The sequence below is a fragment of the Mobula birostris genome, chromosome 10 (assembly GCF_030028105.1).
Source record: "Mobula birostris isolate sMobBir1 chromosome 10, sMobBir1.hap1, whole genome shotgun sequence".
Classification (NCBI taxonomy): Eukaryota; Metazoa; Chordata; class Chondrichthyes; order Myliobatiformes; family Myliobatidae; genus Mobula; species Mobula birostris.
This window is the reverse complement of record NC_092379.1, coordinates 90,947,583-91,054,384: the sequence shown is the minus strand read 5'-3', so window position 1 is coordinate 91,054,384 and position 106,802 is coordinate 90,947,583. Positions and strand designations below refer to the sequence as shown.

General features: G+C 40.9%; 2 protein-coding genes across 7 annotated transcripts; both read left to right on the top strand.

The window, feature by feature from the left end:
- Positions 1–2,117: 2,117 nt before the first annotated feature.
- Positions 2,118–86,608, top strand: hdac8 (histone deacetylase 8). Of its 6 annotated transcripts, none has more exons than XM_072270553.1 (12): positions 2,219–2,256; positions 10,351–10,403; positions 11,493–11,756; positions 14,014–14,144; positions 30,250–30,391; positions 38,891–39,003; positions 44,462–44,539; positions 44,632–44,740; positions 68,707–68,879; positions 72,422–72,516; positions 80,296–80,401; positions 83,704–86,608. In XM_072270553.1, the coding sequence occupies exons 4-12, from the start codon at positions 14,039–14,041 to the stop codon at positions 83,724–83,726; spliced, it is 945 nt and encodes a 314-aa protein (XP_072126654.1). In that variant the 5' UTR covers positions 2,219–2,256; positions 10,351–10,403; positions 11,493–11,756; positions 14,014–14,038; the 3' UTR covers positions 83,727–86,608. The 6 variants fall into 6 exon arrangements, 4 of the variants coding, with proteins under 4 accessions (XP_072126652.1, XP_072126653.1, XP_072126654.1 ...); XM_072270554.1 differs by having other exon boundaries at positions 2,222–2,256; positions 11,642–11,756; XR_011887538.1 differs by lacking the exons at positions 11,493–11,756; positions 83,704–86,608 and adding an exon at positions 73,663–74,240 and having other exon boundaries at positions 2,118–2,256; positions 80,296–80,381.
- Positions 86,609–93,966: 7,358 nt separating this feature from the next.
- On the top strand, positions 93,967–99,930 carry cited1 (Cbp/p300-interacting transactivator, with Glu/Asp-rich carboxy-terminal domain, 1). Its single transcript, XM_072271255.1, has 2 exons — positions 93,967–94,090; positions 95,992–99,930. Exon 2 carries the CDS (start codon positions 96,017–96,019, stop codon positions 96,488–96,490), a length of 474 nt encoding a protein of 157 aa, XP_072127356.1. The 5' UTR covers positions 93,967–94,090; positions 95,992–96,016; the 3' UTR covers positions 96,491–99,930.
- The last annotated feature ends 6,872 nt before the right edge of the window (positions 99,931–106,802 follow it).

The following is a 106,802-nucleotide window of genomic DNA, read 5'->3' as shown; positions in this document are numbered from 1 at the left end:
TATCAGCTCATCCCTCTGCAATTGGACATTGGACTTTCTGGCTAACAGACCCTAATCAGTTAAGTTAGACAACCTCTCCTCCTCCACTCTCACCCTGAACACCGGCGTGCCTCAAGTCTGTGTGCTGAGCCCTCTTCTGTACTCCCTTTTCACCTATGATTACGTTTCTGTACATGGTTCTAACTCCATAATCAAGTTTGCAGACGACACCACGGTGGTTGGTCTGATCAGAGGGGACGACGAGATGGCCTACAGGGATGAGGTCCAGCACCTGGCCACATGGTGTGCCGACAACAACCTGGCCCTTAACACCCAGAAGACCAAGGAGATCATTGTGGACCTCAGGCATGCTAGGAGCCACACTCACATCCCCATCTACATCAACGGAGCTGTAGTGGAGCGTGTATCAAGCTTCAAATTCCTTGGTGTCCACATTTCCGAGGATCTCACCTGGTCCCTGAACTCCTCCATCCTGATCAAAAAGGCGCAACAGTGCCTTTATTTCCTGCAGAGCATCAAGAAAGCTCACCTCTGTCCCAGGATACTGACAGTCTTTTACCGCTGTACCATTGAGAGCATACTCACCAACTGCATCTCAGTGTGGTATGGCAATTGTCCCGTATCGGAGTACAAAGCACTCCAGTGTGTGGTGAAAACTGCCCAGCGGATTATCAGCACCCAATTGCCCATCATTGAGAACATCTACCATAAATGCTGCCTGGGCAGGGCCAAAAGCATTATGAAGGATGCATCTCACCCTAACCATGGACTCTTTAACTCTCCTCCCATCTGGTAGGCGCTACAGGAGCCTCCGCTCCCGCACCAGCAGGCACAGGAAGAGCTTCTTCCCTGAGGCTGTGACCCTGCTGAACCTCACATCACAGCGCTAAGCAGTATTGCACCCATATTGTACTGCCTCAGTACTTTTATATTTGTGTGCTGTAGCACTTACTTTTTATTCACAGTTATTTTGTAAATAACACTATCGTTTGCATTTCTGTTTGATGCTAACTGCATTTCATTGGCTTTGTATCTGTAGTCAGCACAATGACTATAAAGTTGAATCTAAATCTAAATCTAAATCTTAATTGCACCAACAATGAAGAAATCCCGTTATTTTGCTGATGATTGAGGACAAACTGATTGGGTAGTGAATTTGCTGTTCTTGTAAGTATGGTCACCATATATCTGGACCAGTTAAAGTTCTGGTCTTTGGTATCACTATAGTGTTTTTGAATGTCAAAATAGTAGATAGATTGTCTTTTTGGCATGACCATTTCCTGATACTTGTAAACCCAAACCTAATGATTTTCCAGGTTTTATTGCTAGTGGGCAAAGACCATTTCAATACGAATCAGTCAAAAAAAGTGCCTATATTTAAAATCTAAAATAAAAAAATTAAAATGCTGGGAACAGTCCGAGGGTCAGGCAGTATGCAGAATGTAGAAAGACAAACAGATTACAAAACAAAATAATCAGATAACAAGAAACAACGTTTCGGGTTACAATTGTCTAGTTTAATTTCAATTAACTTTTTTTCGCTTTCCTGGTTTTTGACCTGAAACAATAACTGTTTCTTTCCACAGACGTGGAAATTGAGGAACCGGCAATGAAGATCCACGCTGTCGATTTCACGGGAAAGAAGCAGATGAAGTTCTTGTTGACGAGCAATCTGAGAAACTTTCTCAGCAAATCTTGAAGCTGAAGTGACAGGTTTCCAATAACCACATCGATCTCTTTATCGTCAGGTACCATTTGAGCTGATGAGATTTCCCATGGTTCATATTTAATATTTTTATTGATGTTTAAGTTATATAATAAGCATTTGCATTTTATCCAGGTGGTAGCGTCTTTTGTCTCTTGATCAGAAGCATTCTACAGTTACACAGCAGTCGAATGTAATGTATGAAATTGAGGTTTCAAGATGCACCCGTTCTGTTTGTCTTTGGGAACGTCTTCCCAGTTCAGTACATGGATGTATTGGATGTACTGTACATGGATATTCAGTCCTGACTCTTCCCAGAGCCGACGCTGCCGGTGGAAGCGGAACGGTCCTGCAGCCAGGAAAGATACTCGGACGCTTTTTCAGGTTGCACGGCGGACGAGTTGTGGGGAGCGCTACCCGGTGCCGGCGTTGTATCGGAGATGGAGGCGGAGGTAGAGAGTTTGGGGTTAACCACCGCTACCAACACAACCTACATTTACGCTCCCGATTATATCGAGAAATGCGACTCCCTTTCCAAGATCTCCCGGCGGGTAAGCGAGCGGCAAGGGGCTTGAGCTCAGGGCTCAGACCCTGAGGCTACGGGGTGGAGAATCACAGTAACCGCCTGAGAAGTGGGCTGGGAGGTGCAGCAGGCCCGTCAGTGGCCAAAGGGAGAGACTTTAAATGTGCCAGAAATAAAAATAAATCACATCAGATAGCGGAGCGTAGGTGAGCACGCAGCGGAAGGGATGAGACAAGCCTGCAGAAATGCAACTTTCCATTGACTTCTGGGAGGCTCCGAGTTTGACTGCTCAAAGTGGAGAAGGTGCACCCTAGATATTAATGAGAATCAAAGAACGTGCCTTGAGCACACTATTTAATAAACTATCCATTCATCCTCCTAACAGCCCCCACTAACCTGATTAGTAGAGAAAAGATAGATTTTACATTGGTCTCTTTAGCCACCTCAGAACCCACAAAACGAGTTGTCTTTGATTTTAGGTATTGCCTAAGAATAAGGTTATGTTTGAAATGGTGAAGATAGATATTAAATTAAATGCTGAAGTGCTAATCAAGTCACCATCTCTGCACGGATGTTAACAAACTTCTTGATTCTTGTAGCCATGCGGATGAGCTACAGACACAGACTGTTGGAGGAACTCAGCAGGCCAGGCAGCATCTATGAAAATGAATAAACCACTGATGTTGGATGAAGCCCTTCTCCAGGACTGGAAAGGAAGAGGGAATATGCCAGATTAAAAAGGTGGGGGGTGGGGGTAATGAGTTTCCGGCATCCCATTATCCTCCCAATAAGCTTAGTAGGTGGTGGAACAATCTTGAGTCGTTAGAAGGTTAATCACATTGTGGAGCATATACAGCTTCTGTACTGCTTTGGTAGCAAATGGCTTGTTCCAATTAATCACCTAGTAAGCTACAGAATGTTAACATGCTGCTGAAGCAGTTTATAGTCATCTGCACAAATATGAGGGACAGACAATGAAAAAGGCACTTGCAGCTGTATCATTGGTGCAGAAGCACACAGAACATAAATTATGCATACAGTTTACAAGACAGTGAAGAGACAAAAGGAACAAGGTATTAGTATAAAAGAACACTATCTGAAACAGATCTATGGTAGCCTGTAGCATTCCATTGCTGATCGTTAGGCTTAGGCAAGTTGACTTGAGAACCTGACAGCTATAGGAAAGCAGCTGTTCCTGAATTTGGTGGTATGGGACTTTAGGCTTTGGTACTTCCTGCCTGATGGTCGCAGTGAAAAGGGGGCATGATCCGGATGTAGCTTTTCTTTTTAGTTGCTTGAGTTAATCCTCAGATTAACTGTGTGGTCAATTCAAGTTTGTATGTATCCAAGTCTTGATGCTGGCTACTTTGGTCAGAAGAATTGGGAAAGGAGATGGCCATTGCTACCATCACTCCGGAGTTCAAGGCAACTGCAGTAGATGATGGTAGAGCCACTGGCGTTTCCCTGAAGACTTCTTATTAATACTCTGGGGCTGTATTAACAGCATTGAACAAACACGAGTGTTCCTGCTGGCTGAATGCAGTTTAATCACATTCTTTATCTACACCCCTTCATTCCTTGTGAGCTAAAACTCAGCAGTGGATATTGGTGGTTACTGTCTGGTCAGGGGTACTGGCAAGGTGAATGTATCAGGCCCTCAGGCCCTCTCATGGATGTACAGGAGGGCGTTGAAGTGGTCCCTATTTGAATGTCTGCAAGGACCTCTTCCCCTTCCAGACTGTCCAGTGGATCACTGGCTCAACCACTGAAAGGGCCCAGCTCATTTGTATTCATTCCCCATTCAGGCTGAGTGACTGCCTTCAGATGGTTTGTGTGTTTTCTTTCTCGGTGTGCCACGCCATTGAAGTTGTGGAACCTGATGTCTTTGCTGAAATTCGGATCCTTTCCCATCTATATTCCCCAATATTTTTTCTATTCTGAGCTATACAACTAACCATCTACCTTCAGCAACCAGCCTTAATTACCGAGTATCATTAGCATTCTACCTGGACGTGTTTTTCACAGTGTGCTGTCACACTATCTTTGTGTCTTGCATCTGTGTTTGTTGTGGATCTGCTTCCGTCAGATGTGGTCAGATCTGATGCAGCCAGCTGGTGTTCATCACTTGGGTTCTCTGCAAAGACACTTACGGGGTGCACAATCTCTCGCTCTGTCTTTGAGGGCGACGAGAAGTTGGGTCGTACGGTTTACGCTGAGTCCGGTGTTTGCACTGGCTGCCTCACTGGGACTGTACACCAACACAGGCACCATTCGTCTGGAACATCACCTGGGAGCAAAGCCTGTCTTTTCAGCCAGCTCCTTTACCCTGACTTGTCACTTGGCTGTGGGAGGGCTGTTTTCTCTCCCTCTGGCTCTCTCTGATCTGCAATATGTCGCTGTTGCTTTGCTTGATCCTTCAGTGTCTTCCCTGCCTACAGTGGTCCTTCACCTGTCCATGTAATGTTCTTCTGCTGCTTTGCTTGCACTGATATCTGCCCACTCGTTCTCTTTCTGCTCCTTAACCATTCCCTTCCTGGTGAGCATTTACTTCAATCACTGCTACCTCCTCAGGCAGCTGCACGATTTCTAACAGCCGTGGCTGAACTTGGCGCTTTCCTTTCGGACCTCCTGATACTGATATGATTCCCACACATCAGCTTGTCTCTCCTCCCTGCTTGGAGCCGATGTCTCTCTCAGAACCATGTTAGCTGCTCTGCAGGTCATGTGTATTTGCTGTCCCTGTCTTGTCCATGTTATTTTTCCTTTCTCTGAGTCTGTGTTAGCACCTTCCTTATTCAGTGTGTCTATCTTCAGGATAGTACTTTCATTGTTCGGGCACACCAGAAAATCTATACGAAGCTGCTCTCCCTCAACCTCAAGTACTGGGGGATGACTTCTCTCCACCTTCATTGTGTCACCTCCTGCACTGGTAACGTAAATTGGTTCTCCAGTCTTGGGCAAGGGTAGATCATTTATCAATACTGATGACCCTGTGTCCAGTGTTACGTACCCCGTAACTGGGTTGCCAAACCAACAGAAATGGATCACTCAGTTGGAGTCTGGATTACTAGAACTAAGAAAGTTTTATTAAAGAAACAAGCAACACAGTACTCTAATCAAAAGGATAATGAATGCAACAGTTCAGCAATGATAAACATACATGTACACAGAATTCAGATAACAGGATCAATCAAGCTCTATCGTTGTCTAGGGGTAAATGACCAGTTTCAAAGTGACGCAAAGTTCAGTTCAATTTAGTTCAGTTCAGTTCGCAGTAATCGCTGCCGTGGGAGATGGACAGTGTGGGGGAAGGAGAGAGAGAGCAAAACGAATGAATATTCAAAACGACTTCCACACAGACCTTCGCAGTCAGCTTTCGGGCGAGTCCTTTGTGATGTCATCTGAGGTTACCGACCGTGACCCCTCCGTTTCCAGATACGATCATTTCTCTGCGGTGAACCCAGCACTCAGGCAAGGGTGGACGCACACCATGTTCCCGCCGATCGTGCCTTTCCACCCTGTGCGTCTATGGCCCGGTACTTCCCACCGACTTGTGAGAGACGCACCGCTTCCAGGGTCTCGTTACCTCGGGTGTCGTGTGTGTCCTGCCTTAGCGAACCTGTCCCTTTTTATCCCCCTGCTGGGGTATCGCCTGTCCATCACTTCAAACAGTTTACGGTTCAAAGGGGGAGCCGATCTTGACAGCTCTCCTTCCCCTTCATTAACATCTCTCTCTCTCCTGAAGACAGGTGGCAGACCAACTGCTAATCCCACTGGTGCCAGCACAGGACAGCTAACATCTTAATCTATGTGTATTCTTGTCACACTTTCTCCCTTTAAGGATTGTTACCGGCAGTAAAAAATACAAACATGAATACATTATTTGATACACACAAATATACATCTTTATCAGCTATTTGGCTAATACAGCGAGTTTGAAGTTGTCAACACCTGACAGTCAGCCATCACATTTTCTGTTCCTTTTATATGTGTTATTAATAATCCCTTAGACCAGGCTCCAACTTAGCAAACTTCATAGTGGCCAAAAACACTGATGAATTGCGATCCATGTAACCTCTCATTGGGTTTCGTCCCGGACCACAATAACAAGGGTCGTCCCATTCCGACTTAGTTTTCTCTCGCAAGGGCTTAGTAGGAGGGGGAGGGGTAGTAACCACGGAGTTATTGCAAAACTTCCTACAGTACCCCACCATCTCCAAGAGCCTTCTGAGGGCCCTCTTGTCTGTCGGGGTTGGGATGTCAGAGATAGCCCGCACTTTAGCTTGCATCGCTGCCAGCTGCCCCTGTGTCACCACAATTCCCAGGTAAGTGACCTTAGTGTGGCCGAACTCATTTTTTCCAAGGTTCACTATCGTTTAATTACTTCTCCTAAAGAGTCGCTTTGTTCGGGGATTAAGGGAGAGACCTTATCAGCAGAGCTGGCCAAAACAATAGCCTTCTCCCATCTGGTCGATACCATACTCATCTTTTCAAAATGGTTCTTTTTTCTTATCAGGGGGCCCCTAGCTTCATTAATTTCCGCGCTAACACCGACTAGGTTTGTTAGCATATCAAAAGCCTGTGACCGTCTCAGTTTGCGTCGGCCATAATCAATAACATTCTTCCCCCTGGGCAGCCGGTAAACCTCTTTCATGATTCCACCAACTGTTCCCTCCAGTACCGCAAAATGCCCACCGGGGGGTACCTTGTGGGCCAGGTTAAAAACCTCATCCCCATAACTCTTTTGCATCACCCCCCATTCCTCATCTTCGGGTACGATACTTGGTTTCCCTTTCTTCCTTAGCACTTCCTCCTCCACCAAAACCATCAGCCCCTTGTCTCGCTCCTGCGCCTACACAAACTCCTTCCTGGCTAATACTAAGTCTGTCTCAGCTCCCTCACTACCTCTTGTTTCACTACACTCCTTCCTGTCACTTTCTACCCCCTTCTCGTACAAGGCTGGCAGAAACGTCTCAGCTAAATTTACTACTGCAGTCCCGTGATGAACCTGCGGGGCCTCAATGCTGGCAGGCTGACCTGTCAATCTCACGACTGGGAACACGATTCCCCCGGCGAGGTCATTACCGAGCAAGACTTCCACGCCTTTCATCGGTAATTCGGACCTCACCCCGATCGTGACTAGTCCAGAGACAAGGTTGCTTTGTAAGTGTACCTGGTGCAAAGGGACTGTCTCTGTCCCTTCTCCAATACCTTTGACCTTGACCTCCCCAGTCTGGGTCTCTGAGCTAAACTCTAATACACTCTTCAGTTTTAGTGACTGACACGCTCCCGTGTCTCTCCAGATCCGCACTAGAACTGGTTTTAACCCCTCCTTCACTGACACCAATCCGGCCGAGATAAACATCTCGCGCCCTTCCTGAACTTTGGCAGACCTGTCCTTCCCTAACGGTTCGTTTACCAGCTCGATACAGCCAGTCAAAATCGCCGTTTTTCCTTTTCCCGTCTCCTTCTTTGGGGCAAAGCACCTGGACGCAAAGTGTCTGACTTTCCCGCAATTATAACAGACGACCCCAGGAGACTTCCTACCAGACTGCTCACGGTCTACCTTATCCTTCTCACTAGTCCCTGGCTTACTTTCTGACTTTTCTGGCGGACTCTCCCCGCCGTCCTGACTACCCTTCTGGTAGCCTTTACTTGGGGCAAACTTCATTTTATGCGTCAACGCATACTCATCCGCTAACTTAGCAGTTGCGGCTAACGTGGCTGCCTCTTTCTCATCTAGGTAGGGTCTCATACCCTCAGGGACACAACCTTTAAACTGCTCAATCAGGATCAGCTGTAGCAGTCTGTCATAATCCCCCTCTACCCCCTTCGAGGCGCACCAACGCTCACAGTATGTCTGCATCTCACGGGCAAACTCTAAATACGTGCGGTCCCCCTGCTTCCTCGCATTCCGGAACCTCTGCCGGTATGCCTCCGGGACCAACTCATAGATCCTGAGGATGGCCTCTTTCACCATCTCATACCTCTGGGCGTCTTCTGCGGACAAAGCTGAGTAAGCTTGTTGGGCTTTCCCTTTCAGTACACTCTGAAGCAAAACAACCCACTTCTGGCTTCTGACCTCTTTCTTTTCCCTCAAATATCTCCACACTAATTCCCACATGATACATAATATAAATGATGGACTAAAATTAAACAGTTCATGCTTAAAACAGTGTACGTACTCTGCAATTCGTTGCTTATTTGTGTCTAAACTTATAATACCTGTTGTATTCCTTTACACTTAAAACTGTTATACCAAAGTTACAGAGTTATTCTTAAAACACACAAACACACTCGCAATTGTGTCTGCTACTGTGTAGTTCCCTGAACGAGTATACACGCACTCCATTGGTCAGTAACCACCCTTGCTACTGGTGGCCGTCTTGCCAAATTAACACAAGGCTGTCTAGTCTCTTACAGAAACACACGTGCATGCAAGCACACCACATTACTTTTATATCCACTAGTTCAGCTCTGCCATGTTTGTGAAACTTCGTGATCCCGTGGTCACCGACCTGAACAGAACCAACTGTGGCGCTAATTTTGAAAATACTCACCCCATTCAGACTGCTGAAATCGCTGGCCACATGATGGGTTACGAATGTATCCTGGACGAACCATCAAATGATGTGACGCGAACAAAGGCACTGAAGCTAGTGGATGTAGAAGTGTTTTATTCAACAAAAACGAGCAGTAGGCATCATATTGAGATACTCTTGGACAAAGAGGCCAGCTTGATCCAATATTGCATGACATTTTTTTTATGCTAAAGATCAAAGGTAACAGCAGGACAACTAGTTACAATGTATCTACAAAGCTTCCTTAGAATTACATATAGTTTTCAAGTAACAACTTCTTCACATCCACACCCAAAATGAACGTTAATTGCCACTGACTCTAGGCCACATTCATGCAGTTACAGGCATCTGAGGTCTAATTGATCAGAGCTGCATTTTAAATTCAATCTGCAATCCACATTCAAATCTGAAGATTGGTTGCTAAAGAAATTAATATTTGCTATATACCCTAACTCCAGAATACACCCTAGAATCTTTTTATTCATTTTACCCTGACCAAGGTTGTTTTTTTTTCCCTTTTCTACCATGTACAGGTTATTCTTGCCTCTTTTGAGGCAACAAAGATAATCAGCTTGAATGTTCGAAACTGTTTAAAGTGTAGAGTTATAAGCTTCATTAACCAGCACATTCAGGTGCTAGATTTAGGAGCTTTTGGAAATGAGCTTCAAGATTCTGCGTGGTTTAGGTTTCATGATCAGTGGAGAGCTAAAATACTTTTAATTTATGGAATTTATTGGCTTGCCTTTGTGGTTTCATTTCAACTCTGTTGGTGCAGATTTCTAGGTGTGAGATTGAATGATTTTAAACCAGACACAAATTTCTGTTCAATTTCATTACATGGTATAATTCTTGGTGTACCGGTGGCACTCACCACTGAATTAGAAAATTATTGGTTTATCAACCTTCAGAGAGATTATAACTAGGGAAGATCTGGTATCCTAACCTATTTTTCAAGCAACATCATTAAAAACAAAATAATTGACCATCTTATTCTGGCTTCTGACCTCTTTCTTTTCAGTCCTGATGGAGGGTCAACTGAAGCGTCAACTGCTCATTCCTCTCCATAGATGCTGCCTGACTTGTTGAGTTTCTCTAAAATCTTGTGTGAGCTGTTCGAGATTTCCAGCATATGCAGAATCTCTTGTGAAAATAATTGATTGTTTTTTGGTGCTATTGGGATATATTGATTGCTATTTCCCTTCAACACAAACTTGATTCTACTTGAGTATTTCATTGGTTTTGAATATTATATATATATAATCAACCATGTCACTTGTGTACCTAAATTGGCTGAATGAAGCTATTTACATGTAAAAAAAAATTGCCATTTTAAAAATCCAAGTTTTCCATGGGAAAAGTCCAGGCATCTGTTTGTTGTTTCCCAATAGAATGAGATAGAACTTGAACTGATCTATAAAGAATTAGCACAAATCAATGGTGTTGGTGCTCTGTTTTGTTGCTATTGATAGCTGGACATTTTTTAAGTACATTCATACTTTCACTTTGTGCTATTAATTAATAAACTTTCTTTTCTCTTCCAGGCTAGTATGGTCCACTCACTGATTGCCTCCTATGGATTGCTGAAATACATGAGGTACGGCCATACTATTTAGTCAAAATATCTTCCCAGGCATCAAACTATCCTTTAATACCATCAACCCATCCTGGCTGCATATTGCTTAATGCCCTTGGCTAAACAGAGTTACTGTTGGTAATATAGAAAATATAGAACTGTATGTTTTTCCTATTATTTCCCAGTGTTGATTTTAAGCTTTTCCTCACATGAGAAGAAAAACTTTCTTCAACAGGTGGAAACCCTTCTTATTTAGCTCTCAAGATACCTCGTTTGTAGTTCGTTAGTGTTTGCTTTACTGAGGTAGCTGCACAAAGAGATCTCTGTATGCAAACACCAATAAATAAAAGTTGCAGTGTTCTTTATTACAGCTTTTTTAGTTTATTATTTTAAAAAGCAAACTAGGATCTTTTGAGGAATTTAATTGATAACTATAGAAGTTGTGAATTAACTTTCTTCAAACCCTAGTCAAACCACAGTTGAAATTCTGAGTATTTTAGGTTATAAGATCCTGCCCAAGTTTTGGCAACATTGGCAAGCTGAACATGCTTTCAAGATCCTTTCCTTCATTGCAGTTTCATCAGGTGAAGAGGAACAATTATTTTGTTCGTATTCAGGCTTGTGTACTGGAAATGATGTTAAGCAGTCTTGAATCTTGATTGTAACCACATACAGGAAGAATTTTACATGCAAATCCATTACGATAGGAAGGGGGAGTCATGGGGTTGCACTGTTGGTTGCTAACTAAATCCTACCCTCAAAACTGCTGAACAATCTTTGCAACCTGGCTAACCACTGTTAAGAGTAAAATTTTTGAGAAAATTTTCAAAATGTTTTAGGAAATTTTAGCATTTAAATAGTTTTGAATAGGTTTTGTTAAAATACTAATCCCTTGCAGTGGAGAGGAACTCCCTACTCAAGATTTTAACATGCAGATTAGTGGATAGGTTGTGGAGTCCACTGTCACAATCACAAAGTCATAATGATGCAGTGGAAGCCATTCAGCCCATCAAGTCCATTCAACTACCTTCTGTATAGTAATCAAGTCTTTCTCATTCTACCATCTGCTCCAGAAGTGATTGATCATCTCTGTTTCCTCAACCCTCGTAGGCAGCGGTTCAGGCCATTACTGCCTAAAATAAAGAGACACAGGAGACTGCAGAAGTTGGAATCTGGAGCATCAAGTGATCAGAAAGGATGCAAGATGTTGATACAAAGCATTGACAATTTCTCATCCACACCCCACCCCCACCTTATAGGTGCTGCTCGAGCTGCTGAATTCCTTTGGTAGATTGTTTGTTGCTACGGAAAGGTCTTCCTCACAACTTCCCATAACTGTTTCTCAAAATCTTATCTGTATCCTTGTATCATCAGGTAATTGTAATGTTTTTTTTGTCTATATTTAAACTTGTAATAAGCTCGTACTCTTACTAAATCGCGTATCACCCTCCTTTGTTCATGGAAAACATTCTCAGTTCTTTATAAAATCCCTTATGCCTAGAAACATTTTGGCAAACCTATGCACTCTGTCAAGTGTGGTGATCAGAAATGAACTTTTAGCGTAACTGATGTTTTATGAAGATCTGACTTAGCTGCTCAACATTTGTTCTCATTTTCTTTTCTTTTGATGCCATATGCTTTGATAACTACCATTTCAATGTAAAAATAAAACCGGGCAGCACGGTATGGTGGTGGTTAACACAACACTTTGCAGTACAGGCAACCCGGGTTCAATTCCTACCACTACCTGTAAAGAGTTTGTATGTTCTCCCGGTGACTGCGTGGATGTCCTCCCGGTGCTCCGCTTTCCTTCCACTGTCCAAAGATGTACTATTTGGGAGGTTAATTGGTCATTGTAAATTGCCCTGTGATCAGGCTGGGATTAAATTGGGGGATTGCTGGGCACCGTGGGTGATTCTGCACTTTATCTAAAGAATTCAAATCAATATGGTGGCAAATGCCTCTGGTTCACCTGTGCTGGCCTTGAAACTCCAGCCTCACCAGTGTGGTTGGCACTCTGTTTGGTTCAGTTAAAGACAGGCATTTGTACAGATGTATAACTATTTTTGTTGTATTTGTAAATGAACAGCCGACCATTTATTTTTCACAATACACTCCACTGATATGGAACGCTGATTAACTTAATTTTCCAGATGTATTCTGTTGGATTATCCTACTAAATTAGCTAACTGACACTTTCAAAACTGCTACCATTTACTCTTTTTATATCTGGTATGAGATGTCAATATCTAATTGCTTTGATACAATTATACCTGTGATCTCTTACCTGTGTATCTTTTTGTGTCTTTATCTTATTTGTGTATTTGTATCTTATCTGTGTCTTTTGATTGTAAGCATTGCCAACCTAATGGATAGTGAGAAACCTTACTGATTGTTATATGCTCCATGCTTGACATCTTATGCCAGTGGCCACCTTGTTAAGGACAGGCCAAGCGGAGACCTTTCTCATTTTGACATCTTATGCCAATGGCCACCCTGCTAAGAACAGGCCAAGCTGAGACCTTTCTCAGCTTGAGAAAGGAAAGATGGCAGCACGCTCGGTTTCAGCAGCCTCTTCGAATCCAACCGCTGGTGTAATTGTCCTTTACGTCTTTTTCACAATTACAACACAACATCAAGTACTACAGGTCTACCTCATTAGCAAGTTGCTGGATAGTGGTGGGGCTATACTTGTGTCACCTGCTACAGCCTCCCAGGGAAAAGGGCGCGGTACAATAAACAGTGCAGGTGATTGTCTTGGACATTTTGTTTGTGATCACAGGACCCTGTTGGACATTGGTAACGTAGCATACCGCAAGTCTGGTTCATTGGTGAGACTGACAGCCGAGGAGCTGCGTGGCCTCGGTGGTTGCACACATGCTGTGGTGTTGCCTGTTGCAGCCACTCAGGGAGGAGCTGCTGGAGGCATTTTGGAAGAGAGCAGAGGCACAGTGGGCACACTGGAATCTGGTTTGGGTTGGGGATTGACCTCTCCCATCCAGTGTTTGCTCAGTGCAAGACAAGTTGGATTGCACTCGTCTGCAGCTGCACTAGTGCATGATGAGGAACTGTTGCATGTTTGTTCTTGCAGAAATGTAGCTCCATGATTGGATCCCATGCACCATCAGTCTACAGGCTATGCTAATCTGGGACATGGGTTATATTCGTGTTTTTTGTGACTGTTTCTCTGCTATTGTAATTATATGTGCTGTGTGTGATTGTTGGTACTATGTTTTGCACGTTGGTCCCAGAGGAACATTTGGCTGTATACATGTGTAAGTTGAACAACAATTAAACTTGAACATCTTGTTCTTACCAACCAGTGTTTGTTTGTCTCTTAAATTTTACAGTTAGTTCCCTAAATTAACTTGGTGTTTCCACATTGACTACAAAAAAAAAGGATTTCAGTGGCACATCCATGTATTTTTCAGTGTTGATGCCTTTCATCATCAGCTAGCCAGTTGGTAATTCCTATTCTGTCATTGCACTTTGAGGATATTGAACACTTACAGACCGAAAAGCATTGGGGCTGAAGCATAAACTCCAGATGGAAATTTACTAGCTGCTGTACCTGTAAAGTTCTCCAAAAGGTGTAAATTTGTATTTTTATTTCTCTTATTCTTTCTAATAGGGTTGTCAAACCCCGAATAGCTTCAATGGAGGAAATGGCAATGTTCCATACAGATGCTTACCTGGAACACTTACAGAAAATCAGTGAAGATGGTGATGATGATGACCCTGAATCTGTAGAGTATGGACTAGGTGAGCAGTCTGTCTTGTCTTTTTGATGTTTTGGAGATTTATTAAAATCATTTGTTTTTGTTTTTCATACATATGGAGATTTTTCACTGATAACAACTGTGAGGTAAACCTAGTTAGATGTAGTTTAAAGTATTTTCACTCTGCCCTCATCTCAGTGGTTCACTGTTGTTTATTAATGTGGCTTTTGCATTTTCTAACTTATCTGTGACCATTTTGACTGATAATTCTGCCCTCTTGCAGAACAGCAGTAAGTTAAGCCCTATTAGTCCTTGATGCTTTTAATTAGTGAAAAGAAGCCAGATCTGTGCCTTGAATTCATGACCACAAAGTACCAGGTTGAAATTGTTGAACTTCTTCGCTTGGGATTTTTGGCACTGGCAGGGAGGAAATGTTTCAGTCCAACAATCAGAGGAGGGTTATTGTACTGGATAAAAGAACAGTTCATTATCTGCTTTGCCCAAGTGAATGGCTAATACAAGGGGGCATAATTTTAAAGTGATTGGAGGGAGTAGAGGGTAAATGTCAGAGGCAGTTTTTACACAGAGGGTGGTAAACTGAGGTAAAGCTTTGCAAATGATGCAGATGCAGCAGATCATGTTTTTCTCTAGCTGCTGGTGGATCTAAAAGTGGCCAGCCGCAAAATTGCTGAATGTATTGGATTATTTAGAGCAGCTGGTTATTTTGTCCACTTCTCTACGTTTCATAAGTGAATTTCCTGCTCCAGACTTTTCCTTTTGATTTAGCCCATATGTTTGAAGCATTAAATTCACATCAATACAAAGCTATTGTCAGGAAATATACTGAATAGATCCAGCTTTTGGGAAACTGTGGTTACTCTGTGGTTGCATTTAAAGTGCTTTCATTTTCTTTATCCCGATGTGTTATCTGTTCAAAATATGGTGTCCAATCAAAGCATAAATGTTCAGCCTTTTATGTGGATTCTCTGCAAAGTAGACAGAAAAGGTGTGATATATTAAAACTGTATCAGTTGAGAATGACTGGTATACATTGAATATGGCAAACTGTCTTTCATCAATCAGGATGCCCCTTGCCGCTTTCTAAAGGGAAGTGATGAATTTGGATCCAACTCCAGATATTCTGAAAACGTTTAATTGTTTCACTGCTATTTGAGGATTGTTGTGTAAGAGTTGTCTTCTGGGGGGAAAAACAGTGAAGCTCTCTCCAGAGCCTCTGAGTGTAAGAAAACCTTTCTGAAATACAACATTGTGCCCTTTTGAAGAGATCTGAGATTTATCTCACTTCTGATGGTTTCTGAGAAATGGTCACGTGTGCAGAATAAACTTAGCACTTGATTGACTTTAGTGGACCATTTGATATTAGCAGCTTCTGCATCCATCTATATAGCAGAAACTAAGTGAAATCAAAGGTTGAAATGTGTTCACAAGAGCGCAGCTTTCTGTGAGCTAAAATAACTATTAGCAAGCCACACAAGACTTACCATCCCTGTGCAGTACTACCTTTAATAAAACTAGTTAGAAAAAATAAAATTCAAAATAAACTTATTATCTAAGTACATATATGTTACCATATAATTACTATCTTGAGATTCTTTTTCCTGAAAGCATTTACAGGGAAAAAAGAGATACAATAGATTTGTACAAGAAGTTATACATAAACAAAGATTGACAAACACCAATGTGCAATAAAGATAAATTGTGCAACGAAAAATAGTACTGAGAATATGAGTTGTAATGTGCACTTGAAAGTGAGTTGGTAGGTTAGAGGATTAGTTCAGTGTAGTGACCCATGTTAGTTCGGAGCCTAATGCTTTAAGGGTAATTCCTTAACCTGGTGTTATACCCAAGGCTTCTGTATCTCTGATATGTTAACGCCAAGGAATTTAAAGCTACTGATTCTCTCCACCTCCATCCCCCTAATGAAGACCGGCTTATGGACCTCTGGCTTCTTCCTCTTCTAGTCAATAATCAGTTCCTTTGTTTTGCTGTCGTTGAGGGAGAGGTTTTTGTTGTGACACTACTCAACCAGATTTTCAGTCTCAATCCCACATGCTGATTCATCACCATTATTTATTCGGTTTGCAGCAGTGGTGACATCAACAAACTTAAATATGGCATAGGAGCTGTACTTAGCCACACAATTCTAAGTATAAACTGAATAGAGCAGGGAGCTAAGCACACAGTCCTGTGGTGCACCTCTGCTGATGCTGAGTGGGAAGGGCATGTTGTTGAAAAATTCATACTAACTGGGATCTGCCTGTGAGGAAGTCAAAGGCCTAGTTGCACAGGGAGGTACCAAGGCCCAGGTCTTGGAGGTTAGTGATGAGTTTCGAGGGTGTAATGGTGTCAAATGTATAACTGGTCAATGAAGAACATCTTGACATATAAATACACATATAATTTTTAAAAGCTAACTTTCCTTCAAGTGCTTTGGCTGAATTTAAATACATTCCGGCTGGCCACTGGATTGTTTAGACTTCAGATCCACTGAGGGTTAGTGTGATTGTGCAAACTGCAAGGGATGAGAGAATCAGGCATGGGCTGACTAGAACACAAACTGGTCTATTATATTTCACTGGCCACTAGATGGCACCAGGTGCCAGTTTTATTGAAAATCCAGGTTGGCTGTCTTTGCTACTTGTTGGAGTAGCTTCCAAGGCTATCAATAATGCCCTATTTAATTACAGAGCATCACCTTTTAAAAGATTAGCTGTACACCTTGTGCTATGGCTGTTCGGGTAACAGAAATTTGCTGTGCAGAATTCACAAATCACAACTGAAAACTGGAGTTGTAGAATAATGTTTGCTCTCATGGAATTTATGTGGGGAGAAAGAACTAAATGTATACAGTTTTTTTTAGCTCATATTATTTGGCACATGAGCAGAGGATACAACATTGCATTATGGAAAATCATAACATAGATCATTTTCGAGGATTGTAATCCCATCCTCCCCCCCATGTGTGTAGAGAAATCAGTTTGATCTTTGTCCCATTGGTCAGAGATCTGAAATTTGCATTTGTATAGGCACACGATGTAACCAAATAAACAGTGCTTTGTGGCTGCTGATTCGCTGATACAGATCCTTTAACTGGGCTAGTTGTTTTGTGTATGGAGTGAATTACTTTCAAGATCCATTTGTATTTGTATTTTATCTGTCTTCGCTTTTGCTGTGGAGTGCAACCAGTATTTTTCCAGATGTCAAGCAAAGTTCAAAGATTAAAATATAGTTGTGCACTATGCTGTGTTGAGAAGCTAGTTACTGTTCGTACGCCACCACCACCTTTACTTTGAGTATAATGTGTGTAAATTTATCCAGTGATTATTGTATCCAGTTAACATTTGCATAACTATATTCCTAATTACAAAATCAAAACCTGATCTAAAAATACCCTCTCACAACCATTATGGTGCTAGGAGAAACACTGTATTTTCAATTTGATTCACAGCTGTGCAGAATACATATTTATCCTGAAATTAAATGTGAAGCTTTTTTTTAAAGATAGCAAGTATTATTCCTGAACTTCAAATGGTGGATGATTATGGCTGTTTCTTTGTTGTACCTTGGCCAAAATAACCAAATGTATTAAGAATATCATGGTAGTAAAGCCACAACACTGATTGCAGTGATATAGGAAAAGACCTGTCAATGTTTCTTTGGGCAGCAAATAATATAACTTACCCTGTACTTAATTTTTTCTTGGGAAATATGTCATGACTAAGATGTGACTTCAAAGAGAAGTGAATGAAATGTGAGGAAATGTTTCTTGTTTTGAATTGTTATGGAATATTTGTAACAATCTGCAGTTACATATCAGCTTCACATTACTAATATGTCCTAAGGTATTTTGGAAGATCATTATCAGATATAATTTGATGCTGAACAACATGGTGAAGTAATAAAGTGGATAACCAATAGCTTCAATAAATACAAACAACAGGAATTCTGCAGATGCTGGAAATTCAAGCAACACACATCAAAGTTGCTGGTGAACGCAGCAGGCCAGGCAGCATCTGTAGGAAGAGGTGCAGTTGATGTTTCAGGCCGAGACCCTTCGTCAGGACTAACTGAAGGAAGAGTGAGTAAGGGATTTGAAAGTTGGAGGGGAAGGGGGAGATCCAAAATGATAGGAGAAGACAGGAGGGGGAGGGATAGAGCCAAGAGCTGGACAGGTGATAGGCAAAAGGGGATACGAGAGGATCATGGGACAGGAGGTCCGGGAAGAAAGACGGGGTGGGGGAACCAGAGGATGGGCAAGTGGTATATTCAGAGGGACAGAGGGAGAAAAAGGAGAGTGAGAGAAAGAACTTCCCGTTTCTACCTCCTACCCAAGATACTTCCCGTTTCTACCTCCTACCCAAGATGCTCAGGGGATCTCCCATCCACTGCTACCAACCTTATAGTTCCCACACCCCGCACTTCCCGTTTCTACCTCCTACCCAAGATCCACAAACCTGCCTGTCCTGGCCGACCTATTGTCTCAGCTTGCTCCTGCCCCACCGAACTCGTTTCTGCATACCTCGACACTGTTTTATCACCCCTTGTTCAATCCCTTCCGACCTATGTTCGTGACACTTCTCACGCTCTTAAACTTTTCGATGATTTTAAGTTCCCTGGCCCCCACCGCTTTATTTTCACCATGGATGTCCAGTCCTTATATACTTCCATCCCCCATCAGGAAGGTCTCAAAGCTCTCCGCTTCTTTTTGGATTCCAGACCTAATCAGTTCCCCTCTACCACCACTCTGCTCCGTCTAGCAGAATTAGTCCTTACTCTTAATAATTTCCCCTTTGGCTCCTCCCACTTCCTCCAAACTAAAGGTGTAGCTATGGGCACCCGTATGGGTCCTAGCTATGCCTGCCTTTTTGTTGGGTTTGTGGAACAATCTATGTTCCGTGCCTATTCTGGTATCTGTCCCCCACTTTTCCTTCGCTACATCGATGACTGCATTGGCGCTGCTTCCTACACGCATGCAGAACTCGTTGACTTTATTAACTTTGCCTCCAACTTTCACCCTGCCCTCAAGTTTACCTGGTCCATTTCCAACACCTCCCTCCCCTTTCTAGATCTTTCTGTCTCTGTCTCTGGAGGCAGCTTATCCACTGATGTCTACTATAATCCTACTGACTCTCACAGCTATCTGGACTATTCCTCTTCTCACCCTGTCTCTTGCAAAAACGCCATCCCCTTCTCGCAATTCCTCCGTCTCCGCCGCACCTGCTCTCAAGATGAGGCTTTTCATTCTAGGATGAGGGAGATGTCTTCCTTTTTTAAAGAAAGGGGCTTCCCTTCCTCCACTATCAACTCTGCTCTTAAACGCATCTCCCCCATTTCACGTACATCTGCTGTCACTCCATCCTCCCGCCACCCCACTAGGAATAGGGTTCCCCTTGTCCTCACCTACCACCCCACCAGCCTCCGGGTCCAACATACTATTCTCTGTAACTTCCGCCACCTCCAATGGGATCCCACCACTAAGCACATCTTTCCCTCCCGCCCCTCTCTGCATTCCGCAGGGATCGCTCCCTACACAACTCCCTTGTCCATTCACCCCCCCCCCCATCCCTCCCCACTGATCTCCCTCCTGGCACTTATCCGTGTAAGCGGAACAAGTGCTACACATGCCCTTACACTTCCTCCCTTACCACCATTCAGGGCCCCAAACAGTCCTTCCAGGTGAGGCAACACTTCACCTGTGAGTCGACTGGGGTGATATACTGCGTCCGGTGCTCCCGATGTGGCCTTTTATATATTGGCGAGACCTGACGCAGACTGGGAGACCGCTTTGCTGAACATCTACGCTCTGTCCGCCAGAGAAAGCAGGATCTCCCAGTGGCCACATATTTTAATTCCACATCCCATTCCCATTCTGACATGTCTATCCACGGCCTCCTCTACTGTAAAGATGAAGCCACACTCAGGTTGGAGGAACAACACCTTATATTCCATCTGGGTAGCCTCCAACCTGATGGCATGAACATCGCCTTCTCTAACTTCCGCTAAGGCCCCATCTCCCCCTCGTACCCCATCTGTTACTTATTTTTATGCACACATTCTTTCTCTCACTCTCCTTTTTCTCCCTCTGTCCCTCTGTATATACCTCTTGCCCATCCTCTGATTTCCCCCCCCCCCCCCCCCGTCTTTCTTCCTGGACCTCCTGTCCCATGATCCTCTCGTATCCCCTTTTGCCTATCACCTGTCCAGCTCTTGGCTCTATCCCCCCCCCTCCTGTCTTCTCCTATCATTTTGGATCTCCACCTCCCCCTCCCCCTCCCCCTCCCCCTCCCCCTCCACCTCCCCCTCCCCCTCCACCTCCCCCTCCCCCTCCACCTCCCCCTCCCCCTCCACCTCCCCCTCCCCCTCCACCTCCCCCTCCACCTCCCCCTCCACCTCCACCTCCACCTCCACCTCCACCTCCACCTCCACCTCCACCTCCAACTTTCAAATCCCTTACTCACTCTTCCTTCAGTTAGTCCTGACGAAGGGTCTCGGCCTGAAACGTCGACTGCACCTCTTCCTACAGATGCTGCCTGGCCTGCTGCGTTCACCAGCAACTTTGATGTGTGTTGCTTCAATAAATAGGTAGGGTTTATGTAATCGTAAGCCAGTGAATTCCAGAGACTGAGCCTCAACAGCTGAAGCAGAGCAACTAATTAAGGGTCATTTATAATGAGCTCACATGATAGCAGGCGAGTCAGACCACATGACTTTTGTGGTGTTGAAAGGTTGGAGGAGAACAGTTTAATTTGAAAATAAGGACGTGAATTACAAAACTAAAATAAGGCACTGTTTAATTGTGAGTTGGTGTAGATTGGCGAGCAAAAACGTGAATGAGACTTGGTATGAATTAAAATATGCTCACGAACTTGTGCTGTGATGTAGAATGGCACGTAATGCATATGTTATTGTCATTTGCCCAAAGTTAATTCGTTCATTTGAGACCAATGAATGTTATAGGCCACACAAGTTCTTTCTATCTGGAGATTTGAAACCAGCCTTAGTTCCACCCATACAGTCTCACTAGACAAGCTTTCCAGTCTGTCCTGACTGAGCACTGCTGTGACATTTTCCCTGACTAGTAATGCCACCCCTCCCCCTTTAAACCCTATCATATCTAAAACAACAGAACCTCAGAATACTGAGCTGCCCCTCCTGCAACTAAGTCCCACCAATAGCCACAATGTCATAATTTCACATGCTTTAAGCTCATCCACTTTACCTACAATAATCCTTGCATTGAAATAGATGCAACTCAGAACATTATTCCACCTGGCTCAACCTTTCAATTCCTGTATCTGTATTTATTCGGGAGATGGACGCAGAGTCTATAGAACTGAGGCAAAACAGCAGTGAGGTCATGAAACTTATGTGGATTTCAAAGGAGGAGGTGTTTGCTGTCTTGAGGTAAATTTGGATGGATAAATCCCCAGGGCCTGACAAGGTATTTTCTCAGACCTTGTGGGAGACTGGTACAGAAATTACAGGAATCCTAGCAGAGGTATTTAAAATGTTCTTAGCCTTGGGTATGGTGCTAGAGTATTGAAAGATAGCAGATGTTGTTCCATTGTTTAAGAAAGGCTATTAAGAATAAGCTGGAAAATTATGGGCCAGTGAGCCTGTAGGTAAATTATTGGAAGGTATTCTAAGTGAAACCACCTTTTACTGGGTGTCTCTGGAAATGCGGCTTGTTAGCCCCTTGCTAACGACCACTGGATTCCGCAGTGAGAACCCACCTATCTCCAGCTTTGCCCGTCTAGGGAGTATCTGATTTTGGTCCCACCAAATCTGTGGGGTTGGATGTCTCATCCACCCAAACACCAGTTTATATTCATAGTCATACTTTATTGATCCCGGGGGAAATTGGTTTTCGTTACAGTTACACCATAAATAATAAATAGTAATAGAACCATAAATAGTTAAATAGTAATATGTAAACTATGCCAGTAAATTATGAAATAAGTCCAGGACCAGCCTATCGGCTCAGGGTGTCTGACCCTCCAAGGGAGGAGTTGTAAAGTTTGATGGCCACAGGCAGGAATGACTTCCTATGACGCTCTGTGCTGCATCTCAGAGGAATGAGTCTCTGGCTGAATGTACTCCTGTGCCCACCCAGTACGTTATGTAGTGCATGGGAGACATTGACCAAGATGGCATGCAACTTAGACAGAATGTTGTGTGATTTACTGCCTCTGCAATAGCCCGTCGGCATGAACTAATATATTGCACACTGCATACAATTATAAAGCAGTGTATTTATGAACGTTGACTTAACCAAAGAGTTAGTAAAGAAATGAAAGGAAAAAAAAAACAAAAGGGCCCATTCTAATTAAACATTCAAATTTGCACAGGTTGGAGCTCAAATCCTCCAAAAGCCATATTCACTGATCCTTCGTAGACCTCATGCCTTGGCTCCATCAATTCGTGTTTTCCTACTGGATCGAATCATATGACCAGTTCCCTCCAGCATCTTCTCTCTTCATCTCCCACCAAACAAAGACCAAGACCAACCTTCGTGTCTCTCACAAAACCTCTCCCCCAACGTTCTCTAGGACCTTCTCCCAGTTCCACTATCCTAACTGGATGACACACGTTATTCGGCATCCCTTATCTTGAACAATAACCCAAACAAGATGAAAGCAGAGTAGACTGCTCTTACAGAACTGCTAAAATGAAATACCTACAGAATAAAAAGGTGAACCAGGGCATTATACATGGAACCAAATGCATAAGTGTTTGGATAGAGAGGGACTGATTAGGGACAGTCAACATGGTTTTGTGCATGATAGGTTGTGTCTTATCAATCTTGTAGAGTTTTTTGAGAAGCTTACTAGAGAAGTTGATGAAGAAAAGGCAGTGAATGTTACCTACATGGACTTCAGTGAGGCCTTTGACAAGGTTCTGAACAGGAAGTTGGTCAAGAAGGTTCAATCGCTTGGCATTCAGGATGAAGTAGTTAGCTGGATCAAACATTGACTTCATGGAGCTGGGAGAAGATGATGACACATCACAATGGGAGTGAAGTGAGAGGAAGGCTGCAGCAGTGAAGGGTCCCCAGTCTCCATGGCTACTGTAACCCTGAGCTGTCCATGCATCAGGCTCCCCATGTTGAACAAAGTCAGGCGTAAGCATGACTCTGTGCCTCCATTCTCCATAAAGAATTCCTCTTAATGTGTTAAAACTGGATTAGCAAATCTGGGGGCAGAGTGGACAGCAAAGAAGGCTTCAGAGCTTGCAACGGCATCTGGACCAGCTGGAAAAATGGACTCTGAGAAATGGCAGTTGGAATGTAAGTGTGAGGTATTGCAGTTTGGGAGGACGAACCAGGATAGAACTTGCATGGTGAGTGGTAGGGCACTGAGGAGTGTGGTAGAACAGAGAGATCTGGGAATACAGGTTCATAATTCCTTGAAAGTGGTGTCACAGGTAGCTAGGGTCAGAAGGAGAGCTCTTGGCACATTGGCCTTCATATATCAAGGTACTGAGTACAGGAGTTGGAATGATATTGTGAAGTTCTATAAGACTTTGGGGAGGCCTAACTTGATGTGTTATATGCAGTTCTGGTTACCTACCAACAGAAAATATATCAATAAGATTGAAAGAGTACAGAGAAAATTTACAAGGATGTTGCCAGAGCTTGAGGACCTGAATTACAGGGAAAGGTTGAATAGGTTGGGACTTTGTTCCCTAGACCCTTGGAGAATGAGGGGAGCTTTGATAGAGGTATGCAAAATTATGAAGGATATGGATAGGGTAAATGCAAATAAACTTTTTCCTCTGAAGTTGGGTGAGACTAGAACTAAATGTCATGGGTTAAGGGTGAAAGGTGGAATGTTTAAGGGAACATGGGGGAGAACTTCTTCACTCAGAAGGTGGTAAGAGTGTGAAACAAGCTGCCAGTGCAAATGGTGGGTGCGGGTGATTTCAACATTTAAGAGAAGTTTGGATAACTACATGGATGGGAGGGGTACAGAGGGCTATGTCCTGGTGCACGTTGATGGGACTAGGCAGAATAATAGTTTGGCAGGAATTTGATGAGCTGAAAGGCTAGCTTTTGTGTTAGAGTGTTTTATGACTCAAAGATGATGCTGATTAAGATTGGATTTTCATTTCAATCAATTCTCTGAGCAATGCAAACTGGAAGCTGAAGCATAAAAAGATCATATACTCAATGGTTCCATTTAATATCAGAAAATATAGACAGTATACAATGTGAAATTCTTGCTGTTCACAGCCATCCACGAAAGCAAGAGAACCCCAAAGAATGAGTGATAGTAAAATGTTAGAACCCCAAAGCCCTCTTTCCTCTCCTCCCATGCACAAGCAGCAGCAAAGCATCAACTTCCCCCTCCCCTTCCCCCACTTATCTCAGCTGGAAGCATCAGCACCCACCAAGCAAGCAATCAATAGCAAAGTCCCCAAAGAAAGACCATGATTGCAGTACAACAAAAACTAATTGTTCATCTGATAATGCAACATGCCACAGGTTCTCAACTTCCTACAAAGGACAGAGAAGTGTCTCTCTTTCCACAGCGAGTGGGGAGACCAACAGAACAAAACAGCTTGCTGTTTATGACGTTGCAGTCTGCTGTGTCACTTTTATTCTGAGTTCTCCGACTTGAGAATTGGCAGTAAACTCTCCCCCACCATCGAGAGAGAGAGAGAGAGCGAGATTGCCCGTGCAGAGGCCTCTGACAGCTGCATCCGCTGTCGTGATGTTCCATCCTGTCTCCGGTGACGCTTCAGTCAGCAACGCCAGCATGGAATCGGTTCATCCATAGGGCCTCACCCTGACGGTAAGCATCTTCCAGGCTGTATCCTGGGGATGTCGCAAACAGATGGTTGGTGAGCTCTGGGAGCGGGAACCATCACCATAAAGAACTGCATTTGAGTGCAGAAGCAGATCATGGACTCCAACAGAACCTCATCCACCTTGAAAAAGGAAAAGGAAACATTAAGGGAAGAAATTAAGGTGTATCACAGATGAGCTCGAAGAAGCCGTCCTCAGCCGACATCTTAGCTCTGCCCCAGTAATAAAGATACTGCATCTTATTAGTTAATCTTACCTCAAACAACAGGAATTCTGCAGATGCTGGAAATTCAAGCAACACACATCAAAGTTAATCTTACCTATTCTGTTGACAGGGATTTTGAACATTTCTTGCAAATAGGTGTTTTTTATATAGATTTCATTGTGTTCACCATCAGCATCAATATTTTTCTGGTGATAACTTTAAGGTTACTGCTATGTTTTCTGATGCCTACCTAGATTAAGTATCTAACCAGTATCTGTTTTCTTTCTCCACACCCTATGCTTCTCCTGGCTTAATGTTTACCATTGTTTATCTAAGGGCAAACTTACTGAGTTAGTGTTCCAATCCATCTTTGCCTTGTGAAGGAAACTGAACTGAAAAATAGGGAAGGTATTCTTCATTAATATAGGGCATTGATACAGCCACATCTGAAGTACCATTGGTCCAGTTATTTATAGTAAGGAGTGTAAATGTAGTGGGTTCTGTTTAATTGCACAATCTGTTAATTGGGACAGCCACTTATTTGGGACAACTATTAAAGAACAAAAACTGATCAAGAAAATAACCAGGATTCCCTTCATTTATTTGGGACTTTGCCACTGGATATCAGGAGTACAGCAGGATATCAGGAGTTTGTTTAATTGAGTTAGAAGTTGAAATTGCAGAGGATTAGAGAGGAAGGTATTGGTGACATCTCTGAAATTTTTGATCATGGTAAATGGATATAAAAGAACAAGACTTTTAAGTGAGAGGCGAAGGAGATAAAACAAGTAAGTGATGAGATGATTAAAGAATGGTAAAATTCCTGCCTCTATTTGGCTGAACAGTGGTGAAAAGCAGAGTCAGAAGGGACTTCATTTAGGAAGCAAGTGTCATAACTTCCGAATCAGTTTTCCATCAGGGCCATGGCGATGAAGCAGTCATTCACAGAAAACCTGATCAGCAGACAGACATTCTGAAATGAGTTGTGAACTGGAGCAATGAGAGTTGCGTCTACAGGGTATTTGAGCAGAAAGAGGTGAATGGAAGAAGAATAGTGGAAGAAACACAAGAACCACTTGCCCTGTCAGTGCGCTGCATGAGAAGTTCTGCGAGAAAGATCGCTAAGTAATTGTAAAGAAAAAACAGTAGGACAGTCACAACCATAGTAGATATAAAAAACACTGGCAGTAAAGTAGACTAGGTTAGTTGGAAATTCACTGATTATGTGAAATAACTATAAACAGTTATGGTATCACAGGTATCCTAACAGAAACAGTAGTGAAAACTGAACAGAAAGAAAAAGTTCTTTTAGAATTAAGTAATCAAAAAGGAAGACTTAAAAAAAATATGGAAATGTGGATGATGCACAGTCACTGCAAGTCTGATGGGCTGAATGTTTCCTTCAGTGCCATAAAAATCAATAACCAGAATTTTAACAATCATTCTCATGGCATAATGTAGTTTGGTTCCCCACTTGAAGATTTCAGCTTTAAAAGTATAAATATTTAAATATTTTTCCTTAAAAATAATGTTTCTCTTTATAAAAAACGTAAGAGTATCTTCCATGTACTCATCTATAAAATGTTGCTGAGATTTTGGATAAGTTTCTTTGTCATCTAAAGCTTTGGCAGATTTGAAAAGTTTAGTCATAGTCCTTTTAATGTTAAACACATAACAACAATGTTATTTTTGTTTTTCGCATTGTTATTCAGTAGGACAGGTTAACTTTTAGCAATCAAGTGCCACCCCAATGTTCTATATTTCCCAATTATAAGGAATCTGGTGCTCAAAGAGTTAACATTATCTGGCTGGAATACCTGCAAGAGGAATAATGGTCACAAGTACAGCTTCTTGTGATTTCCAAAAAGTAATTTGCTTGTGAAAAGTTCTGTACGTCTTGTCTGCCTGATTCAGAAGAGGATCTTCAACGTGAACGCGGCAGCCAAGTCTTTCTCTTGTTGCTAGGTGTTACATAATCTCAGTCTGTATCTCGCAATAACTCTATAGATAAGGATTAGTGTCAGTCAGGTTGCCTGAAAGCTGGGACCATTCCAGTACAGAGGTACTGTTCAGTTCACAAAACTCTCATTATCTTTCACTTGAACCTGATCTAACAAAGGACCTTCTGTGGAACTGTTAGTAGCCTATACTGGGAAAGGACAAAGACAACCAGACTGGTGTTTCCTACCCTGAAATCTCCCTCTCTAGCTCTGAATTGGCTTTGGAAAGGGGGGGGGAAAAAAGAATTTCTGTTGATTGAAATAGAATGATGTATGGAGGGGGTAATGTAGGAAATGGTGTCTGCATCTGAATTTAAATTGGAAATTTTGTTCAAATCTTTGCTGCTTCAAATTAATCTGCTATATTAATGTTAATGTGGTGGACTTAAATAATACATTTATTTTCTCTAGTATTAAAGAACTATTCAGAACAAAAATCTGACCGAGTAGCCCGTTTTTAACCTTATCCTACCAGACACCTGGTAACAATGAGGCATCCAGAAAATTTTGGGTGACTTGATCTTGTTCTGGTTTACTGTCTTTTTCAATGGACGGACAAAGATATTTATACATCTTACAATAGTAAATTATGACGTTCAAGTCATGTTAAATCTTATGCAACTAATAATCTGTAAAGTTGTATTGCTCACAAATAAGACTGCAGTCCCCAAAAAAAAGATGGAAGGGATTAATAAACATTGAAACTCAGGCAAATGAGAAATGTTAGCATCTACTCCAATATGAAGAAAGTTATCTCAAACTCCTTTAGTTGAAACCCTTTAATATGGAACAACCTAATGCATTTAGCATGATGATGCAAAAACTGAGAATTGTACAAAAAATGTATGTTTGTGTTTACTTTGATATATATTTCTTTCTTACAGCGTCTTTTTCTGAAGGGGAGGGGGTAATGAAAGGATTAGTTGTTCTGGGGAAAATAAGTGACTTTGAGAGGCTGAATTGTTTTTGTCTGATATAATACAGCTCTCAGGGTTTCACTGTAGAGTTACAGAGAGCTCGCAAAAGATTATAGAAGTTTCTTTCAGCTCAGGAAATAGTATGTGGCATTAGAAAGGCTGAAAAAGGAAGAGGAAAGAGATTTCTTGTTAGCTCTGAGCATATGCATTGAAAACAGAAACTGTGCAAAGAGCATTTTCAATTAACAGTGCTCTGAATTAGCTAACCACTGCTTGGACAATGTTAAAAGAGATGAAATTAGTTATAACAACCATGGATTTCAAAAGTGAATATCAATTTCCTCCCCATTTATGAGAGTATGTCTATATATGTTTGCATCTGTGTGTAAATGCATAATAATTGTGGGGTTGGCTCTAATTTTCACAACAGTTGAATAGCTGTTCAATATACAGTTGCAAGAAAAAGTTTGTGAACCCTTTGCAATTACTTGGTTTTCTGCATTAATTACTCATAAATGTGATCTGATCTGATAAGTCACAATAATAGACAAACACGGTCTGCCTAAACTAGTAACACACAAACAATTGTACTTTTCATGTCATTATTGAACACATGGTTTAATCATTCACAGTCCAGACTGGAAAAAATATGTGAACCCTTGTAGCTAATAGCTGGTAGAACCTCTTTTAGCAGCAATAACCTCCACCAAACATTTCCAGTAGCTGCTGATCAGACTTGCACAATGGTGAGGAGGAACTTTATAGCATTCCTCCATACAAAAGTGTTCCAGTTCATCAATCTTTCTGGGATACCTTTCATGAACAGCCCTCTTCAGGTTATGCCACAGCATCTCATTTGGGTTAAGGTCTGGACTCTGACTTGGCCATTCTAAAACATAAATTTTCTTCTTCTTAAATCATTCTGTTGTTAATTTACTCTTGTTTCGGGTCATTGTCTTGTTGCATCATTCAACTACTTTTGAGCTTCAGGTGATGGACTGTTACCCTGACATTTCTCATGTAAAATGTCTTGATACAATTTTGAATTCATCGTTCCCTCAACGCTTGCAAACTGGCCAGGTCCTGAGGCAGCAAAGCAGCCCCAAACCATGATGCTCCTTCCACCATGCTTCACAGTTGGGATAAAGATTTGGTGTTGGTGTGCAGTGTCCTTTTTCTTCCAAACATAGTGGTGCGCATTTCTGCCAGAAAGTTCAACTTTTGTCTCATCTGTTCACAGGACATTGTCCCAGAAGCATTATGGCACATTCAGGTGGTCTTTTGCAAACTTGAGCGGTACAACAGTGTTTTTTGGAGAGCAGTGGTTTCCTCCATGGTGTCCTTCCCTTGGGTTCTTCTTCACCTCCTTCAGCATTGCACATTGTGCCCTTGATGTGATCTTTGCTGGATGCCCACTCATAGGGAGTGTAGCAACAGGACTGAATTTCCTCCATTTACAGACAACTTCTCTTATTGTGGACTGATCTCAGTCTTTAGAAAGACTCAGGTCTTTGGAAATGCTTTTGTAGCCTTTACCAGCTTCATGCATCTCTATAATTCTTCTAATGTCCTCTGAAAGTTGTTTTGATCGAAGCATAGTGCACATAGGCAGGTTTTTTTTTGATAAAAGCAGACTCTGTCAGTAACCTGACTTTGTGTGTCTCTTTTATTGGGCAGGGCACGTCTACAGCCCACACATCCTAGCTCATCTCATTGATTGGAACACGTGACTCCAAGTAACTTTTGTAGAAGGCATTACCCCAGAGGTTCGCATACTTTTTGAACCTAGACTGTGATTATTTATGTGGTGTACTCAGTATTGACATGAAAAGCAGATTGTTTTTGTCTATTACTGTGACTCAGATGACGATCAAACCTCATTTTATGAGTAATTAATACAGAAAAACAATTTCAAAGGGTTCACAAACCTTTTCTTGCAACTGTGGTTTGAAAGCTCATGAGTAACGGTCATTAGAGTAACCTTTTCTCAAGGCATGATCGTGACAATTTAAGGTTCACATAGAAATAGTGACAGAAGGTGAGCAAGAAAAATAGAAAAAGAAAAGATCAGAGTAAAATGAGATTCTTTTAAAAAGCCTGTACTGTGGTTGAGCTATTTTTAGTTCAATGTTCATGTTTACTATTGAATTGGTTGAATCATTGTCTTACAACTTCTCTGCAATGCTTGCATGTTTCAGGTTATGACTGCCCTGCAACAGAAGGAGTGTTTGATTATGCTGCAGCTGTAGCTGGAGCCACTCTTACAGCGGCCCAGTGCTTGATGGACAAAAAATATCAAGTAGCAATAAATTGGCCTGGGGGATGGCATCATGCAAAAAAGTAAGTTTAGAAAGAAGTTTTTTTACCAAGTTAACAACAAAAATAATCAGTGTAAATATAATTAGATTAAATTCTATTAATTAAACTTTTGTTTATATCTTTTAATATCTTTATAAGAGTTATACTTGAAGAACTTGACCTTTTCCAAAACTGGGCTTGGACATGAAATTTTACCTGGAGTTATGCTGTTCTGTGCTGAATTCAGAATGTTGAATTTCAGTCTGGATGTACTCAGTGTACTCAGATTTCCAGGAATTAATTTTTTTTTTAATATCTCTTTACTGATGTGGATATCGTAAGTAAGGCCTACATTTATGGCCCATCCCTAATCACTCGAGTGTGTGGTGGTAAGCCACCAATGTTCCCTCTAATTTGCAATGATCAGTGTGTGCAAAAAAACTTGTGCTGTGCAATTTTTTGTCATGACAACAACATGTACACACTGGATTTTATAAAGGTATTCATTTTGACATCTAGCAAAATGCTGTTAATAAAAACTTTGATCTCCTCAGGGTTTGATAATTTTCACTCTCATTCACCTGCACTCTTACAAAACATATGTAGCAGGCCTGAGGCAGGTAATCAAGGAAATTCTTGCCGGAGCTTTTGCACGCTGTCCACATGTGACCAGCATTCTAAATGGTGCTTAAAAAAGTTAAGTTTCCAAATATCACTCCACTTCTTACCACTTGCAAATTCTCCAGCAACTTTGGCATCACAATAATATATGCAGGTAACACCAGTTTCTGTATTGTACATAAATATTTCTCGTAGCTGAATGTTGCTGACCTTATGAGCTTTCGGTGTAGCAGTTTCTACTGTTTCATCAAGCCTTTCTGCTTTAAATGAACTACCAGTCCTTTTGCGCTTCATACCCTTTGCTTCTTTGGAATTCACCATAGTGAATCAATAATTTCTTCAATAAAATAAAACAAGTCGGTTCTAAAATCTGCAGACAAATCATCGCAAACTCAACGTTGTCAACACTGTCCGCATAAAAAACCAGAAAAAGAAATGTGATTGTGTACAATTGTGAAATATACCTAACATGCCAATGAGGTACAGGATAACAACCTTTTGTGCGCGGTTTAAATTCGTTTGTGTGCTAGTAACACGAGATGTGTACACATGCACATTTTAGAGGGAACATTGTAGGCCATTGCTCTGAACATCTACATTCTTTCTGAAGAAGTATTTCCATAATGCTGTGTTAGAAATCTTATGATTTAGTCGAGTGGAGATGAAAGAAACTTATATTGTGAATGTGTATTGTTATTCAAGGACGGTGTATGACCAAAAGACAATCCTATAGGCTGGTAATGTTCCCATATGCATGCTTCCCTTGCCTTTAGTGGAAGAGGCTGCAGATTTGGAAAGTGTTGTTGGGGTAGACTAAGAGAGTAGCTGCATATCATTCTTGTTTTGTACTGTATCAGCAAACTGTGAACATTAAAGAAAATATATTTTTAGTAAAATCAGGTCAGATGTTGAGATTCATGCTATTAACAGGTGATGGAGATTGTGTGCTTCATTTCACTTGAATTTCCTCAAAAGCTGTTTATTATTTAGGTCAATCAACTTGTGAAAATGTAACCTTATGATTTAACATGCTTCTTGATATGGTTGTTTTAATGGGTCAGAGGTGTAAGTTCAGTATTATAGAACATTCACACACACACTCACACTCACTTGTCATTCTGCAGTTGTAGCGCTGGCAGTACACACCTCAGTGTCTTCCCCGGTATATTTTCATAATGTCCTAAACTGAGCTGATGTGTTTGGGTTGGCTTTGTAGTGACCTCCCTGCCATACACGGCGGAATATTCCATTTCTTTAATAATGGGGATGTGTAAATGTGTATGTTGTTCATATGCTGTATTTAATGTTGATATTTTTATTTTGTAATATGATTGTAACTACATTGTGGGGTGTATCATATTCTAATTCATGTGCAGTTTTAATTTAACCTTGTTAGTAATTAAAGATGGTATGTCCAAGTGCCAATTTAAAGGAGTTCATCGCCCTCTGTAGGGGAGAGAGAGATTGGGGCTGCCAGGAGTTCACACTGGACAAAGTATGGAGCTATCATTGTGTTTTATAGTAGATATCTTTTTGTAAATATTGGCAGTTTTCTTTTCACTATTTTCACTAATTTTTGTATGTTTGATTCTTGATGCACCTCAGAAACACCCTTGAACTAAAGTACAAAGCGACTCCAGCCATTTTTCCTTTGGTCATTACCCACGTATCTAACAACTGGCCTTAACTGAATGTAATTGGATTCAAGTTCTAATTAACACGCATTGGATACTTTGGGAAGACCACATCATTTATATGTTTTACACCAGGCTCCTGAAACAAGCTCTATTCTGAGCTCCGTCATCGGAAGGGATTACAAAGTGTGCAGAGGAAAAGAGTCCAAGATTCTGCTCAAAATCTTTCTGGGAAAAAGATGCAACGTTCCACTCTGGGAATTTCTGGCTCGTGACTACTCAAAGTGGAGAAGGAGCATCAAGATAACAAAGAAAGCAGGCTTAAGTGGCAGATGCAATGCATCATCTTGCAATATACTCACTTGCCTGCTTCATCAGGCATCTCTTGCTCTGTCCCTGGAAGTCCATGGGTCCCAGATTTGTCTCGTTAGTCATCTCAGACCACACAACACTGGAATAGAAACAAAGTTATCCTTGATCCCAAGGAACTGCCTAAGGACAAACGTTGTTTCCTCACCACCATCTTGTGATGAACTTTGGAAAGTTGTGAAAAATTCACATTTTGATATGCATTTCTTTACAAATCTCACTACTTTTATTCTGTGTCTACTTTAGGGTCACAATTTTATTTCAGCATTTAGCAGTATATCCCATGGTTTTGTCATGATTTAGAGTTGTTAATTCAGCAACATTCCTTCTGATGATGTGATGCCTCACTGTCTATCATCAGAAGCAATGCGTATTGGGAGTTGGGAGTAAAATTTGTTCACTCTCATATTAAAGCAAAGGGTGAAATGATTGGCTCTATTGTGCCTGAGCTAGCACTCCAGAATAAAACAGTCTAGTTTGTCCCATTCCCTCATCATTTCTCCATTTGCTGACAGTTTGCTTCCACTGAAGTACATATCCAGGCCCTTAATCATCTTAATTTTCTGCAATAAAATAAACATTTGCTCATATCAACTCGGGCCCTTTTACCCATTTTGAGAGACAGCAACTATTGCAGACTGCAGTTTTAAAATTCTATAGTTGTCACTTCACTCTCTTCTTATGTGTATTGGTGGTTTCTGTCAGTTCTAAAAGAAATTTAGGAAAAAACCCTGAATTCTACCAGAATAATTCATTCATTTGCTAGATTGTTTACAAGCTCACAGAATATGTTTACCATTATGTTGGATTTGTGCCAAGATCCAGATAAAGCACTGCTCCCTCAATCTAATACCATGATGTTGGTCTGATTTCCAGAAGGCCTTTGATATAGTGTCACATCAAAGACTATTGTAGAAAACACAAGCTTGGGGCTTGTGATTAACAATGGAGAGCTGTCCCAATAGGAAATAGAGAGTTCCTATAAATGAGCCCTTTTCTGGTTGGCAAGATGTAACAAGTTATGTGTCATGGGGATTAGTGCTGGACCTCGACATCTTGATTACTGTGTACAGTATTGATCTTACTTAAGGCAAATTGTTGCTGTATTAGAAGGTGTTCAGTGGAGGCTCACTAGACCAATACCTGAAATGGTATCTCAAATGGTTATCAGTCTTTAGAACTCCATTCCACAAAGAGTGGTGGAAGCAGAGCGTTTGAGTGTTTTGAAGGAAAATTTAAATAGACTCTTGATAAGCAGGGAGGGTGAAAAGTTTGCATTGTTAACTAAAATGGAGAGAATTTATAAGCTGGAAGTCGGGAGTGCAGATTAATTAAACAATTAATTTCCATTTGTCTTCACAGAAGACATTCAAAATCTGCCAGTTATATTAGATGATCAAGGGTCTAACAAAAGCAAAGAATTTAAGGAAAGCAGCCCTCAAGAATTTAGTGAGCTCAAGGCAGATGAATCCCAAGGAAATGATTTATAAATAAGAGATTAAAAGAGGTGTTATTAGATGTGATGGTTACTCTGGTTATCAACTTCCAAGGTTCAATAGATTTTGGTATTGTAACTAGATTGGAGGGTGACAAATATTATTTCACTCTTTGTGGCATTGTACTTGGCAGTGGCTTGTAGGTCTGTAGTAATAATGTAATAACAGAACATCTGGAAAAGAATAGGAGAGCCAGCATGGAATCAAGAAAGGAAAATCACATTTCAATAATCTGTTGGAAGTCTTCAACTATGTGACTTGTAGAATAAATAAGGGGGAACCAGTGTACAATGCCTTGAAAAAGTATTCAGCCCCCACAACTTATTTTACCCACTCATTTTCTAAATTTAAAATATATCAAAGTAGGATTTTTTGAACTAATCTACAAAACATTGTGCATCATGTCAAATCAAAAGAAAAATTCCAAAACCTGTCAACAATTTGCTAAAAAATTAAAAACCAAAATTGTGAGGCTAAGGAAGTACTCATGCCCTTTGTAATTACTATGCCAACATTCCTCAGGTGCAATACTATATATTACCTTACCAATTCACCCAATTTGTTGATGTAGAAAATTGGAGGATCACCTATTTTCAATGAATTTATGAGAATAAATACCTCCTCTCTCTCTAAGCTCCAGCAGTGTGGTAGATTTTCAACAGACCAAACCAAAATGAGAATTAAAAACTATTCAAGACTAGTCAAGAAATTATTATAGAGAAGCAAAAATCTGGGGAAAGGTACAAGACCGTCTCAAAGTCATTGAACATACCTCGGAGCTCAGTGCAGTCCATTGTAAAAAGGTGGGAAAAAATACGAAACCACAGCCTCACTGCCTAGGTAAGGCCTCTCCCTTTAAACTTAGTCGCCAGAGAAGAATGGGACTTATGAGAGAGGATAACGTAATGCCAACATTCACTCTGAGTGAGCTGAGAAGTCAGCGGCTGCGACTGGAGATGAAGTTCATGGCTTCACAATCTCTAAGGTCTTGCACAAAAAGGGTACTTATGGAAGAATGGCAAGGACCCCAGGCTTAAAAAAATAGCATATCCTTGTCTGTCAAGACTTTGCAAATCATCACTTAGGAGATACTAGAAAGAAGTGGAAAAAGGTCTTGTCAGATGAGACTAAAGTGGAACTTGCTGGCCTCAACAGTCAGCAGTACGTGTGTCGTAAATCTAATACTGCGCATCAGCCAGGTAACACCATCCCTACTGTAAAGTATGGTGGAGGAAGCATCGTGCTGTGGGGATGCTTTTCAGCAGCAGAGACTGGAAATCTGGTCAGGATTGATGGGAAGATGAATGCTGCTAAATACAGAGAGATCCTAGATTGAAAAAAAACCTGCTAGCCTCTGCCAGAAAACTTAACTGGGGAGGAAGTTAGTCTTTCAGCAGGACAACAATAGGAAGCATACTGCCAGAGCAACCATGGCGTGGCTTCAAATGAAGAAAATTGAGTGGCCCAGTCAGAGTTCTGACCTTTACCCGATCGAACATCTATTGGTGGATGTACTGTATATGGTGTATTTTAATAAGGCGTTCAATCAGAAACCACACAGGTTGGTCAACAAGGTTGGACTGCACAGATTGAAGATTGGTTAATGGACAGAATGCATCGAATGAGAACAAGGGGATTTTTCTTGGATTGGCAGACTATGACTAATGGGGCATCATAGGCATCAGCCTCAGCTTTTCACAAACTATATCAATGATTTATCTCAGGATACAAAATGATACCAAACATCAGACATCTGCTTTAATGTGTTTTACTTTTGTAATATATGCTCATGTCTCTGGAGTTACGATTGAGCTTAAAACCATTAGTACATTTTCCTGCAGTAGTTGTTAATTCTTTTGAGAGGGTTATTACTAGTGAGATAAAAGGGAGAATGGCAGGTTTAGCGTATTGTTACTTTGAGGTAGTCTGTCATTAGTTGGCCACAGAGACTATGGGATTGGTTTGAGCAACAGGCATATTGAAAATGAGTTATTGTAACATGGAGTGATCATCCACTATTTAGATTATTTTACATGTCATATCGTTCATAATCCCATTTATATTGATTGTGGTTATGAATTCAATTTCCCTGAGTTAGGCCCTGTATAGATTTCAGTTAATATGCAGTCAGCAAGATGGAAAAAACAGATTAGTCTTTTGGTTTGCCTTATTTATAGACAGTCTTCTCATTTGAAGAAGTGGAAAGCATTCTGTGAAAAAGAACTGTTCTGTGAAAAGTTTTGGCTTTTTGAAATATTAAAATGTATTTGATACTTTGAGGGTTTTGTACATCCTTGGTTTTAATCTATAATAGTATTGAGACTACATAATATTACTACACAGATCCTGTAGCAAGTTTGAGTAACACTGAGCCGGGGCATTAGGAGTTCTGATCAGGAATTGAAAACCAGCATCAATAATAGTGACCATGAAACAATAAAGTTGTTGTAAAAACCTATCTGCTTTGCTGATGACCTTCGTGGAAGGCAATCTGCCATCCTTTCCTGCCCTAACTATATGTAATTCCAGACTCATTATCGCCAACCTTTTGGGTTATTAGCAAGAAACTTGAACTTTTGTGTGCTGATTTGCCACTCAACTTCTTGCTGATATAATTCTGAAACTATGAGTTTCCCTTTTCTGGGATTGTTGATGTTGATATGTTGCTGAAAACTATGCTGATCACAAAATGGCAAGGCCCTCTGCAGCAGCGAGGCATTGTGCAATACAATGCCATCACAGTATGGGACTGATGAGGATGGGCAAATCAAACCCCACCCACAAAATAGCGAAAAACTTTTGACAGCCAGCAAACAGTTTTGAGTGTTTTTGTATGGTCATTCCAATTCAAAACTTTCAAAAATGATCTAAACCAGTGTTTCACAACCTTTTTAAGCACAACGCCCCTCTAAAGCACTTTCATACTTGCCAACCTCCCCCAAAGCACAATATACTTTCCAGCACTCCTATAGTGTAAAAACATGTCTACCTTATGATTCTGCTTTAAATTTTCATTTGTCTTTAAACTTAGCTTACACAATACCTGTGCGCTGTTCAGTAGCTTCTGTATCAATGCGATCTTTGAGCTTGATGATTTTTAGCAAGAGTTGAAATATGTGGTTCAACTTGTGACAGCAAAAGCCTTAAGTCCCCATGTGTAACAATGTCCAAGCAGTTTCTGGTTTTTGTGAGTATGTGGTTCACTGCACTGAAGCCTCTTTCAACAAGATAGGAGGATGGAAATGCAACGAAGAGTAGTTTGGCTCTTCTCCAAAGATCTGGAAACTTCGTATGACAGTGTAGCTACATACCACAAAAGCCGACATTTTTGAAAAGCATTTTTGCTTCTTCATTCTGAATTTCGATAATTTCTTCTTGCAAGCTCTTTGTTTCTGTTCTTCCGCCTTGCAAAGAAATGGGTTAATTACCCAGTCTGGAATTTCCAGATCATTCAAATCCTTGAATCAATTCTGAAAATCCTTCAGTGACTATAGTTGTAAGCAGTACTCTTGCAAATCACCATCTGTGAAAAAGAGTGCCATGCTTTCCATGAAAGGAAACTGAGAACATTCTTCTCCCAAATGTTTTGCTTATATATTGGATAGATGCAGAATGCATTAAAGTAGTTGCCATGATTTGGAACATAGTAATCATTGGAAAATTGGGTGAGTATTTTTGGTTGTCTAATAATAAGACCATAAGATACAGGACAGTTAGGCCATTTGCTCCATTGAGTCTGCTCTGCTGTTTCATCATGGCTGATCCACTTCCCTCTCAGCCCCAATCTCCTGCCTTCTCCCCATATCCCATTATGCCCTGTCTAATCAAGAATGTGTCTACCTCTGCCTCAAATATACCCGATGACTTGGCCTCTAAAGCCACTTTTGGCAACGGGTTCCACAGATTCACTATTCTCTGGCTAAAGAAATTCCCTCTCATCTCTATTCTAAATGGACGTCCCTCTATTCTAAGGCTGTGTCCAATGGTCCTAAACTTCCTCACTATTAGAAACATCCTCTCCATATCCACTCTATTGAGGCCTTTCAACATTCAATAGGTTTCAATGAGATCCCCCCTCAATCTTCTGAATTCCAGTGAGTACAGGCCCAGAGCCATCAAATGCTCCTTGTATATCCCCACAAGAAATTCCAATTCACTGTGTTATATCTTAGAGCAGTTAAAAGATTCTGAAGCTTCCTCTGAAGGAAGCAATGAACTTCGTTGTATATCCTTTTAAATATCCATATTCTGCTAGTGTTTTGTAATTTAGAATTATCACTTATAGTTTACTTATGAATTTTGAAGATTGTTTTGTAGGAACACAAAAAAATGGCATGAACTATTCCTTGTAAGTACAGTCTGTTAATGCCATGGAGAAAAGCCATCATCTTCTTATATCTACCTGTTTCTTTTGCCCGTAGGGATGAAGCATCTGGGTTTTGTTATCTGAATGATGCTGTGCTTGGCATTCTAAAACTGCGAAAAAAGTTTGATCGAGTTTTATACATAGATATGGACCTACATCATGGTGATGGTAAGATTAAGTCTATCAATTAATTTTAATTGCAACATCATGATGTGACATTGCTAATGGTAAATTGAAAGATATTCTGTTTCATAAGGATAGGAGCAGTCATATACTCATCTGCTGCAAACTCAGGCATGTGTAATCCAGTATGTTCTCAAGGGCATAAGTTTAATTGCTGCACCTGAAGTCAATTAGATGTTCGTTTCTTTTTAGGGGAAGTTGGAGTGAATTAAACATCTGAACAAACTAGGAAATAACAAACTTGTTAATGTGACAAAATGAAAAGTGACAAATATATTTTACAGCCAGTAATGTATTGAAGGTCTTGCATTTGCTTAGATCTTGGTCTGTGAAGTTTGACATCAACTCTGTCCCTTATAAATTCCTGGGATAACCATTAAACTATTTATGAGTACATAAGCTTGTTCTGATTGTATCATTTAATCACCAGGTGTCATGAAGCAGACAAACACTTTGCAGAGCAACTTCTCTTCTTTAAAATTTCCTTCATTAACTGAAGCTTCTAATTTACAAGATGTGGACATATGGAATAAGCTTGAATTCCTCATCTATAGGCAGATAATTACGTTACCTGATGTTTCATTTTAATGTCTGCATTAAAGTTTCTTAACTTGAAGACCTTAATCTTTTCTTAAACACCCTGGCTTCGGATTGATAAGGGGTATTTGAACCCCTGTATGTTAACATGAGGTTGGATGAAAGTAGTGGTGGATAGAAGGGTGAGAGAAAGCAATATACACAGGAGATGATAGCACCTGAGACACACAATGCCAGTCTACCAGTTGCTGCATTTGATTTGGGTGACATGGACGTAGAGAAATGTCGTCCGGGGAGAAGTTGATACGGTAATTTCAATATTTTGCTTGGATAATGTGAGATAACAACAGAGATTTGGGACTTCAATTCTGCACATGAATATTCTGAACTTGTAGAAATCACACGAAAGTGAGCAAAATGAATTAGACAAGCCTTGCAGACTCACAAATTTTCTAGTAAAAACTAGCCATGTAGCTATTTTCTTGAGTAACTTTTTGAAGGCTTTCTTCACAGAAGGTGTAATAAGAATTTGCTTAAGAATCTTTGAAGGAGGTTTTGGTATAATTTAAATTAACATTGTTGATCATTTACAAACTTTGGAGATGCCATTTTTTATTTTCTGTTTTCTATGGCTGCTGTACCATTGGAATTACTTGTGCTATGATACTGTGGAACCTAGTAAAGAGCAATGCTGGACAAATTAAAGATTTTAAGCACAATAGCATCTTTTTCTCCCACACCTGCAGATGCACAGGAGAGAAGGAATCATCTGAATGTTGAAATCATATACCCCAATAATGGATGTAGAGGCAAAGGCTGTTTCCTTGACGTGTCTAAACTCTGATGCTTAGACTCAAGATGTCAAAGCTGTTGGTGAGAGATATTGTAGTATATGATAGCAATCTGATGACTGCTAAACTCAGTAGTCATGCTTAATCTGTTCCTGTAACAGTGAACCCTGGTATCAACTCCTTCATCACAGGTTCAAGGCTGAGGTAGATTTTTGAACTGCATTGGAATCAAGAGTTGTGGAGATCAGCAGGAAAGTGGAGTTGTTACCAGTGACCATGCAACCATAATCTTATTGAATGGTAGAGCGGGCTTGAGAGGCAATGTTAGCAGACTCTTATGCTTATCTCTTATTTTCATACAGAGGCATACTGGATGCAGTTGGTAGCTATGCACAAATGTATCAGATTGGTGAATCATTCTCTGGGACGGATAATTAATCAGTTGATGAATCCAGTCATATTGGCAGATTGACTTTCTTCTGCAAAATTTAATGTGTCTGTGATTAGTTTCTCACTAGGCATTCATGGTTACATAGGGATAAAGGGAGAGGGGTTCCATACCCGCAATATATGGCTGTTACACAATCACGAGATCCTTTCTGTGGATGCAGGTTCTGAGCAGTTGCTACTTTGCATTCGTCCAATAGCAATCCACTCCTATTTGCACCTCCGACCGGGCTGGTTGGCTGTTCTGAGACAATAATTATTATCTGTCCAAGAGCTGTAGCTTAAAAATAACACTCTGTGTGTAATTCCCTGCTGTCAATGAGCTACTGAGTAATTTGCTACAAATCAGTGGTATGTTGACGTTTAAGATGAGAGTATCCAGAATCCTTTTAAGTGTGACATGCGTAATGTGCTGCTCTGGGCAAAGGCATGGATATCCTCAAAGGAGTCCATTTAATACTATGGCGGCGCAAATGCTGGAGGAATTCAGCAGGTCAGCAGCATTGATGGAAAGGAACAACTAGTTGATGTTTTGGGCTGAGACCCTTCAGGACTGAAAAGGAAGTGGGGAGATTTGTGGGGTGCTAGGTATCCCTGTTATGGCGGCTGGAAGATGGGATGAGGATGCACGTCTGGAAAATGGAGGGGATGCAGGTGAAGGCAGCATCGAAATGTCCAGGAAATGAAGGAGGTGTGGGTGATCTCCCTCCTGGTACTTATTCTTACAAGCTGAACAAGTGTTACACCTACCCCTCACTCAGTGATTATTCAAATTGTACTCTGTGTCCAGATTTCAGAAGACCCCCAAAACCTATTTTGACTCCAATTGCCAGGGACATTAGCCAGTTGATTGCAATGTTAATTTAGGCACAAAGTAAATTATCTATATTTTAGTTTCTGGATGTATAAATATATTTATTTTATAATTAAAAATAAAATCAAAGTCCTTCAAGATCTAGGATGATTTGCTTCCACTCCAGTTCTGTGGTTCCAGGGTGGCTGATAACACCAATATGGAACATACAGAATACACAGGTAGGCAGGCGAGACAACAGCAAGGAGTAGATAACAAATAATATTCCATAATACATAAATGTATTCTTTATGGGTGTATCAACTGCTTATAGTTATATACCAATGGATGAAAGGATATTTGTTCATTATAAGCTGTCTTGTATGATGTAGGCAGTCAGGATCTCATGACCATGATTGTTCTTGGCAAATTTTTCTGCGGAAGTAGTTTGCCATTGTCTTCTGGGCAATGTCTTTATAAGATGGGTGACGCCAGCCATTATCAGTACTCTTCAGAGATTGTTTGCCTGGCATCAATGACATAGCTTGAACTTGTGATATGCTCCAGCTGCTCATATGACCGTCCACAGCTCCCATAGCTTCACACGACCCTGATCATGGGGTGGGGAGTAAGCTGGTGCTACACCTTGCTGAAGGGTGACCTGCAGGCTAGTGGAGGGAAGGAGTGCCTTATACCTCCTTTGGTGGAGACGCATCTCCACCCAGCCACCTAGAGGGGATATTAAATATGTAATAGATCCTGGAAACATTGTTCCATTAATCACAATTCCACTCGAATATGTCACTATAGGATGAGCATTATAGCACATGTTTGCAATGTGACCTGCTTTCTTGTACTCCAAAATTGTTAGGATTTAATTACTTTGACAATAAAGGTACATTATCCTTTATTTTAGGCTGTACTTAATGCATGAAGTATTTATGCTGTTAAATTTATGTGATTAAATTATTGAAATCGTAATCCAAAAACCTGAATTAATAATCCAGACAAGTGAGAAGAGTTCCACTTTGGTAAATGTGGAACTTGAATTTAGTCAATCATATCGTCTTTCAAATGAGCTTTTGAAATGAGACCCATCTGCACAACCAAGTAGACATAAAGGATCCCACACCTCTGTTCTGAAGACAAGCAGGGGAGTTATTCCCAGAATCCTGGCTGACATTTAACTTCATCAAAACAGGTCATCATTACATTGCTATTTGTAAGTAGTTTACTACATCTAAATGGTTCATGTTTCCTATTTTGTAATGCTATTTCAAATGTACTTCATGGTGCTTTGTCTAACCAGAGGCAGCAGAAATCCTATATAAAAATGTTTTTCTTGTATTTCAAATTCATTTCTCAGCTTTAAACAGTTCACAAAATCGGATGGAATCTAAGAGGAATGTGCCAGTTATGTAGCCCAGGGTTGTGTTGTAAAATGGGCATTCAACTTTGCTAAAGATTCTGTTGTTTTGATGTTGTAAGGGATGACTTCATGTATTAACACCAAACAACACTTGGTTAATTATCAAAACAATGACTGGAAGGAGTGCAAAAAATTACAAATTAAATGGATATCATAACATGTTTTAAAAGATATCATGGAATAGAGTTCTGCTTGGTAGAAAATTAATTCCAGGTTACAGCCATTTAAAGCCTGACAAGAGCCTGGGGATTTATATTAGTTTTGAACCTCAGCTTGGCCCAAACCTGATATATGCAGTTAGACCTTTGGGCATGAGTTCTGTGTTAAAAATAGATATTAAGAAATATGACTCGCTTACTGTGTGACTTGCATTCTTCTGACTGCTTGCAGCGAATAAGCTGAATCACATCAAATTGTACTGAACCTTAGTGCGCTCTTCACAAAGAGCAGGCCTATTCTCAGGGTTGAATTTTTTGATATGTGACCCAACCTGATCTGGGGTTGGGTCACGTATCAAGCAGGTAATTTTAAAATTATAGTTTACATATAATTTCAACTGATTGTTGTAAAGTGTTTAACATTTGCTTTCATGCTTTATCATCTGGAGCCCTTCAGTCTCTGAAAACTCCAGCAACAATTGAAATCAGAAATAATGAGCCACAAGTACATTTTCACTGCCAAAGCGGTTGTTTGGAAGTTGTTGAGATATTCTAAGGTCTAAAATTTTTATTTTTTACTGGGGAATCCCTAATTGTTCATCGAGGTACTTTTATAGTAAACTTCTGGAGGCCTAGGGCAACTCAGTTCTGATTTCTGCTTATTGTTACTAGAAAGAATGAACGTTGGAAGTCATTATCTGATTTATGACATAAATTTGGAAATTTCCTTTAATGTGCTTTATGAAAATTGTTTTGTAAATTCAACAAGATGAGCCATTCCATTATTCCTCTAAATTTTACATCAACTTAACATCGAGACTTATTCTGTAGGATATTGTGTTGTTTGTATCTAAAAGCATTATCTTAAAATAAAAATAATGATTTCTAGAAATACTCAGCCAGGTTGGCTGTGTTTGTGGGAAAAGAATTAACAGATTTTTTCCTCCCTAGTTCTGATGATCTAGGAAGGAAAAAATTGGGAAGGAAAGAAAGTCGGTTAAGCTGCTGTGAAGGTAGCGGTGGCAGCGGGTTGTGTCTGATGGGATAAAACCCGGCTGATTTTTGGTCTCCACCTGCATTTCACAACAATTTTATGACTAAGATATATATGTCACTTTCAGAGTAAAAAAAGTGTGGTGGGGGGGGGTGGAATCCTAAGTATTTTGGAACTCCAGAATTCCAAAAGATTTTGACGCATATTAAATGTTACTCTATATCCACATAACATCCAGAATCTAAAATGTCATAAAGTGTGTTGCCATTGCACTCTTTTTCTCAACATCTCCAGGTGTCGAAGATGCATTCAGCTTTACATCAAAAGTAATGACTGTATCTTTTCACAAGTTTTCCCCTGGATTTTTCCCAGGTAGTTCTTTTTTATCAATCCTTTGAATTTGGTGACAACATTTCCTTTCTCAGACATTTTTTGTTAATGATTTCTTGCTGTTACTTCCCAAGGGACAGGAGATGTGACAGATATTGGAATGGGGAAGGGAAGATATTACACTGTTAATGTCCCATTGCAAGATGGCATTCAAGATAACCGGTACTACCATATTTGTGAAAGGTAGGAACTGCTGTGCAAATCAGACAGATCATGGTCAAAACAAAGATACTTTATTTTGAAATCTTACTATTGGATTGGAGTTTTCTTAATTTCTATCTACATTATTTCATATATTTTTATAATTTTCTCTGTGCATAATTCATTGCTGATATCTACTGTGTGAAAATGGTGGATGTATAACTTGGGTCAGATATTTTTATTTTGAGAGAGAAAATTGTTAACAAGATTTCAATTTTTGGTGTTGTGCATTTGTGTATGCAAAGCACTCAAGTAATCTTGTTGGTTAATGTTGAGTAAAAGAGCAACATTCTATTTATTCACTCAGAAAGACCGAAGATGCTGGAAGTTCATAGAAAAAACAAAATACTGTAAATGATCAGCAGGTCAAGTAGATTCTGTGGAAAGAGCAACAGGATTAATGTTTCAGATCAAAAACCTTTCATTAAAATGAAGAATGAAGGAAAAACAAATTGCAGAGAAACTAGGGTTAGAAGTGGATGGGACAAAAGAAAATATCTGTTGGGGTGAGGTCATTTATTGTAGAGATAAGTTGCAGAGGTCCTCTGGCAAATGGGTTAATGGGACAGACGATGTCAATACAGTCAAACAAATGTGATGTGTTGCAAGCAGTAAGGCTGTGGGGTATGTCTAGAAAATCAGGCAGTATTGAGAGTGAACTGTTGAACCAGAACAATTGGTGTAGTTTTACAGCAGAAATAACCAGTTCTGATGTAGAGAAAAGCAAAGAGTTACCTGAAGTGTGAGGATTAAATATCGAGTCCAGAAGGTATAATGTGCATAGATGAAGTTCTGCTCCTCAAGGTTACATTTAACCTCATTATAGCAGCGCAGGAGGCCACAGGCTGATACAGTGCATCAGAAAGGGAGTGAGATAGAGAAATGAGGTGTCAGCAAACAACAAGCTTAGGTTTTTCCTCGTAGACTGAACTCATCCATCCACTAATTAGCATTTTTTCATTCTGAAACTGAGGCTCTACCTAAGCATGCTAAGTGTTCTGCTATCACTTCATTAATAACATCCAGCAGCATTTGTGAACAGGAGCCTCAACCCATTCATATTTGATTATTTATGTGCTCCAGTATTAGTTCCTCAGTAATGTACAAAATACATTTATTATCAAAGTATATATACTATATACAACCTTGAGATTTGTCTCCTTACAGGCAGCCACAAAACAAAGAAACCCAATAGAACCCATTACAAAAAGGCTGTCAAGCACCCAATGGGCAGAAAAAGAATAAATCGTGCAAACAATAAAAATAAGCAAATGACATTGAGAATTTAACGTTTACAAAAGTGTGTGCACAGCCATGAAGCCAGTCGTCACTGCAACCGATCCAGGTGACCACTAGTTGTAGGCCACAACCTCACTTCAGCACAGAAATGAGTAAACCTCGCCAAGCAGTGAGCTCACCCCTGGCCCTGACACCCTGACCTTTTCAATCTGAACCAGCGCTTATATCACTCAAACATCAGTTTGTTCCTCGCTCTCAGACCTGGTCCCTGCTGCTTTGATATGCTCTTGGGGCTGGGCACTACCACCTCAACTTGGCCTGTACACGACCTTTCCAATCTGACCCGGCACTTAAGTCGGTTAAATCTCGGCTTGTCCCCCGCTCTCGGCCTGGGCCCCGCTGCCTCTGATGTGCCAATTCGAATTGGCTCCAAGTCCACTCAAACAATGGCCAAACATTGCCTCGTTGCTCACTTTTGAACCCATGTCCCACCGTCTCAATTTGCCCACATGTGCCACACCACAACCTTTCAGACTTCAACTCACACTGTGAGAATGCTAAGTTGTGCAGGTGGTTCAAAAGCTCATCTCTGAAAGGGAAATTACAAGTGATTGATTGTAGTGATCATTGTCCAGAAAAAGTGTGATTAATAGAGTAGTTAGTAGTTTTGTTTGCTGTCAGTAAGACATCGCTGTGTTTCACTAGCGCTATCTTAAACTGCCACCTTTTACCAGCTACCTACCTTAACAACTGCTGTTAAGTATGTAGCCTTATTTCTGTTTTCTCCCTCCCACTTTCCATAATAGCCATCTGACATTTCATCTTTTCTTGTCCACTGCTACTTTTTCAAAATATGAGAAAATTTGTAATTGACACTAATACGTTCACTTTCTCTGCATCAATCTTTTCTAAATCCCAGATATGCAGGCCATTAGATCTAGAGGATATGTTGTTTCATGTTTATTGTAAGTTCCCCTCTTTAATTTTTTTTTGTATTTATGTACAACATAGAATCAGGCCATCCATCCCTTTGAGACCAAGCAGCTCTGTGTGAAATCTCTTCAAACCTGTTCACAGATATTTCTTACATGCCTGTCAAAATTCCCCATCACCTGGACCAGGGCATAATTTACAGTGACCAGTGTCTTTGGGATCTTGGGAGTGGGGGGTTGCCAGTGTGGTCACAGGGAGAATGTATAGATGTTCACACAGACAGTAGCAGAGATCAGAACTAAGGCAACAGCACTATTTGCCGTGCCACTGAGCTGCCCAGCTTCTTTTGACACAACTTTTAATTTTTTAATTTGAATACAAGTACCATTTTTAACATCTCCGCCATTTCCTTATTCTAATTTCCTTGTCTTAGCTTCTAAACACTGTACTTGTACTTTTTGCAACTGTCGTCCTTTTATAATCTTGTAGAAGCTCTGGTTATATCCTGGAACTACATTGTGATGACGAAACCGCTCCTACACGGGGAAGACTTCAATCTTATCATTTCAGTCTTGATTTCCCTGATTGATAGATAGCTTACTATCATTTTACAATACCGTGCCCAGCTTTTTATGGCCATAAATGGTTTGGAACATTTCAAAGGTGAAGTTATTAGATCGTTTTCTCACAGATAAGAATTTAGTGGGTTTGTCAGCATAGAATTAGCAGCACAATGTTTTGGTAACATTAGAAGCTAACTTCCTAAATGTTAATTTCCAAAGCATACAAGATCTTCAGGCTTTATTTTGACCTGGCATTAAATGAACACTCTTTTATTCAAGTCCAGCTCTCTGTTGATACTGGCACCAGAAGATGGCTTTGATGATCTGCAATCCTGAAGACTAAGACATGAACATAAACAGTTCTTCTAATGTGTGATCAGTCCAGACAGGAAACAAGAATACGGCAAAGACTACATAACACCAGATACAGACAGCCCTCATTTTATAGCAGTTCAAATAGAAGAAATTCCTAAATCACTACCAAAATATCTTGGATGTGGGATGAAAATTTGCTCTTACAAAATTTAAGCAAAAATTGTAAATAATTTTTTTTTCAACTCACATCTTAATGCACTTACAGACGACAGAGCTTTGCATTACTTTCTGGGAACATAATCACAGCTGTCACTTGTATTGAAACTTGGTGAGGATTGAGATCCTGTAACAAAGCAACAACAACTTGTTATGTAAAGTACTTTAGTGGGGTGTTTGGAAACAAAAAAAATTGACTCAGATGCAGAGATTTTTGGACAGATGATGAAAGAAGTTCCTTTCAGAGTACTTTAAGGAGCAGAAGGAAGAGGATAGCTGCAACCCTTGCAGGGACTGAGTAAAGACATTCACATTACGAAAGCGTAAGATGCCAGAAATGATAAAGCACAGACTTGGAAACTTTGTACATCTTGAGGATGTGTAGAAGCTCATTTAATTGTACCATGTTAGGTTTACAGAAATATCTCAGTTGGTACAGGTTTTGAGATGTTTTTGTTTATAACGGGCTCGTGTGCATAGGATATTTGTTCAACCATCATTTTCATTGCCAAGCACTGCATCACTTATGTATAAGAAAAAGAGGATGTAGCTTTTCATAATTCCTCACTAACAGCAGCTGTGTTATTTAAAAGGATATTCAGCCTCTTTACTCTAAAGCAAACAGCTTAGTTCACAGATACTTGGTGGCTGCCAAAGCAACTGGAGCTGAGTCCAAGCTGTTAAATCTAGTTTTGATAATGCGCACAGTAATTTTTCCAATCATTTGAAGTAGTTCTTCAGTGGTGGCCTGCATCTGCTGTGAATGGAAGAGAGAGCTGTAGACAGGAAACCATGTTTGGGGACCACCATGAAGGATAGAAAAAAGGGTTCAAGTCTGCAAGCATTGTACCCCAGAGAGTGCAAGCTTCCACACTGCCATCTACAGCTGTCGATAGCATGGCAGCTAATTTCAGAAGTTCTTAAGGGTTTTCAAAGACGATGGCAACAGTTTCAGCATACATTTGAAATTCATTATTCTGATTCTGGAAGCTAAGGTTATTATCACCCTTAACTCCTTAAAGTAGCAGCTTGCACTTCACTTTGGGGAGGGGTTATTGATGCTACATTCTTTCTGAAGAAGAATCACGCTCTCCTTGAGTCTGCCTTCATGAACTGAAACTTTCAGTCAGAGCAGTGCTACCTGAGCCTGTCTGGATGGGGTAAAATTTGCCAAGATGTGGATCAGCACAATTCAGGGCTTTTACTTTAAGTTTATTGAAACATAGAAATATTACGACTAATATAGGGGACGGCGTTTTTACAAGTTACAGGGTGGGAGGAGGTATAGTCCAGGTAGCTGTGAGAGTCCATGGGTTTATAATTGACATCAGTAGATATGCTGTCTCCAGAGATCGAGAAAGGGGAGGGATGTGTCGGAAATGGACTAGGTAAATTTGAGGGCACGGTGGAAGTTGGAGGCAAAGTGGATGAAGTCGATGAGTTCTGCATGGATGCAGGAAGCAGCACCAATGCAGTCATCGATGTAGCGTAGGAAAAGTGGGGGACGGACACCAGTGTAGGCTTGGAACAGTGCCATCCCCTTCTCAGTTCCTCTGGATTCCAGAGATGGGGTTTTTCTTGTCCTCACCTACCAGCCCACCACCCTCTGCATCCAGCACATAATTTCCCATAAGTTCTGCCATCTTCAGTGGGATCCCACCACTAAGCGGTTCTTTCCCTCCACTTTCTGCTTTCCACAGAGATTGCTCCCTGTGTGACACCCTTGTCCATTCGTCCCTCCCCACTGATCTCCCTCCTGGCACTTACACTTGCAAGTGGAACAAGTGCTATACCTGCCCCTACACCTCCTCCCTCACTACCATTCAGAGCCCCAAACAGTCCTTCCAGGCGAGGTGACACTTCAGCTGTGAATCTGTTGGGGTTATATATTGAGTCCGGTGCTCCCAGTGTGGCCTCCTGTATATCGGTGAGACCCAACATAGGTTGGGAGACCACTTTGCCGAGCACCTGTGCTCCGTCTGCCAGAAGAAGTGGGATCTCCCAGTGGCCACCCATTTTAATTCCACTTCCCATTCCCATTCCAATATGTCAGTCCAGGTCTCCTCTACTGTCACGATGAGGCCACACTCAAGCTGGAGGAACAACACCTTACATTCCTTCTGGGTAGCCTCCAACCTGATGGCATGAACATCGAACTCTCGAACATCTGGTAATGCCCTCCCTCCCTTCACCATTCCCCATCTCCTTTTCCGTCTGTTACCTTATCACCTTGCCTGCCCATCACCTCCCTCTGGTGCTCCTCCCCCTTTCTTCCATGGCCTTCTGTCCTCTCCTATTAGATTCTTCCTTCTCCAGCCCTGTATCTCTTTCAGCAACCTCCCAGCTCTTTACTTCACCACTACACACCCCCTCCGGTTTCACTTTCCATCTTGTGTTTCTCCCTCCCCTTCCTCTCATTTTTTAAAAATTTACTAATCTTTCGTTCTCCAGTCCTGCTGAAGGGTCTTGGCCTGAAATGTTGACTGTATATGAACAGAGACTTTAGCAAGTTCTAGAGATTCCTGCAGGTCTTTTGCTGTTACCCTTAGGTAGCTCTTTTTCACTTCCTTCAGCATTGCACGTTGTGCTGTTGGTGGTAATCTTTGCAGGATTCCCAGTCTTAGGAAGAGTATTAACAGTACTGAATTTCCTCCATTTGTAGACAATTTACTATGGACTGATGGACACTCGGGTCCTTAGGAATGCTTGTGTAGCCTTTTCCAGCTTCACGCATCTACAATTCTGCTTCTAAGGTCCTCTGAAAGTTGTTTTGATCGAGGCATGGTGCACATAAACAGATTTTCTTGGGAAGAGCAGGTTCTGTCAGTTACCTGACTTTGTGTCTTTTTCATAAGGCAGAGCACCTCTACAACCCACATCTCAAGTCTCATCTCATTGATTGGAATACCTAACTCCAAACAGCTTTTGTAGAAGGCATTATCCTGGAAGTTCATACACTTTTTTGAACCTAGACTGTGATTGTTTAACTGGTGTACTTAGTATTGACAAGACGAAGTACGATTGTTTGTGTGTTGTTAGCTTAGGCAGATTGTGTTTGACTACTATTGACTTAGATGAAGATGAGACCACATTTTATGAGTAATTAATGCAGAAAACCAGGTAATTTAAAAGGGTTCACAAACTTTTTCTAGCAACTGTATCTGCTGGATAGAGTTCATGAAATATTTAAAGCACCAATGACTCATTGTGGGAAAGATAATAGCGAAGAGAAGTGTTATGTCACTGAGTGTGTGGCTGTTCATTTTTACCTCAAGCCCAGCTGCCAGTTAAAAACACTATTACGGAGTTGAATGAAAAGATGTTACTGAATGTTTACACGAGGAATTCTGCAGATGCTGGAAATTCAAGCAACACACATCGAAGTTGCTGGTGAACACAGCAGGCCAGGCAGCATCCCTAGGAAGAGGTACAGTTGACGTTTCGGGCCGAGACACTTCGTCAGGACTAACTGAAAGGAGAGCTAGTAAGAGGTTTGAAAGTGGGAGGGGGAGGGGGAGATCCAAAATGATAGGAGAAGACAGGAAGGGGAGGGATGGAGCCAAGAACTGAACAGGTGATTGGCAAAAGGGATATGAGAGGATCATGGGACAGGAGGCCCAGGGAGAAGGAAAGGGGGTGGGGAAGAAAAAACCCAGAGGATGGGCAAGGGGTGTAGTGAGAGGGACGGAGGGAGAAAAAAGGAGAGAAAGAGAGAGAAAGAATGTGTGTATATAAATAAATAACGAATGGGGTACGAGGGGGAGGTGGGGCATTAGCGGAAGTTAGAAAAGTCAATGTTCATGCCATCAGGTTGGAGGCTACCCAGACGGTATATAAGGTGTTGTTCCTCCAACCTGAGTGTGGCTTCATCTTTACAGTAGAGGAGGCCGTGGATAGACATATCAGAATGGGAATGGGACGTGGAATTAAAATGTGTGGCCACTGGGAGATCCTGCTTTCTCTGGCAGACAGAGTGTAGATGTTCAGCAAAGCGGTCTCCCAGTCTGCATCGGGGCTCGCCGATATATAGAAGGCCACATCGGGAGCACCGGACGCAGTATATCACTCCAGCCGACTCACAGGTGAAGTGTCGCCTCACCTGGAAGGACTGTCTGGGGCCCTAATGGTGGTGAGGGAGGAAGTGTAAGGGCATGTGTAGCATTTGTTCCGCTTACAAGGGTAAGTGCCAGGAGGGAGATCGGTGGGGGGAACAAATGGACAAGGGAGTCGTGTAGGGAACGATCCCTGCGGAAAGCAGAAAGGAGGGGGGGAAGATGTGCTTAGTGGTGGGATCCCGTTGGAGGTGGTGGAGTTACGGAGAATAATATGTTGGACCCGGAAGCTGGTGGGGTGGTAGGTGAGGACCAGGGGAATGTTTCCAGTCTTAGATGGATCTCATGAGTTGTTTTAATGATCTTATTTTTGTAATGATTCTTGTGCTCATTTATTGATTTTACGGCTTGGTGACTTTAGCTGGCATGGAAACATTTTGGATTTATTCTAGGCTAATTTTCCTTTTGATTTGGGAAATGGTTAGAAATGTGCAGCACTGAAGGGATTTCCACAGCTGTCCACATTTGAAATAATGCCTGAAAGTTGTGAGTCTTCAAGGAGGATTGTTGTCATTATAGTCTGCTTTTTTTTTTACCTTTGGGTTTAGTCATCTATTGTGGCATCAAGATCAGAGACTGAGTGATCAGCAGGAGGACTGAAAGATACTAGAAGCCTTACAACGTTAGAACTAGTATTGGAGAACTAAATGGAGTGGTGTGGAAATAGGGAGCGAGTGGGAAGGTTGAGAAACAGTCATACTGTAGAAAGAAACATAAAGGAGGATCAATGTTACTGAAGATGATGGAATGGCAGAATTAAAGACACTGTTCAGTGCCATTGTTGGTTATTTCCTCCAATGGATCAAGCTCACCTTCCAGTGTAAAGATTGAAAATCTACAAATGCCTCAAATCTGAAATAAAAACAGAAAATGCTGGAGATGCTTTCATTAGAACTAGAAAAGTGAGGGAATAAAGGAAAGGGGGAGAGATGGAGAGATCAAAGCAAACATTTGTGGTAGAGTGGAGTCTAAAATAATCCAGATCTTCATATAATTTTTTGTTTCATCTGAGGAAGAGCAGGGAGGGATGACAATATAGGAATGCTGTATGCTGTTAATTGTATTTTATTTCAGCTTTTCAGAAACTGCATCTTACAGTTCCAGCATAATTCTTGTTCTTCTGCCATCATTTATCTCCTTCTGTTCATGTCCCCTCCAGGCAGATCAGCAATGATTAGCAGGCATTTTCCACCCTTTCTTAGATGGCACCAGCAATAATTTTGTCATCTGGGCTTCCTTGAGCTCTAACCTATCATGTGCTTTATCCTTCCTGCCCCTTCCTCTCCTCTGCTTTAAATAGCAGAGTAACACACACACAAAATGCTGGAGGAGCTCAACAGGTCAAGTAGCATCCATGGTGAGGAATTAACCGTCAGTGTTTCAGGCGGAGATTCTTCATCAGGTCTGGAAAAGGTAAGATGTCAGAATAAGAAGATGGGATGGCAGCGCTGAGAGGAGGGGAAAGAGTCCAACTGGCAGGTGATAGGTTGAAAAGGTAAAGAGCTAAAGAAGGAATCTGAGAGGAGAGTGGACCATGGGAGAAAGGGAAAGGCAGTAGAGGAAGGTGTTAGGCAGGTGAAGAAAAGAGAAAGGGTAAGCGGGGACCCAGAATGGGGAAAGGAAAAAGAGAGAAGGGGGAGGGGAGAAATTACCGGAAGTTGGAGAGATCAATGTTCAAGCTGTAAGGTTGGAGGATACCCAGAGATATGAGGCGTTGATCCTCCAGTCTGAGAGTGGCCTCATTGTGACAGTAGAGGAGGCCATGAACCAACATGTAGGAATGGGAATGGAGAATGGAATTAAAGTGGTTGGCCACCAGGAAATACTGCCTTTTGCCAAAGCAACAAAGGTGTTCAACAAAGCAGTCCCCAGTCTGCATCAGGTCTCACCAGTGTAGAGGAGGCGGCACCGGGTACAGTAACTGATCCCGACAGACTCACAGGTGAAGTGCTCACACACTTCTCATTTCTGATGAAAGGTTGTCGATCTAAAAGGCTTCCTTTCTGCAGGTGCCCCATTGACCTGCTAAATATCTCATATATTTTTTGTTTTATTCATAATAAACAATTAGGGCTGCCAACTTTCTCACTCCCAAATAAGGGACAAAAGGTGGCGTGCCGCGGCGGTGTGGGTATGGTGCAGGCCCGGGATGAAGTGACTGAGGGGGCTGGCAGCTAGCAGATGGTAACAGGGACCTTTTTCAAAAGAGAGAGAGAGAGAGAAAAAAACAACCCTGAATAGGTAAACAAATCCAATATATGAACCATGTATACATATCTTCAGTGTTATATATGAAATGTACCACCAAATTATAACAGAGCATAATCTGACTACCAGTCAGACATGAAATAACACCAAATAACCCTTTCTGTATGTGCCTGCACAGCAGAAATATAATCACTGCAAAAGAGAAGAGGGGCGAGACTCACCAAGTCTACTTTTTCTATGGATATTTCTTGCTGCTCTTGACTGATTCAAGCAGTCCTTTGTCCTTTTGCACAGCCAGAGAGAAGTCCTTACATGACAAGTCACAGTTCACAGATATTTGAAGTTCATTTTTGATCAGCGCTGTGCTACATCTGTTTCTTTAGTCTGACCATTTCATGGTCATCAGAGAGAAGATCCTCTCTACAAAGGCACTTGAGCTTGACACACTGAGGACAAATGAGACAATCCTGAACATGTTGATCAAGTTGGCTTTCCCTATATTTTGGAAAACTGCCACCCACTTCTCACTGGTGGATTTTGTGGTATCCTGTCTGGCTTTCTGTATTTCCTCCCGGCTAGCACAAAACTCTTCATAGAGTTGGTCCATATTGACTGTCTCTGTCATTTTGAGGGCAGCCACCACTTGCTCCAGGTCAGTGAAGGAGAGCTCCTCATAGAGGCCGATTGGTTTCAGTTTCATCATTACATTTTCTGGTGAGAAATCAAACTACTTGTCAATGTATGTAATGACAGAGTCATAGAACTTCACAAAGTCCTGTTGCTGCTTGGACCTTAGTGCTGGCACTTGTTTGTCCATCAGCTGCTTGGTCTGGTATCCTAAAAAGCTGTCCTGTTTCCGCTGAAGCATCTTAATTTTGAACTTTCGGACTTCCTCGTAAACATCTGTGATACAGAGTTTTGTTTCCTCCAGCTTTTTTACGAGTTGGTCAGAAACACACCCCACGTTGTGGAAAAAGCACAGATAAATTTCAGTAGCTCCAGCTTTTTCTTCATCCTCAAAAATCCTCTTCAGTGCCACAGGACAGGTCTCAAGGGACCTGAAGTATGATGTAGGAGCTGGCCAGCTTTGCAGGAGACGTTCGACAACTGGATGAAGAGAGAGCCATCGTGTGCAAACATGACGCAGAATTTCACGCCACTCAATGTCAACAAAGGCAAAAATTGAACGCAGTGCCTCTCTTCAGGAAGCAGATATTGCGAAGTGGCTGTAGACCTTTAGAACAATTGTCTCAATATCCACTGACAGCTGATCACAGGCGTGCTTGCAGGCGTTATGAGCTATGTGAGCTGGGCAATTAGCTTTCAGAATGTGATTGTTGGCACTGTTCAGTAACTGGTAAACTGAGTGGTGTTTTCCGAAGTTTACATTGGCATTATCTGCTGCATAGGCTGTGATGTTACTAATATCCAGTTCATACTTTTCTAGACAGCTCATCAGAGCTTGATGTATGCCATTTGCAGTTTCATCACTGTCTTCATAAAAGTCAAGTAGCTACACTGCACTCCATCAGACACAGAGAAATATCTCACGCACACTGGAAACATTTTTCTGTCTCCCTTGTTTGAGGCATCGGTGGCAGCTGAGAAATATGCGGGCTCCACGGGCTCACCTTCTTTGGTCGGGGACAGATAATCCATAATATCCCGCACAGTCTTTGGTCCTAAGACATCCATTGTAATCATCTCAGCTTCCGTTCTTCCCAAGTGCACCTTCTTCACAACATTTGAGTACTTAAACAAAGCACCGTTCAGCTTAGCAAGACAGTCGGTGCTGTTGTAGCTGAGTCCGTGTTTAACCGTATGGTACACATATGAGGCTTCACTTACCGAGATTTTGTCATTTTCTGCAGTAGATTTCACGAAGAATGCATCAATATTGCTTGTACCTTTAGCTAGTGTGGCCTTCTTGTGCACTTTGTGGAAGCATGCTGAGTTAGGTCATTCTCACCTTCATGGCCAATTGAGAATTCCTGATGGCATAAAGTGCAGAAGGCCCTTGTTGACGTCGAGTCACCGCTGACGGGCTTACCCACATGTTTTTTGCTTCCCATTGCTTGTTATAACTGCACAGTCTTTTCTTTTTTGGGGGTTTATCCATATTGGCACATGCCAACCCGACCGAACAACACCAGATGTTACTGAAACTTTTTGTTTTGGCAGGAATTGGCAAAACATAGCACACAACTGATGCGCATAAGGGGGCCTGTGATTGGATGACAGGTGAATCACTCGTGCGTAGCGTCAACAGCACATGCAACATGCACACTCGCTGTTGTATCAGATCTAGGATCTGTCTGTAAGCATGCCCACTGGTGATTACAGAGTAGTAGCAGTCAAATACGGCAGCGGTCCCCAACCACTGGGCCGCAAAGCATGTGCTACTGGGCTGCGAGGAAATGATATGATTTGGCAATATGAGTCAGCTGCACCTTTCCTCATTCCCTGTCACGCCCACTGTTGAGCTTGAATGCACGCGAGGTCATTACCAGCGGGTCATCCATGTCAACGTGGGAAGAAGATTAACCCATCGAGCTTGCAAATGATGGCGGGCTGAAAAGTATGTTTGACATAACATCTCTGCCGGCATTCTGGATCAAAGTCAAGGCTAAATATCCTGAGATAGCCACGAAAGCACTGAAAACGTTGCTTCCATTTCCAACATATCTCTGCAATAGACACAACGAAAACTAAATTGCGGAGTAGACTGGACATAAGGAACCTCCTTTGAGTATCGCTGTCTCCATCACCCTTTGATGGGACCGTCTTGTTGCAGGGAAACAAGCCCAGGGTTCCCACTGATTCAGCAATATTGGTGTGTTGCAATGATTTTATATGTTCATACGGGGAAAATATGTGCTGTGTGTTTAATATCCAAACGTTACTTAAACTGTTATGATGCTATTGACTTATAAGTGACTTATATAACCATATAACAATTACAGCACGGAAACAGGCGGTCTCGGCCCTTCTAGTCTGTGCCGAACACTACTCTCACCAAGTCCCACCGACCTGCACTCAGCCCATAACCCTCCATTCCTTTCCTGTCCATATACCTATCCAATTTTTCTTTAAATGATAATATCGAACCTGCTTCTGCCACTTCTACTGGAAGTCCGTTCAATGCTTACTTCAAGCTCCCAAGTCCTCCTGATAATTGACTTATCACTATATTCATGCGAGGAAAATATGTACTGTGTGTTTAATATTAAATTCGTTAGATAAACCCTTTTAGAAACGAAATTGAGTGTATTAGCCACTTATCACCTATATTTTGGTCGTGATTAACACCCCCCCCCGCCCGAACAGAATGGCCAAAAAAGATTTGTAGAAAAACGGCAGGTACACGCATGCGCACTGTTGCCCGCGCAAGGCTTCATGGTCTTTGTAGTCTTTCTCTGGGTAAACACAACGTATTTGGTTGCTACTCTTGTCCGTGGCAACCCTACCACCCACCCCCCCCAGTCAACCGGTCCGCAAGAATATTGTCAATATTAAACCGGTCCGTAGTGCAAAAGAGGTTGGGGACCCCTGAAATACGGGACATAGGGCGGTCCCGTATGGGACAAACCAATTTGGCCCAATATACGGGATGTCCCGGCTAATGCCGGACAGTTGGCAACCCTATAAACCCTATAATGTGTATTTACTGCCCAGTTATTAACAAAATATTTGACCTTGGCGTTAATTAAGGAAGTTTCAAAGTTTAAAAATGAATTTATGCTTTGTAAATTCTTCTTTCTTGCCCAAAGAATTTGGGAGTTCCCAAAAATATTGGAATCTGTGTAAAATAAAGCATTTGCGAATGAAGCGACTGATTCGGCTATACTTAAAATCTGATTCACTGTTAAACTTTCTATAAGTAATTGCCTAGTAAATTGATTGTACAGATGTGTGCTAAAATGTCCTGCACATTGCTATAACAAGAACAACTAGCCTAAAAAAGTACCAGCACAACTAGCCCATGCTTGTACCACTGCAAAGTGATCACTAAACTAACATAACATTATATTCTCATTGATTACATTCTTCAAAAGCACTTGTTGTTAGACTGAGCTCTGTGGAACCTGTATGAGTAGACTCCAGAGAGTTTTGTGAAGTGTGTCAGCAGGATGACCCTCTTAAATCAAGATTATAATGTGCTTTTCATTCCCCTAAGACAGTGGTTATTGTGTGGAGGTCTGAGGTTCATTTTATATCAGTGTGGGTTGACAATTGCATTAGATGACAATTGATATCGTTAGATACATACCTGGAAAAGGAAGAATGTCGAGCATCCTCTCTGAAATTGAAACAGGAGGTTCCTGGTCCAACTTTGTAGTTGTTGCAACTTCATACACAAATGATTACTAATGTGATGTACTTGGGTAAAAACAATTATGAATTATGTAGCATAAAACAAAACAAGGCTGTGTGATATATTTTCTAGGCTAAATAGTGAATATTTATAATATAGGGAATATCAGCAACCAAATATTGATATCACAATTAAATATAGCCTTCTAAAATCTTCTTTTCAAAGCCCTACCTTGTTATATGCACACTCTGCTGGCAACTGTGTTCTTTTATTTCTGGATGCCTTCATTGTTACTATGACTAGGGATAGTGTTAAATATCTGTAGAAATTTTGACAAAGCTGAACTATCTCCAAGATAGTCCACAGTCAACAAAAAAATCTTGGAAGTGACCATGGACCATGTTATTTGACAATACATTTTTGTGGATGCATTTATTTGTTAAAATATATAACATCCTTAATTTATTATCTTGTATTTCAATACAAAATTTGCAGGCAAAGCAGTCCAGAGATAGTAGATGAAAGATAATGTCCTTCCATTCACCCTTTTGAAGAGGTTTGTCCTTTCAACAGTCTTGGCAAATAGCATTTAAGTTTCAGAATCCTGTTACTATCTTTCATCCTGAATAAATGGCAAGAAGACTAAATATGAATTAGGCGTTACTCACAATAATTAGTAGTTGGTGTCCTTTTTAATGGCTGCCTTGACTGTTTTTTTTCATCATCTATTATACATCAGCCATTATATGATAATGCTTCACTCTTAGGTGAATTCAGCCACGTATACACAGTATTACTTCACACGTAGCTCCAGCACAAAATTTTATCAGTCAGGAATTGCTTTCATTTTGGAAGGTAGGGTATCCTGTCATTTTGTTATACATAGCCAAAACCATCACTATAAACAGCTAGTATGCCAAATATTTAATTCTGCTTTTGTATTTAACTTGTGTGTACCTTCATAATAGGGTGCTTTCTAACTGATATGATAGGAACCTTATGATCTATTCATTGTTTTGAATCATTGCAGCCTCTTGTTACTGCAGTTACATTACATTTTCTTTGCATGGCTGGCTCTGGCTTCTGCTACTAGTTATTACTGTTCAGTCAAAACTGACAGCTCTCTAAATATATTGGAACAAAAACCCTCAGACGTTGAAAATTGGAAACAAAAACAGGAAATACTGGAAGCACCCAGCAGGTCAAATGACACCTGTTGAGAGAGAAACAGAGTTAGTATGTCAGTGAACTCAGCAGGTCAGGCAGCATCTATGGAAAAGAGTACAGTTGATGTTTTGGGCTGAAACCTTTCATCAGTCCTGATGAAAGGTGCCCGCCCAAAACGTTGACTGTCCTCTTTTCCATAGATGCTGCCTGACTTGCTGAGTTCCTCCAGCATTGTGTGTGTGCGCGTGTGTGTGTTACTTTGATTTCCAGCATCTGCAGATTTTCTTTTGACTGTCTGTCTAGGTACCATATCCAATGCAGACTTTGGTGATCATGGTTTTCCATATAGATCTATCCTTTGTTTTTTGGGTGACTTCCATTTCCTCGATGTGTAGCCACCTGGCTATGCTTTTGATGTACATAAGCCGAGGTCTTCCTCTAGGTTTACTCCCTCAATCTTTCCAGAGAGTATGAGTTTTTCTAGTTCATCTTTCCGCATGATGTGTCCTAGGAATCTGAGTTGTCTTTCTCTTATTGTTGGTATGAGTGATCGAACTGCTTGGGCCCTTCTGAGAACAACTTCATTTGATGTGTGTGTGGTCCATGATATTTGTAACATTCTGCTGTAGAACCATAATTCAGCTGCTTCTAGTCTCTTTTCCTATTGCTGGAGAAATGGTCCAGCATTCACTTCCATAAGTCAGGATAGAATAAATGTAGCACTGCAGTATTCTGTTTCTAGTGTACATGCTCATCTTTCTGTCTGTTAATATGGTCTTCATATTTTGAAAGCTTCTTTCGCCATTGCTATTCTGTATTTGATATCTGTGTCGCACCTGCCATTACTTGTTATTAGGCTGCCAAGATATTTGAATTTGTTGACTTGTTTGATGTTTGTATTTCTGATCTTGATCACACATTGTGGGATGTTTGTCTTTCTGGAGATGACCATGCTTTCTGTCTTGGTGTTGATTGAGAGGCCTCTGCGATTACTTTCTGCTGCCACTATAGTGAGTAGTTCTTGAAGTTTTGTTTCTGAGTCAGCTATTAGTACGATGTCATCAGCATATCTAATGTTACTTATATTATGGCCTCCAATTGTGAACCCTTTGATGTCTTTGATACTTCTCAAGATATTTTCACTATACAGGTTGAATAAGTCTGGCGAAAAGACACAACCTTGCCTGACTCCTCTCATGATATTCACATACTCACTCACTTCTTCTTTTCTGATGGTTGCTGTCTGATCTCAGTATAAGTTTCTTAAAGAAACGTATATCTTTCCCATCTATGTCAAGATCTTGAAGCATTTCCAAAAGATCTTGCTTTCTGACAGTGTCAAAAGCTTTTGTATAGTCAATGAAACATAGGTAGATGTCTTTTTGTACCTGGATGGCTCGTTCACGGATCATCCGTAGCATGAAAATTGCATCTCTGGTTCCAGTGTTTTCCACAAAGCCGCATTGTTCTTTACTGATTTCTGGTTTTATACAGCGTCTTGCTCTCATCATGATTACTCTGAGAATAATTTTTGCCACGTGGCTCATCAGGCTTATTGTACAATGTAACTCACTTTCTGTTGCTCCCTCTTCCTTTGGAAGTATGATGAACACTGGTTTACTTAAATCATTGGGTATCTCCCCATGATCACAGATTTCATTTGCTATTTCTGTTATTTTCTCTATTCCAAAATCTTCTAAGGCCAGTATCATTTCAACAGCGATGTTGTCTGGACCAATTGCTCTGTTATGTTTTGTTTTATTTATGGCTGCTTGAATTTCTGATTTTAGAATGCTAGGTCCTTCACGATTCTCCTTTATGTTCGGTTTTTCTCCTCTTTGGTCTTCAAAAAGTTCTTTATATATTCTGTCCATTTGTTTAGAATTTCCTCTTTGTTCATAATTGATTTGACTGTATATCAAATCATGGTCTCTTCATCAGAACTGGGGTAATGAGAAAACAAGCATGTTGAGAGGGAGAGGGAATGAATGAGAATTTGATGATTTTTTTCCCCTCTGTTTGGAGTTGTGGCTGTACATGTCTTCCAATTTATTTCTTTTTCCTCCTGTTTTTTCCCCAGTTTTTAAAGTAATTGTTGCCTTAACAACTTTTGTGCACTGATTGCCCTCAGTTCTCTCTCCACAAATGCAGTTTAATTTGCTGGGTGCTTCCCACATGTTACATTTTGACCCAAATATATGTGTGTTAACTTGATATTTCTCTTTAACCAGTGAATGTTGATAACTCTACTGGCCTGTGGGGAGAAAGAACCTGAGGGTGTAGTGAACTGAAATAATGAGCTGAACAACTGCTGCACAGAGTAGAAGTAAGTTGGATTGAGCTTCTGAGATTGGTGTCAGGATTATTGAGTATATTGATCCTTGCTTCTTAAAGAAAATTGCCTGCCAATACACCACTAATTCAGTAAACAGACGTGAGATCAAACCTTGCAGTGGCCCTTATAACTGATGGCAGAAGTATTTGCAGATAGGTTGTCATTACGCTTCTGACTATGAGTAAGGTAATGTAAATGCAGCTGTTTGCAAATATTCTGATCAATAATATTAGAGCTACATGCTCTAATATTATTGATCAATATGGTAATGCTACAGTTAGTGCTGCTGTCATAATGTTTCAGGAACCTTGGGGGTTGTCTGTGTGGAGTTTGCATGTTCTTCCTTTAACTTCGTAGATTTCCTCTCACATTCTAAAAGTTATGTTAGATTAATAAGCCGCAGATTTTTTTTAACAGAACTGTTGCTTAGTGTAGGTAAATGGCCATAGAATTAAAGGGAGCTGATGAGGATGTTTGAGAGAGGGAGAGGTAAATTATAGGTGGAGGGGCGAAATGGAATTGATAGGAATTCTGGGAGCCACAATGTTTATAACCTCCTGTGTGATAATAAGTAGGTGATATATGGTTGAACACTATCTCCCTGATTGAAGCTTTTTATTGCAGAATATATGTGATTTCTAAATTTCTAATGAAAGATGGGGATTGGATATGGACTTGCAAACATTTCTTTTTCATATTACATTAAGGCAGTCTAGTATGGAATAGCTAGAAATTTGAATTGCTATACTGCAACAAAGGAATATAAATCTGATCAAGTATTCATTTTCACTGAGAAATATATCACTATTTCTAGACTCCATTTTTGGAATGACTTTGTAGTTGTTTTGGAATTCCTGTACATATGTACGTCTTTTGCACTGCAAATTTCAGACAAAAGATCCTCTTACGACGAGCTAATATAATGAGAGACAGTGTGTTTCATGGAGTACTTGTACAAAAGGAAAGTCTGTTCACAACAGAAGCAGTAGCCTGGTAAAACATGGAACTGGGCTACCCCTTCAAAGTGAGGACTGCGGCACTGGCTGAAGTGGTAAATTTCCACAAGGAGAACGAGAATGGCAGTGCTTCTCCATGCTGGACTGTGGACGTGAGTAATGTATTACTTAGTAAAAAGTTTTCAACAGAAGGTTATGACATGTATCTGGGTCAGGTGGATTCTCAGTTTTGATTGTGCTGTTCTGAAGGACCATGGTGCCTGAAGCCAAAGGTGAAGCACGAATCATGATTAAAATTAAATCAAGCATTGCACTCTGTCACATAACTGCAGGAGATGCAATACCTTTTCTTTCATCTTTTCATGTCCAGGTACCTGGAAAAATGAGAATTTCAAAGGAAGACTTGGTATAGTCTTCACTTTGTCCACTCCCTGAATGTAAGCCACATTTCAGTACTCATTCATGCAGTTCTGCCAGTATCTGGAACATTCAATCCGGTGCTAGGTAACATATTCTAAAAATCACATTTTACTAATGACTTGACTATATCTGCTTGGAAGATTGATGATTTTCTTTAAATAGTATTTTTTAACGTTAGCAAGGTATAATGAAATACACACACATACACACTCTCACACTCACTCACAGTCTTAGGCATACACAGTACTGTGCAAAAGCCTTAGGTATACAAGTCCTGATGAAGGGATGTTGGGAAGGTGGAGTGCCACGGGGGGATGTGGGACAGATGCAGAGAAGGAGTGCTAGGGGCAGGAGGTGACATGGGTGCAGGTGCACCCAGCCCTGAGACTAGGGTTCCTAACACGTGCACAGTACTGTAGTAATTTTGTGTATTGTACTGTACTGCTACCACAAAACAAACAAATTTAATGACATGTGAGTGATGCTAAACCTGGTACTGATATGGATCTCTGTTGTGCACTGAGAGTGGGAAGGGGGCAGGGAGGAGGAGGGGAACCATGGTTGGGAAAAGGGGAAGGGAAAGGGGGGAGGGAGTGGGAAACATCAGACAGACATACTGTAGTGATTAATGAACCAATACTGTGGAATCAAATGACCCTGCCTGGTGTCTCAGGACAGGGTGGTCTGCACCCACACCACCCTCTGCCACTTGTTCCACACCCTTCCATGGTGCTCTACCCTTGCAATTCTCAATATCCTTTGCTCCTGCCAGATTTAACAAACTTGCTCTGCATTCCACATTGATAAATAACAGTGTGCAAAAGTCTTGTACTGTACATATATACATACATATACAAGTGATGATCTATTTCACTACTGTTAATCCCATTCCCCTTTGTAGTTAGATTCGGCAACATTGAACATCCAGCAGCATGTGATGAGAAATCTCATCATCACAAACATTTACCAGACCAGTGACTGAATATCTATTATTATGTTAATCAATTGTTATACTTCTTAACCGGAATTTTGTGATGATGATTGAATCTGTACTGACGTTATTACAGTTGCCTTGAGCAACTGACTTCAGTAATTACTTGCAACCAGTGCTTTATGATAATTATTTCATCTGCGGCTAATTTAGATGATGTGCATTGTCAATAACTGTCATCATTGACAATGGCTCCTGACCAATTATCACACCTACATTCAAATATGATATTCGCAATCAAAGCAATTGTATAAGGAATTGTTTTGTTAATAGGATTTTCTATTGAAGAGATGCTATCGTTTGGCATGTATTGTACCAGAGTATTGAGGGTTAAACCTTCAAAAGTGTTGTGCATTTATGAATTCTGTTAACAATTTGTTCCAGCTATAAATGTAGTGAAAATATATATATTGCTTATATAATACTGTTTTAATTATAGTCTTATATTATTAGACATATTATGGTTTTTTCTAAACAATATCTGCAATAAAAAAACATTTGTAGAACCTGTAAACAATTAGTCCTTGAAAGCTGAATAGCTGCATTTTATATTGGTATTGTGAAGCACTGTTGTAACTCACTCCAGATGCATGCCCACAGAGAGTAGGTTTATTCTATTCAGCCAACTGAATATGAGCCAATCTCATATAAGTTTAAATGTGTACACTTTGATTTTATCCAATTTCTGTCTGCAATAATGTAGATTTACTGTAATAGTATTGTTTTGTACAATTACCTCAGTGGCCCCCTTTCTTTTCATGTACCCACGATGTTTGTTGTTTGTTTTGATATTCCTTGCCAGTTTGTTCTCATAATCAAATTTCTGCTACTCAGCTTTTTAGTTCTGTGCTGCTGGTTCCTGAAAAATTCCCAGTCTGCTCCTCTACCAGCAGCTTTTGTCACTTTTCTATATTCTAATTTAAGTTGAACATAGTACTTAATATTTTGATCCTTTTAATTGAGTCCTTCTTTCCAATTGCAATAAATATAATGCTGAGCATTGTATGTAGCTACTTAATATCTGCCACTGCTAATCTACTGCCTTTCCTTTCGCCTGCTTTCCACTCAAAACAACTCTTCCTTCATTCTTCTTTGTTGTCTTTATTTAAGTTGAGGACACTCATTTTAGACTAGAGGTATTTATCCTCAAACTGTACCTGAAATCTTTAGTGTGACTTTAGTTCTTCAAAATCTCATATTAATCCTAACTCATTACACATTACTAATTTCTTAAAACCCTCTTCGCAGCTAGGTTCCACAGCAAAAGGCTACAAAAGAAAACAATGTACAAATTCACCACTTTGATTAGTCCAAGTCATTTTGCAGGTTAAAACTTGTCAAAATATTTGCGGTTTCCTTTCTATTTATGATTTGCCCTCACACAAGACAATACTTTGGGGACTAATAGATCATTCCTACTTATGTCTTCTTTCCTTGCTGTTCCTTTTGTCTACCACTGCAACTAATTAACTGCTCATCACTACCTTCCTTGTTTAATAATGCTACCCTTCCTACCCACCCTCTGTGCCTATTCTTCTGGAACACAGAATAGCCCGGAATATTGAGTTCCCAGTCCTGGTCAGCCTCCAACCACATCTCTGCAGTAGCTGTTAATCAAATCTTTAGTTCTGTCTCTGCTGTCAATTCATCTATCTTGTTACAGATTCTGCTTGAATTCAGATAGAATCTCAAACTTCGAACATTTTTGCAATTATTACTCCAGTTCCAATTTTAATTGCACACTTGTTATATTTTTGCTTCTTTTTGTCAAACTTTGATTTTTCACTCCTTACCCACTCTGCAACTGTTCTCTCATTTCTTTTTGATTCACTTCCTATTACTTGAACCCTCATCCCTTACAATTAGCTTAGAGCCCTGTCAGTAATGCTGGTTACACAGTTCTCCAGGATGTTGGTCCTATCATGGTGCACATGAAACCCAACCCAGTGCAGTAGCTCTGTCTTGCCCCAGCACGGGAGATTATTATCTTTATGATTCTGCTTACCCATTTCATTTCAAATTGCTGTTCATCTCTCAACACAACTTTTTTTCCTATATATCAATCATATACCCCGCATATGCTATAGTATGTATCATATGTCATATACCCCACGTGTGCTATCGTATATATCATATACCCCACGTGTGCTATAGTATTCTGGATAGAAACATAGAAAATAGGTGCAAGAGTAGGCCTTTCGGACCTTCGAGCCTGCACCGCCATTCAGTATGATCATGGCTGATCATCTAACTCAGAACCCTGTACCTGCCTTCCCTCCATACCCCCTGATCCCTTTAGCCACAAGGGCCATATCTAACTCCCTCTTAAGTATAGCCAATGAACTGGCCTCAACTGTTTTCCTGTGGCAGAGAATTCCACAGAATCACCACTCTCTGTGTGAAGAAGTTTTTCCTCATCTCAGTACTAAAAGGCTTCCGCTTTATCCTCAATCTGTGACCCCTCGTTCTGGACATCCCCAACATCGGGAACAATCTTCCTTCATCTAGCCTGTCCAATTCCTTTAGAATTTAATACGTTTCAATAAGATCCCCCTTCAATCTTCTAAATTCTAGAGAGTATAAGCCTAGTCGATCCAGTCTTCCATCATTTGAAAGTCCTGCCATCCCAAGAATCAATCTGGTGAACCTTCTTTGTACTCCCTCTATGGCAAGAATGTCTTTCCTCAGATTAGGGGACCAAAACTGCACACAATACTCCAGGTGTGGTCTCACCAAGGCCTTGTACAACTGCAGTAGTACCTCCCTGCTCCTGTACTCGAATCCTCTTGCTATGAATGTCAGCATACCATTCGCCTTTTTCACCGCCTGCTGTACCTGCATGCCCACTTTCAATGACTGGTGTACAATGACACCCAGGTCTCGTTGCACCTCCCCTTTTCCTAATTAGCCACCATTCAGATAATAATCTGTTTTCCTGTTCTTGCCACCAAAGTGGATAACCTCACATTTATCCACATTAAATTACATCTGCCATGAATTTGCCCACTCACCTAACCTATCCAAGTCACCCTGCATCCTCTTAGCATCCTCCTCACAGCTAACACTGCCGCCCAGCTTCGTGTCATCCGCAAACTTGGAGATGCTGCATTTAATTCCCTCGTCTAAGTCATTAATATATATCGTAAACAACTGGGGTCCCAGCACTGAGCCTTGCGGTACCCCACTAGTCACTGCCTGCCATTCTGGAAAGGTCCCGTTTATTCCCACTCTTTGCTTCCTGTTTGCCAACCAATTCTCTATCCACATCAATACCATACCCCCAATACCATGTGCTTTAAGTTTGCACACTAATCTCCTGTGTGGGACCTTGTCAAGTTTGCATATTCTTCCTGCAAACCCTACATGTATATCAACAAGGAGCCAGTGCCTCATACCTATTAGACGATGGTAGGAACTGAGACTTCAGCATCCTCCTGCCTATTTTATAGCTATTTCTTACTGACCTTGACTACTGAAAACATTTTAGGTATTTAATGTACAGAGCGTAACTGCCTTCTGGAAAAGTGTCTGGGTAACAGTTCCCCTTCCTGATGTGTCACAGTATCTGAAGCTCAGGCTCCCAATAATCAACTCCGAGCTGGTAGGTCAGTTCCCCGAGCTACCAACATTTCCTGCAAGTGTGGTTATCATGAATCACAGTGAGGGTTATTAGATCCCACATGTTGCAGTGTCTAGCCATCTCTCTGTGATTTGTATGGGCAAGCAATGAATCAATAGGGTAGAATTGATGACTGACCATATATGAATTCAGAGAAGTAGGCATTAAGGTCAAGGTAGGGTGTCTCCTACCCTATGAATGTGAGGAAGTCACTGAATACAGTCTTTTTCTTAACCTCATCACCCCTACTGGGCAGAGGCTTGACTCATCAGAGTTCTCTGTCCTGGGCCAGTTTTTCAAGTTGTCGCTAGGTGTAGTCCATCTTCTTGGTTTATCCTTTCTCTCCCAGGGATGAGATCTTGGGAGCTTCTGTTGGTGTTTCTGTAGCTCTGGGTTTTTACAGGATGGGGTTGCTAGCCCCATGCCCAACCCTCTGCCTTTCACAGCCGGGCTCGGGACTGTCCGTGGCGGAGTTACTGATTGTAATGATTCTGCGATATCAAATGCAGGGTTAACTTTGTAGCCCTTAATATCTGTTTACTTCTGTATTTCTCTCTAGTGTCTTGAAAGAGGTTTATGTTTCATTTAACCCTGAAGCAGTAGTCTGTCAGCTAGGAGCAGACACTATGGCTGGGGATCCCATGTGCTCCTTTAACATGACACCAGTAGGAGTGGGAAAGTGCCTGCGTTACATACTGAACTGGGAGTTACCAACTCTGATCTTAGGAGGAGGTGAGTTTACTTGCCTTTGGCTGAAGGATGGTTGTGACTAAATGTAGAGTTAATTGCAACTAGATTATTGAACAGTTACATTGTTGGTTGTGAAAAGGATGTAAAAATAAAATTGCATACCCTTACAGAAGGGAATTTTTCAAATGCTAAAGCCTCTGAGTAATTGTATAACTAAATCATCAGTGGAGCCTGTGTATAGCCTGATCTGCTGGGAAAGTTCCAGTATATCAGGACCACTTTTGCAACAAATTATAGCCATTGAAGTTTCATCAGATTTCACCTGCCCCAAAACTTCACTCGAAGACAGAAATTCCCTTTCTTTCATCCATTTCCACCACCCCACCATCTTCTCTGTATCTAAACTATTCTTTCTCACTTCTTCAGATCTGATGAAGCACCCTTCACCTGGAATATTTTCTTTCTCTGTTTCCAAAGATGCTGCCTGACAAGCTAAGCTTTCCAGCATTTTCAAGTTTCTGTTTCTATATCATGTTGACTCAAGTTTTCTTATCCAAGGCTACGTCCACACTACGCCGGATAATTTTGAAAACGAAGCTTTTTCTCTTTGTTTTGACCCTCCGTCCACACTAAAGCGGGGTTTTCATCCCCCGAAAATGGAGATTTTCAGAAACGGTCTCCAGAGTGAATAAATCTGAAAATGCCTAATATCCGTTGTAGTGTGTACGGGGTAAACGGAGAGATTTAAAAATGCTGTAATGACAACACCACAACAACAATGCTTTTTCTGCTTCTGCTTGGTACTGCGCAAGCGCTACCGTATGGCTGTTATAACGCGCAGTGTGAACGGCGTGAGAGTTAAATTGTAAAGTCAGCTTTTTTGACTGTTTAAAAACTCTGTCATGATGTGCTGAAACAGATGGCCGCAGCATGGCATTTCGTTGTTTTCTTGAACGCAATCCCCCACATAACCTAACAATTTCAGAACAGACGGCAACGAGACTGAAGCCAGAAGAGTTAGAAATGTACTCACCAAATACTTTGACCCATAGCTTACTGAATAAATAAATATACTCACTTTGTCCTGTTTTCTGTCCTTGCTTGTATGAAGGTGCTTTACCTATTTATGCAAGTACTTCTCTGACAATAGATGTGTAACAGCCTAATATAACATTGTATGGAAATACAAGATAACACTGATGCAGACATGTTTTATACATTTAACAAGGCGCTTTATTAATGCAACAGAGTTAGTCAGTTTTTCAATGTTCGTCATCAGCCGTGTCATACTGTCTGTGAACTCCCTGTCAGTTGCCTCCATACGCTCCAGTATTTGTTTTTTTTTAGTTTTAAGTCCTCCTGCGCGAAAGCCAAGAGCAATTCCTTTGAAGTTTTTCTACTCTGTAACTGGACAAACATGCACCAAGTATACCGTTTCCTCTTCGCTTGTTTTCTGTGTGTCCTGCGCGTGCCCAGTAGGAGGAGATTCGCCCAAATATCCGTCTAATGTGGACAGGGATATTTTGAAAAACGCTTAGTGTGGACGCCTATTGTTTTTGCTCGAAACCGGCGTTTTCAAAATTATCCGGCGTAGTGTAGACATAGCCCAAGTCTGGCCTCCTGGATAGTTTCCACAAGCTTATGCTAGCAATATGTTGTACTGACCAAGAAGTTTAATATTCTGATAACTGCTCCCATTAAGTTATTTCAGCTTGTCCTATCACAGACATTTGCTTTGTTCTATACATGCCTGATCCACTTCCTCTCCTACTGAAAGTTAATTTCTCTCTCTCTCTCTCTCACTCTCACTCTCACTCTCACTCTCTCGCTCGCTCTCTCTCTCTCACTCTCATATTTCTGCCAAGGGGCCACATTTCTGAAATGTTACTTTGGTCTATATCCACAAATGCTACCTGATCTGCTGAGTTTCTTCCAGCATTTTCTGTCTTTATTTCGGATTCCCAGTATCTTTAGGTCTTTGAAATGTATTCAAGGTTCTTCCTTAATCTTATCAGTACTTCCTCCTGTGTCTTGTTAAATATGTCTCTAGAGGATTAAGGTAGTAGGTGAATTGGGTCCATTGATTTTTTTAAAAAAGTTCAAAAGGCATATACTGGTAAAAGTTTGTCATGATATGATGCCAGACATTTGGTTATGGGCTCTGATGAAATGCAATCTTAGCTGAAAGAGTGAGGCTATCTCTTTATTATTTGTGAAATTACAGTTTAAAATAAATGTGTAAAATACTGTGGAACCTGAAATAAACACCAGAAGTGCTCAATGCTGTGAAGTCAGGAAGCATTAGTGGGGAATCAAAAAGATTTTTGTGTTATGTTGGCCAGACCCAACTGCAAGGCTTCCTGGGTTTCACCTGCCTGAAAGAATGCCAGTAGTTTTAAAGAGGATCCAACAGAAAATCCGTAGTATGCTTGCTTATTGTATGAGGGATCAACTTACTGCAGTCTCTGTCAGGAATAAACAATATTATTATACCTACCTTTGATACAAATTTGTTTGTAATAAACTCCCTCATCAAAATGACTATACAGTGGATCACAGACTTGAACCTCAATAAATAATATTACTCCAGCCATGTACTAGAAGTTGCTGTTTTAGGTTGAACATTAAATTGGGAAAAATTAGCCTTAAAGAAGTATTAAGGTGCAGATGAAGGGAGAAGGAGAAGAGAGAACAAAAGAGGTTTGTGAGAGGGCAAGGAATTGTGGCTAAATCTTGCATTTATTCTTTTTTGCACTTTCCCTTTTTAAATCTTCTTAGGACTACAAACCCTATTGAGAGATGGGTAAGGGTACCAGTTGTATTGAAAGTATGTAAAAATTGTCAAAGTGATCTTCTCCCTCCATGGCAGGAGATTTTGGAGCAGGATCCCACAATTTATAGAGCAAATGAAAGCAGTTCTTGAAAACTATAAAACTTAATTGTTTTGGTAACGAATGGACTAAAATTAACTCAACAGTTATCCACCGAGCAATTGTGTAAACAACAGCACTCACAGACTTGTATTCTGTCAGTATAATAGCCTATTGTTGAGAAGTCTTCTTCAAAGTTACTGTTTGATGTTAAGACTGAACCTCACTGATGTTGCAGGGATAAACAGAATAGAAATTACTTGCATGTTCATGTACTAATAATGCACTGTGCAAGCTCTGAAAACCTTATGTTAAACTATAGGAAGAGAAAAGATAAACTAATTGATAGTTTTTTTAAACTAATCATTGTGCCTTCAAAGGTAATCAATTTGAGCATATAATAGTGTGTTAAAGTACTATTAAAATGAGAGGTATTAAATAATCTGTGTACAATGCATTGTCTCATAAGATATTTCTAAGCAACACACACAAAATGCTGGAGGAACTCAGCAGGCCAGGCAGTATCTATGGAAAGGAATACAGTTGACGTTACAGGCTGAAATGCCGGCTGTACTTTTTTCCACAGATGCTGCCTGACCTGCTGAGTTCCGCCAGCGTTTTGTGTGTATTGCTCGGATTTCCAGCACCTGCAGATTTTCTCTTGCTTGTGATAAGATATTTCTACATTGCTTTGTTTTTTCCTGGTGGTGACAGGGGGCTATAACCACGCTAATACAGCCCGGTGCTGGACATACCTCACTGCCATTATCCTCGGAAAAACTCTGTCTTCAGAAATTCCTGATCATGAGGTAAGACTGCATCAAGCTACTTTTCCTTGCTGACTGCTGAGTCATTCTATCTAATCAAAATGGGGATTTTTACTCTGAATGCAGCTTTGTTGTCGAATTGGTAGCACAACAATAATGTACTGTTTCTCCATTTTCCCTCAAATGATCCCTTGCACTGAACTAAAGTAAACTGTAACTGCTCGATATCTTAAGTAGTTGTTCATTTAAAATTACTCGATGGATTTTTATTTTATCTGTGTAATGTGACTTTGGCCAAGATGGCAAAGGATACAGAGTGGATGGGATCATATAATATGTTGGAGTATAATAGTTCAGAAGAAGTGAACAATTGTTTGTTGCATGAATTCTTTACACATGATTTTAAGAATATTACTAAGAGAAGGTACTAAGTGTTAACAGGGATTAGTATTGAAGGAAGTTGATAGAAAACATTTTTAGTAGCAAACTCAACAGAAAAGTTCAGTTGCAATCAATCTTTATTGTAAAATTATGACAGAAGCATTAGCTTTAATTTGCAGAGTACCATTATTTGATCACAAACATACAATGTTCTTCACAGCAGTGATATCAAACAAGGAAGTAGCACTGACCAATGTAAGGAGACACTATAGTAGATGACCATAAGCTTTATCAAAGAGGAAGGTTTTAAGAATCATTATAAGTATTGAAGAGAGGTGAAGAGAAAGTACAATGGTCTGAAAATTTGATGATTATAGAGAAGTGAAGAGAGTTGGCATCATCAGTGTATATACTGAAGCTGATGCTTTCTCAGCTGAAACACAGCATGTGGATGGTGGGTGGGGGTGATATGTGCAACAATAGAGGAACTACTATATGTATGGAAGTTAGTCACCAAAAGGTGATTCTTCGGTAATAAATGGACAAATATATATATATATAACTTTGTAACTATGGTCCCACATAGCTCGTAGCATTAGAGGGGACAGGGGTGGGTCTGGTCAACTATATAGACACTAAGAATTTGGTTCACACATCACTCACTCGCAGATTAATTCCCATGCTCCTGTTCACACATTGGGTCCTCTGTTCCTGTGCTCCTATCTATTTGCTAGTGCCTAGTCAGTGGTTCCATTTAATATCAGACAATGTATACAGTATACAACCTGAAATTCTTACTCTTTGCAGACAACTATGAAACAGAAGAAAACACCAAGAGAATGATGAAAGAAAAAAGCATTAGAACCCCAAAGTCCCCCTCCCCCTCGCAAGCACAAGCAGTAGCAAAGCATCGACCCTCCCCCCACCTGCTCCAGCAGGAAGCAGCAGAGCCCACCACCCATTAAGCAACAGCAAAGCTCCCGAAGAAAGACCGTGATCTGCAGTCCATCAAAAAACATTGTTCACCCAACAGTTTGATATGCCACAGGCTGTTTCCCTCACTAACAAGGGACAGAGAGATGTCACCCATTCTACAGCTAGAGGGGAGACCAACAGATTGCTGTTTTGATGTTACAGTCTAAAGCAACGCTTACTTGAGCTCACCCGACTCAAGACCCAGCAGATCCCACCCACCCCACCAAAGAGAGAGAGAGGGAAAAAAAGAGAAAGAAACACAATTGCTTGAGTGCAGAGACCTCAACAGCCACACCCGCTGCCTCGATGTTCCGAACTCCTGCGACGCCCCACTTGGTGACACCAGCAAGGAATTGGGTTCACAGGGACCATCCGAGGCCATTCCTGGAGAGATTGAAAACAGCCAGTCGGTGAGTTCCGGGAGCAGGAACCTACTGTCATGAAGAACCGCAGTTTGAGTGCAGCTGCAGATCACAGACTCCGACAAGACCCCAACCATCTTGAAAAGGAAAAAAGAGACATCAAAGAGAGGAAATTACGCTGTTTGAGAGATGAGCCTTCTGGCGCCATCTTAGCTCTTCCTCTATGCTTTATTTAAACCAGCTAACCAAAATGTCTTAAAAAGGAGAATTAAATGCATGTTTGAGTCGTAATAAATTAACATTTGATCATCCAGATAATTTGATCCTCTGGTACCATCAACGTCCTGACCCTGCTTCATGCACATGAAAAAGAAAGAGATTGCTAAAATATTCAATTACTCAGGCAGCAGCTGAGGAGGGAGAAACAAGTTGTTGACTATTTACCAGAATTCATTTACCTGCAGAGATTTTCCAGCAGGGTTTTTTTGTAATTATTGATTTTCAACATCTGCAACATGATGCTTTAAAGGGATAATTACATTTGTCAAAATCATGTAGGTATCAATAGTAACTTCGATGGTTAGAAATATAGTGATAATCAATCTGAACCCATTCCAAGTCTTAAGTATTCGGAATTTCTTCTCATACCCAAGCTGACCCAGCCATTGCCATATGCATTGCAATGTTAACCATGCTATTGACCTCTTTGAGGATGGAACATCATAGAACTAGACCTGAAACTTGCAACTTTCTGAGTTATTTCCTTACCAAGTAAGTCATATTGATTTAGTAAAGTACAGACATAACTGGCATGGCAAAACATGTCCTGACCCATAACAAAATGATTTATCAGAACATACGGCTGTTGATTTAAATCCAACCAGATGTTAGTCAGAACTCCTCTGACTTGCACCAAATAGCCAGACTCTACTGTGATCAAAGGCATTTTAGTACTTGACAGTACTAAAGATTAGATGGTTAGATGGAATATTGAGAAAGGACAACATTAATCTGGAAGGATTTTGGAGAGGAAGTAAAGGTAACCGGTAGATCTCTTTTTGGAGCAATGAGGTGATTGTGTCAGGTTTGAAGGAGTGCAGGACAACAGTTGAGGAGAGAGAACCTGTAACAGTATAAATTAACATGGAGACCAAGAAGTGATGTTAGGTAGTCAGGAGTTTTAGGGGAATAAGGTTAAAGGGAAGGAGATGGGTCTTATGGACATGATAAGTTCAAAGGAAGCATGAAAGGATATGGCAGGGAAACTGGAGTTCTTGGTCGCTACTGAGTGAAGTGCTAGAGGTTCAGCCCAGGGAAACAAAGAGAAATGGCAAAGGTGACAAGATGGCTGATCTTTGCCTTACCATCAAGATCTCCTATTGTAACAGAAGGCATCTAAATCAGCAAGTTGACAAGCTGGATGGAATGGGACGGGGTGTTTAAGATTTTTTTGCAGCACAACAATGAAGCTAGGGTTAAATGTGTTGCTGTTATGGTCAGTGGACTTAAAATCAAGATGAGGAAATGTAAAATAACCTGACATTGAACATTTGGAGACCAGGATGAGATTTCAAATGGTTTTAGTTTAATTTCTAGCAAAAAAAAATTGTAGTCTCGTGTGGTTATATTAATGTAGCAAATTTTATTCATCATGTGTATGTTTTAAGCTAAAAATATTTCACCTCAGGAAAGATTATATATTTAGAATTGACCACTTCTTGAACTCTGAGAAGATATTGGCTGTTCCATTCCCATGGATGATCTACATTATTGTTGAGCTGATGTAACTGACACTTCCTCTTTTATTTAGCAGCAACTGTTTACAGAGCACCAGTTTAAATTTAATTCCTTTACAGTTGATCTTGCACAACAAGACCACTCAGATGTTGCTGTTTTCAATATATTTTTCTTAGTTATCTAAAATATTTTCATGGAACAGTTGTCTTTTTTGTAATTTGTACTTTAACCCTTCCACATTCTTTTCTCTCTGTACACCACTGCTTGTTGGCTCTCAGTGTTCTGGTTTCTGCTGACTGAATACATTTCAATGTGTCCTGACTCTGAATTTGAATCTTTGAATCTGACTGTACTACCTGTCTTTCAATTTGATCTTTGAAGCAATTGAAACAGATGGCTTTATCTCTGGACTCCTTTACTATTGCTGACATCTTAGAATGGGGCAGTTTACAACGCAGCTAAAGCAAAGACCGTTTTGAGTGTCAGAGACTGTGATTATAGTTGAGTCAAGTACTCTATATCCATTATTCTACCACTTTGGACTAATAATAAATGTGGATGGAAGGTTGGAATTCAACCCATTGCAATAATTACAAGCTTCCTTTGCAAATGCCTTTCTCATTGAAAATGTAGCAAACCATGACTAACCTGAGAACAGTGACTGAGTGAAATGGTGCAGCCTGAACTCTGCACTGCTAATCTCTGGTTGGGTTTGCAGCTCCATTGTCCTGAGTATAATTGGTTCCAGTTGTATGGAATCTCAGGTTACTTAATTATTTATCAACACCCAAACAATGAACTAGTTGGCATTTCCTGCAATTACTTCGGAATATATTGTTTTGCAGAATTTACAGGCAATTCCCTTTCAAATCCTGCTTCACAAATAATGAGCTTGGGTTGTTATATATGGACGGAAATAATTAATTTGAGTGAGAGGTTGCTTTTTGAGACTGAAATCTCAGTCAGAATACCCTGATTCGGTCAGGGCTGCAAAGCCTGCAGTACTGTGCAAAGGTCTTAAGATATATACACACAGACATCTCACCTCTCCCGGAAGTTCCTGGAGTCTCCCGCATATTGATAGCAGCTCCCTGACGCCTGCAAGTTATGTACAATATCCCGAAATCAATTTTTTTAAGAGCGGGAGGGGGGAGAGAAAGAGTGACAGATGTAGCAAGAGAGTGACAGAGAGAGCATCCTGATTGGTCTCTCTTTTTGCTAAGTAGACCTATCAGTTTTCTCTGTGGGCAGGTTTTACAGTCGACCTCTCTCTCTCTTTCATTGTTCATCAGTTCAGTTTAGTGTCCTGCAGCGCCATGGCAGAGTGTTCCAAAAAAAAATAAAACATACTTCACCCCAGACTACACTAAAGTGTACCCCTGCCTAATAGGGGTCAAAAATAATGACAGTGTTGCCTGCTGCACTGTTTGCAACAGTGACTTTTCTATTGCCCATCGTGGGTTAAGTGACTGTAAAAGACATGTTGAGGTGAGTCCTGGATTATGTCGCAACTAACCTTGAAGGACTGGTGCCAAACTACAAAAGTTGGCCAGTTGATGAGTTCTGGGGGAAGCTGTCCAAAGTAAAATCTGTGAGCCCAGGGCAGTTGAGATTCAAAGAGCTCTGCCAGTTGATGAAGCTGCTTTTGGTGCTGCCAAATTCTAATTGTGATGTAGAAAGGGCATTCAGCATGGTGCGTCACATTAAGACAGAATTCAGAAGTCAGCTGTCTCACAAATCACTTGTGAATCTGATGTCTTGCAAAATTAACAAATTCATTGACACAGACTGCTATGAGGTTGAGACTTCCGGTTGAGACCTCCCTGAAATGAGTTTTTGCGGGGTGGGATGTCTGTATATAGCTATGGTGGCTAAGACTTTTGCATGGTACTGTATTTGTCAATGTGGAGTGGAGAGCAAGTTTGTAAATCTAACAGGTGCGTAGGTTTTTGGGAATGCAAGGGTGGAATGCCAGGGGAGGGGTGTGGGACAGGTGGCAGAGGAGGAGTGTCGGGGCAGGAGCTGGCGCGGGTGTAGAAACACCCAGCCCTGAGACACCAGGCAAAGTCATTTGATTCCAAACAATTGGTTTATTGATCATTACAGAATGTCTCTCTGGTACTTCTCACTCCTTCCCCTCTCCCTTCCCATTTTCCCAACTATGATTCCCATCCCTTTGACCCCTTCCCACTCTCAGACAACAATGGAGACCCATATCAGAATCAGGTTTATCATCACTCATATATGTAATGAAATTTGATTATTTTTGCACCAGCAGTGCAGTCCAATACATAAAATTACTATAGTACTGTACAAGAATGCAGCCAATGTCAGCCCTACAAAATTCTATACTATAGATAATTTATTATTAAAAGCTATCTTTGTTTAAGTTCCCAGCTCTTAAGATTAAAGGCAATTGGTTTCCAAACTTCTAGCAAATTCTAGGAAAATTGAAACCACCTCACCTAAAACATTCTTTTTCTTCATACAACATTTATAAAGTACCAAGGAATGATTTCAGGCAACAGTCACTAAATGCTCAATATTTTGCTTATAGTTTCACAGCTGAATGATTGTATTTTAATCTATCTCACACTAAATGCTGGAAGCACTCAATAAGTCAGGCAGCATTTGTGGAGGGGAATAAACAGTGGATGCTTTGGGCGGAAACCCTTCATCAGGACTGGAAAGGAATTGGGCAGAACTCAGAATCAGAAGGTGGGAGAGGGAAGGGAATACAATATGGCAGGTGGGGGGGGTTGAATGGGTGGGGGTATGATGATGAAGTATCACTGAGAGGTGATAGCTGAAAGAGGTAAAGGGCTAAAGAAAATGATGTCTGGCACCTTCATTCATGTCTGCCACAAAAGGCAGAATCTTGTGGTGGCTACCCATTTCAATTCCATTTTTCATTCCCATTCTGGCGTCTGTTCACGGCCTCTTCTACTGCAATATTATGGCCATACTCAGGTTGGAGGAGAAACGCCTCGTATTCATTCTGGGTAACTTCCAAACGGATGGAAAGAAGATCGATTTCTCCCCCCTGCCCCATCTTTTTCTATTCCCCATTCTGGTTACCTTCTCACCCCTTCTCTTCATCTGCCCATCACCTCTTTCTGGTTCCCTTACTCCTTCCTTTTCCTCCATGGCCCCTATCCTCTCCTCCTAGACTCCGTTGTCAGTCCTTTACCTCTTTCACTTGGAACCCCTTTTTTCCAGACGTCTTCAGAGATGCAGCTAGTTAGCCCCCTGCTCGGACTCAGCGGTGAGAAAACCACCTTTCTCAGACTTCTGTATGTCTGCGGTCCCGCCAAACCCGTGAGGTTGGGCTGTCTCGCCCACCCGAACCCCGATCTGTGTGAATACTGTGTAACTTACTGCCCCCGTTGGCAAGAAAAAACAGACCATACACTGCATACAATTATAAAATAAAGTATATTTATGAATATGATCTAAACCAAACAGTTATTAAAGAAAAGAAAGAAAAAAACAAATAAACAGTCAAATGTGCACAGGTTGGAGCTCAAATCCTCCAAAAGCGGTTGTGTCCAATATACTCATAGCGCCAACTCATATTGACCGAACCCTAGTACAACTCCCCTTCTTGGGCTCTATTGCATCGCGCATCCCGCCAGATTGAATCCTATGACCAGTTCTTTTGAGCTCCTTCTCTCCACCTCCCGCCAAAAAAAACCTCAATCCACCTCCGTGTTTGTCACAAAACCTCTCCCTAAGCGTTTTCTGGAACCTTCTCCCAGTTCCACCATTCTGATTCCTAAGCATCCCTTTTCTTTAATGGTAATCCAAACACTACCAGCAGAACGCACTGCTTCTACCGAAAACGATTACATCAAATACCGTACAACATTAGCAGTAAAATCTTTACCAGGGCGTTACACATCTATCACCTTCCAGCTTCTTGCCTCATCTATTCTCTCTCCTTCACCCCCTTCCTCCTTGCCAGGTATCACCTATCACCTCCTTCACTTAACCCACCTCCTTACTCTGGCTTCTGCTCCCTAACTTTCCAGTTCTGATTAAGTGACTGAAATAGTGACTGGTTGTTTCCCCTCTATAGATGCTGCCTGACTTGCTGACTTCTTCGAGCACTTTGTGTGTGTTGTTTAAGAATTCCAGCATCTGCAGAATGTCTTGTGAATTCAATTCCATGTATATTCTTCATTTGAGATGCCAGTCTTTATTTCTGTTCCAGTCATCCGTTATTCTGTACAAGACCAAAACTGGTTTTAAGTTTGATTTGATTACAATACATAATTTATTCTGGGCATCGAAAATAAGATTGAAGAGAAGTTTAACATACCTGCAGATTTTTTTAATGCCATTATTAACGCAATTGCTTTTATAGTATTTTACAGAGTATGGGCCTGATTATGTACTAGAAATCACACAAAGCTGCAGAACTGATCAGAATGATCCCCAGCGGATTGAACAGTTACTCAATACGATCCGAGGTGAGCAGCAGAAACTCTCACTAAATTAGGATGAAGAGGAAAACACGTGTCAGAAAAAAACAGATTTCTTGAATGCATTTATAATAGATTCCAGCAGCAATATTTCCCACAACCAGGAAAGGACACGACATTTCAGATCCTTCAGAGGGACCATGAAGTCACTCATTCCTGCCTCCTTCGTACCATCAATGCTAGGTGACGTCCAGTGCTCTTGCCTACCTTCCTACACAGCACAGTTGCAAGATACTAATCTTGTGTCTCATTTACCTCACCCGCTCTGTAAGCTCTGCTGAGGATCAACTACTAAATACCCTCTGTATCAGTCTCCAGAATTTGGGTTCATTTGTGAACAAACCCTTGCCGTTCATGAACATATTGGAGACGATTATTTTCAAATCATGGTCTGACTGAGAGAGAGGAAGATGTCTTTCCTCTAAATATTGCTTCCCCATCTAGCTATACCTCCCACCACTTGCCCCGTTTGAACACTATCAAACTTTGCTGTGATCTCAAGCTCCTTTGGTACTTTCTTCAGCTTTAAGCATTTTGTCGTGTTCTTCTTGTCTCTTATTTAAAATCCATATCCTTTTTTACCTATTCACATATCATAAGCATTATTTCAGTGAGATGCCTTCACTGTTTTTCTCGTTCATCCTATGCATCTAGTGCCCTCTCATTGAATTGATCACTTTGTCAGATATGCCTTCAATAAAGTGTGCCCTTTTTAAGTATTAAGGACATTATAAATGAAAATGAAATGGTGGATGTTAAATAATTACCTTGAATTACTATTTACTTCATAGGAAGAGAGTAATATGCCAGATATCCCAAAGAAGCTAGAGTCAGATTATAAACTTGCACGAAATAATTAATAATATTAAATCGTGTTAAGGTTTGACAGATCTCAGGACCTGTTTTAAAGGAAGTGAGAACATTTCAGATGTTCACATTTTGCTTTTTCTGAAGTCTTTCAATTCAGGAGCTGTTCCTTTACAATGGAAAAGTCTGCAAGCTACTTTGCTGTTTAAGAGAGCTTTGAAATGGAAACTTTGTAGTCTTACATCTGATGACAGGAAATTAATAGACTCTCTGTTAAGGATAGGGTGAAAAGGCACCTTGAAATGTTTTAATTGACTGGATATTGCTAGTCCAGATTTGAAAAGGATGGATCACCTAAGTCGATGTGACTTAGTAATATTCTACAGGAATCTCTGTTGGGGTCTCAACTAACTGCTATTTTAGTGATGTAGTTGACAGTAGGGAGAGCTAAATTCCTATCTGCTGGTTTCCAAATGAAAACTGTCTTAAAAAAACCTTCAAGATTATATTTTATATTCATACTTTTTTCATCTGTGAACTTGTTAACATAATATCAAATGGATTTTTCCAACCACATGAGTAGCATCTTTACTGTTTGTTAATGACAATACATTGCTCATTTCTATCATAATAATATTGTCCATATTTGCATGCCACAAGATTTGATTAAGACTTAGGCTGATAGGTGGCAATTAACGTTCATAATGTAACAGGTGCAAGGCTATAACCACCTTCTAAAACAAGTCTCACCTAGACTCCTTGATATTCAAATTCTTGCCATTGTCACCATCATCATCCTGTAGGGTCAATTACACCAGCTTAAGCAATAAGTGCTTAATTATACTAGCCTTGTGAATATTGCCGTCCCAGGAACGTTAGTTGTCCAACAACAGACTGCACGTCCAGTGACGGTGTCTCTTCAGTTCACTCACTGAAACCATTCCATCATCTACAAGATGGAAATCAGAAACTGAATAAATATTATGCACTAACTAGGATGAATGCAGTTCTAACAATACGCAGGGAGACCAAGAAATGCAGTTGCTGGAATCTGGAGCAAGTGCTGGAGGAGCTCATTGGGTTGAGCAGTATCTTTAGGGAGAGAAGGATTTCTCACTGTTTCGGGTCAAGACTCTGCATCAGCTATCAAGGAATACCAAAGATTCAAAGTATTTTTTTATTGTCAGAGTACATATGGATTACCACATACAACCCTGAGATCCATTTTCCTGCAGATCCATAGAATAACTATAACAGGATCAAGTAGAGTGCAGACAACAAACTGTGCAATTGAAATAGCAATAAATAAAGAGAACATGAAATAACAAGATGAAAAGTTCTTAATGTGAGGTCATTGGTCATGGGAACATCTCAATGGATGGGCAAGTGAGTTATTTATCTCCTTTTGTTCAAGAGCCTGATGGTTGAGAAAGCGAGAAAAGAGCATGGCCTGGGTAATGAGGCTATCAAATGTTCAGTCTCACTATCATCTTTGTGGCATTGTGGCCTGTCTCATAGTCGTGAAAGGGAGAGCATGGAAATGGCCCAAATAGTTGCAGAGAGAATGTGCAAACTCCACACAGACAGTACCAGATGTCAGGGTTGACCCTGAGACATTGGCGATGTAAGACAGCAGCTCTACTATTGGCACTGTGTGTTGTCTACAAAATATTTCATGGCAATGTGCACAGCAATATTGACACTTAAGAGTTATCCCTAAATTTTACTGGAACCTCTCAATATTGTGGAAGTTAATTCACGACCTGATCTGGAGTGGCTCAAGAAGACGACATCCCACCAAATTCACAAGGGCAGTTAAATGGGGGGGGGAGGGGGGGTGTTCAATGGACACCGACTAGACACGTGAAATATACTTGACTAACCCATTGTTTTGGATATAATTAAATTCAGGAGGCTGCATTTCCGCAGAAGTGTGTGAATTCTAAATTGTTAGCGTAATACAGTTCATCCTAATAACTTACTGACATAATAAGACGGTAATTCATTGTTAGCTATTAAATGTGGGTGGTTTTACAAAGAAAGGGATTGTGTAAATTTATTGAATTTCAGAATTGAATTTTGGTCTTTATTACGGCTGAAAATAGTTAACAAGGTGTCAGTAATTTCAATAAAAAGGAAATAATTTGGAATATAGTTAATCTTTATATCTATTAAAGATGTATGTTATTTGGCTTGAGTATTTCCTGGATCTGAACTGAAATGAATACTTTTAAATGAAGCATTGTCAGCACATGGATTGTTCCATCTTCCCCAGATTATTATCCAAAACTGAACTATATTCTGATCTGCAGACAGTAAAGCAAAGCTTGAGCTCTGTCTAGTATTAATGTTTCTGTAGCTAATGAGAATACAGCTGGTCCTGAAACTTCATTCTTTGGGGGGAATTTAAGGTGAAGTTAATCTGTGAGGAGCAAGGTTAAAAGATTATGTAAAAATATTGTGTTTTTGTGTGTATTTTCCAGGAAATCTGAAGAATGTAATTTAATATTTGAATGGGAATGAGCGGAAGGCTGCAAAACCTTTTAACTGCGTGCAGTCTGTGCCTGCTGTAGCTGCAGGGGAGACATGGGTCAAAATTACTTGCAAGTTCCAGGACAACAGATGTTCATTGAAACTTGAAGATTCAGTTAACACTTTAAGGGGAAAAGACCTTGAATATTCCAAAATTGTCATATCTTATTGTGTTTGCTTATTTTGTTAATCTCATGTTGTAAATATATTTTTATTTGATCTTAATTGCTTCTTTGTAATGTGACCTTCAGTGGAGTTGCAGTTTAATTTCTGGTTGGCCAAGGAATTTGTCAATTACATTTTCAGGAATTCAATTAACATTTTAGGCTTATTGTGAAAGCATTTATTTAATCAATTTCATCTACTGTTGAAAAATTGCAAAAAAAGACTTTTCAAAATGTAACATATCAATTTAACATTTTAATGCTTCGCTGCACTGTTCTTCATGACAATTTTCTTGGCTAAATTTTCAGTGGAGTTCAGGGTCTCAAACAAAGTTGGTAGCAAGGAAATATACAAGGGAGCCTCTCCCACTCAAGAAGTAAGACTGGTTGGAAGATGGTGTGCGGGTTGGGGGTCCCTGCTGTCGCAGGAATGGACCACAATACCTGGAGAAGGTGTACGCTTCATAAAGCCATTTGTTAGAACAGGATTGGAATGAATCCCATACAAGGAGTTAAAGTTGGTCCTTTACTGTGGATACCACCTCCATAAGTTGATCCTTCTTTCCTCATTGTTTTCTTTGGAGTTTTTTTTAAGGTGGGGCTTTCTGTAAAAATGTCATATTTAAATTCTCTGGTCTTCCTTTGTGAGGGAGTTGCTCCTAGATACCATAGAATTGGGTTTCTCTGTATGACAAGAGTGCCCCAGACATTCAAAGATGTCTAACATCTTTGAACTCAAACAGTCTCAATATGTCCTGTTTAAATGTTACATGGATGGAGGTTTGAAAAATGTTGCTGTTGCTGTAGAAATCTTGGACTAGAATTCTACCATCATTGCTGTTAGCAATTTGATGTCCACAAATTAGTGAAAGTGTTTATAAGCTTAACATGTGGCATGTCAGGACAAGAGTTAGAAATTCCTGTGCTCTCGGATGAATGCCAGATCTCACTCTTAAAACTTTTTTTTAAAAAAGATATCAGTATTACAATCTAACCATTTGAAATTATGACTAGTGTCCTTAACTTAAAGTATTTAAAAACTGTGTTGTTGATATCATGAGGGAATTTGATGGAAAATTACTGTATGATGAAACAAAATGATCATTGGGAACAATAAGGTAGCTAACTAGCAGGCTACTTTGGGCCATACAAAGCATGGAAGCTTTGCTAGATTAGGCAGTTCATTTATAATGTGGGATGTAAAATGGTATAATGTGAGCCATTTTCATATTTCGCCGAGGCATGCTACTGTTGCGAATGCCCAGTCTCCAAATCCAAAAATAAACTGCCCAAGATTTACTGAAACTGGCTGTCAGGGAGACCCATTCTTTTGTTTCTTCCCATTATGTGATCTTGGGGAATTCTGATAAGTTGAATTGCTGCTTGTAGTTTACAACATATATTAATGGCATTGAAAACTGGCTCCACTTATGTGGATTTAAGTGTGACGTGATAGCAACTATGGTCACTGAGTACTGCCTGGCAAGTGTCACTCAACCCAACAACAGTAAAGAACCAAAATTGCCTAAAGAGATACTATTTTAACCACTGGTTGTTTGCTGGTATTGATCCTAATAATTTGGGTGGGCTATGCTCCATGGTGGGCACAGAGTTAGATAACACAGTAGTTATTGTCCCACCTTCTGTTGAAGTAAAACACCTTCAAACATCAGTCATGGTGAGTCCTCTAATCACATTCAAATCTAGACTGCTTTTCTTAAGTATGTCGTCAACTCTCACCATTTGAACATTTTCAGAAAAATTATTTTTTCTGGAGTTCTGCTGATGTACAGCTACACTCCATTTGTCTAAAGTATTTCATATAAATCAAGAAGACAACAGAAAATGCAAGCAAGTTGTTTTTGTTTGCACTTGCATTGGAAAATGTTTTGTCAATTAAAAATGTTCCTGTGCTTCTCACCGTTGGAATGCAATGACTAGTTATTTTTAGGCAAGCGTGGCAATCTTCAATATACAGGTATTAGATGATCAGTTTTTGCTGACATTACTTGAGGGAATTAGGGTGCAATCAAGGTAACTGAGGCAGAATTAAAACCAAAAGAGCAGTGGATAATTAATTGCAACACCAGTAGAGTTAAAGATGGCTGCAGAGAGCAGATAAGACAATAAATTAAATGAGAGAAAGAAAAATGAAAAAGAAAATTAGACACCTTTCATTTCTGATTTTACGTACACCATAATTCTGGTGACATGACTGTGTTGGGATTAACTCATGTAGGGGATTCAATCCAGCTTGGAACTCGTGGAATTGGTTTTTGGACCCCAATTCCTAAATGTTCATAATTTTCTGCCCCTTTAATGCTCAATGCAGGGATCACACTCACTAAATCATTCCTATGAAATTCCTTATTTATTAAAGTGAGAAACAATCCCTTGTGTGGCATTGCTATAGGTTATGTGTAGATGTTAATGAAGCAATTCATTTTTAACAATTCATTCAATTGCCAGCATCAGCCTGTTGGTTTTAATTTTATTTAAACCAAGTTCAATTTAAATGGGTCTTAAACATAAAGTTGTAATTATACCTCAGCCTTAGGAGTTTAGCAATTTATCAATGTTAAGAGTTGAAATCAAATGGTATTTTTTACATTGTTCCTGTTACTGTTTCTCATTTTTGCAGATTTATGGTAATCAGAAAATGTAGAATAAATAGTCATTAATAAAAAAATTAAAAATGCCAATGATTGTTCGTTACTTTCAGAATCTACTCCTTTAACGGGGTTTCTTTGCTCATTTTAGACAGTCCCTTTCTCAGGAAATTTCTGAAAATATTCAGAAATTTTCCATTAGGAACATCATTGCAAATAATTAACATATTTAAGTTTTGTTTATTTTTTAAATTATCTTTAATTTTTAGGTTGGAAGTGCCTATTCAAATCAGGTGTCATATCAGAGAGCTTGGTTTCCGAGTGTAAAGCTGTGGAACCTCAGTATGTCTGGCTTGCCTTTGGACTCCATATGATGTTCAGCAATGGAGCAGCATAAATCTGAGATTAGCTCATCTCGGGTTCTCAGGGCTACTTACAGTTCAATTCAGCCTAGTCTACATTGTGGGAGTATCAAGTATAGTGTTTAACAAATAGAAACAGCCTGGAAAAACTTTTCAAGAGGTATTATTACCCACAGATGCCCTGATTCCCAAATATAAATAAATATAAAGATATGTAAACACGAGGAAATCTGCAGATGCCGGAATTTCAAGCAACACACATAAAAGTTGCTGGTGAATGCATCAGGCCAGGCAGCATCTCTAGGAAGAGGTACAGTCGATATTTTGGGCCCGAAACGTCGACTGTACCTCTTCCTAGAGATGCTGCCTGGCCTGCTGCGTTGACCGACAAAGATACATACTTGCACTAGTCACCAGGTGATTACGGGAGTGTTAGCACTCCCTAGAATTTCTTTTGTAAATTTTTTTTTTGTAACAAATCTATTGTGTACGTATAATCTTACATTGCCAGATTGCCAGAGATCATTGGACAGCAGTCAGGAGAAGTTCCAATTCCCACAAAACCTGCCCTAAATCCCCCAAAGTCAATCAGTAACTAGATTTTACAGGTACAGTGTAGTTTGCTTCTCTAAATGTGGTATCTGGACAGTATGGTCCATTCAAACACTCCTGAAAATCTTAAATGTACTGTATCCACAGGATACTGGAGAGAAAAATCATAGACCATGCCATTTAGAAAACCTCTGCTTAAAAACTGAATCATTTAAATCAGGTTTTCCTGCACTACAGTGGCATTGACCAAGCACGTGTATAAGCATGCAATTGACTACATTACACATAGGTTGCTGTGAAAAAAGCAACATACAGTATACCAGTCACATATGATGGTGTTGGTGTCCAGGTGAGAAGCTGACCTATTTTGTAGGTGACCGGCTTGTTAACTTTCTCTTTCAGACTCACAAATGAGGAATTTATTCAGCCTGAGAGCAGTGAATCTGTGGAATTCACTGACACAGGTGGCTGTGGAGGCCCCAAGTCATTGGGTATATTTAAAGCAGAGGCTGACAGATACTTGATTAGTAAGGGTGTTATGGGAAGAAGGCAGGAGAGTGGGTTTGAGAGGGAGTAAGAAATCAGTCATGTTCAAAAGGCAGAGCAGACTCGATGAGCTGAATGGCCTAATTCTGCACCCACGTCCTATGGAATGATTGATCGGCATCAAAATGCAAGCAAAGTCTTTGAAATCATCCCTGTATTCTTCAGCTGCTTCAGGAGTGTAATACCGAATATCAGCAATAAACAGTATCCATATTTTCAAAGATCTATAATTTGCACCAATCTACATTCTGTTTGGTTTTCTGATTACAAGCTGCTGTTGTACTAACGGCTCTGAACCTCAATCTAAAAGTTTTGCAGAGTTACAGCAGTGTTGTCCAGAAGACATAGTTTTTTTTAAAAAAAGAGACTTACTGCCTTGATCTTTGGAGCTGTCAGCAGCTGTATGGGAATGCAGACAAAAAAATAACTAAAGGCAGGAGCAGTCAAAAATGGAAAGGAGGAAATGTAAAAATACATGTGCTAAATGGGAAGTGTTGATTCACTGTGGGAATGGCATAATTTGACTTCATTGAATAGTTACAATTTTCACTAGAAAATACAGGATTGCAACTGAAAATGTAGACAGAATTTGACTTAAAATAATTTTTAAAAATTGAATAGATAGGCAATGCTAAGGGGCAGTTTTTATTTCTGAGGAAGAGCAAAATTGGAGACTTTCTGTATGAAATTCACTATGAAATTAGGAAATTTAGAAGAAATGGTTTATCTAGAGTGTAAGTGTGCTGAAAAATATGATACTTCAAGGGAAATTAGATGAGCACATAAAGAGAAGAGAAAACTACACTGATAAATAAAAAAGGAAGCTTAAGAAGAGCACAAATATCAGCATGGGCTGATGGCCTGTTTCTGTGTGCACATTCAAGATAACTTGAAACAGCACTGCTCATTTATTTTCTCGTGACCCTGGTAACTTGAGGAACTGAGCTTAATTGTAATAATCGAAATCTTCCAGCTGAGAGCATCTACATGGCTTAGCAATGAAGTGGTGATTTTACCCATTCAGCCTACACTCACCCCTTTTTAACTATAATTTTATTTCCCTCTTTTGCTTATCTAACTTGCCTTCCATTCTTATCCTTAGCTGAAGTGATACTATCAAGCTAATGATCAATCCTAGTTCAATTAGGAGTTCAGAAGGACATGTAGGAAATTGCACTGGACACATACAAAGCTTTGGTGCTCCAGTCTGATGTAGCTGCAATACAAGGCCACCTTCATGCTAAATAAGAAACCCAGCAGACAATACAGCTAAGCAGTTTGCCAGTTGATAGATCAGGTCAAGGCTCCGGATCATATGAAATCATCACTGGCAACAGGAAATGTTTAACAGGAAACAGACGTAAAGGGCACACACAGCATTCCATGACTATATCACTCACCAAATAACAACTTCTTCCAGAAATAAAACCAAGATCAACAATCCTCAACATACACTCAGTGGCCACTTTATCAGGTACACCTGTACACCTTGTTAATGCAAACAGCTAATCACCCAATCATGTGGTAGCCACAATGCAAAGAAGCGTGCAGGCGTCGTCAAGAGGTTCAGATGTTCAGACCAAACATCAGAATGCTAAAGAAATGAAATCTAAAAGATTTTACCATGCATTGATTGTTGGTGTCAAGGGGAATTGTTTGAGTATCTCAGAAACTGCTGATTTGGGATTTTCATGCACAACAGTATACAGGGTTTACAGAGAATGGTGTGAAAAGTAAAAGAGAATCGTCTGGTGAATGTCAGTTCTATGGGTGAAAACGCCTTGTTAATGAGAGAGGCCAGAATGCTTCAAGGTGTGCAGAGCAGAAGAACATCTCTGATCACTCAACGTGTTGAACCTCGATGTGCATGAGCTACAGCAGCAGAAGACTATGAACATACACTTAGTGGCCACTTTGTTAGGTACTGGAGGTACCGAATAAAGTGGCCACTTAGTGTAATAGGAACCTTTTCCCAGCTCAACTATCCTTGTCATGGCAGACATTAGTTTCGTAATTATAACAGTGTACGTTTGGGTTAATATCTGTGTCAATGAACCAGAATTTCCTGGCTGTAGTCAGCCATCCACACTTCTCTACACTTGTTTTGGGAGAATCACCTCAGGAACACTTCCTGTAGAAGCTGCCCCAGGCCCTAAATCATGTGGGTTTGCAGAGTGCAAAAAAAAATCGAATGCTACTCACATTCAGAAACATTGAAAGAATTCAAGTTATTAAATTATTCAAACAATTAAAAACTTTACAGCAGTTCAGAAAAGTCAATAAATTAATTAAATAATATGAATTGCCTTTACCTAAATCCTACATAGCCTTCTATCTCTATTGAAACAAATGCTGTTTTTGCCCTCGTTTTGATGTGCAGCAGGATGAGTGAACAGATTTCACAGTAAACACAAGGAATTCTGCAGATGCTGGAAATTCAAGCAACATGCATCAAAGTTGCTGGTGAATGCAGCAGGCCAGGCAGATTCCACAGTACCAAGCTGGGTGTAATTTCAGCAGGTTTACACCGTGCCACTAGACTCCATGAGGAGTCCAGCCACAGAGGAGGACCAGCAAAGCTCCCCACTTATCGAGAAGCTCAGGCTTCTACATTTGTGTATGATTCCTGAACTTCCTGTTGCATAGCACGAGAAATGCAATAGTTCAGTGCTAGCAGCTTTATTCCTCAGTAAAAACTGGGCGAGAATTACAGTTTTAGATCATTCGGTGCTTTCTTGTAAAAGGGATTTTGTTTTGAGTACATGAGTCAATAGATTTAGTAATTGTTCTTTCATCTCGTTGGAGAGATGGTTTTCAAATTTGAAACACAACTTCAAATAACTGTCATCTATGTGTCTATTGAGTTTTATGAAAGATGGAATAGCTAACTGGCAAAGAGCTGGCAAAGCGTCTGTTTGTCCTCCCACAGATGGTTTCTGACCTATTGAGGATTGCCGGCATTTTTGGTTTTTATATCAGAAAATACACCAGTCTATTATGTCATGGATCAATTCTGATGTTGGAATTTACTGACAAAGCAGCCATTTAAAAAATCATGTAATTTTGAGTCCCTGTTTACTTCATGCCTGTTATCTGTTCTCTGCTGTCACTGTTGTTCTGGAATTTCAGCATCACTTCTTGGAGCTGTGTGATATGTTGCCTTTTGTTTATTTCTAGACCAACGTATCCCAGACAAGATTTTGTTTGCTCAGAGGTGTGCTGTCTTCCCTTGATGTAGATTGGGGTGAAGAGTGGGGGTATTGTGATGGGACTAAAAATTGATCAAAAAGAAGGAATCCATTTTAGTGCTCAAGCAGAGATAGGGGTAGAATGCAGAATGTTAATGTGTAAAGAATCTGCTGCCCGGAAGGCTGCCTTGGTGTCAGCACTAAACTTGTTGTCACAGAAGCTTTGATTGGGGCTGTTACATCTCCACATATTGTTTACAATTATGGTTGGCTGCAGACAGTTGTATTAACTGCTCTCTATCCAAATAGGCTTACTGAGTATTTAAGGCTTGCAAAGAGGTGTTGTTCAAATAGTTACCTACAATCTCACTGGCAGTCTACCAAGCAAGGTAAAATATTGTAAAGCACCAGAATTTAATCAGGTGAATGCATGGTAAACAAGATCTTGATTGGCAAAGTGGTCAAAGTAGCAATTTCTCCCAGACAAGGACTGATTGAAGATTTGGACTGAAGTACCCCCAGAATGCTTCAACAGTCCAAATGAATCACTTAAGTTCCTATGGGCGCCTTGCCAGAGGTGTCACGGATTGAGTCCTCTAACCCAAATGTCTCAGAGCAGAGACATTTCAATCTTAGAATAAAGCATCCTGCCAGATGCAGGAAGGGGACCAGATGGTGTTCTTTCACAACCTGCTGGAAATTCCTATTATGTGTGGAAACTGAAAAGAATGGAAGCCTCCACCTATACTAAAGTGTACTGTATTCATCTTTCAACGCCAAGGCAAATCACTCCAGATTGCTTTGAGTGCTCAATTTCTCAATGAAGCCAGTTGATACGTCTTTTGTTCACCAATCTTGCTTGACTGTTACAAATAAAGCTGTTGATCAGTATACAAGTGCTGGGAGGTGGGTGCTTTGTATGAATTTGGTAAATAGAAATTGAAAAAATATGCAAGCAAATCCAGAGTTACATTACTGTCAGCAGGATAAAGCACAACAGCAAAGAAACTGGTTATGGTAATGACGAATCTACAGGGAACTTTCCCATTGGAAAGAAATATAGTTTGCAATGTGCAGCATTACACAGGATGGCATTGAAAAGTAAGTGTGTGTAACGGGTGGTCTCCAAGTTGTCCTGAATACTGAGACATACTGTTATTGAAGTGCCAATTAGACAGCTACTTTTGTGCAAAAGCCCTGAACATCTGCCCTTTCTGGAGCTGATCTGGGCTGTTGCAAAACATGGAGCCATGTGTATGGCAAGCATGATGGACTGGTGGCAGTCTTGGGCAGTTTTAGAGCAATCGTCAGTCTGTAATATCTTATATGATTAGGGCTGGGCAGCATCTCCAGAAAGAGAAATTTGGGTGGTATTTCAGCTTAATCGTCTTTCTATCAGAATTGGTGATTTTGATGTTGCAGGATGATAATTGTTAGTAATTTCCTTCTGCTCGTACATGCTTACTCCTTGCTCATTTGCTGATGGTTTTCTACAACCTATGGCCCAAGCTCTTCAATCTGCTGGCTGAAAACTGAACTTAAACCTTTGGGTATCTCAAGTGCTTCTACTTCCACACTGTCAAAAGGAATGGATGGTGCTCTGAACTGAAGGATCACAAATATATTCAGAGGTGAAGGTCAGGGGGGTGAAAAAGATAAATATGGGGTGGACTGATATTTCTTGAGTTTTTCTGTGTCCAAATGTCAGAAGAAATTTTCTAATTTAAGTTTCCTTTCATCCAATATCCATGTTCTCCTCAGGCGGATGATGCTGACTACACGATTAGGAAGAATAGGGAAGTGAGTAATAGGATTACAGTTATTAATGGTAACTATTTTTCACTGCCATGAATATACAATCTGCACGTGTGGTGAATATCAGGGATTCGGAACCTATGTCCATGAATGGCAACAAGTTGCACTCATCTCAAAATTATTCCTCGCCCTATCTGATACCCACCGTGCTCGGATGGAATTGCCCCCCCTGTTGTGAATGTTGCCCTTAAAAATCACCATGGGGGGAGGTCCGTTTAATTTTGACCACTCTCCTTTGTATTGATTCACTAGTCCAGTTGCTCCACGTTCTTCTCTGTCTTGGCACAGGCTTTGCAGTGGGCAAACTGGACTGGAGGCTTGTCCTACACAAGCTAATATAGATCGGCAGATAGCAATCAGACAGTACTATTGCTACCAGTGGATCCTGACTCCGGCTTTAATAATGACAAGGGATTGATTTCCTAATCACTGAGCACTGAGCAATGCCAAGTCAAGTTAGTGGATCAGTAGCAATTTTTGATACATGATAATTAAAATCAATATATGTTTTTGCTCCTGTTTTGTGTTCTCCTTGTGGGTGTTTATCTCCATCCGAGTTTTCATGGGTATTATCGTCATATAAGTAACATCAGTGTCTATGTGTAGGTTCTGTCACTAGTCATGAGCTGGTTCATGCGCAGTTTGAGTTAATAAGACGGGTTGAGGGGTTTTGCTTTTGTCCTCTTCAATCAGCACAGCGGCACAATACTTGTTGGTAATATCGCTCCTCCCTCTGGTGATCGTTTGTTTCTATCGGATCGATCTGCGAAAAGGCCACATTATAACAGTTACCACACTTCGAACGTTCCTCGTATGTGTATCCATCGACACTGAAATCCAGACCAGATTTTCCAGTCTCCTTGCTCGGGTGAAATCTGTACTTCGAGTCAGTGAATGCTGATGGGACTGGGACAGAATAAAGTGCGGAGACCAATGAAAAGCTCTTTCATTGCACTTGGGGATTGACGGAGAGAGCGGAGCGCGGAGACGATTCGATGAAGTGGGGATCATTCTGTCCTACTCTGTAGGACCGGAGTGAACTCTTGTTAACTCTGCCTTCGTCAGGACTCTGAGCGAGAGAGCATCTGCGTCTACGCTGCAAGTAATTGACTTTGATGTATCTAACCGTGTGCTTGGACCCAGTAAAGGACAGGAGAGAGCGGTTCTGAACTGAGCGCTCGCCTGTGAGGAGCGATCCGGATCTTGTGGAGAGCGGGGCCCACGCAGCACCAGTTGGGGCAGGGTCGCATCGCGAAGGAGCTGGGTATTTGAGGGCCACATTCTCGGGAAGGGGGACGAGGGGTTGTAGGGAGAACCAGTGCCCATATCGGATCACGTCTGGAAGAGACGCTAACCCTGGGCATCATCCACGGGGAGAGTGGGTTTGCGTTCACATGGGTCACAGATCTCCCTTTCCCCTTTGTTTGACGCCCCGTGCTTGTTCACAACAATTTGAATTTCGGACACTAGAGTTAGAAAAAATAAGGACATCTAATCGATATCAGTGGCAATGGAAGGAGCTTCCGGCTTGGTGGTTTCACGGAGCCGGTGCAGCTTTCACCCGTCTGTTGGAGATAGATCTGTTTCGACGTATCCAAAATCTGACCCTGCTGACAACAGCTGGAGCTAGAACGATCAGATTCTCTCGACGAACTGAATATTTATGAAGTGACCAATATGAGTCAAATCCCCTGGATTGGGGCGGGGGGATCAAAATCAAAAATCATCCCATTGGGTTTTGTGACATTTTCACGTTGTGGATATTAACATAAATTCATCGTATCCTTGCATTAAAAACAGGTAGATCTCTGATTGTTCCCATACGTTCTGCCTTCACCTTTATATCCATATTTAATCCTTACCAAGTATCCAGTGCACTGTGTTACTAATATAGGATCAAATTAAGCCATTAAAGTGTATATGGTTGGGACAATGTCCTCTCTACTTTCTAAAGTTCAATACTGTACAGTTGTAGAAGGTAACGCCGCGGCACCGTGGGATTTTACAAGGCGTCCAAAAACGAGGGAGGCGGACAGTATGAAACATAACGCAAAAACAGCATTGATCTTGGGTGCCAAGGATAGGTGGCTGTTGGGAGAACCAGGGAGAGGATGTTAATAGTTATGCTGGTGAGAATGTGTTACCGAGGAATAACTGGGGAATGAAGGTGGTGGGATTTCACACAGAGCGGGAATAAACCAACCAGACGGCCAATGGCTGCCTTCTATCTGGTCAGAAAAGACGGAGTGTGGAACCAGGGGAAATATTGCTACTTACATGAAGGAGTTTAAAGTATCAGGCCGTTCAGCCCACCATCTCCATACTGACCCTCAAATCTATGCCACTCCCATTTACCAGCACCTGCCGACGAGTGAATTCCTCCACTCGATACTTAAATATGAGTTTACAGCCACAGTCAAAGGTTACAGCTCTGTCTCCTTAAAAGTAAATTTAAAATCCACGGGACGACTTTATTTAATTTATAATGAACGCTGAGGGACGTAATAAAATCAATAACGTCGAAGAGCTCGAACAGTTACTTTTTCTTACTGTAAATAAGTTTTAGTATCTCACTACGTAGAATGGGAACATTTGTTTGTGTATTTATTTCAAGGTCAGTATTCAGTCCGCAAAAACGGCTCAGGTCGCTATTATGTGAACTACGCCTCCTAAACTGTCCGAGGGACACACTACCAACCAATATAAAACAGGTATGAATTGCTCCTAAAATATCGTCAACGGGAAGCATTTCCCAAGAACTTCGTTTCTGGCCTGCCTTGCTGTCTTGCTTTGCAACATTTTCTTTATGGAGATAATTTGCAAAATATAGGTCAGAGGAAACTTTGCAACTCTGCGAGTTGAGATCCTTCAGCAGAATAACAAAGATTCAAAAGCCCTAGGATGAACATATTTATGGTGTCTGTTCCTTGATGAAGATTAAGGGGCAGTCTTTATGCTTATCCTTGGTAAAACTTTTTTATTTCCCTCTCCTCCCCCTTTCAGGCCCCTGTCTGGTCTCTGCTGGTCGATGAGTTCCCTCGTGTACCCGGGACTGAAGGAGTGCGAAACGGTCGCCATGCTGCACTACGGAGGTTCGGTGATTCGGAGCAGGGTTCCCAGCGGCCCCAGTGGGCAGTTTAACGCGGGGCTGATCGCTTCGTGCGGGGTGCAGAAGCAACAGTTCACCCTGCACGGCCCGCAGCTGTTGGCCAGCTTCCAGCTGCAGAAACTCAACAGCCAGTACCACAGCTCGGCGCTGCAGCCCGCCCCGCCGTCCGGAGACAACCAGGCATCGGGTGCTGTCCAGTCCCCGGCACAGGCCATCCCGGGAGCTCCAGCCCCACATGCCCCGGGCATCATCGACACGGATCTCATAGATGAGGACGTGCTCATGACCTTAGTGCTGGAATTGGGTTTGGATCGAGTGGACGAGCTGCCTGAACTTTGGCTGGGACATAATGAATTTGATTTCACTTCAGATGTAACTTCGGTCACCTGCTGACAGTGAGCCCGCCTGGAGATTGTCAGTGGACGGAACTGATCCCAGCCGATTCAAATGCAAACAAGCTGACTGACATCAGGCGATTTGAGAACGATTGCGACCGGTTTCCTACATACAAACTGTATTAACAGACTCCGACAATGAGCTGGCCTTTGTATTGCCCAGAGCTGCGATTGTCGCCTTTCATGCGAAGACTTACACGGTGACCGAGAAACGGAATGGATTCAAGAGCTTTCACGATACCGCACAGGAGATGCTATGGCGCAAAACGAGTTGCTTTTTAAACACTAATCGAGAGGAGGCCCCAACACGGAGAATCGACGCCCTTGAATGGCGTGCTTAAAGCATAACGTATGGGTATGGTTCTCGCTGGTTTCTTGAAATGGAGAAGAACAGGACCTCGGGCACTCCCTCAACGCCAAACTTATCCCATTTACTGGAAACGACCCAAATCCTCGACATTTCTCCCCCACTCCCCGGATGCTGCTCCACTCGTTGAGTTCCTCAGGCAGATTGTTTGATATCCCTGTTGCTTTCTCATATCCCTTCTTCCGGCTTCACGAGATAACTCCTCGGAATTTCTTGGAGAGTTATGGCTTGTTGAATAGATTTCTAAAATTGGTGTGTTTCGTAGGGTTGGACTTTCTCGCCTAGATCCATACAGTAACATTCGATTCCTTCAAATTACGCACAGAAGTTCATGTGGATTTCGCCTGGTTTCTTTTACCTTGAGGAACCCTCTCGAGGTTGCAGCACTGGGTACTGCTGGTTGACGAGGAGAAAACGGACTCAGATAATCCTCTTTTCTCGGGAAACACACAAGGTGCTGTAGGAACTCAGCGGATCAAGCGGTATCTGTGAGAGGACAGGAATTGTGGAAGCTTTGGGTGGACACCCGAAACCAGGATGCTGCCTGACCTGCCGAGTTCCTCCAGCGGTTTGTGTGTTGCTCTGGACTCCACCACTGCTGTCTGTGGTGTGTCCGCTCTTCCGGGGGTTGCTCACCTTCCCCAACCTGACCTTGTCTGTTGCGTAAAGGGGGGAAAGGTAGCAAATTACTTCACACAGGAGAAAGCTTGCCACTTAGAAAGCATGAAGTGGACAAATTTGTTGCCAGATCTCCCGAATTCCCAGTCCTGAACCGATACCAAAAATTAAGTTACTATGCTGTTTATATATCTTATATAAATCAGGTCCAGCTATTAAATGACAGCTGACCACGTCCTTTGTTATATATATTTTAGTCATATCTGTGAGACACTTCTTGCTGTTGGGAGTGGAACCAGCGCAGTGGGCAGCTCTCGGACACCCCCTAGTGGTCATTGTTAGAATAAGACCGGAGACATGAAAGACGGCCGACGCTGGAATCTGAAGCCAACGGAAACTACTGGAGGAACTCAGCGGGCCGGGGAGCGTCGAGATGCGGGGTCTGCATCTGAAAGGTCGACAGTTCCTTTCCAACCCCAGGTGCTCTTCGACCCGCTTAGTTCTTCCAAAGTTTAAGTTCTGAACCATCTTGAGTAATTCATACAATCACAAAGTGCCGACTGATCTTAAATTAGGAAAGGCATTCGATCGGCATTTATACTAAGGTCACTCAAATAAATAAAATAACTGAGTTCACTGCAATTCAGTAGAGAACAAGTTGTTTACTCAGTGGACAATCATTTGTCTGAAGGTCGCCAGATACTTTCCTTCATAGAGCGAGAAGGTCACACTAAAGGGCGAAAATAACCTGAAAACAAAAGGTGGGAACGGAACAGGCCAATGAGGCACACAGAGCCCAGGTTATCATTCAATAAGATAATGGCTGATATGATCTTGGCCTCAACTTCCCTTTCTCTCCATGGCCCTGTACAGCAGCGTCTGTGAATCCCTGCCTTGTACATAAATATTAATTGACTCTGCTGAGACGGAGAATTCTAAAGAATCTTTGACTCTGGGAGGAAAAAAATTTTCTAATCTATTTCTTAAATGGCGACCCCTTAGTGTGAAACTATGCTCCCTATTTCTAGATACCACAAAAAGAGTGAAGGTCTCCTATGGGGATCTTTTTTCTTTTAGTGGTATTTAGAACTATATTGAGTGGTAAGTACAATTTTTGGGTAATCTGGGTAGGTAGAACTTCAAATTCTGAGATGTTTCAACAAAATCTGCTCTTAATTTTCAAACACAAATTTGAGACAATTTGCTCAACCATTCTTCATATGTCAACCCCTTCATTCCAGGAATCAACTTTATGCGCCAACTTGGTATTACTCCAATGCAAATGTATCCTCCTTTAAATATGGAGATAAAAATATACACAGTTCTCCAGGTTTGGTGTCCTGGGCATCCGATAATTTGCATGGACATTACCCTCTTGTATTCCGTACCCCCGAATCCAAGTTCAGGCAGTCCCTTGGCCTGTGCAGATCCTGTTCTGTTAATAATATCCTTTCATTCTTACCTCCAGAAAGAATAACCTCATATTTTCCTATACTGTATTCTATCAGCCGGCATTCTGCCCACTCATATAACCTATCAATATCCCTCTGCAGGTTCTTAATGTCCTCCTCACAGCTTGCTCTTCCTTCTGACTTCGGATCATCAGCAAAGTTGACTACTGTTCATTTGGTTCCTTTATCCAAGTTCATGTCCTGGATTGTAAATAGTTAAAGTCCCAGCACTGACCTTCATGACAAGAAATTACTGGCACTTTTTCCACACACCTATCCATGCCAATATATTACCCACCCTGCGTAATCTTACCTGATAAGTAAAATCAAATAAAATAGCTTGAGCAGTTAAGGTGAGAAATTTAATTTCAGCATATCTCTTTGGTGGACACATAGGGCAAACATTAAAAAGATGGGCCAAAGAGGCTGTTTCTATGCTGGAGTACTCTATGACTATGACTATATAGTCTTTATAGCTGATTAAATGCAGTGATATATTAGGGAACAATTCCCTAGAAATTCAGCAAATGCATATGGGTCAGTTCACAAAGTAGTCATTGAATTCTTGAACATGACATTTTTGTGAGTTGAAATACTCATTTCGCCTCTGTCATTGGCTTAAAAATAGTGAACAATTATATTGTGCAATGTTCACACTAGTTTAGTCTTGAGTGTCTGCACACACATCTCCTTTCTTCCATGGCTTTCTAAAATACAAACAAAATAAAGAATCCTTCAGTTCTACACAACAGAGATGAAACACTTTTCATAGATTTTTTGTGGAAATACTGTAATCCTTATGATTTTTTTTCCTATTTGTAACAACCAGTCAATGACGGAACATTATCTTATCTATATAGCACTGTCATCTACAACTTTTTGTACAGTCATTTGTGGTGGCGTTTAACAAGTATACACGCTGTAAAAGGACCTCAACTGTGGCACTTTGACTTATTCTGCAGAGCATGTTGTAAAACTGTATAACATGCACAAATGTAATTTACCAGCACTGATACTTAATAAACATCTTATTTGTTGTATTCAAGTGAAAGGGTATCATGTGTCTCATTTCAGAGCTAACTAAGTAATGTGAGTTTTCATTTAGTAATTTAAAATTTTGACTGACATTTGGAATATTTTTAATATGGAGAATGTATGGTTCAATTAAGAAATGATACAAATAATTAACAATCCCTATTTTACATTTCAATTGATTATTTCTATTTTATATTTTATCATTTAATCTAATTCTTAACTGTTCATATTCTTTGTCTTCACCATTTCTCCCCTTTTGCCTCTTTTTCTCTTTTAGCTAATCAGTACTTTGAAATGTAACAAACTAGTGTTTTCTTATTGTAAGTATGGAACTTTACTAACAACTTTTATGACAATTCCAGTATTTCAGTACTTTTCAAATGTCATTTCACATGGAAACAATTTGAAAATGTTGCTACATCACACCAGTAATCCTCAAAATAGCAATGTGTTGGTTGCCTTGAACTGGAAAGATGTCATATTATTTGAATTGCTATCTATTGAGAAAATTAGAGACAAAATCTCAATAAGTTAACTCAAAAGTGCTGTATATTAAAGATGGGTGCAGGCTTTGCCTAGATAGGGAGCAACCTTTCTCAACCTTTTTGCCCCGGAAGAACTCTTGAAATAATTTTCAGGTCTCAGGGAACCCCTGCATAAAAATTATTATACCTACAGTTCACGGTACATTAGTGCGATCAGTAAGCTGTAGATATAATAATCCAAAAAATAATTGACAATGATTTTTTGAGTAGAGAATGAATTTTTAGCCAATCTTTCTTGGAAAAAAAACAGATAGTTAAGCTTAGCTTAGCTTTCTTGAAATTACTCTTTTCTCTTTTAGAAAATTTTAAAAATAATAAGGAAAACATAATTTTTTTTTCAATTCTGGGTCAAACTTGAGATAAGCACACACAGATTTCACCATCAACAGAAATGGGGTGATCTTTATCCTTGCTCTTGATGCTTTTTAAACAAGAAAAAGCTTGCTGATACATGAAAGAAGTTGAAAATTGTAGCAAAATGTTCATGGCTTTCCTATGAATGGCAGGATACTTTTCTTTCACAGAAATTCAGAACTTGTCTGGGGCAGGTCAGTAAATCTCATCTTGAGTGCATGATCAACGTGTAGCTCATAAAGTTCTTCCCCTTCTCTCAAAGTCAAGTTCTCAGGCTGATAGAAGATTCAGAGAAAGGGTCCCTCACTCAGTCATAAACTTGTGTTGAAAGGGAGGAAAAATACTGTTCAATTTTGTTTTGCAGTTATTCCAGGTGGCTTGCAATAAGCCTCAAGACTTTTTGATATCCTTCCTCACCCTCAAGCCCAAGCAGCAGTGGAAACATTTCAAGATTTCCTTTTGCAGCATGATTTTTCCAAAGATTCAGTTGACTTTTATGTTAAAAAATCTTGTCACTTGAAGTCAAAACTTTTTCTCCAGGACATCAAAGAGACTTGTTCAAACTGATTCATATGATGAAAAATGTTTGTTAAGCAGGCTAATAGCTGCAGTCATTCTTCATCTTAAAAGCACTTAGCAAAATCTGCTCTTCCATTTTCTTGAAAGTACTCCTGCAATTCACCTTTCAGCTCAAACACCCTGTTGAAAACTTTTCCTCTGCTAAGCCACCGGATTTCTGTATGTAGCAGGAGACTGGTGTGCTCTTTGTCCAGGTTTTCACTGTTTTTTAAACAAATCTCGAGTGAACTTATCTTAAATCTACTAAATAACTTGCTTCCTGTACCCTTTTACTGACTGTGACTTTATTTTCAAAAACTTTAATCTGTTTGTTTTGAGATTCCAATAGTTGTTTAAAATAATCAGTACTTCTACATGTCATACGGCTGTGAATTGTAGATTTAAGTGTATTTTCCATTTTGCTGGAGCTATTGCTACATTTGTAAGATGTTTGCCCACAGACTCGGCACAATGGAATAGGACTAGCTGGATCACCAGTCCATCTAAACCCCATTGATAAGTAGCTTTCATTGTAAAGGTATAGTACCAGCTGATTACTTTAGTCCCACCCACTGCTTTTGTCTCCAGGACCCAGAAGAAGCTGATGGACTTCTTCTGGGGCAACAGGAGGCAATGGCCCTCTGCTGCAATCCTGAGTCTTCTGACCGTGGAGGGTGGTCAGTCACTGGTGTGTCTGTGCACCCACCTGGCGACTTTGCACCTCAGGACCTTGCAGAGATACCTGTACAGTGACTGCCCTCCGAGACACTGGCGACGTACTTTCTCCGCCGGAACACTGCCTGCGGAAAGGCATGGGACATCCAGCGGACAGCATCAGCCGCGCCGCTTTGAGGGAACTGTCTCACTTTTACCAAGAGCTGTTGAGGGTACAGGGTCTAGTCTCGTCCAGACAGGGTGCTCCTGCGCCACTGCTTTAGCTGCGAGGGAGTCTGGTCCCCATCCTTTCACGGAGGGTATCGAGAGGGCTCGGGGAAGTGGAGAAGTTCCGGCTGCACCACCACCTGATGGGCCGGAATTGCCTCGGGATACCACATGGGGGAGGGTCTCGGGGGGGGGGGTGATGCTCTAGTACCGGCTGCTCCTGCACACCTTTCACTTCCTTGCCTTCGTCTGCAGACCAGACTTGCCTTGGCGGCCTGTGTTACTACCTGGCAGTGCAGGAGGTCCTCAGTGGAAATCTCTTTTTGGAGGGGTCCTCTCCCTGTACATTGGGGACCTAGGGTGGAAGGTGTTGCATCGGGCAGTACCGTGCAACGGGTCTTTAAGCAGGTTCACTGACACCCCATCTGCGTGTCCATTCTGTGACTGGTGTTCCATGCTTATCTGGAGTGTGAGAGGTTGCAGCCCTGGTTTGAGTATCTGAAAGGGCTGCTGCTCAGGTTCTGGTTTCAGTTCAGCCCCGCGCTCATTATATGCGGGCACCCAGCATCGAAAGGGGCAGATCGCGAGAAGGATCTACTGGTGGGCTTGCTCCTGGGCCTGGCTGAGCTGGCCTTTCACGGGTCCAGGAGGTGGAGAGTCGAGGGCTCTGCCAGGGCCGACTGTCTGCCCCTCTCCTGAGCGTACATTCCTGCCTGGCTGTCCTTGGAGAGGGAGCATGCGGTTACAATGGGTACAGAGGGGGATTTCCGAGAGCAGTGGGCCCCCAGTGTTTTATATACTGTCATAATCGTATTTTCATTTGAGTGCATTTGTTGTCATGTAAATACTGAATACTTATAATTTGTGTATTTCTTGTGTAAATAAACTTCTATAGTTTTGTAAAAAAAACATTTTTTTGTCCATTGTTGCACAAAAGTGCAGTGAAATGACTCAGAAGATTGTAATTCTTCATCATTAACCTTATCAGAATTGTCCATAGGCCTAGGCCGAGAACCCTCCTCTTCAAAAATCGCATCACTGGACTGTCTTTTGAATGACAATTTCCCTCCAAATTTCTACTACACCAGTAGTTTGTTCGTTCCCAATAGTCAGTCGGCAGCGCATCAGGAGAAGATGGGGAGTTAATTCGGGAGGGAGAGGCTGATGTCACAGCCCAAGTTGGGCAAGTCCATTCAGTGCTCGGAAAAAGCACTTCACACTCCTCATCAGCCTAGCATCCTCCCTTCCATGCAATAAAACACTGACCAATTATCAGCCTACTATTATCCCCTCCGTGCAATACAGAACTCGCCATCAGCCTACCACAGTGAGCAGAAATTTTAATAATAAACTGCAAAATAACAAGCCACGAAGGTGCACAAAACAAGAGAGAACAGATATTTAACTCTACAAGGCAAAAAGATAACAGAAGGTTAGGAGCAACTGGTTGAGATTGGCTGGTATGATGAGTGGTATGATTGTGGATGAGAGCTGGGTTTAAATAGGCTGCAGGTGCTGAGTTCAGCCAGCCAGTGGTGTAGTGACATCCACACTGGACTTTGAGATGAGTGGTGTCGTGTTCAAATCCGGCCGGTTCCTTGCACGCTTTTATATCTGTGCTGGGTTGAGCATTGAGCGGGCAACTTGCCCTCATAAAAAGCAGACAAATACTAAAAGAAACAGCAAGGTTGCTGCCAGACGCGGCACAAAGCACGGAGAGGAGCAGCAACAGGCGATAAATTGGAAACGAGTGGCAGGTGACTCCTGCTAGCTGGGAGCTGCCTGCCTGTGCAGGCCTGACACAAGTTATATCTTATAACCAGTTCTGCTCACCAGAACAGCAATAGGCATGGTGTAGTGAGGGCTGCACAGCAGACACCTGGCATCAGATAAATTAGTTATAAGGAAGTCATGGAGAAAATGAGGCTTTCAAATTTGAAAGGTGACAATAAAGTAATTTTATAAAGAACAGACAAGTTAAATTTTAGAACATTAATTCAAACATACCAGTTTTTTCCTAAGCAGTTCCTCAGGTTTGAGGGTGACTTCTAGTTCAGAAGAATGGAAGATGCTTAGAGATTTCAACAGACGCATGGGGGCTCGGATGCACAGGATCACGAGAGGCTGCTCAGCCATCTCCACCATGGGCACAACCCTCCTCACCCGCTGTTATCATCCAACAGGACACCCTCACAAAGTGGTGGCTCAGGGGATCCGTGTCCATCACCAAGGACACTCACAATGCAGGACATGCCCTCTTCTCAGCGAGGAGGAACAGCAGCCCGGAGATGCACCCTCAGTGATTCAGGAACAGTTCCTTTCCCACTGCCACTGGATTTCTGAACAGTCCATGAACACTGCCCTTCTATTCCTTCTGTTTACAGTATTTATTTATTCTTGTAATTGATAGTAATTTTATGTACTGCTGCTGTGAAATGACTAATTTCACGTCATCTAAGTCAGTGATAATAAATCTGACTCCGCTGGTATGCAAATCCTTTAACTATCAGATGACCATCTTGAAGAATGACACAAAGGAAGGAGATCCAGGAGGAATAGAGGTCAGGCTCTCCTGCACACCTGTGTGCACACACACACATGCACTCTGACCACAGGTATGGTTACGGATCTCTGTACAATACGTGTATCTTTCATATTTACAGGTACATGGATTGTGAGGTGCATTGTTTGACACTTCTTCAGGACAATTTGTATATTATTTTCAAGAAGTAATGTGTGAAGCTGGTTTCTCAAGTATATTATTATCCATTCATTAAAATGAACTGTTGAAAGGTTACATGTTGGATTAAAATTTTAAGTCATTCTCTGGCATCTTTCAACTCACTAAGACAAATGAAAAAGTGCATAGTAAAAGGCAGATTTTAGATTGAAGTCAGAAGTTTTAACAAGAAGATGGTAAGTATTTACAATCATGAAGGGCATAGCTTGAGAAAAAAGGCGAAGCTCCCTCCGCTGTTTAGAGAAGTAATAAACCAGAGGCACAGATTTAATGTGACCAACAAAAGATCAAGAGACAACTTGAAGGAAAGCTTTTTTTATGCTTAGAATGGTTGGACTTTGAAATGCACTGCCCAAAGGAGGAATTGAATTGTCTGCTACAGTATACACTGTGATGGGTGATCAGTGAGCAACGATGTGTTATGGGTTCATAAGGAAGAGAGAAATAAGTACATAAAATATATAGAAACAGTGAACAATAAATATATAAACAAACCTTGGATGTTTTGTAAGAAAAAAAGTTCACTAAAATAGATAGACTGTAGTAGATGGAAATTGATAAATATTAATAAATTCTTACCCTTTTGTCTGTGATACGACGAATGCTGACAAAAGATGAGGCCAGTAGCTGAGAGTGTGATGGAGAAAGCTGGGGTGGTTAAGTACAACACCGGACTAAAGGGCTGTACCTCCTGCTGTACGTTATTAACACAGGAAAACACACATGTTGCTGCAAGCCCACTAATGCCTCTTCTAGCAAAGACTCATTAATTTCACTCTCTTGCCTTACTGCGGAAATGAAGAGGAATTAATGGCGCTGTCAGTCAAAGGAAAATAAAAATGGCCACCAAAAGAGTCAGCGCTTCAAGAACAGAAGAAATCTGATCCACAGTGGCTGCAGATTAGTGATGACTAGTGTTGCTTCGTTAACAACAATAATAGGTTTGTGCTCCACTAATATTTTCAATTACTGTCTTTCTTTCTTTTTAAATCTTTTTATTGAATAAGTATACAAAAAGGTAAGCCATATAGGCACTAATACACTGTTAGAATATAATAAAATTACAGGAGATATTAATATAAAAAAAATACAAACAATGTAATTTAAACATAACGTACCAAGGTAACATAATAGTATACTAATTTTTATATATATCAATAGAGAAAAGGAAAAAAAAAACCCCCCAAAAAAACCCACCGTGCAACCAATTAAAAGCAAAGCAAAGCAATGGGCTAACTTGAAACCAAACAGAGTTAAAAAACTTAAAATCACGTCCTCAATCCCGACCTCCATTAAAAACAGTAAAAAAAAACAAGAAGGGTATATATTACATTAAATGAAAATATTGAATAAAAGATCTCCAGGTCTGTTCAAATTTAAATGAAGAGTCATAAAGATTGCTTCTAATTTTCTCCAAATTCAAGCATAATATCGTCTGAGAAAACCAAAAAAAGGTAGTTGGAGCATTAAGCTCTTTCCAATGTTGTAAAATACATCTTTTCGCCATTAAATTAAGAAATGCAATCATTCTACGGGCTGAAGGAGAAAGATTACTGGAAATTTTAGGTAGTCCAAAGATAGCAGTAATAGGGTGAGGAGAGATATCTATATTCAATACCTTGGAAATAATATTAAAAATATCTCTCCAAAAAGTTTCCAGAGTAGGACAAGACCAAAACATATGAGTTAAAGAAGCTATCTGCCCCAGACATCTATCACAAAAAGGATTAATATGAGAATAAAAGCGAGCTAATTTATCT

What these genes read in the sequence shown, in the direction of transcription:
- cited1 (XM_072271255.1), top strand. Translation starts at nt 96,017, where the DNA reads ATGAGTTCCCTCGTGTACCCGGGACTGAAGGAGTGCGAAACGGTCGCC.
- hdac8 (XM_072270551.1), top strand. Translation starts at nt 2,146, where the DNA reads ATGGAGGCGGAGGTAGAGAGTTTGGGGTTAACCACCGCTACCAACACA. An exon ending in GGATGGCATCATGCAAAAAA is followed by an intron (nt 30,392 to 38,890) that starts GTAAGTTTAGAA and finishes TTTTGCCCGTAG; the next exon opens with GGATGAAGCATCTGGGTTTT. An exon ending in TACTACCATATTTGTGAAAG is followed by an intron (nt 44,741 to 68,706) that starts GTAGGAACTGCT and finishes ATTTCTCTCTAG; the next exon opens with TGTCTTGAAAGAGGTTTATG.